Here is a 141828-nt window from a genome sequence, read left to right on the forward strand (position 1 = left end):
GGTGTTTCCCTACCTTTCGCCCATGGAACGCTGGGATGGGCTCCAGCACCCCCCATGACCCTAATTAGGATAAGCGGCTTTGAAAATGAATGACTGGGACATCATAAATATACTGACATGTATTGAGCCATAGTAAATATACTGACATATATTAAGCCATAGTAAATATATTGACATATATTAAGCTATAGTAAATATACTGACATATATTTTACTACCAATATATTTCTTGGGCCAATTTTGAATATTTACATATATTTCAAAAGTGAACATCAAAGTATATTTCAAATATATTTTTTTCCTGTATGGGGTAACAGTGTGACGACAGCATCCTCCACACCTCTACCAGGCCTTACACAAATTGTAACAGATCTAGTCGTTCCTCGACCTGCATTAAAACCTCATTCTATATAAGCTTCTCAAATGACTTTATAACTAAAGAAGTCAGAGCTACTGGCCTGAAATAATTTCAGGTATTACTCTTGGTTACTGGGACAATAATGGAATTCCAAAACTTGGGGACCTTCTACAGCTTAAGAGAGTGTAAAAAATATACTGAGAGATGCTACAGAGCTAATCCACACAAGTTTTCAGTACCTGGCCACAGTTGTCAGGTCCTGGGCTTTTAGACCTAGTATGTATGAAGAGGTTTGCCATTCTCTTCACATCAGTATCAAATGCCAGAGAAGCTGTGGTCTTTTCCCTTTTCTCATTCATCTGTGCAGTAAAATTACGATTATCAAATCTTAGATAAAAAACATTTAGTTCATCAGAGCAACTCCCCTGTTGCCTTTATTCTGTGATCCTACCATAGTTTTCATTGTGTTCTAAGTTCTCTTTAAGCTGTTACTGCTGAGGTCTGCCTCAATCTTATCCTTGCATCTTAATTTAGCCTTTTTTTATTTCAGCCCTCACCTCCTTCTTTAATTCCCTCGCTGTGTTGCCATCACATTCATTTTAAAAGCATTTTCCCGTTTACATGTCAGACCCTTAATGTCTTTAGAAATCCATTGTTTGTTGTTAGGGAAAATCTTTATTTCTTTGGTAGGAATCACAGAGTCTTTGCAAAAGGAGATGTAGCTTCACACAATGTCTGTAAGTTCATCAATATCAGAGGAACCCTCCTGAAACACTGACCAGTCCGTGCACTCGAAACACCCCTGGAGGGCAAGAGAACTGTTCTCAGTCCAGACCTTGACCTGCTTTTTAATCGTCTTCTCCCTCCTCAGCACTGATCTATACACAGACAGAAGGTGCATAGAGTTATGATCGGAGGAACCCAGTGCAGGTCCCGCCTTAGACTTGTATGCCCCCTTAATGGAGCCATAACATAGATCTAGAATTTTGCTGTGATTTAAGATTTCTTGAGATTGCAATGATTAAAATCACCTAATACAATATTTGGAGCATCAGGAGAGATTGATTGCAATTTCTGTGTCACTTTAAAAATAGTGTCATCAGCAGATCTGGCATCAGCCTCGGGGTGAATGTAGACAACGGTAATGAATATCTGGAGGTAAAATGACCTTACCGACACAGACAATAGCTCTCACTCACAGTAACATTACTGCACCATTTGTGGTTGATGTACAATCATACCCCCCTCCAAGTGATTTCTGTGTCCCCTCACTGTCCCGATCCAGCCGGAAAGGAGTCCAAGAGTCACTAATATCCAAAGTCAAGTCTGTGCCCAAGACGGTGAGCCAGGTTTCGGTGAATGCCATAAGACAGGCATCCCTATGATCGTATAAATGGATGGCATTTCGTTGTAGCTTGTCAATCTTGTTCCTCAAAGACTGAACATTTGGCAGAATTATAGAAAGCAGAGGAATGCGATTCTTTACCTGTTGCTCCCTGATGCATTGACGCATGCCACCTTTCTTTCCTTGTTTCCTGAAATAATGTGAAGTTATTATCAGTCCCAATAAAGATTAACAAATACAAATAAAAGACACAGACTCTTGACCTCCTAGGATCTGGCAAACCATCATCCCATTGTGAACGTAGACAGCTGCTAGAAACTCTAGGAAGGTTGGTGGTTTACTGAGGTTGTGTATGGCGGGGGCGCTCCAGCAAATATGATGGCGAGCCTCATTTTGTGACCGGTAAAAGCAGTCCTTGAACTCACTCCCAGATGGCATAGTTGGTGAAAACTACACCGCCAACTAGCACTGAGAAGTGTTGCAAGTGCTTCTTGACTAGGGGAATATGAATGGTCATTAGCCTTTCACTTGACAAACGTCACCTTTTGACTGGCAGTCCTACACCATGGAGATGTTGTCCACTAGGGGGTTAGAGATCCCAGAAGAAGGTAAAGCTCATGCCATCTTCAGGATTATTGTCTTTTTATTTTGACCGCAGAATGGAATGCCCTGAAAGGCATATTAACCTGTCTAGGAGTGGTGTGTAAGTTTGCAATTTTCAGGCCAGCTTTTTTAGGCCCCTCCCTGTCTGGGGTAAGCAGTGTGCTCCCTAATTAGGGCTGTCACTCAGGGGTCTGTTTGAAGCAGCTGCCACTCAATTTCAGCTGCAAACAGCTATGCACCCTGTACCGCTGGTGTCCTAAAGATGAGATTTTTGTCTCCTCTGCTTTCACAGGTAATTGTGTGGAATGGCAGCACAATTTTTGAATGATATCTACAATTTATAGAGTTATTAAAATTTATTTTTATCAGATAGTATTAATTTTGGTCTCATTATTTTATGGCCTAAAGAGTTTTTTCTGTCCTTTCTTTATTGCTTGTTAAGTTTTAATCTGAGGTTTGAAGAAACATCCATGAATTCAGTAAAACCAGACACTATAAAGAAGTCATGCCTATCACTTCAAAACAAGGCTCTGGAAGGATCCTCAGGTGGTCTGCATTAGCAATGCTTACCGAATACAAAGCTCAAAGCTTAAATAAATGAATGTTAAGGCATCAAGGTTCTCATCTGATAGATTTATATTGCTTTACTGGTTTCTGCCTTCTAGTAAAGATCCAAGGGAGGTTTGACCCTTCTAAAAAAACTATGAATAATCAGGACATCTACCTATAGAATTATTCAGGTGTTTAAGCTTTTATTCATGAGGTCTACCTGTTGAATTATTCAGATGTTTAAGAATTTATTCAAGCAATGTACAACATGAGCTTGTGTTTTGTGTCTTGAGAACTACTATTTTTGCATATTTTTAAATAATAATATACTGGCTCTCCCTAATGCAATTAGGACATGTTGTTTTCTTATACCACAACTTTTATACAACCAGGAAGTTATCTGTTCATTTTCATTTCAACTGCGCAGAACTATGATGAAAAGAGCTGTCATATCATCACTGGAGTCATTCATTCTGCTCTTTCACGCAATGGAACTGAACAGTTTGTGGGTGTGGTGGGTGTGATTGTCTTCGTAAAGCAATTTACTCTGCACACTCATTTTGTCTTACTGTAGCTATCATAATATTGTTCATGCTAACATTCTATGAGAGCAAAGCATATGATGTCCAAAACTCCTTTTGTTTATTAACATTACTTTGATTATTAATACCAGTTTTCAACTAAACACCATAACAGTTTTACAAAAAGTGGACATTTCAACAAAAGTAATGTACTATACATGGATGCAGTGATAAGGAAAACATTCTTCTGTTGTTTCTAAGTGCATGCTGGACAGTGCAAATGAATAGTTTCAAAAGCATTCTCAGCACCATTAACAGGTATGTATTATATATACAGAGACAGTGAGTTAAAAAAATCAAAGTAAATGTGAGGCTGAGAGAAGCACATAATCAGTTTCTTTAGATGTCAAGTGATTAACATGGGAAAACACAGCCATTCATCTGAATTACCTTTAAATTAAAAAAAAAAAAGCACATTGAAATTTAGTTCCTTAATCACGCTTTGGCTTCCTTCTATAACATGCCCTGCATAAACACTTAGCCAGGGCAACACATGCCACTGTAATAAGACATGCAATAGACAACAAAAATACAAGTACATCAACAGAGTGATAGGCATACCAGGGCATTTTATAGGACTCAGTACGAAGGTGAGAGGCACCTTTGTGCCTTGCGACAAACTCGATCCAGAAGAGGGCTCGGTCCAGGGGATTCATTGGCTGATCTCTGTGCAGCCTGGACAGTCTCTGCATGTTCACTCTGTAGGATGGTTCATGAAGTACCTCCTGTAGAGCCTGGAGGAAGACTTCTTTGTTGAAAGAAGCAACATCTAGGATTTTTGCTCCTCCTCTCACTTTGAGGCGAAGCAAGTTGTCATACTGGTCAAAAAACAGAGGAAATCCAACTACAGGAATGCCATGATATATGGCCTCTTGGACTCCATTGGTTCCCCCATGAGCCACAAAAACTTTGGTCTTAGGATGTCCCAGGAGATCATTCTGTGGCATCCAGTTTAACAATAAGGTATTGTTGCCCAGGGTAGATGGCTTCTCGCCAGGGTATCTCCAAATCACTTTCTGAGGTAGTTGAGCAAAAGCTGCAGCTATCTCATCTGCCAGATCAGCAGGGAGTTGGCTGACAAAGGTGCCCAAAGACATGATAATGACACCATGCTCACCAGAACTTTGTACAAAGTCTTCCAGATCCTGAGGAAGGGGCTGCGCTGGCTTACAATGAAAGCCTCCCATGTAAACAACATTGGGCATAGTTGGGCGTGGGAAGTCAAAAACAAAATCAACCCTCATGAGCCACAGATCAGCTGCTTGCATTAACATGTTGAAGTCAGCCTCTGGACCTAGATATTTTTTACATACTGCTTGATAGATTGGTTTGAGCAAAAACCTCTCCATATAGAACTCGATGACATAGAAGATCATGTTTTTCACCCTCTCAGTGAAAGTCATTTGATCAGTATGACCAGTTCCCGTCATTGGTATGTAGGACAAAGGAGAAGGAGCAATAGCAGAGTGCGCCTCCCCAACTGGCAGCCACCTAACATTATAGATAAGTGGGAGGTTCAGGTAAGCTGCCAGCAATGTTCCAGTTCCCCAGCAGGGATCGGTGAGGACAACATCGTACTTACTTTCCTGAATGTCTTCCATCAACGCCTGGTCCTCAAACATTGCCTCTGCTATCTTACTTAAATCTGTATGGACCTCAACTAATTTTTGAAATGATTCAATCTGTATATTGATAAAGTTCATTAAAGAGCTATGTCCCCTCTGCATCTCTAAGAATTCAGTTACTGCTTTAGATATGAACTCTTGATCCAGGCCTTTGTCAACTGGAACATTGATGGTGTTGTAATAAGCTGAATCCTCTTTGACATACCAACTTTTGGCTGTACGCACTATGGTTACATTATGTCCTCTTGAATGAAGGGCCTTAATGAGAATGTCCATGTTTACCCAGTGACTTCCCTCAATGGGAAAAACAAGCACTTTGGCCCCATTGCAGGTATAACCAAGAACAGAGAGAAGCAGGATTGCAGGGCAAGCCTTCAGCATGTCTAAAAAAAAAAAACTTTCAGAATTAACAGACATTACTGTGTAAGATGAGCATATGATATTAATATCACCTGTTCTAATGGTGGTAAAGATCACACATTTTCACTTCGTTACGGTGCCTGTGCATCTTAATCCTGTCACAACCAGACGCGAGTAGTAACGCGTTACGTTTACTCCGGTACATGTACTTTTTCCAATAAGTTGTACTTATAGGGTAGTTTTGATGCATAATAGTTCTCATTCTTAGTCGAGTACATTTACGATTTTTAAAAAAAATGTACTTATACTCCGTTACATTAGACTACACACTTCTCGCCACTTTTATTTAATTTGTTAAATTACCTTTATTCACACGCGCACAACCTCTATGACTGCTTTGACACAGTAACATAAGAGTGAGAGAGCGTGGCGGGAGCTAACGTCAGCTAACTGAACTTCATGAAACAGAGAGGGTGTTGCTACAGCGCTAGTTTCAACGACGGAGAAGAGATTTCGGACTCTGCACCAAACTTTCAGAGAGCTCTACCTGCATCCTCTGTCTCTTGTGAGGGAATAGTAGCAACAGTCTCCGTTTCATATGCTAAAGTCCCTAAATAAACAACAGCGGAGAGACCTCCCTACTGGTTGCACAATGTTATGAAATCAACTGAAAAGGGTCGTTAGCCACAATCCAGCCCTTGGTATTGGGACATGGGGGTTCAGAACGCTTAGCAACAACCCTGCACCTATACATACCTTTTTAAAACAAATGTTAAGTTACAAAGAAAATCACTTAAAGACAAGTTTAGGTGAGTTTGTAATGCATGTCTATTGCACTACTGATATTTCAGTTGTGCATCTTTAAATGTTTATTTTGGGCACAACTGATACTCTGATACATTTGAATATAATACGTTATAGATGTTATGAATCATTATATGAAGTTTCTCACTACCTAACTAGTCATTTTTTAGATGCTTTTTTACTCATACTCAAGTCGTTATTTTTATGAATACTTTTATTTCTACTCGAGCCATTGTTATTATAATACTTTTTACTATTATAAAGTAACAATACTTTTACTTGAGAACAGTTTTTGCTTACTCTACCCACCTTTGGTCACAGTCATGTTCTTAACAAAACGTGTTTCCAAATGCAGTCTACATTTTCATTTTAAAAGAAAACAGATATTTAGCGCCTTACACGGATACCTACATTCATCATCAAAACACTTCAAGAAAACTTACTTCTTTAGTAGATCAGTTCGGTTGAACCGGAAGCTGCAACACAGAAAACATTTCGAAAGCAAGGTGAGAGGCTACGCTTTTTATTTCAGAGCTGTCCATAAAAGCTGTATCGCGAGATCCCGTGCGCAAAACGTTTTTTCGTTTCATGTGTGTACTTGACATATTCAGTGTAATCTCTGTTGGCAGGATTTCACGATTTGAATCCATGAAGTGGTATATGTCTAACAGGGAACTTCCCAGTTTAAATGGAACGCACCATTTTGGCCATTACCATATTTGTCCACATGAGTGATCGAGAACAAAGTCTGATTTCTTTAAACTGATTCTATCAACCTATAAGTGCAAAGTAAAAGTGGAGAAACGGTCCTTACATCTACAACTGAGACTTTAGAATTTATTTAGTGAGACGTCGCTCGTGGTGAATATTGTTGAAGTGCAATATCACATACGGAATAAATTTCCATATATGAGATGACAAAATGTTTACGATTTTCCCGTCAGTTTTTTTTTCTTTTCGAATGAAAACACTCAGTTTCCCATGTATATTATGTACGTTACTGTAAATTCTTCATTTTCACACACTTCTGCAAAGGTGCTTTTGACTGATCTTAGTTTTCAGTGTAGACATTTTATGCAGTCCCCATCGCCCCATGACTCAATTCATGATCCTCTTTTTACTTTTACAGAGAGCTGCACATGTGCAAATATGTCTAAGGAGTGTCATCACTTTGACAACAATGTCACAATACTAAGGATACTATCTACAGAGTAATATAACCACTGTTCTGAGAGCTAATCCTCCATGACCCCTGCACAACAAATTATACATAGTGGCAACGTAATCAGTGACATATTGAACAGAAAGAATAAAACTATGTCTAATCTATTTTTGGCCTTCTTTTATAACACGCCCCATAAAAACACCTAACCAGGGCAACAAATGTCACTATAATAAGACATGCATTAGACAGCAAAAATACAACTACGTCAACAGAGTGATAGGTATACCAGGGCATTTTATAGGACTCAGTACGAAGGTGAGAGGCACCTTTGTGCCTCATGACAAACTCAATCCAGAAGAGAGCTCGGTCCAGGGGGTTCATTGGCTGATCTCTGTGCAGACTAGAGAGTCTCTGCATGTTCATTCTGTAGGAAGGTTCATGAAGTACCTCCTGTAGAGCCTGGAGGAAGATGCTCTTATTTATTGTTCTTAAGGAAAGAATTTTCGCACTCCTTCTTTCCTTTAGTCGAAGGAGGTTGTCATACTGGTCAAAAAATAAAGGCAATCCAACTACAGGAATGCCATGATATATGGCCTCTTGGACTCCATTGGTTCCCCCATGAGATACAAAAACTCTGGTCTTCTGATGTCCCAGCAGATCATTCTGTGGCATCCACTTTACCATTAAGGTGTTGTTGCCTAATGTAGATGGTCTCTTTCCAGTGTGTCTCCAGATGACCTTCTGTGGAAGCTGAGCAAAAGCAGCAGCGATCTCCTCAGTTATGTCATGTGGTAGTTCACTTACAAATGTGCCCAAAGACATGATAATGATACCATGTTCATCTGAGCTTTCTACAAAGTCCTCCAGATGTTGAGGAAGTTTCTTGGCTAGCTTACACTGGAATCCCCCCATATAAACAATATTTGGCATAGTTGGACGTGGAAATTCAAATACAAAGTCAACCCTCATCAGCCAAATATCAGCTCCCTGAAGAAGTTCATAGAAATCAACATGAGGAAGAAAATATTTATCACACACCGCCTGGTATTGTGGTTTAATCAAGAACTTGTGTTGAATGTCCATCAGCAAATAAAACAACAAATTTTTCATTCTTTGAGTAAAGGTCATCTTATCTGAATGGCCTGATCCCGTCATCGGGATGTAAGATAAAGATGAGGGTGAAATGGCAAAATGTCCCTCCCCACTTGTAATCCACCTCACATTGTATACCATAGGAAGTTGAAGATAATGAGCCAATAAAACTCCAGCACCCCAAGCAGGATCTGTGAGAACTAGATCATACTGACTCTCCTTGAGTTCCTTCATTAAGTTCTTATCCTCAAACATGTGCATGGCCATCTCACAAACCATGCCGTGAATTTTTGTCATTGCACCAAACATCTCAAATTGTAAACTTGCAAAAGTCCACACAGAGCTTTGTCTCCTCTCAATTTCAAACAATTTTTTAAGAATAGGTTTTATGAACTCTTCATCAAAGCTCTCTCTGACTGGCACTGTTATAGCATTGTAATAGGCAGAGTCCTCTTTTGCATACCAACTCTTGTTTGTGCGCACCACATCAATCACATGTCCTTTGCTGTGAAGAGCTTTGATTAGAAACTCCATATTCACCCAGTGGCTTCCTTCTAATGGAACCACTAGCACCTTCCCACCTTGGCAGCCACAGGTGATCAGTATTACAGTCAAAAGAGCTTGGGAGCTTAAGATCCAAGGATTGTGTGTCATCATTACCTAAAGCGCAAGTCAGAAGAAAAAACAGTCACACAAAAAAAATGGATTTAAATTTGAAGAAATAGCAGATTTAACGTGCATTTAATAAGACTAAATATTGATTGTTGAATCATTTCCTATCTGCTATAGGTTGTCTCAGAGACAAAATTCCGCATTTCACTCCTCATTCAAAAATATTTCAGTCATGTACATGTTTACAATAACAGTATAATAGTATACACATGTATCAATGCTGCATGCAATCCAGTTCAGATCAATAATAATAAATACACATTTTCAGTTAAATTGATTTAATGGCTCAAAGTAATATGGCTCTAGTTTTCAAGTTAGCCCAACACCCTTTTTACAATAACATTTCTAATAAACGTAATAATAATCATTTTAACTCACGACTCTCTCTCTCTGAAAGTGGCCAGCTGAAATGTGCTTGAAAATGCTTCAGCCAGAACTCTACTTATGTGATTAAGCCATTTTTTCTTTTAAGCTCTGTTCATGTGATGTGTCTTAAGGGGTGTAGTTAGGGGGAAAACACTTAAAGTTCTCATGTATTCAGAGCATTAGTTGCTTGTCAGTTAAAACACGCATTCTCTAAGACACTTTGCTGATACTTACACTTACCATACTTGGTGTTCTGCCAAGACTACAGTAATACCGCATGTCATTGTTACATAATAATAGTATTTGCCAAAGATATATTTATATACTCCCTTAAAGCAATCAGATTGGAATTACAGCTTTGGAATTGCATTTACAGGAAGTGGAGGGTGTGTAGAGGATGATGGTGGCCAAAATACACTTAACTGAAGTTAAATACAGTGCATCTGCTGATAGCTCAGGCATGCTTTCTTAACATAATCATTTTTATTGAGTATTCATTCATGACATTTTTGTTTCTTTTTTATGCACCTTTCAGATGTGGACTGAATGAACACTCCAATGTTAAACACACTTGTCACAACACAAATAAGCCACTCATCGGAGTGCTGCGTGAAGAGCAGAGCGAATCCATCACACTTTGATGTTGGCAGTAATAAATTTGCCATGTAAAGAGAACTTGTGTTTGAAATAGCTAGTTAGCCCCAGTTAGGCTAAACTTAATGTGCCCCGCATAGCCTATTAGCAAGCTTGTTAACCGGCGTTAAAATGACATAGTTTGTCATTTTTGACATTTAAACGTTTGTGATGACAATGAACGCGGAACAACCATATGACCGGGAAGCCACAGTGGATTTCGGCCCGAGGACAAATTGGACTACAGCGCTCCTAGTTAGTGATGCAATACTTTTTTGCAATCTTTTGTGACATTAGCAATAGAGACTATAGAGTAAAATATCTATCAAAGGACATTTTAATACCGTACGAAAGATACAAATTAATGTAATGTCACACAGCCGTCAATGGAACGTTATTAACCGGTATTTCATTCTAACCGGTTCGGGAACGATAATTTTAAGGTGGAAGGCAAAACGTTAAAATACCGATTCTGCTCCGAATGAACCGACTGAAAAAATCTGGTTTGAAGCCCTGCTTTTATCTTATGAGAAATGAAGAGATGTCAGTGTCACATATCTTGAAAATGGCCATGACCATTAGACTGGCAGGACAAGGTGTGTGCCTATGTTTCCATCTAGTGGTCACATAGCATCTCTCACCACAAATCTGCCTAATGTCTAAGTACATAGTGTGGATATACACACGTTTGTACGCTACGGTTTGATTAAAGATCAAGAAAAATGAGCAGACGGAAGGAAGAATACGTACCACTACGTATCAGCAAATGTCAGCAGCTGATCTTCTAGAGTTAGCCAAAAAACTGAAACTAAAACAGTTTTGATATTTCGAAAAACATAATTCCAAAACATACACCACAATCAACAATGAAAGTATTTAGATGAGAGAGAGGTGATTTAAAAATAGCCATACAATTCCCAGATTTGAATATTATTGAAAATGTGTGGAACTCAAATATGCACTGGAGAGTTAGGCCATGGAATGGATTTAACGTCAGTTAATTAACATTAGCATGTCCGTTATCGCATACACACACTGTGAGCAGTGAATTTGACCTCTGCATTTAACCCATCCTTACATACCAGTAGAGAGCACACACAACTACTAGGCACAGGAGCAGTGGGCAGCGCACCTGCACCTGCGGAAAGGAATGGGGATGTCTGGGCTACCCTCCTCAGCCTGCTGCCACCGCGACCCGGTCCCGGATAAGCGGCAGAAAATGGATGGATGAATGGATGGATGGATGGATGGATATACATAGCAGAAGCAAACTGGGTCATTAACACTGAAATGAACATGGAACACAAATAAAGATACCCTTTTAATCGCAATAAATTCACTTCAGTATCGGACCTTTCTCACCAGGTGTTTTCGTTATTTTACGTATCCATAACATTTATTTTCTTGATACAGTGGATATTGTTTCAAAAGCCTTATTGTGCTGTCCTATCGCTTATCCATTTCTTGTATGAAAAAAATAGTAACAGATGAAAATATATCTTTGTTGTTGCTGTTGAATGGCCAAGAAAAATGTAAAATTGACGTTTTTGCAGTAACGCAAACTGTCTAAAGAAACAGATTTACATGCATTATTTTTAATTACTGTAAACTGTGTAAAAACGTAATGGGCTGTCAAAGAAACTTTAACTTGCCGTGCGCTTGCGCGGAGGTCTGTCCTCATTTTCACACGAGCATGGTCCGACCGCAATCATTGGCTTTAGTTTCTGTGACGCCATATGTAGCGTTGTCGGATTGGTGAAAATGTCGCTCTTGCTTTTCACAGCACCCAATCATATTCTTTTAGCGTCAAGCAATGGCTTCCGACGTAGTAATGTTACAGTATTTGTATTTAACATTGAGTCACGACATCTTGCTTGTAAAAGGTTTTCTTCACATCACTTACTTTGTATTGTCTCAGGAGAAATTATAACTATGCCTGAAAATAGCTGTCACGCTCCTACAGTTGTCACATGCACAGCACCGGTTAACATCGCTGTTATCAAATATTGTGAGTATACTTGTCCTTCACGTGTTCAACCGTAAACAAAACTTGATCGTGTGTGAAAATAAATTACAACGGTGGGTTATGGCAATGTTATTGTATCTCACAGAGTGTACTGTCTAATAAGTTGAAATAACGCTCGATTAATAATGCGGAGATACAACACTTTGTTATTCAATTTAGTTCTACGACTGAGCTGCTGAAGTGAGTCGTATCATATGTCCATCATCTGAAGTAGAACATCTTGTTTTTAAACATATGATTCTTGGGACAGCTCTAAGGGTATGCTTTTGTACTTTAAATTCAGGGGGTAAGAGAGATGAAGAACTGATTTTGCCAATCAACTCCTCACTCAGTGTTACGTTACATCAGGATCAGGTAAAGACCTATGAGATATGAGATATCTCCAAGCAAATATTAAAGTACAGCATAATAATGGCTCATTGTCTTTTTTCTAGCTCAAAACCACCACAACAGTTGCATGCAGTAGAAATTTTCAGGAGGATCGCATCTGGCTCAATGGCAAAGAGGAGGACATAAACCAACCTAGGCTGCAGTCCTGCCTTAGAGAAAGTGGGTCACTATGTTCTCTTGGCTTAAACTGACTGCAGAATGATTTTACAAATCTTTGGCGATGTAACTAGCATGTAATGTTGCTTTCCCATGCAATGTTTTCCTGATGATTAGTACGCAGATTAGCACGGAAGAGACGGAGCAATGAAGATACCACTGGCGATGTTGGCATTTTGTCTCAGAAGGTTCACATTTGCTCAGTCAACAACTTTCCCACAGCAGCTGGTCTTGCTTCCTCTGCAGCTGGCTATGCGTGTCTGGGTGAGAAATAAAATACCTGTTTTACGTATGAGGAATTTATTGTGTTTGCACTCATTTTTAGTAGTTTGAATTTGAATTGGTTTGAATTTTGTGTCTACTGTGCCCCACTTTTTTCCCTCTGTTTTTTTCTTTTTCTTTTTTGAGAGATGATTAATATAACTTTTCTGCACTGCATCATTAATACATTTTTTAAAAAATCCTTCTTCAACTCTGTCATAGTGTACACTCTTGCACAGTTGTTTGGAGTGGAGGGAGAGCTGTCAGGAGTGGCACGACAAGGTTCAGGTAGTGCCTGTAGGAGTATGTATGGAGGCTTTGTCCAGTGGAAGATGGGGGAGAGGCCAGATGGGAAAGACAGTCTGGCTGAGCAAGTGGAACCAGAGTCTCACTGGCCAGAACTCAGGGTCCTGGTCCTGGTGGTAAGTGATATCGAGAGTCAAAGCAGCTGGTATTAAATTATTTTGGTCATGTTACAACTATTTAAGTCAGCAAGTAAACCCAAATGAATCCATTTTATTAATAATTGTTATATTTTATGTTTGACACTAACAGCTGATTGACTGAGGGATTTTTTTTCCCTCCCATCACAGGTGAGTGCAGAGAGGAAGCCCGTTGGGAGCACCTCAGGGATGCAGACAAGTGTGGAGACCAGCAGACTCCTGAAGGTACACAGTTACAACATAATATGTTATAGAAAAGTAAAACTACAGACCTACTGTAGGTTTTGCATCATGGGGTTTGACATGATATGTAATTTCATGTGCTAACATGTATGAATTTAAATAGTAACTATTTTTATCAGCATCAGCTCTCAATTTCTAAAGATTTATATAGATTCAACATTGGTGTGAGGAGGAATGAAAGGTTTCTCTTTAGCTGATGCTCACGTGGACAAACTGTTCAGTCCCTCATTATTATATTGATCCTTGTGTCTAACAGCATCGGGCAGACAGTGTTGTTCCTGAGCGGATGGAGGAGATGATCAGTGCTATCAGGAGGAGAGACTTCGCCGCCTTTGGCGAGCTGACCATGAAGGATAGTAATCAATTCCACGCAACCTGTCTTGACACACACCCCCCCATTTTCTACCTCAATGACGTGTCACGGCGAGTCATTAATCTGGTGCACCGCTACAACCGCCATTATGGAGAAACCAGAGTAAGTAAATGTGCCTGAGCAGATGGCAGGCAGCACATTTACACATATGTTAAAATATTGTCGAGTAAGCAAATCCTCTAAACTTAATTACATTTAGAGTTGCTGCAGTTTCCTCAAGTCTCCTAAAAAGAAAATATTTAAAGTTTGAGTGTTCAGCAGTACAACAGATGTTCAGTAAGTATTCACAGTAAACAAATATCATGACATATATGAGGTGATAATACATGTTGTAAACACACAGCTTGAAATCGAACCTTTATCACAGTTTATTTTTATTATGCATCTTACATTAACTGAGCATTAGAGGGCAGCCTTGAGTTAAAATGGTTTTTGACCTTTCAGGCAAGTCACCCTCTAGGCTGTCATGAGTCTGGCCTCTACTGAAAGCATCACTGGATAATTATTTTTTCTCTCTCTCTCTCTCCCTCTCTTTTTTTTCTTCTCTCCAGGTGGCATATACTTTTGATGCAGGTCCAAATGCAGTTATCTATACCCTGCAGGATCATGTGAAAGAATTTGTCCAAGTGGTCCATCATTTCTTCCCCCCAGAAACAAAAGTGGGAGAGTAAGTATTCCGACTCTCAATCCTCAAAGCAATTTTATATACTAACCAATGCTTAGAGTGGAAATATTAGTTTCATTACTTTGGGAAATGGTTTTTTTTTAATAATTTTTATTTATTTATGCTGTGTTTTACTGGATAAAAGTAATACTGCACACTGTCCTTGTAGATTTCTGAAGGGTCTCTCTGTGGGCTCTACCTCCCTTCCCGAGGAGCTGAAGAAAGCAATCGGGATGGAGCCGATGCCTAAAGGAATCAACTATATCATCAGCACTAAAGTATGGAAAACTAGAAACTAGTGACTGATGATTGTGCCCATTCTTGTAATTGAGAAACGTAAAATTGAATCTTCTTTCTTGTCGCTGATTGTCTTTCAACCTTCAGTGTATCCAACTTTGACTATGCCAGAGTGACTGGTACCGTATAAAACTTGACACATTGTCAGTGTTTTAATGGAACTGATGACACTCTGCTTGTTCTCAAGGTTGGTCCTGGCCCATGTGTGATTGAGAATCCAGGCCTTCATCTGTTGGGTCCTGATGGCATGCCTAAGAAGAGTGCCTGAAGATGAAGAAGTGGCACATGACATGATTCTACTTCACATGTAAAGGAACAGAACTTGTTATAGATTAAATAATATAATAATTAAATTCCATGTTCATTTTCAAGATTGTTTGGAAGCAACTCAGAAAAGTTTCATGGAAACAAATAATGCAAACTTTGAAAAGCTGTTTTATATATGTATTTCAAAATGATCTGCATATTGTCATTTTAAACAACTGTAAAGATTTCTGTCTTTGGTAAAGATAACTTGTTGTCTCCTCTGCTTTCAGGGGTGCTTGTTTGGAATTGCAGTATGATTTTGAGTGACACAATACCTACATTTTATAGCCTTATTAAAATTTATTTTATCAGATACTACTAATTTTAGTCTCATTATTTTATGGCCTAAAGAGGTTTTTCTGTCTTTTCTTTATTGCTTGTTCAGTTTTTATCTGGTGTTTGAAGAAATATGGATTCGGTAAAACCAGAGAGACTATAAAGAAGTCATGCCTATCACCTCAAAACAAGGCTCTGGAAGGATCCTCAGGTCGCCAGCATTAACAATGCTTACCGAATATAAAGCTCAAAGCTTAAATAAATGAATTTAAAGGCATTTTGGTTCTCAATCTCTCAGTATGGTTCTGAGTTTACACTCTATTTATATTGTTTTATTTGTATCATAGTTTTAGAAATTGACATTCAAAGAAGGGATGACCATTTGTACACAGCGGTGAATAACCAGGGCATCCACCTGTTACTACGGCTGAACTTGTCCCAAGCAAAAATTGTTAACAACATTGCATGAAAAGAAATCTGAATTGTTCGGATGTTTAAGGTTTTGTTCATGAAACATAACCTAGTATATTGTACGTGGAACATTTCTTTTGTGTCTTGAGAGGTACATATTGTTCATAGTTTAAAAATATTAAAATACATATCATATTTATTTTCACTAAGTTTTAAAATGAACATTTAACATTTTTAAGTTAGATATATGGTTTAACAATACAGTTGTGGCCTATATATGTAGACTGTCATGCTCAGTAGGCGATTTGTTATTTTTTAACAGGGGTGGGTGGCCCAATGGTCACTGACACAACCACATAGAGTACATAGAGGGATGGCAGGTTAACAAGGGGAATGCGTTTTGGTAATTTTGTTAACAGAGGGGATGGCATCCCCCCTCATCGCCCAATAAATTGCCTACTGGTCATGTTCATGTATTAACCATGGTGTAGCACATTAGTTTCAATTAATTTTGTAAGATCAATAATAAAAAGTGGTCTAATAAATTCCTGACGTTATCTGTCACCGTGAATCATCGATAAAACCAGGCCTATAACTTTCTAAAACTGACTCCATGGTCCCGTTACTAATGAGGCGTTGATAGTAAATGCATGTCAACATGCATAACAATTCGGAAGTGACGTTTCATGGGTTCGGACTTCTGCGACTACTCCCACTTTTGTTCCTCAAAGTAAAATAAAACGCTGGTACAGTTTTGGCAGTCAGAGCAGCTGTGAAAACGGGTTCATTGTAACGAAGAGATTGTGTGCTAGAGCTGTGATTTCCTTGAAAATGGGGAAAATTGAGTGGGCAATGTGGGCTAACGAACAAGCCCTGGCGTCAGGACTCAGTAAGTAAAAATTGAAACTTTCATACTGTACACCAAACTTTTCTCAAAGTAATTGCAATAGATGTGTTCCAGTTCCATGTAAATATTTAATGTTTCCTCATTTCAAAGTCAGTCGTGTGAAAGTCAGCCAGGTTCTCTGTTTCTTAATTATTAAGTCTTTAAAAAAAATCAAAGAGTAGCCTAAAATAAAGTATATATATATATATATATATATATATATTAGTTGGCTAAATGAAGAGATGCAGATGTGTCGGCCGTCTATGTAAACTTTACGTGTTATAAAGCTGTAAATACTAAATGTGAGAAGACTGTTTCAGTCTTTGGCGGACTTACTTTCAAAAGTTCGTAAAGTTCTGTCTCAATCAGCATAAGAGGAACTGTGATTGTGAGAAATTTATTTTTTGTCCTACTTCCCTGTTTCAGTTTACCTCACTGGCGGCATTGTGGGGGTTGCTGGTCAGTTCATGGGGTGGCAGTTTGCCGCTTTTGGAATGTATCCTTTCAGTGACATGTATCGTGGTACATTTATACATGACTGAACTTGCGAAATTTATAACATGAGGCGGATCGGAACGTTCTGCTCAATGCAAAGTTGACGTCTTCATCGAATGTTCATAGATAACTATTGGTCCTCAAGTAACTCAACTGACAATTCAGTTTCATGTCATACTACTTGTCTTTATTGGTTTTTTTTTATTTTTCACTAGATTGACTTTATGACAATCTTTCACAACAGCTTATTTTTAATGGCAAAGTCAATTAGACACCTCATCAGCTGTTATCTCGTGGAACTGTGTAAACATCTTTTAAAATGTAGGAGTATTTCTAGTATGTTGTGTATCTTTAACACAACCATGCAGAGCTGCAGGGGTATTCGTTTGTCTTCTTGAGTACCCACGGAGTAAGAGGAGTAAAGGCACTAGCGTTGAGAGAACGTGAGTCCTATTTCTTTTCTTTGTCAATTTCACTGCAAAAGTGTATTGATCTTTTTAGATTATGTCAAGTTACAAGAAGCATGAGGATGTGATTTAGACATTTTTTGAGAAGAGTTTCCTTTTTGTGTTAGAGCACGCTTGCATGTTAACAAGACCTGAAAGACAAGCATTTAATGAGGTAGTGTGTAAATATGAGAGAAAAAAAAGGGGAGGGGAGCATGGAAATGAATGTTGATCTTTTTTTTTCAGTGGTCAGTACTGCTTCACAGTTTGTGTAAAGGCCTTCGGGCCCTTGACGCGAAACTACTATGTGAGAGCATTCCTGCATGCTGCGTAAGTAAACTGACTGTTGTCACTGCACTGCACAGACTGACTGCATTCTTTTCTCCTAATTTATAAAGCCTATTGTCCTCAGAAAATGACTGGTATAAATGCTGGTTCATTCACTGAATACTGAAGCTGATCTTCCTCTGTTTCTACCACTTAATCTCATCTAGTTTACTCTAGGGTGGATATATTGAAGACCATACTAATCTATGACTTGGGTTTTTTTTGTGTATTTGTGTGTGTGTGTGTGTGTGTGCGCGCGTGCATGCATGCGTGCGCGTGTGTATGTGTGTATTTGGGTGTATGTGTGATTTGTTACCCACAGGCTCTGTGTCCCAGGTGGCTTTATGCTCGCCACAGTCTTGGGCTGTGTATGCCTTGGCATAGCAAGTCTCATCTACCTATCAGTAAGTGATCATCTTCTTCCTGGTCTGTGTTTCATTAGAACTGTTGGAGGAAAAGAGTGATGGTATTTTTATGTGAGTAATGTCGCGTTGGGTAATGTAGCATGACCATTATTGTACTAGCAAAACACAATAAAAAGCCATTGTTGTCTCTCAGTTTTTCTTTTTCTAAACTTGTTTGTCATGCTAAAGGAGGCCTTGTTAGGTAGCTGACTCAGCCATTGTCTGACAGTGAGTGGAAGAAATGAATATCACTGAAGAGTTACATAACTGCAATCACATGTGTTGTCTATTCAGTCTCAAATATCTTTAATTCTTTTAAAGTCATCAGTGTCACAAACTAAACGAGATTCTGCTTTGTCATTGCCTTTCCCTCTGATTTTTCCCCTTATCTGCTAGCCTTATTTGGAAATCTTGTTTGGTTGCAACATGGTTGCTGTTTTGTTTTGTTTTTTTTTTGCATGCAGGATTTCGATCTTTGTGACAGCCAGATTGATTCGTTTATATAGTTTCTTATTATACACTCTTATAAATGTTTTACTTGTACACAGGCAGCCATTCATGGGGAGCACTGGGAACCCATCCTACCCAAGAAAGAGCCTGCCAAACGTATAGGAGAGAGCATCAAGCAGCCACCTCAGAACCCTCCCCCGCGCCCACCGCCAGAGCTCCGCAGGAAACGAGCAGAAGACCTCGAATCGGCAGCATATGTCAACCCAATCGCAGTCACAGCCAACGAATACTAAAGCCACTGCCTCTTCTCCTAAAACTCTGGTCCTGACTCAAAATCTAACGGGATGGCTTCTTAGTAAAGGGGAAAGCAGAGCTTCATTATTATTTGATTGCAGCGTATGCTAAATCTGTGTTACACTCCACAAGACTTAAAAATAGGGTTAAAAAGATTGCTGCTGATATTGGTGATATACTACCATAAGTTACTGTTTGTGCTGCTGGTGAAGTTTATGCTTTGTGAGCCAGTAGATGAAACTATTACTTTGATTACAAAAGCCATCCTTCTTCCGCCTCCGTAATAACCCATTACAATAACTCTGAATCTGAAGAGAGATTTTCAGCATCTCAGATTGTTTTATCTTCTGCATATTTCATGTATTACTCTTTAATATTACTGTAACTGTAAATGAAGTAGAGGTACAAAAATTAGCGCTCTCATAGACATGCATTATTGTCTTCATCTAAGTCAAACCTCCTCACATGACTCCTTAATGATGACAATTGTATTTAATGACACAAATGGTTTACCAACTCAAAGATTTTTACCTCCATATCAAGACCAAAGGATATGATGCATTTGTGGTATGTGTTTTAAGTTATGTTGGGACTGCTACTTCCAGTTAGAGTCAACCAGTAAGAGTCATATCATACTCTGAAGGAACATATGTTGAAATAATATGTTAACTTTTTTTTTTTTAATTAGAAAGGTAAAAGAGGTTATGAAAGAGAATCCTGAATTCTGCTTTTAGTTAGGAACATATTTGGATCTTACCATTGTTTTGTTTGTTCATTTGTGTATGTACCTCAAGATACTGTAAATGTTTTATACTGTAAAAGAATAAACTCAGGTGATGTGCACCAGTATCATGTGCTGCCCCCTTCCATGCACATACATGTTGCTCTGCCCTTCTACATCTTGATGATTCATGTTTCTTTAATGCCTTTATGTGTTGGAAAATGTTTAAGGGTATCAAACCTATCTTGGATCTCATGTTTTTCAACATCTCACCCTTCCCCCATGAATTCAGAAAACATGAGAGAAAGAATAACAGTCCAACCCTAGTCATAGGAAACTGTACCTAAAAGTTGTATTGTTGACTCCTCGGGCAGGTATCTCTATCAAGCATTATCCTGCTGGATTAAAGCAGCTCCTTATTAAGCAAGGTTGCATATGACAAAGGTGTAATTATTTTGAAAGATAAAAAAAAGCTAACTAATTAAGAAAGAATACAGACATCAAATTAAGAATAGCTTGATATTAATATTAAATTATCTCAATTATTCGTCAAATTTGTGAATATCATATCAGTTGATGAACTGCTAGAGTATCTTCTGTTAATTTGTTGTTTTATTTACTTCTGCATTTGAGAGGAAACCCCCTACACAGAAACTTCTAAATTTCTTCATCCATTTGCCATAATCAGAGTTCCCTTTTCTGTGCCCTCCTACTCTCTGTCCTCTAAGACATACAAATGTGTATACTGCAGCTGTATAGAACTTTTTTTTTTTTCTTTTTTTTTAAACAGAGTTTGGGCACTACAAAGCAGGTGTGTCGATTGGTATGTTACTAATCTAGGAGTGTCCTGAAACTAATGGCTCTGTTTAAAATCCTCTAAACTCTCCAGTAATTCAGCTGAATAACAAGGAAGTTATCCTTGGTTAAATCTTATCTTAGGTAGGAATGCCAACTTGTCGTGAACTGTAAGTGGTTTCATCACAAGTGACCTTTACTGAAAATGTGCTATCAATGGATGAAATAGAGTAGGCTACTTCCTGGAACACCTGATGTTTAGCAACATTCCATTTCTGAATGAGAAGGAAGAACAGGCACTTCCTACGCTGCAGTTTTCTTTCGAGATTTATTATAGCCTGACAACAGTTAAGAGCAGTGGCGCGTGGTGAGCCGGAAACAGGGGAGGAACAAACCTCCCTTTTAAATCTATCACTGATTTCAACCTGTTCCCGTTAATCAGCATTGATTAGCAATAAAACTAACGATTCGCAGGATACTTAACACTAATCGCGTAAATAGACTAAATGATTATCCATGTCATTTTGTGATAGGGTTAGGCATACTGTTTTTTTGCAAACTAGTTGAGGCCTGAGTGCTAAACTTCACTGTGTATCGTACTCAACGTTGATGCATTATACAGATAAAAGATCCTGTTTTTCTAACCTAAAAGTTTATTCTCCGAGGTTGAGATCGATTTCAGTAACTTCCGTTTTTTAAAATTGAAATTCATAACACATCAAACAACAATGTAAAACACACTGAGGGACTGATTTTCTAATACGTATTCAGATAACTGTCATCCTTGTTAAACAATTTCATGCCTTAGCTTTCGCTATAGCACACAAGCTTCAGACAATCCACGGTGTTTCGAGAACATTAAAACGGCAGAATCTTGCAAATCAGAGGCGCGCATTTAACATTAATATTCCCTGACGTCGGGCAGAGAGCGAAAAGTACAAGTATCCACTATTACAAGAACGTGTGGGTATAACAAATGCAACACAGTTCAGTAAAGAGAAATGATACTGTCACGAAATGACATTGGTGTCACTTATTCTGCTAATCGTTAGTTTAATTGTTAATCAAGGCGGATTAGCGGGAACAGTTTAAAACTAACGATAGATGAAAAGGGGATGTTTGTTCCTCCTCTGTTTCCAGGTCACCAACCACAACTGGTTAAGAGAGCGAGTCAGTAATTCAGTAGGTGTAATATGGCTATAAATGTTCTTTTCCTCTAAACTGGATGACTGAGCGTGAGTCTCATGAACAAGATATGTTTAAAAGTGAAAAATGTGACTGTTGATTTCTTTTGGCATGAATAAAGGCGTTGTATATGGGCAAAATGCCTTGATAAACTGGTTTTGGTTAGTAAAACACAGCAGGTGTCATAGTTTGTGAGCTACTTTGAAAGTTAGCAGAAATGTACGGGGTTTACTGAAGGAGACGAGAAATGATCATACCCCCCCGGCAATTTAAATGTGATAGTACTTATACCCGTGATAGGCTGACCCGTGTGTCGTTGTAAGAGGAAAACCAATTTACCTTATCACACCCAACAGGATGTCACTTCATGGTGCTGGTGAAACTTCACTGCCCCCTCGTGTCAATTTACAATACTTAGCAATGTATTCAGGACAATACCGCTGAAGCTTGCGATACAACTATCCTGTTTGTGCAAAGATGAAATACGTAAAATAAAATGTTTCAAGTTGCAAAAGCATACTAAACTAAACCTACTGAGACTAAAATAAACTGAACATCTAAATTACACACAGTCTTCACCAAAGAACTTCTGTGCTTTGCAAACAACATATCAGGAGTGTATAGCTTCGCAAGGACTCCCCAAAGTGTGTTCCGTCTTTATGTTTGGGCGTTATGGCATATCACAATTACTGAAGAGGAAACGACACATAATTATTATCTTTTCACCAGGGGGATATTCCAGAAAGCGGGTTTAGTGATAACTCCGAGTAGTTAACTCAGTACAAGTAGTAAACCTCCTAATAGAAGAGCCTCGTGGCATTGTTTTGCTGAGAGAATGACGCCATAGGGCTCTTCTATTAGGAGGTTTACTACTTGTTCAGAGTGAACTAGCTCTGAGTTTTCACTAAAGCTGCTCTCTGGGGGATATTCCAGAAAGCAGGTTTATTGATAACTCCACGTTAGTTAACTCAGAGTAAGTAGCAAACCTCCTAATAAAAGAGCCCTATGGCTTCACACACACACACACACGTGTGTGTGTCTGTGAACAAAGTGTAAGCATTTACAGTTTAAATTGCTTTTTGTTTTGTGTAGGGCTAAAATGAATTACTTTCATCTTCATTTTTTTTTTTTTTTTTTTTACAGAAATTTGCTTTCATGGCTTTGGAATTTGGCCATCAAAATTCTGATTTAACACATATACGTGAGTACACGTGTCTCTATGGGTTTCTGGGAGAAAAAAACGATGCAGGTTTCCACGATAAAGTAAAATATTCTCAGAAATAAAATCCCAGAGGTTTTGGCTACAGGGTTTCAAAAGTGGGCAATACCAAAATAAATGAACATCTGTCTCTGGGTATTTACTACAAAATGTATAGTTTATGTTTTTTTTTTTATTGTTTTAGCTGAGTTGCTTTATTAATAAGATTAAATAACATGTCTTTCACTTAATTAGCAATGAGATATCTATAAGGAAAAAATCAGGCCTTCCTCCATACAACAACACCCTCACTATTCCAATGAGAAATCACACTGTTCAGAACAGAGCTCTTATAGATTCGTGAGTGCTCCTCAGTTGAGTGTTCACTGATCTTAAATATGAATAACGTTTGAAAAGTAATAGTAAAAGTAATATGGTGTTGTGGTCTTTACTGTACAATGGTAGGATATTTATTATTATTATTATTATTATTATTATTATTAATAATAATATTATTATTATTATTACTCATCTGCAGTTCACATCTGAGGGCTTTTTTAAGCGTCTGTGGTGGCGGTGGGTGGGGGCGCGTTGTTGCGAATGGTTTGAAACACGGTGGGGATAACGTAGCCTGCTCCAAAAAAAAGTCTGAGGACGGCCATACCACATGCGAACCTTCTGACAGCCCCTATAATATGTATTTTAACAAATACATATACTTGTCCTAAAACGGCCGCGGTACACCTTAGTGTCATTTCCGGAAAAGGTAAAAGTACTTCCGCTTAAATATCCAATGAGAAATGTTGTGGTGGTGGTGGAAGTTGTCGTTGCTGTTTGTTTTCAGTTTGGATTTTATATGACTAAGGTCCGTTACGACCCAGGTGTTTGATAGGTTTGCATGTGAAAATGTCGAGCCGTGCGCTGCGAAGACTAAAGGGAAAACAACGTGGGCAGGAGGAATTAAACATTGGAGATCTGAAACTCAGCAATGATCATGGACATGCTGAGGAACCTGAAGAGGAGGCCGAGGTCCAAGACGAAGCTGTTTTACAACCAGTTAAGAAGAGCAACCGCAAAACAAAGAAGAAAAAATCTCAGACGAACATTAGTAATATTTATGAACTGGTAAGTCTGGTGGACACTTTAGTTCATGTAATTTTGTCCCGGGGCTTTAATCAAGGGAACAACCACAGGATCAGAATGATACCAGTCTGTCATATGTAACAGCCTGTTAGCTAGCTAACATGAGCTTACCAAAATAAGTTCAAGTCGCTGAACTTTTATCAACTTAAGTTGCTAGCCTGATGAAGACCGGCTCTGCGCTGTGCATTAAGCGTAATCTTGCTTGCAGTTGATAACTCGAACCGACAGTTATGAAAATGAATCATTTCCTACTCTTGAGTCCTACTGTGGATTGACAGATCGGTGAAGCAGACAGCGATGCCGAGAAGCCTGCAGCTGAGGAGGAGATTGCTGTGCTACCAGAAGACTTTGACGGTCATGATGGGAAGAATGGAAACCTCGAATCTCAAAAACAAGTTCCCCAACAAGAGGCTGGAGTTGGAAAAGTATGTCTTCATTGTAATCATTGCTGTTCATACTTTAATGTGGTTAATATTGTGCGCCAAACGTAAAGAAAAAACTGCACAACACCAAGTGACCCGTGGTTAATCTTTAAGTATTACAAGTATATGGGGCTTGTATTTTAATCATTTGCAGTGACGTATAAATTGAGAACTGATATACTAGATGAGGTGATATACTAAGGGTGTACTCTTCTTAAACGTTTTACATAATTCTGTTTGTTGCCTTTGCCAGGATTGTAGTGAGAAAGTGAATAACAAGCGGAAGAAGAAGAAAAAGAAGAAAAAGGCCTCTGGTGGAGAGGCACCAGTATGTAAAATATCATGAAACACAACAATCATTATCAAATGATTTATGTTGGATATCTAAAATGTAGATGTCCTTTATGTGTAACGCACAGGAGGAGGATGCAGGTGATGACATCGACGCTCTGTTGGAGTCCATTGAGAAAACCAACGGTCTGTCTCACCAGAGTGAGGACTTGGGGAACTCAGATAACAGGCCTGTGTTGTATGTGGAGCACCGGTGAGTGAGCCTTCATTCACTACCCAGACCTCAACAATATTAGGCTAAACACAGAGATGACCCAAGCAGACCCACAGAATAATAATGTTGTCTTGAAAGACTAAATAATGCATAGTTTTGCTACATCATATCTTTTGAAGGACACTGATGCAATTCAGGTGATGAGAACTTTCTCAGACTGTCGGGTGCTCGTTCTGTTGTCTCACACTGTTACATTTGCTGATTTGCATTTCTAGGAATCTGAATCCTGAGACGGAATTGAAGAGGTATTTTGGAGCTCGAGCAGTCCTGGGAGATCAAAGGTTAGATCATCATCATCATCATCATCATCATCGTGTGATCTGTTGAAATTTGTCTGTTATATGTGGAATATACGCTGAAAATATCCTCCTTGCGGGTGGACGTGTTTGTCTTATTCAGGCCCAGACAAAGACAGCGTCAGTTTCACCGCAGCACATGGATGACTGTTCCCAAAGATACATGGCCACGCTTTAGTCGACCAGGTACATCTTGATTTCACATCAGTATCAGGAAGTTGAATGAGTTTAGTATATTCTCCAGTTAATAAGCTGTGCATTCTGCTCAGCTCACGCTAAGTACCAGGATTGCGCTGAAATCAGTACAGTACAGAAATGGCCCAAAGTGAGAACCAAAAGTAGCACAGTCTAGCCTCACTGGCGCCTGGTTATTGTGTAACATGCTTCCATTTTTTTTTTTTTTTCCAACAGAATTTTTCAGTCCTATATTTTTGTAAACAGTTTTTTCGCAAAATCTGGTTTGATGCTGAGAAATCACATCTGTCCCCAAAGGATTTCTCAGTGCCACTTTCAACTGGATGTGATATTCAGACAAGAGCTCTGTCATTGACGTTATTTATGATTTACAGAACTATGTGTGTAATCTTTCATTCCTCAAGAGCCTCTGGTTCAAAGCTGTCTTTGATTAGGGGTTTATGATATGTTATTAAAAGCTGCTCTCTCACCACACACTGTAAATAAAAAGTGGTATAACCCTGAGCCTGGTTAACAGAGTCAAAGGCTCCATTGATGTTGGGCTTTTTGTGTAAGACAGTCTGTGTTGATGACCCTGATTCAGGGGACAGAGCTAAAACAGTCAATATGACACAATGGCCTCATTTCCTTTTAAGACACCTTAAAAAATGCTCTAAACCATTTATTGGAATAAGTGTTTCAGATATTTTTGTCCTTTAGACTTTTGCTCATTGGCACTACTACACTAATTCCACAATACACCTGTTTGCCCTCTGTCCCCTGTCTTTTTTCTCTTTTTCCACACCACTCATGCTTCCCCTTCTCACTCCCTGCCTGGCCTGCTGCTGGATGTCTCAGGTGTCTCTATGAGTCTACTGGAGTCCAAAGACAGTCTTCAGTATTTTACCTTTGAGCACAATCGTGATTATCAGCAGGTCCAGTTCAAATTTTTGGATGCTGTGGAGTCCATGGATCCCAATAACATTGTGGTAGGCACTCTGTAAATAAAAATAATCAAGACTTCATCTCTCCCACAGTGCAGTGCAGGAGATGGAAAGGTTAACCCATATTTAACACTTCACATTGACATTGACTGAAACAAGTCTCTTAGAAATACACATATCAGTGGAGAGTTTCGACAAAAATTATTATGTGGAATGCCGCAAATGTGAGGGGAAAACTGACCATGATCATTATTTAAACTACTCGTTAAAAAATGCTTGTTAAAAAAAAGTACAGTCATTGAGACGAAGATATTTTCCAGAGCCTTCTGGGGACATTTTGCACCGTATTTGGTAAAGCTTCTTTGTGACAAAAGCTAAAAGGTAGTGTACATACTGTATATATGAATAATTGAGTTTAGTTCAGTACAGCACTCTCTTTTTTCCGTAGGTGCTGCTGCAGCTGAATCCATATCACATAGACTCACTGCTACAGCTCTCAGATGTTTGCCGTATTCAAGAGGACCAGGAGATGGCCAGGGACCTGATTGGTGAGCAAGGCCTATTTTAGACCAGAACTTCCCTCTTAAAAACCTCTCATTATGTCTTTTGTTGCTAATTTTCTGTTCAGTTTTAGCTGTGGACCGGTGATAATGTGATTTGAGCGTTAAGCTCTGCAGATGTGTCACACGCACAGAGATATCCAGCGTTAGACTATACAAGACTTGTCTGGTGTGATACACTGCTTCTGTTATTATAGATATTATGGATATTATATTACCAATGTTTTTGCTCTACTTGGAAAACGGAGCACTGAACATAAAGGTTTTAAGAGCTTATGGGCAAAAACATAGAATAGAGCCGTGGGGCCTCACAGGATATCTTAAATTCCTCAATCAATTTGATTAAAGAGGAAATGCTTTTATTCAGCCTTAATGTGCTGTGAAGTGCAGCTGCAGAACTTGTTAAAGGCTCTTTAGTTGTCAGATGACCTTAGGTTTACGCACTAATGTTAGAAGAACCCTGAGTGAGTGAAGTCAGTCTATGTTTACGTTTTCATGACCGTTCACACTTGTAAAAGAAGGAACGGATGAATTTTGCTCTCTTTAGGGAATGGTCACTGCCCTGTCTTGGGATTTATGAAAGATAAAACTTATACCTAGAGTCTACTTTTTAGCTTATATTACATGTTATATTTTCTGTTAAGTTCACTGATAATTGATAGTATTATGTTATGCTGAGTTTTACCTTCAGAGCACTCTTCATTTTATATAAACTGGATACCATATAGATGATGGAGATGTCTAGGCCCTGTTTCCCAAAGCCTGTTTCATCAGCCCGTTCCTTAGATTTGTGTGCCAGCAAGTTGTGTTGATTTACTTTAGCTTTAAGAGCTGAACTAATCACAGAGACCATGCTGTAGTTCATGGGTCTCTATGTGTTGATAAAGATTTCTACAAAGGCACAGTATACCCCCTTTCTTTGAAACAATGTGCTGCTCTCATCATTTCTGTCTGTGTGTGTGTGTGTGTGTGTGTGTGTGTGTGCGTGTGTGTGTGTATGTGTGTGCTTGTATACTCTAGAGAGGGCCCTGTATAGCTTCGAATGTGCATTCCACCCTGTCTTCAGCCTAACGTCAGGCATCTGCCGACTTGACTACTTGAGACCAGAGAACAGGTGATGCCATCTCCTCCTCACCGCACCCGTATTTCCTCTGTACTCTGTCCTTCTAGTAAGGAATAACCATCTCACTCTGTTTGTCCACCTCACGTCTCCTTCATAACCCTCTCTTTTTGAGAATGATCAATTTTAATGCTTAACTGAGTCTATGTCGTAGCCTTGGTAAACAGTAACAATGCACATTCTCACTCTGCCTCTCTCTCATTGTCTGTAGAGCTTTTTATTTGGCTCTCTACAAACATATGATGTTCTTAGAGAAGAGAGGCTGCCCTCGCACTGCTCTGGAGTACTGCAAACTCATCCTCAGGTACAGCAGCGAACAGTAGAATGACTCAGAAAAGAGAAAATCATAGATAATGAGAGGATGGATTGATCAACCCCTCTATTCATTATTTATTATGTGTCACAGACCATGAAAGTACTGTTTGGATCCTGACCGAGCCCTATAAAGCTTTGTGCCCTTCCTGAGCTCTGAACCATGCCTAATCTTAAAACCGGAGATTAAAGCAGACCCTTGAGTAACTGGCTCAGTATGTAGGCCGGTGTCTGTGCCATTGTTGATGTTTAGGGTGGTAGTCAGAGGAGAAAGTGAGATGTTTCGTATGGTATTCAGAGAATAACACGGGGAGGAATGTTGCATATGACTGTGAGGAGAATGGTAGTGCAGGGGGATGTGGAGTGTGGTAGTCAGGGGTGGATATTGAATAACTTAGATAGATGGGAATGAGAGAATTGTTGAAGGTGATGATGAGACTGTAATGTTGATCCGTATCTGTTGGGTTGTTTATTATGGGGCTGTTTAGTCTGGACCCTGATAATGACCCACTGTGCATGCTGCTGATGGTGGATTTCCTGTGCCTGCGTTGTCGAGAGTACACCTGCCTCATCAGGCTATATGAAGAGTGGGAGGTGAGAAGAGCACGCTTATCTCAGTCCTTTAATTTCAGACGCTATTCCTCACAGTCCGTCACAGCTGACTCACATTCACAATGTATTGTGGGTGCTCATGCTACATTCAAAACAGATCCTTTTTTTTAAATCTGTAGAATAATCACATAGTTTGATAAAAATGTGATGGAAGTCTCATATCTAATGACCTGCTTCATTGCCTGAAAGCAGTGCTTTAAATGATTCTGAGCTTTTGCTGTGTGTGTTTAGGTCCATCGGAATCTGTCCCAGCTCCCAAACTTTGCTTTCTCAGTGGCCCTGTCCCACTACCACTTGAGTCAGCAGGAGGACAGCACCGCTGAGGAGAGCCAACGCACGAAACAGAAATCTGACCTACTTTTACAGAATGCTCTCATCATGTTCCCTGGCGGTGAGAGACTCACACACACGCGCGCACACACACGCGTCGACACAGACGCACATACTAAGAATGGCTTAGACAGTATTTGCTGAGTAAATACCTGCTTGGGTTTATTGGCAGTAAATAGAAGCCCTTTGATGACTCTCATTAGATTGTTAGCAGTGTCTGAGTTTAGCCTGCCTCTTTAAACAAAACGCTTTTTGATTGAATGTTCTCTTATTCTTGGACAACCTGTAGGTGCCTGGGCTCACGTGTCTTCATCCATTTTTGTGTGTGTGTGTGTGTGTGTGTGTGTGCGTGTGTGTGCGCGCGCGCGTTTGTTTGTAAAAGACAGGAGATCTCTCTTTGCCAGCATGCTCGTTTTTCCTTTTCTTTTCTCCCCCTGTTCCTGTGAAGGCTTTGATAATATAAATTTGTATGCATATAACTTTGCCTTCTGTGTTTGAGCGTTATCATGTTTGTGTGCTTTTTATAGTTTTGATGCCCCTTTTGGATCTCTGCACAGTGCAGCCAGACACTGCAGTCTCATCACATGCTTTCTTTGGACCTAAATGCCAACTGGGGTAATTATTATCTGATTTTCTCCATGTTTCTCCATGGCTTTTAAACATTTCCTAATACAAATGAAAATTGAATAATGTTCCATTTTGCCATTATTGTTATAAAAATATTATTATAGTGTATTTAGAGGTAATGTCACTGATAAGAGCATGAAATATGATGAGTGTCTGCTTTTCAAGCCCTGACAGTCACGACATGATTGTCTAAATAAACACGCCCCCTCCCACCATCTCTTTCTCTCTCTCTCTCTCTCTCTCTCTCTCTCTGTCTCTGTCTCTGTCTCTGTCTGTCTCTCTCTCTCTCTCTCTCTCTCTCTCTCTCTCTCTCTCTCTCTCTCTCTCTCTCTCTCTCTCTCTCTCAGGCAGCCCCCGGCTCTGACTGAGCTGGTGGCTTTGTATGTGGGGCGCTGTCACAGTCTGTGGAGAGAGGCAGGAGTGATGCTCTGGCTGGAGGGTAATGTGAGGGAGGTGCTTCGGAGGGTGGACTCGCAAGACCCGCTTGTGGAGGACTCAGAAAACAAGTAAAGCCTCCAGACACACACAGAGCATCCCAAAAATGTTCTTTGACGGTTTCATACTATGCACCACTAGGGAAACCTCTCATCGTGGGTTTGAGTGAAAAAAGGAGAGGAGTTTTCCCTCTTTGGTAACCGCAAACATTTGACAGGCTTCTGTTTACCTGCACAGAGCCGCATTCTTGTTTACGAAATAACATACGTCTATTAACCAAGGGAAGGCTTTGCTTACCACCAACTTATTCACCTTTCAGCCACTAACTCACTTTTTCATTTGCACGTACATTGTAATTGCATTGAATTAAAATACCTCTGAAAGGCGACCATTGATAAATTTAACCAAACTAAGTAAACACGAGTCATCTGACTGACTGTTAGATCCACAGTGGCCAGACTGTGCAGTATAGGACAGCCTCTCTATGTCTGAAACCACATCTTGTTCCAAAGCGCCTGCAGAGTTCCATAACTAGAATTGCTTCTCCTTACATTGAATGACATACTGTTTTCATATGTTTTACTGTGGTCTTCTCACCCAGTTTCTGTAAACAACACAGCAGCTGTTTCATGGAAAGATTAGATTATTTTACATGCAAATGTGGCACTGTCAATATTGCTTTCAATTATTGTCCATTCAAAAATAAACAAAAACAAAATTAAAAACAAAAATAAAAACTGAGCAAAAAAGTCAGTTGTACCTTTTGCGATGAAATAGTTAACCCTGGTTACAAATGTAACTTCATATACCTGTAAATGTCAGCCCTTGTTTTATTCTTGAAGCATTGGCTCTGTTTCAGGATTGTTAGATTAAGTTGGATGTCGTGTTAACAATGCTTGACAAACTTCTGTGGTGTTTATTTTTCGCTCTTTACATTCATGGCATGGTACAGTGACGTGGTTTTACTTGTTGTTGTAGGCTGGTGTCATTTCTCTTGGGGAGTTCTCAGAACTGCGCTGACTGTCCCCTTTTTACCATGTTTGTGTCTGTATCTCGATCAGGAGGAAGCAGAGATACCAGAGTGCTCCGAGGAACATCCACCGGCATGTTCTGCTGTCGGAGATTAAGGAGGCCACATCTACGCTGCCACTTGTGAGAAACAGATACAGAGAGAGATGTATAGAAACTGACCACATGCAATGAACAGTAGTTTTTTAGCCAGTAAAACAGTGAATCAGGTTTTTTTTTTCTTGTGTTTTTCTGAAACTGCTGAATGCCAGTATCAGCTGTCACATGTGAATCTATCAGAATTTAGATTTATTAGCTCCCTCAAAGACATCACAGTACATATCTGTTTCATTCAAGCACAGTCATGATCTGTATCGACCCTACTGTGACATCAGACACATGCCTGGTCTTAATCAATGCATGTGCTGCGGTTAGGCCTGCTTTACTACTTAACACTTGTTGTGCGCACTGATTGGTTGACTGTAATAGAACTCTCTGTGGTCTCTGTCATTCAGGAAGTGACAACCCAACCAGTCATGGGTTTTGATCCCCTCCCACCCCTGGACTCTGTGGTCTCCTACACAAGACCAGAGAGGTACATGTCGAACCTTTCCCAGAGTCACTGCATGTGTGTCAGCCCACTATGTAAAGATTTGTTAGCAGTCCTGAAATTACAATCCTGAAGACTGTGTTTTAGAAAGCTGCTCCTATGTATATTCGATGATAAAACTGAGGACAGAAGGAGACCGTAGTATGCGATGTCTTATTCAGATCATTTTGTCCATTCATTGATGAGCATGCACTAGACAGTGCCGGCAACTAAAGAAATAATTTAAACTTGCATAATGTGTCATTGAATAATTGTGTAATGGAGGTGCTCATTTTAAATCAGTCACACTGGTGCGCCACTCATGATCCTGTTTTAAAGGAACCAGCTGTTATATATATTCCTGTGGTTTTGTGCATTCACTCAATTTTCACTCATCTGAGAAAGCATTCCTGTTCGTAACAACCAAACCTTGCATTCCAGGCTGGTCTCTTTCTCTCCTTAGGTCTTGTGATAGCGGTTAATGAGTAAAGGGGTGGAAGGATGGAGAGATATGGCTTAAGTAGATGACAGCAGCCGTAGAGTTGGCTAATTTGTTTTTTTGAATCCCGTCTCAAACAAAAACAGCAGCCAGAAATAACACATAGTTGTTTTTGGAATAGAGGGCAAGTTATAGATAGCACACTGACCAGCAGCAGCATCAGTTTCTGTTTGCACACAGTGCTTTTGCAAGGTTTTCTCACAATGAAAAAAAAATTTGAAACTGTGTGGGAGTTTGGAATAGAGCGCTTGCACAAATGCGTAATTGGACATGAATTTGATGGTCTTGTTCTATTTTGAGTGAATTTACTATGCTGTTGAGGTCTAGAAAACATTTTTTAAGCAATGTTGTTATCTATTCTTGCCTGTTATGCAACCAGATGTGAAGAGCATTGCATCTTAAGCACATAGTAATCATTGTATGTGAGGTTGAGATCTGTAAACAGTTTCCCCTGCTCTTTGTTTGTAGGCAGAATGCTGCAGCTTCTAATGAGAGCCCATTATCCCTCTTCTTCCGTTCACTGCTGCCAAACTTCAACCTACAGGTCAGTAGGATTTTTCACATCCTTCTCTGTCACGGACCAGCTGCAGACTGAAGGGGAAAACAAGATTGCGTTGTGTTCTCTTATGACCAATTAATTTAACTTAGACAAAGAACATTAATGGGTCCGCATTATGTTCCGTTTTGCCATCTCATATTGCCGTACTTTTCATGTACGCTGGCCTTGACAAGACTATAGAGGCGAAACAGCCTAATACTGTACTAATAAGCTGGCAGAAGTGAGGAGAGATATAAGGATATGTGACAGCTTTTGGCGTGTGTTTGGTAGGGCACGCGTGTTCTGTCCATTACCCCAATGATAGTGCAAGCTTATGGAGGCAGAACTGAGGGGACCCTGAGGCATGTCTAGCCTTTATATATCAGAGGCACTCTGGCCGCTCTTCTGAGAGGGACCGGGTCTCCGGAACTATAACAGGAAAACAAAGCGAGATGGAAGTTTGTGTTTGTAAGTGGAGTTAGGACAGACAGCGAAAATTTTGCCTGATATGAATTGTTTTCTCAGAGTGCTTTGACAGGAAATTAATTTCTCTAAGTTGCAATGCTATGTTTAGTTCTGCTTGCCTTGCAGGATATTATTTTGGTTATCCAAATCAGCCCGAGTCGGATAAACAATCACACAGCCCTTCTTACGTGGATTATTTCAGTGACCTGTTGCTTTTGTCTGTTGAAGCGAAAGATATTGCACCAGCGGTCCTAGAATAGCATAATTTTTTTTCTGCTGATGTCACTCGTAATGCTCTGTTACCAATGCATTAGACATCGAATCAGCACCGAACATGGAGAATCAGTATCCGCCATCAGAAAACTCTCTGTAACCACATTTGACACCACTCCAGGAAGTGTTAAGGTCACCGTTTTGGTTCAGAGAAATGTCATTGGCTGGTGTGTGAGTAAATGAGGTGGTTTAAAACTGTGAACCTATGAACAAAGTACATCAGAGGTGAGAGGGTCATGGTTCTACCATTAACTTACAGACATTAAGCAGACACCATGGTAAACGTAGAGCAGCTCTTTGTCCGCTTCATTACTTCACAACGTATGTCCTCACAAACAGAGAGGAGCACATTTTAGATAAGAAACATATGGGGACTCTGACTTAAATGGTAGGTTGATTAGTTTACTCTGGGTTATAGATTTGGCAACATACATTTACGAAAGACAGAGTTAGAAGGGTATGGTTTCTGAAATGTATAAGACACAGAAAACGATGTCAGTATTCATTATCGGTCTTATACTGAGTCTTATACTGAGGAACTCTTGTTAAGCGCTTCCTACAGTTGATGCATGCACTGCAAATAATATTTTCTCTCAGTGTCTCATCAAACTTATTGCTTTATTCAGGCGCAAATAGGCATAAATCTCAAACTGAGATTTGTGGCTTTTTTTGTTTGAATTTAATCTCCTTGCAAAATATTCTATTATTCCTAATATAACAGCTTTCATTCCAAATAAAAACTTAATTGTTAGAGATGTCAGTTGGGAGCGATTCATACATCTTGAACACAATGTTGATCTTGAATATCTGAAACATCATAATCTATGATGCTTGGTAACTGTGTGAGATGGAATGCCTTGCTTGTTCGAGACAGGCAGACTGTGCTTCACCAGAGGTAGATGGCGGGTGACGTATAGCAGAATTCCTACACTGTCTCTCACAGTCTACCGACAAGGCAGTGTGTTGGAAAACACAATTTAGGCGCGGAAAATGAAATCAGTTCAGATTACTCAGGACATCTGAGTTCAAAATTAAATCCATCAGATTTTCTCCATGAAATCCAAAAACAGTCCAGAAAATCAAAGTAAGTGCTTCACAGGACAGTTGCGAACACGTAGCTCCGAAAGGAAAGATGTCAAATTTGGTGACTTTGAAAGATAAAGAGATACCAGGGATAACCTGGTAGAGGTGTCATGTCACACCCCTTTTGAAGAAGTGAGCACCTGAGTATCGCTGTTATAAATCTGCTCTGGCAGTCATGCCCTACTGCTTTATGCTGACATGAAACGTTCTTTGAACAACTGTCTTAAATGTCCTTAAGAGTTGAAAGGGCTGTAGTCATGCATACGGTGGTATTGTTAAATCGCATGTGTAGCTGCAGTGAATGTTCTGAAAAATTTACATTGTTGGAACCATTTGTCTCTTAGGGTGGTCCAAGGCCTGAGGAGGACATGGGAGTGGCTCGCGCTGGCCGGGAGTTGAACCAAGAAGTGAATCGTCTGATGGTAGCCATGAGAGACATGCTAGCAAACATCCAATTTCAGGAGCCTCCGAGAGAGGACAACCCCGACAGAGATGAGGAAGAGTGGGACTGAGAAACTGGCGGAGAAGAGCGGAGATGTTAAAAGAGGATGGTGGAGAAGAGTGGAGATGTTAAAAAAGGATGGCGGAGATGAAAGTTGGATGTCGCTGAAAGTGAAGAGAGGGTTGAGAATGACAAAGATAATAGAGGAGGGTGGAACTGACAGTTTTATTTCATTGTTTGTTTGTTTTTTTTTCCTCTGATGACAAATGAAACCTCTACATATACTCTTACAACACTCTCTTCCTTCACCCAGACCTCTCTCATCCTCAACCTGCTTCTCTCACATACCACAGTCTCCTTATGATCTCTTGTTGATCTCCATCCGCAGGTATTTGCCAAGCAAAAAGAAAAAAAAACCCAAAACAATTGCATACATACATGAATGAATAAATAAATCAGCTTCTCTTAAATAAAACCTCTTGAATAGGAGTGTTAATTAGGATAAATGTTTTTTTTGGGCAGCTGAAGGGTTTCTCTCATTCATTCCAGTGTTGCTCTGATTTTCATTGCCTCCTCCTGTCTCAAGGTGAATTTGTGAAACTGGATTGTCACTACATTCAAAATTAGGTAAACTTCAAAAGCCAATAGATTATGTGCAGACAAGATCAGTGGCGGGGATAGAAGATAATGTTTCTAAATATAAATTGCACCTTACAGTAGAGGAAGCTTTTCTTTTTTTGTAACTGTCCTCTCCCAATGACTGTTTCAGAGATGGAAACGCAGTCAGACTTGAAATGAGATGGTTGAATGTTTTTGCTGTTGTGCTGTTATCAGTAGGCATATTGTGTCTTGAACAGCTTCTGAAGGGAGATGTTGGTGTTAAGGCAATTTTCAAGTTTTCATTCAAATCGCACATGATACAGGGAAAATATTTTTCAAGGAAAAATGACTTGGATGTTCAATATAATATAGAATGATGTAATTTACACACAGACAGATTGACATTACCACAAATTAAATTGTGATTTACGATGTGTCTTTTCCTTGGAATCAGCCACTAATCAAGAGTGTATCTTGCGTTGCTCCCTCACCGTGAGCTGCTCAAGTGCGGGATCCAGTTCAAGTTCATGGATCTTGGATCATCAGATGGATCCGCAGGGGCATTGCAAGCAATCCTTTTACAAAAAATATTTAATTCATAATTATAAAACTCACTTTATTTCATTTCTGGAGGGTATGGCAATGCTGCAATAAGACTGCATAGACAATAAACAATGATTTTCTCTTGGTTTGCTGTACCCAGCAGCTTAAAGCTACAAAGAGGATTAAACAATGCTTTAAAGATTGGTAAAAAGAAAGAGCATCTGTGTTTAAACATTAGCTAACAGTTGGTCTAGAGGGTACCAGATCCTTCTGGCAGTTGTGGTACCTTAAATGTAATGATGCTCAAGTCATGCCTGTTCTCAACCTTGACAATAATGAAAATGAGTTGAATTTGCTGCGGAGTAGCATATGTACTGTAATGTTACTAAAATATATTTGACACGTATGGGATGGCTAGTGCTTCCATCTCTATTACTGTTTGAACTAACAGATATACAAATTAACACATATCCTCTACTCTGGAGGTATCTCTAAATGATTTTAAAATTTGCCTGTTTTGCGTCATGTCAGAAAAGGGGAGGGATTCCTCGCTGACCTAAAATGACCATCACCCTTGGCAATAGGAAACGCCATCCCATGATCTTAATTTCCAAAATGAATAGTTCTTATTCATTCCACTGTATTAGTCAGCTCTGTACACTTGAAATGTGGTTTTGCACAGTTTCAGGAGCGCTGTGAACTTTTTACAGGCTCATCAGACAAAACATGAAACCATAGCTGGCTACTGACTTCCTTTTGGACTTTATAGATCTTAGTTTTGGAAATTTGAATGGAAAACCACGGAATGAGTATATTGCATTCAGTATGTGGTGCATATAGCTGAAGTCATTTTGTACAGAAGAACACAGACACATGCACACTAACTTGACTGCAAGACTCCACACACAGAAACACCTCACTCATTACAAAACAGACATGCACATTCACAAAGATTTGTGTTATTTCCTCTGTTTCAAAGAGCCACATGATTATTTAATGGTGTTTCTGATGTGAGAGGAAAGAGAAAACAGCTGTGAAACACAGTCCTTGTTTGCCAGTTCACCTGTAGCTACAGGCAGTGTCATGAGGAGTGTTCATGTGAGGTGTCGTTTTTCTCGAACCAGGGACAACTGCACCTTCAGGCCTTTTTTCACTGCCTTACGCGTTCACACTTTACATAGTATTTATTCACTGCTGACTATAGCTTTAAATAGTTATTTTGTGTTACACTGGTGATTTGAAAGCTAATATTACTCGTTGCGCAGTAGTCAGGCCTCCAGCACATCATGTTAGTCATCACAGTCAATCAAATATGACAACCCACATGAATTCAAGAAAGCATAAGACAAGTGGACATGATGCCTTGGTTTTCAACTTTGTCATGCGATACCGCCCGCAGCTGTGCATGTTTGTTTTAATTAATAAACTGAGATTAATAAAGTCTTAGTTATATTAGACAGTTAACTATACTTATACCCATTTTGTGACTCACTCCGGGTAAGAGTGTTTCCTCTGTGCATCTCCTTGTATACAGTGCAGTAGCATAGTCTTGAGGTAGAGCCCTCAGCTCTCAGTTAGTCTGACCATTCATATTTTGGACTGTCTAATGATAGTTTTTTTTTAGTATTTATAAGTCTGCTTTGCCCAAACAGTAAATCTAAACATAGGTTGAAAGGCACAAAACAGAGATTGGTCTCAGAGGTCATGGCTGTCTTGTGACACAGAGGAGAAAACCATAGCGTAACCTTTTTCTGAAAGATCTTTACTGTAGTTACATTCCACTGTGCATATTGTGAGTTATCTGTAATGAACTAAAACCTTACCCTTACACAGCAAATCAGAAATTTAGTCTGGAATGCTGGGATTGGTACAATGGTTGTACACAGTAATGCTAAATGTATAAATTGCGATGTCTGTCATTCATTAGTCATTCACTTTTTCTTGATGGGAATAAACTGAGGCAGTCTAATTACAGCTTAATGACATGACATGCATGAACATTGGGTTAGTTGTCAGAGTCTCTCTTTGCATGTCAACCTCAGCTCAGATGTTATGCTAACCCTCTGAGGTCGTGTAAAGTAGCTCTCTCAGATCTACCCTATTTTATAACAGAAGTGGAAAAAGCATTATCTTGAACAGTGAACTACTAAATCATAGTATAATATACTGAAAAAGATCTCTTTCATTTCAAATGTTACTCAATATTTGTAATTGTTTGTACTGTAATTAAAAATATCTTGTATATTTTTAATGCATATCTTTTATTACTTTCGGAGTGTGAGCAATGCTAACTTTTGTATATTTCCCTCCTATATCTAAACCTTCTCCTTTTTCATCTCTAGAGAATCTGTCCTTACTTTGAACATCACAAATATTGACATTGCTGTGGAACGTCCAGTATACTAATATGCCCTCTGAGATTTGAATCTTGTACATTATGGCTTATGCCTAACTGGTCATAATCACATTTTCTCTCCTTTATAAACACAGCTCTTGGTGTGTCCTATCTTAGATCCCATATTTACCATTTTCAGTCTTAATGGCTGTGTTTATCTTTATGTAACCATTACTCCATACATTAACCAACTGACATCCAGAGTGAAGTGGACCTGGTCCTTAAGCCCATGGCCAATAGGAGGTTATTTACCTCAGTGCCTGGACCTCTCTGGTCAGAGCCATGTCACAGTAAGCAATGCAGGGCACATAACTGTCACATACCATTCCATGCTTAGCAATTATACCATGAACTTAGAGGACTTCCTTGGAGATATACATCTGCACTGTATCCGTATGCCCATTATCATATATCCCACGTTACTGACATGTCAGAAACCTCTTATCTGTGCTGGTTTGAGCCATGATTTGAAATTATAATGAAATTGTATAGGCCTTTCCATTTGAAGTCAGTTGTCAGAGACATGCCCTTTGGGACACTCTGCTCTTAGTCTCCGGATATTTTATAGAACTGAGCTTTTGGAAAAGGGAAATTGTGGATGATAAAGTATGTATGCATGAGAGAGGATTACACAGTCTTTTCTGATTGTACCTCAACACACTGCTGTATCTGAAACTCAATTGTTTTACAGGTGAGTTTTTTAATTAGAAATTTACCAGGAAAACTTTGTTTGATTTGGTTTGATGTTTGTTTGATTCAAATCCTTCCACATAAGGCGTGGTCACCTCTCTTTTTTTTTTGTGCAGTTTCCATAATACGTCTGAAAGATTTGTTTGTGAAGTCGAAGTGCTCAGATGTAAATGTGGCTCATCTGATGAAGCCAGATAGAGATCTAGCACCAGACCAGAGGGGATGTGTGAGAAGTCTTATCTCTCACTCTCACACAGTGGGTGCGAGCCGTCTGACTGCTTACAGTTAGTGGGACTTTTTCCTACAGACATGGCTGATACTGCCTGTTGTTCTGCTCAGTTGCAAACTGCAATCCTCTGTCTTATGTTCTCTTTTTTCTCTCCATCTCTTCTAACAACAGAAAAAATGCTTCTAATGGGATTAGATTAAAGTAAAACTGAACAGTAAAATCACCTCTTAACTTGTCATCTAATGGATGCTACAGGTCTGTCATAGGGGTGAATTTGTACATTTTTTTGTTCTATACAACATCTGAAAATAATTTTTAGGCATGCTGCTTGTGTATTTCAATGTTACTACAGTGCTTTAAGTTTACTTGCTGCTCAAAGCCATTTATCCAAGTTTAACTGTCCCTGGCTGTGTGGAATTTTCACAGGTTCTCACCAATACAATTCAGGACATGATATGTGAGAGGAAATACTTTCTCTGAATCAAGCAGGTCTTAGACCGTGCATTTGTTTAGCATAATCTGTTAGTTATTGCCCGTATTATGCTAATTAAAGGTTGCATTGGTCAATTCAAGGGATGCAAAACACTCTACTAACAAGGGTCGCCGTCTCCAGAAGTACCTAATTAAATTTACTGGGGTTCTGAGCGCTTCAGATTCAGTGTGACACGAGATCTGCATTTGTGCAATCCTGCAGTTGCCAAAATGAGCGCATTTGATATAAGGATCCTGTGGTGTTCAAGTAATCAAACAGTTGCCCCACCTTCCATGTCCTGCGAGCATGTGTTATATGAGATATGTCTAACTGAATCACTGAGGCAAATGAGCCCAATATAGTCTACAGCAGCTTTAGGCAGCCTACTAAAAACACTTGCCACATTTTTTAAATTTTTTTTTTTTTAAATTATTATTATTATCTTTCTTTCTTTATTTATTTATTTTAAAGCGTTTGTCTCTTTCGTTCTTCTCAGGCACTGTGGAGTTCCATAGTGGCACGAACACTTTTGGAAGAAGCTGTGACTTTTTGCCAGACGTTTAACGAAATGTGGGTATATGAGTTCCCTGAAATTAAAGTGTCACAGAAACGTTTCTTGTGAAACTGCATAATGTGCCTTCATTTAATGACACATTTGCTCAGTCCGGAACACTGTATGTTGGTTATACAGTCAGGGTGAGTGATGTCCAATGCGGGGTCAAACTACAGGCGCACCTAAATTATCTGATAGTCATTTTACATCACTCCTAACGTTGCTTGTCATGTTCTTTAGTGAATAAACGTAGGTAACAAAGAATCAGTTTCTTTTGGCTTCAAAGTCATATGGTTGCTTTTTTTTGACGCTGACAAGGGAGGAGTTACAGAACATCTTTAAGAACGTCCAGATACATTTAAAAGGCACTATTTGAGTTCTTCTTTCGTGAGCATTATTGAAGCGGTTATCAACCCACAGATATGGATTAGATGTATTGTGTCCCCGTGGTGCGAGCTTTTTATGGAGTCGAACAAATTCTATTTGTTACAGTTTCAGAAAGTACTTTAAAGTATGGATGGACTAGCACCCAAATTTGATAAATACTCGATGGCAGTTTATAATTATAAAGTTATATATATGCATTTCATAAACCGAGATTAAACGATCAATCTCTACATAAAATTTAGCCAATAGAATCGTATGACTTGTATGCAACCAAACCAACAAATTGCATTAGACGAAAGTTTAGGCGGGACTTCTCAAGATTTGTATTCGGGAGCAGTGGTGGCGTGCGCTCTGTACACTGAGACACTAAAGCAGCCTGTTGGTGCTTTGTGTGCGACGACCAAGATCGGATTATGTGCGATGGAGTTCAAAACAGAGGTAAATAACCTACTCATTTCAATACATGGTTTTCAGTATGTGAGTTCAAGTTTTTAAAATGTTATGGTGTTAGTGGTACTAGAAGAACTTTATTTATTTTATTTTTTTTATACATAAATTAAGGATTTGGGGAAATTCTGGTTGTTACTTTTAAAAAGTCACTACAGACCCCTGTCTTGGCCTCGATTTCAAAAAGCTAAGTGCTTTTTTATTGTTGTTTCATAGGAGAACCACACTTTTTGAATGCCAATTAACTTAGGTCAAGCCAAGTAACTGAAGAGTTCTTGCCATTCAACAAGGTCAGAAATGAACGACACATCTCAACACTACTTCTCCATGAAACATATGGAACACAGCTCGCTAACCATGTACAACGTCGACAATTTTACTCACAATATTACCACCGGGGACCAGAACACGACAGGATGTGCTCAAATCATGATCCCCCAGGAACTGTTTTTAATGCTTGGCTTGATTAGTTTGGTGGAAAATATTCTGGTGGTACTCGCTATCATTAAGAACAGGAATCTGCATTCTCCCATGTACTATTTCATCTGTTGTCTCGCCGTCTCCGACATGCTTGTCAGTGTCAGCAATGTGGTGGAGACGATGTTCATGCTGCTGACAGAGCACGGTCTATTGGTAGTGACACCTAATATGTTGAGACACTTAGACAACGTCATCGATATCATGATCTGTAGCTCCGTGGTGTCTTCGCTGTCTTTCCTCTCCACGATAGCCGCTGACCGATACATCACCATTTTTTACGCACTGCGTTATCACAGTATAATGACAACCCAGAGAGCCGTTGCTATCATTGTTGTTGTTTGGTTAGCTAGTACCACTTCTAGCACATTATTTATTGTTTATTATCGAGACAATGCTGTGATAGCCTGTCTTGTGACGTTTTTTGGCATCACGCTGGTCTTCACTGCAGTGCTGTACCTACATATGTTCCTCCTGGCGCACGTGCACTCGCGGCGCATCATGGCTCTCCACAAGAGCCGTCGTCAGGCTACAAGTATGAAAGGCGCAATCACTTTGACCATCCTGCTCGGGGTGTTTATCATCTGCTGGGGTCCCTTCTTTCTTCATCTCATCCTCATCCTTACCTGCCCTAAGAGCCCTTACTGTAACTGCTTCTTCAGCCACTTTAACCTTTTTTTGATCCTGATCATTTGTAACTCACTTATAGATCCACTGATTTACGCATACCGGAGCCAAGAACTGCGCAAGACATTGAAGGAGCTCGTATGTTGTTCATGGTGCTTTGTCATGTGAGACAATGTGATCGACAGTAAAGCATGGAAGAGTTGTGTGTGTTATTCAGAAGGTTTGTGATACTCTGCCTCAGACAGCTAGTGAGAGGAAAAATAACGACAATACGGCGAAGCTTTGAATCATACTCATGATTAGAACTCTTTTGCGCTGTACTGAGCGCACATACGATCTACATTATTTTTAAGATTCCATTGCTATTTTTAGCGACAACCTTCACTTTAGCCTACTAACCGGAAAATTCTTTCAAGGACAGGAACGTGCGACTGAGTGTTCTCTCCCGATTCAATTGTTCAAAGAAAAATCCTTTGAATAAACTTTGTATTCTACACTCCTCTTCTAAACTGGTAATGGAGAATTAAGGGGAAGATGCTGAAACGACCACTGGACAGAAAGATTACAGTTTTAAAATGTAAATTAAGTGACTGTTGTTCTCTGAGAATGTACACCCTTAAATGTCATCTGTTGTTAATGGACTTTGGCGTTAAGCATTGTGTTTTCCGAGTTTGCGCACAAATACAAAAGTTTTTTTTTTTTATTATCCTGCATCAACTGGATCAGTATCAAATATGGGAAGAAAAAAAAAGTTAAGAAAACCGTGTCATTCCCCCACCTCTCTCATTTTCTCCCTTTCTCATTCATTCTTTCTCTTTACAAAGGGAGAAGATCTCTTACTCTCATTCACTCTTTCAAAGAAAAGTACCTAAGAATATAAATGAGCACTACTGTTACAAATTCCAACTATGCTAAAACATAAACCTGTATTAGAAAATGCAACCTTGCTTTAATGTAAATAAAAAAAAATGGAATAACTTTGTAATGCGGAGAACTGGCACAGTTTCCTTTGTCATGTGGTTATGAATGTGCAAGCAATTTCTTGTCATGATTTAAGGCCCACGTATATGAATAAAAATAGCAATTGAAATAGCACTTATATTTTAAATGAAATAAAATGTTATAACATGCTGTTACCTGTTTAGTCATTTGTCTTTTTAAGAAGATTATTTTCTACAGTCAAATAGAGCAGTATAAGTCTTATGTGACAGTCCATGTGAACTTTGTGAACCCATGCCTAAGGTTATGTATACAGAAAAGGGCCTAGAAATGTTTTTACACAAGCTGATAATGGTACAATGGAACCAGTAAGAATTGTATGTATTGTTTGTAAAAATATGTTTATTTGTGGTATAATAATTCTGTGTAACTGTCTATTTGCTGTTAACATGCAAATATTTAAAATAAAATGGTTCATGATATTGCTTCAATTTTAATGCTGAACTCATACGTTGTGTTGGTATTTTGACATTAACACAGAGTTTCTGGAATTACAAGTTTAATTTTCAAGTGTTTTTTTTTTATTTGTTTTGCAGAATCTGTGTTTTCATCTTTGTTGAAATTAGGCAGTGCAGTATTTGAAATATTTGTAACTGCAACAATGCCATTCATAACGTAACCATTTTTCTACAGCACAGTGAAAGAAACAAAGACAGTTACTGTTTTGTGTTTGGTTCTGCTAGCTAAAGAGCATGTAGTCATGTGGTGAGATAGCTTTCTCATCACAGGAACTTCAAGTGCATATTTGGTAACAAATTTATTGTGTTAATTTAATGCTGTGACTTTTCCATAAAGCTACCATTTTACAGTTGATTCCCTGAGGGAATATGGGGACATGGGAATCCATTACATCAAAGCTAGCCATCAACATACATCTTTTCATGAACTGAGGTGAGAGAACAAGGTTGTTACTGTTGTATTCTAGACAATGTTCTGTATCCCATGATTGCAAGGGTATACTTTCATTTCATATACCTACAAATGGTAGCAAATAAACATGTTTCTTGTTAATCAGTGTTACAAAGGGAAGTAATGATATTTTGTGTTTTGAATGGAAGTGTTATTTGACTAATTCAGATGATGTTCCTTTAAAAGATTATTTCTACTTAATTTTCAAAGGTTTTTCTTGATGTCATTATAAAACCACTTTTCAGTGATAACCGAGATCTCCAGACAATCTAATTTATTTATCACAGCAGGCATTCATGCACCCATTCAATCTAAAGTGATATTTGAAACATGAAATATGTTTGATAATAAAAAGTGCATTAAAATTAAAAAAAAAAAAATCTGATAGCTCTGGAATTTAGTAGATGAGACATGAGACAATTAAAAAACATTTCAGAAGATCTTATGTTGTGAATCACATTTTTTTCTCCTCTGCATGTATGACAGGCAACTTTCTCAGGTGTCCAGGTGAGTTGCAGTTGGTGAAAAGTTTCACGGTTGCCTGTGAAACATCTTATCATCTCAGATTACTTCCTCTTAACTACAATGACTGTCTTCACTCACTGAAAGCTATTTTAGTTTTTTGATGGCTTTATGCCATAGTGCACATATCTCCTCCTGTGATAATGCAGGAAACATTGTACATATTAGCCTTCTGGAAATATACAGTAGTTGTCACATGTGCTTTTATTAAATGCTTCATGCAATGTTGCTGATTTTTTAATTCTAAAAATAGTTGAGACAAAAAAGATTTAGAAGATGTCATCGAATGTTTCTGTAACACAATGGTTGTAAAAGCTACTAATACATAGATTCCAATAAGTTCACCAACGAACTGAAATGGAAATTTGGTTGCTTTTTTCTCAGAAACTGTAGGTTGATCTGGGAGCTGGATGTAATCTTTAACTTTGTGTATTATGAGTTTCAGTGGAAATATATGACAACTAACTTCTGAAGTGTTTTTCATCAGACCTTGATGCATCAAACAAAAGGACATGCCAGCTCATGATGTCTAACTTTTATGATTAACCTACTGCAATATGAAGAACTGTTTCTCTGCAGCAAAAACACTGTCATTGACCAGAGTCAGAGCAAATGCAGAAGCTCAAGACCCAGGATTAGATCAAACAAAGGAAAGCTTTATTTTTCCAAATTAGAGGACAAGGGTTATGAAATTGTTAGCTTTTAAGAATGCTCAAAGTTCAAGTTTGCCTCTTGATCTATGTCTCTGGCCTCTCACTCTCTAACTCTCTTTCTTCCCAAGGCTCAAGGCTCCAGGCTTGAAAGAATAGCTTTATTGGTATTATATTTTGAGCTGCTGAATACTATATATGTATTTCATCAAGGAATCGTTCTTTCAAAGGACCCAGCAAGAGAGAACATATAGGTTAGGAGAGTGAAGGTGGATTTGTTAATGAGATAACATAATCACTTAGGTGAGCAGTAGTAGAATGCTCCTTTTCCACAAAATGCACATCTTGACCATAAATCGAGTGTTTCTCCAGTATTCACATGGTGGTTCTTCGTTCTCTCTCCGTGTCTCCACAGCTCATAAGACAGTGTTAGAAACCCTCAGGGCTGACAGGGTTATTTTAGACATACTGGCTCAATGGAATATTATTCAGCTTTGATTTCAACAAACAGTTTTTGTTTTCTGTCACTGGACCTTGAACAATATTTTTTCTCACTGTGACTAAGAAGAAGACTGGTAAGCAAATGGGTTAGAAAAGTCTCATGGTCTGTGATCAAAGTTTTTTTTAATTTCCTGTCAAAAGAGTCTGATGCAATCTTCAAGCTTGGAAAACAGCCTAGACCTCCACATACACTGGTATACACTGACTTATGTCTAGTAGAACAGTGTAGGACAAACATTTCTGTAACACTATTTAAATTATGCATCTTTTTCAACTGTGAAAAGTTCTAAACACATGATTTCACTGGGTTTGCAATTGTGACTCTAAGTTACCTCCTTACATGTGAACATTATGTCTGCTACTGTTTTTGCCTGTGAACACAACACCAAGAAAGTCTTTAGTCCAAATTTTTTTAAAAGCACTAGTGTCAATAGAAATACCCATGATATGTATGTGGACATGTGAGGCTTTAATGCCAGATAAGAATGTCTCTGTTAAAAATGTCTCCATTAAAAAGAGATCAGGAAGTTTTCTTGTAGCTGAAGAGTGAAAACCTTATAACTTCATGTGTACAGATTTTAGCACATAAGCCTGATTTCTGACTAATCCTCCAAAGCCCTTTTTAAAAATCCTTTTGTCTGAAATTCTTTGTGCCTTTGTCTCATGAATTCCAGCCATCTGTGGTAGATGTCAGCAGGACTTTCAGCTTCTCTTATATGGCGATTGTACTGAAATCAATAAAAGGAACTGAATCTTCAAATAGTCTTTGCTTGTTGTCATTTTAATTAAGTTTCACACTCTTTGTTTTTGAACTGCAGATACTTTCTGATTGATGGTATTTAGGTATCTATGTATCTATCTGTTCATTTAGTTAGTTAGTTAGTTAGTTAGTTAGCCAATTTTTATGTATCAATTGTTTAACCAAGTACTTTTTCACAGTATTTTTATATGATGGCTGCTCAGTAACAATCATTCAATAAACAGTTTCCTCTGTGGGGCCTATAGTGATATCAGTACATAGGTTTTATATGTCTCTTGGCTTCAGTAAAGTCAATAAAGGATGGTTTCTTAAAGACACACGTAAGCTCTGTGTTATCTACACAGAAATGTATCAATTTTACATGCATTTTTTATTAGTTATAGCATTTATTAAATTGTTTGAAGTGCAAACTAAACCTGTCCCTAAGATAATGTCAAGTATCAGTTTGACCACTAGAGAGCACTCTGCAGATATCTGTCCCAGCCTCGAATCTTAACCTGGAATGACTTTTGTGATCAGCCATTCTTTGTAGAAAGCTATTCATTACATAAATAATCATCCAATGGAAGACAACACAGACTTTGCAAATAGTATTCCAACCGAAAGCAAATTCGAACTGGCTGAGCAATGCAGATATACAGAAAGCTACATGAACTTCCAGGGGATTAATTTTTACAAAAAAAAGTGCTTCAGGTGCTTCAGTGGCTCTGGATGTTGGCCTTTTGTTTCATGATCTGGGCTCCAAGCTATCTCAGTTGGTGACTGGTATTCATGGTCAGTCCAAACTATGCTGTGAGCGGTGGGGAGCAGAACCTCACTTGGTCTAAGCCAGCAGGAGCGAGCGTGGTGTCCACTCCACAGAATCTAATCCGCATCTAACCAGAGCCCAGCTAATTAATCAATTCAGTTACGTACACTGATAGCACAGTATGAAAAAGGATCGCTGTCTCATTAATCATCATTTTACCATGATTTCACTAATATTTTACCATGGTTTAAATAAGTACATAACAATTGTAGACAGACTTGAAAACAGTGTGTGTATGTGTGTTGTCTTTTTAGTGAATTTTAGGTACTGACTGTGTAAAGAAGTTCCGACTGACAATTTTGTACATCAGTAATATGTTGATAAATCAAGAAATGTTTGTTAAATATCAACACATCAACATTACTTAGTCATTTTTACAACTGAAATGATATGAAGAACATCAGAAGAAGAGAGATTAAACAGAACATGACTACGATCAGCCAGGCTTTGCTAATGCTAATGCCCCCTAACAACCTGATACCAACCCACCATTTTGAAATAAACCTCCTTTGTGTGTGTGTGTGTGTGTCTCCCCTGAAATAGCAGTAATTACCATACACTGCGTCCTTGGGTGACACCATCTGTCTGATGACATCATAAAGGTTAGTTAATCACTGAAATACATCTGTCCTACTGTGCAAGGATCAATACATCAAGCTATGAGCAGAACAAAGCATAACCCACAAGAGCAACATCTTTGAGAAAAGCTTCTGATTCTTGTAGTACAATAAATGCACAAAATGTTGAAAAACTGATAAAAGCCAGAAATTAGGAGGGATGAACATAAAAGAATGCCGGAATCAAGAAAACAAACAAACACGCACACACACACACACACACACACACACACACATAGACACACACACATACAGAGGAAACAGGAAAAACACAAGAAAGGTTGATCAGGAAGAAATGATCTCAGATGACCAATGCTCAACTAAAGACTCTCTCTCTCTCTCTCTCTTTCTCTCTCTCTCACACACACACACACACACACACACACACACACACACAAGGAGAGAGAATGAGTCAGTGATTTTTCTCTGTTGTCATCACAGTTGTTCTAACTGTACTATTACTGGTATTTTGATTGTGATTATGTTTATGATGATGTTGGTCATTATGATTGTGGATATATTTGTGATTATGAGTAAGATTACGAGCATTCTCACTATGTTTATGATTACGGTGATTTTGTTACGATTCTGTTATGGTTATGATTATGATGATTATGCTTATGTTTTCCCCTTCTTTTTAGCATTTGCATCATTACATGGTGTAGTAGAGATTTTTTTTTTCTACAAACATCTAATTATCTGCGTTTTCTTTATTGCCTCTATACTATTTATCATAATCTCTCATTTGCAAAGCAGATGTGAAACAGCAGTATCAACAAGCAACAACGCTATGACGTGTATTTTGGAAAAAGTATGAACTTATTTTAGTACTGTTACACTTGGAGAAATATGGTGTGCGTTTGACCATTTATAGGCCACATTTTGGCCTACCAAAACTCGCCTGGTATTATGCTCATCTGGTGCTGATGCTGCCCCTGCGCCACACAAAGTGCATTTGGAGCGTCGCAGTCTGTTTCCTCAGGTGTCTCTCATTGGTCAGTGTCCCTTTCTCATGCAAAAGTGACGTCATCGCGGCTGGATAATTAGCATCTCTTTGTGAGACAGTACGGTAAAACAGCTACAGTGTGGTATAAAAAGGCCTGCCTGCATTCGTTGTCTCACCCCTCTGCCGGCTACTTGAAGACAACTGTCGCCGCTCACAAAGCTTGCAGGAGGCGCACGCTATACAAGGGACAGAATGCGAGAAATTGTTCATATTCAAGCTGGTCAGTGTGGCAATCAAATTGGAGCCAAGGTAATGTTTAATGGAGACTTCGAAACTATTTAATAAGTTGTTGAAACTGAATCTGCTGCATTTGCTCTTGAAATGATTGCGACAGAATTTACCATACGAATTATTTGAACACGTCGGTCAGATATCAGACGAGACGCTTGCTGACAGTGCTTTATAAGGATATATGGCGCTGTAAATACTGGTTGGAACAGCTCTCAGATTTGTTTTTCAACCTCAGTTTATAGACGCCAGCGCCCTTCCTCACTTGCTCCTGTGTCGCAGGCTGCAATTCACCAGTTACTGCAAAATCTGCGCTGAGCTAACTGAAGATATAAATGTTCGTAGCCTACTGTGAAAATGTATCGGAATTTTGTAATGTCTACGAAATTATACCATAAAGCAACGGAACAGATAAACTTTTTTGTGAGTGCAACAGCTCGATATTGACGACTATTAAAAAAACACTGATTATGTACCCCTCAAATGATTCCTGCGCTCTGCACATTTTTTAAAGATGGAATTGTATGCATTTTGTCACTATGTCTTTCTGGGTTTTTAAGATTTTGCTTTTCAGTGTACGCCCAGCTGGCGCAAGTGGACTCGTCGATCAAAGACTCGGTTTCATATCTTTGTTGCGACACCGGCTCCCGGTGGACCAATCAGTAGCTATTACTCTTACATCCGACAGGCTTAGTTGTTTTTATTTCAGATATGCGTCTGGTGGGCAAGACCGTTAAAATTATAGACAAATTCAGTCTGAACGTTTGTCAAAGTGGAGTTGCATTGTCATGATGGATTAAAAAACAATAGTTTTGTCTCCAGCTGACAAAGAAACTTCAGAGTAGCCCAGTTATTACCTTGGACAATGAGGGGCATGGCATCTCTTCGAGTTTCAAATAGGATTTCATTTGGCTTTAGTGTATTTTTCAAATCAGTTTCTTTTACACTGGAACTCCTACACCTCTACAGATTTAAGGTCTTATTCGTATCAATCAACCAGTATTACTTAATGTGCAATCCTTCATTTTTCAGAAATATTAAATTGTTTCTATTTGCAGTGATTTAATATTGAGCTGTAATGCAATGCTCCTTGCTCCTAAAGTAAATTACGAGTTATACAATCAAGGGAGTGAGAAGCCTTAAATGTAACGACTGAATATGACTGAATATGAATATGATCTGTTCTTGAGTTATTCAGTCTTTTTTTCTGTGACCCTTACAAAACTTTCTACTGTCCTAACAAAAGATTTCAAATGTTAGGGCTGCCCCCGACCAAAGATTTTCCTAGTCAACTAATAGTCCTTAGTTCAAGCCATTAGTCGACTAGTAGTCGCACCTTCATGATATTAACTCAGTTATTTTAATATATATATTTTGGGGGGCATCAGAAAATAGGTTGAGTTCCAGGGCTGAGAAAGGATGTTGTAAGTGACATTGTTAACACTGTGCTCCATTACAGAGAAATACAAAAGTATAATAATTGATATATAAATTTTACAGGCCCACGCAGGAGGGGAGCACAATGCTAACGGCAAAAGTGGTAATAACGAAATGAGGAATAATGAAATACTTAATCTTCCAACACATCATCACCACATTATCATGACTTTTTTCTTGTAAAATTATGACTTTATTCTTGAAATATCCATCCATTTTCTGCCACTTATCCGGGACTGGGTCGCGGTGGCAGCAGGCTGAGGAAGGTAGCCCAGACATCCCTCTCCCCGGCTACATCCACCAGCTCCTCCTGGGGGATCCCAAGGCATTCCCAGGCCAGCATAGATATATAATTCTCCCAACATGTCCTGGGTCTGCTCCGGAGTCTCCTCCCAGTTGGTCGTGCCCATAACATCTCCACAGCGAGGTGCCCAGAAGGCATCCTGACTAGGTGCCCGAACCACCTCAACTGGCTCCTTTCAATGCAGAGGAGCAGTGGCTCTACTCTGAGCTCCTCCTGGGTGTCTGAGCTCCTCACCCTATTATTCTTGTAATATTACGACCTTATTCTCGAAGGTTCAGACTTTTTTGATGCTTATGATAATGCTGATGTGCCAGAAGATTAAGTATCCTATTTCGTTATTTGTGAAACCTATACTAAAGTATAACTTCACAAGATGCTCCACGTTCCCTATTATGACTTTTTCTCGTAAATTTACGACTTCATTCTCGTAATATTATGAGTTTTTCCCTTGTAAAATTACAACTTCATTCTCGTAATATTACGACCTTATTCTCGAAATCTCAGAATTTTTTGCCTTCACTGCGGCCCTAATACTCTGTCATACTTAGGCTACTTAGGCTACATGTTTCAGATGACAAGTCAGATGTTTGAGGTTGACGAATGATAGGCAAATCTTTGCATGCAGAGTTTGCATGTCATCTTCTTGGGGTCGTCCTTTGCACTCTCAAAATTATCCTCCACATTGGATGATTTCTTGCCCGACATAGTCTAACTTTTTAACAACAAGGCGTAGCTCCCAAATGGAGTTTGGAGTGTTTTTTTTCTGCGACTAACCGACCAATGAAAGCTTGGTCGACTAAGACTTTTCTCATCGACTAACGGTTTGATCGACTATTGGGGGGCACCCCTACCAGACCTGTGTTAAAATCATGGCTGATTCTCATCAAAGAGTACATGATTACAAAAGTGTCTGATTTTGGAAATGAAAAAGGAGGGTGATATTATCACATAGTGTCCGTAACAAACTTCTTGTTTTATTGTCAGGTTGGCACTATTGTATATATACATATAGATTTTAATAGAATGATCTCTTTTTGAAACCTCTGTCAGGCAACTGCCTCTTGACTGTCAGTGTAATGACTGAGGTTGAAAAACATTTCTCCTCTCTTTTGTTACTTCTGGTGACTTTGATTTGCCTTGGAACCAAACATGCACGTCTGAGTGAGCAATGTTGGAAGGAGAGAAGCAAGACAAAGAAAAGGCTGACAGCTGGTTGAACTGCTGCCACAACCATTTCACCTCTTTGTTTTTTTTCCCAAAAATCCTGATATTACATTCAAACACAGGATGAAAGTGTGCACCACCAATCTTCCAAAAAGCTTATACAATACCTGACATCTTCAATCCCATTGTATGTTTTAGCTGCTGTAAACATACCTCTGCTGAATTACTATTTCTATCAGTCTTTCACAGTGGTGTGGTACCTCTCCTCCTCTTGAGCATTTATTTTCAGCAATTTTGTAGAGTTCCCATTTTTGATTTTCTTCTTCATTTTTTCTTCTTCACTTTTGTCTTCTTCTTCTGGATTAGACACAGCTGCTTTGGTATAATTAACTCCTTCTAGCCCACGCCTTCCATGATCATTCAGGGTGCATGTACAAGGACCTCAGTGATCTCCCAAGGAGTTGGTCTGGGAGGTGCAGCTGTACAGTATATTTCCCTCAAAGACATACATTTTCCTCACAAATTCCAACCCTGTTCCAGGGAAAAGTAGTGCTTTACTTCTGCAAACCATTTTTCCATAAATATTTGTTTCTCTTGATTTCATGTGTTGCATCTTTACATTCACATTCTCATTAGGAGCATATCTGACCAGGCTCCAGCAAGATCTCACTTCATATCAGATAAATGCACATGTATTTTTCATCAATAATTTTAGGCAAGAGATATCTCTGTCTCCTCTTGACTTTAAGTCATGTCGATACTTGCTCCTTGTGCATATTACAAAAATGAATAGTAATTTGCATTTTTCATAGGGGATATTATGGTTTTCTGAGTTGGGTACAGTTCCTATAGGGAACATTTGTCTTCCTTTCTCTCCTGTCTACTATCTTGAACATTTTTGGTGTATGTTTGTCCCCATTGTTATGGACTGGTCCACTTCAGTAACATCTGATTCTTTGCTTGAAGAAAGAGTATACTAAAGTGTTTTAATCAACAAATGTTCTGGAATCTTTCTCTATCTGTCCAGCCATTGTGTAATTTCGTAGGCAAGTTAGCATTTTAACTACTGGTCTTCTGGTTGTTCCTCTGAACAGGCACTTTCTTCAGTCTTCCCTCTGGATCCTCAGGGGACTGACTCATGGTATTTCCAAGCTGAGCTGCCGTGCCCTCTCTCTGATGCTCAAGGACAATTTAACTTGAATATTATTTCTGTTTTGGCTTTCTCAGTTCTTATTTAATGAAGAGTCTTGTCCAGAATTTCTGGTAGACCTCATTGGCTTAAATCTAGGTAAATATCCCCATTAAAATCTATGTCTTCTGTTCAGAATTCTCAGATGAAAGCATCTGTTCATCTTGCCAGGCTCCATAACTGTTATCTAACAGCTGTTTTCCCTTTCACTGTCTATGATATGAACTGAATAAAAATGTGTACAGTTGCAGGCAAGCAAACATACAGAGCACATCCTGTTTTATGAGATGGAAACTTTGTGTATTTGTTTCAAAGCAATACTTTTTGCACCCTTGTAGGGCATCATTTGTGTAAAGCAAAGTAATTCTTAAGTTGGACAGAAAAGAAGGTTCTGTCTTGTAGAGTGCATTATAGTTAGAATGACTTTGCATATTTTAGAGAGGTGTAATCCAGATGAGGAGGATGAGAGTATTTGAAATACAACCCTCTGATAGTCTAACTTGCACGCTACTGACAAAACATCAGTGAATTCTGGCATACGCAGGGGAACGAAGTCAGTGAGGGAGAGACTATGTCTGTCTTCAGTAGACTTTGCACAAAGAAGTGGATAGAACAACTTATCTTTATATTTTTAGTTTGCTAAATTAAATCTCAGTAACAAATGTAACAGTGTTCTAGCCAGGCATTCATGCTATCTTTACTGAGGTCACAGGCTAGACAAAGTATGGCTCTGCACCCTCTTTCAAACCTCTTTAAATTCATTATATTAAGACTTAACACAACAAAAGAAGAATGATTCTATTTTAGACATCGGAGAGATGGTGTAACTTCAACTTAACACAACAGGCAGGAAAATATCAGACGTTAACCTTTTCTGGCAGTGGAAACCTTCTCAGTGTTTCCACTGCAAATGTTCACTTATTTCATGACTTTGTGACTCTAGGGCTTTCTCTTTGCTCGTTAAATGACATCATCCTTGTAGATGGTCTGTGAAAGTCACCAGCAAGTCACTGACTCCGTAAAAAGTGTAGTCACTGATACCGTGACATCAGTGGATGAATTGTCTAAACTCAGAGGTGCTGTTTCCCTTCGAGGGGACTTTAAATAAGATGATTACTCATTTGTTCATTTTAAGTTGCCATCATAGCAAAAGTTCTCTCTCTCTCTTTCTACCTCTCTCTCTCTCTCTTTCTCTCTTCCACTACCCCCATCTTCCTCTCTCTGCTGCTGGCCAAGTCCTCCTCACTGGTTTCCTTATGATCAATGTATCTTTAAGAGCAGGTTTCTGCTGGGCTTTCTTGTCTCGTCTGTCTTAGTCAGTTCAAGTCAGCTCATAGAACTGCCACATCATGGACTCATAATCAGTGCAAGGAGCTGACTTGCTGTCTTAATGCTCTTAACCATGACTGCTTTTCAGCTTTTTCTTATGTGAGGTCTACAAATTACCATGATCATATGTAGTATATTTGTGAAACTGCTTGTGACTTTATTTTTTTTAAGACATTCATATGCAGTCTGCCTCACAGCTGTTGAATTTCATGTTGTTCATTCACTATGCCATGTGTTTGTGTCTGCGCTGTAGTTCTGGGAGGTGATCAGTGATGAACATGGCATTGATCCTGATGGGAACTACATTGGCGACTCAGACCTACAGTTGGAAAGGATAGCAGTCTACTACAATGAGTCATCCAGTGAGTCATTCTTATTCCTCTCATTACAAGCTATGATGTGAACTAATACACTTTCATGTATTGTTCAGGTCTTTCACTACTGTTGACCAGATAATTTGAACTTAAATCTTACGACGTGCAGGTCTGTATGCTATGGATCTTCTTTTTTGCATTTTTCTTTGGTGCAAGTCTTGGTGTAAGAGTTTCTTTAATATGCTGTCTTACAGTACGTACCATACTGTGTCATCTCTTAAAATCTCTGTAGCCTCCAAATATGTTCCAAGATCCATCCTAGTGGACTTGGAGCCTGGCACCATGGATAGTGTCCGCTCTGGGGCTTTTGGACACCTTTTCAGGCCTGACAACTTCATTTTTGGTTAGTATACACTACCCTTTACTTTTTCCCTCAGGGTTCATTAGGGCCTTGCCTGAAACCATTGTCTTTAGATAGATAGTAAATGATATGCCATTTAAACAAGTGCATTGTTAATACATTTGAAATATTTCCTTAAAGGCCATTTTAATATTTTAATGAACCATTATCTTCTCAACAAGGCATAATGTAGCAGGGATCATTTAAGATGCTCTTTTTTCCTGATTATTGTATGGCTGTCCATCAGTGGATCTTAATGCTAGATTTTCATAAACAAAAGGAATGATTCATCAGGCTTATCCATTCAGCAGTGATGACTGATGGAAGCATCACTTTCTTCAACAGTCATCTGTTCTTAAGCAGCTGCCTAGATGTCAATGTGTTGCACCAGCCTTTTGTCAGTACCTGTCATAGGCTAGGCAAAATTCTGACTCCCTAAAGTATATTTATGAGTTGTTGTACAGAAATACATGATATATTTGCAATTCATACATGTAATTGGAACGCTGCTGCTTCTGTCTGCATACAGGTCAGAGTGGGGCAGGTAATAACTGGGCTAAAGGACACTATACAGAAGGAGCAGAGCTGGTGGACTCAGTGTTGGAAGTGGTGAGGAAAGAGTGTGAAAACTGTGACTGCCTGCAAGGTTTCCAGCTCACACACTCCCTGGGTGGAGGCACAGGGTCTGGCATGGGCACCCTACTCATCAGTAAAGTTAGGGAGGAGTTCCCTGACCGCATCATGAACACCTTCAGCGTGGTGCCATCACCCAAAGTCTCCGACACTGTGGTGGAACCTTACAACGCCACGTTATCCATTCACCAGCTGCTGGAGAACACAGACGAGACATACTGCATAGACAATGAGGCGCTTTATGACATCTGCTTCCGCACTCTCAAGCTGGCTACACCCACCTATGGAGATCTGAACCACCTAGTGTCAGCCACCATGAGTGGTGTCACAACCTCTCTGCGTTTCCCAGGCCAACTCAACGCTGACCTCCGCAAGCTTGCTGTCAACATGGTCCCATTCCCTCGCCTGCACTTCTTCATGCCAGGCTTTGCCCCTCTGACAGCCAGGGGCAGCCAGCAGTACCGTCCTCTTACTGTGCCTGAACTCACCAAACAGATGTTTGACGCTAAAAACATGATGGCTGCCTGTGATCCGCGTCATGGCCGGTATCTCACTGCAGCGACGGTCTTCCGAGGCCGCATGTCCATGAAGGAAGTGGATGAGCAGATGCTTGCCATTCAGACCAAGAACAGCAGCTACTTTGTTGAGTGGATTCCCAACAATGTGAAGGTGGCTGTCTGTGATATTCCACCCAGGGGCCTGAAGATGTCTTCAACATTCATTGGCAACAACACAGCCATCCAGGAGCTGTTCAAGCGCATTTCTGAGCAGTTCTCTGCCATGTTTCGCCGCAAGGCTTTCCTCCACTGGTACACGGGTGAGGGCATGGATGAGATGGAGTTCACTGAGGCGGAGAGCAACATGAATGACCTGGTGTCTGAGTACCAGCAGTACCAGGATGCCACTGCAGAGGATGAAGGAGAGATGTATGAGGATGAGGATGAAGAATCTGAGGCCCAAGTCCAGAAATGAACATCCCAGAAATAGCAGGCCTCACAAATCATATAGAAACTAGCCCTTTGTCTGTTCATGGGGATTAATAACCTATTCTTCGCCCCTGAATCTATCTTACTTGCAGTTAGTTTATACTTCTTCCTAACCATAGTGTTAACTTGTTTATACACTAGCTAGTTGATTGTAATTACAATGGCTTCTTCTTGATATTCTTTGTGGACAGATCCAAAGTGTCCTAAGTGTCCATTGACAAAACTGATCTAAATAAATGTTCGAGAGGTGACTGGTTCTCAGCAGCCTTCAATTTTTTTCAAATAAATCATACTAGAAAATCTACGTCCTCTAACCGAAACTTACATTCCCTTATTATTTTAAACAACTGGCTTTGATTCAGACCTTGAACCACATGCTTGCCCTGGTATTCCATAGGGTTTAACCTATTTAAAAGCCCTCGTTTTGAGTTTGTTGAGTTTGTTTTGTTTGAGGCAACAAAGGGGGGGGGGGGTCTATCTCAAATGCTTAGAATAAAAGAGTGTGAAAAATGTGAAGCTTCACTGAATGTGGGCTCCACTGCATGACTGTCCTATGTGGTGATGACCTAGATGCTATTTAAAAATATCAAATGTCTCTAGAGCTAAAGGCACACCTCAAGCAGTGCTCATATGGGCTGCAAAAGAAGACACTGAAATTCTTCCTGTTCTCTCTCTCTGTCTCTGTAAAAACAGAAGGCCAGTCAGACTGATCACATGGTGCTGACACAGCAGTTTACATAGCCTACTAAATAGATCAATGAACAGTGCTGGCTTTGATTACACTGGCCCCTCTGAAGTATTTTGAAATGGAATGACTGTAGATGTCTTCTCCAATAATTCCTTAGGGTATATGCTATATCTTTTAGAGGCAATAGCTTCACACTGATGTAAATATGCTCTCTTTCAATTGGGGTAACAGCTTCCACATATGTAGCTCAGTACCTATGTATTACTATTCAAATTCGCAGTCCCAACACACACACACACACACTCATACACACACTCTAATCTTCATATGGTACTTTATATACATTGCAGTCTTTCAACCTTATTAAGTGTCTGTTCCTTCCTGAGTATACAGTCATGTATTATACAGAACAAGTAGTCCTGAGTCATTCGTTGTAGCTCTCAGGAGGCTAGAGGATATCTACATCTAAGTGGCTGTGTAGACCACAAATCACATTACTGGCCTTATTTCCTGTAATAAAGACAAAACTCCTGTTGAATGATTTAGGCCAACATAAGTGCAAGGCTTTTTTTTAAGTTGGAAACTGATCAATGTCTCTGAGTGAGTCAGGCCTCCAGAGATGCAGTTTACTGAGACACAGCCCTGAATAATCTAACAGGACTGAAATATGCATCTTCCTCTGTAAAAGCTCAAAGAGGCGATGCTATGGTGTAGTGTGATTTTGAAGTCTACTGTGACATTCACAAATTTTCTCTGAGGTTGCAGAGGATAATGCTGTAAAGCACAAAAATCATGTGTTCTTTCACTCAAATGTTAGCAACATTCTCATCAAGATCACGGTAAGAGGAATGATATAGAAAGCAGTATTTTTTTTTTTTTATCATTCTGATTGGCACTTTTTATGACACACAAAGGATATTTAAATGATTTCTCCTAAACATTTTCAAGCCCAAAACAATGAAACACATAATTCTGTGATCACCCAGAAATGTTTGTCAGATCTGATAATAACAGAGTATACAGCTAATAACCCACATTACAAAATCAGGAGCAAGAAACTGTAATATAAGAACTGTAACACAACAGGCCTCCGAAACCTTCCCAGCTTCCGACACCACTAGACCGAGGTATATTATACACATGGAAATTCTTCTAAACCTGCGATAGATAGGCGACCTGTCGAGGGCGTTTCCTCGCCTTTCGCCCAATGAGCGCTGGAGTAGCTCCAGCACCCCGCAACTTTTATTAGGATAAGTGGCTTGGAAAATGAATGAATGAGTGAATGAATGAAAATTCATCTAAACGTAGCTTTTGGACGGGCAGTGGCATTCACATGCCAATGTTCATCGGCAGTTTGGATTATAATTAGGATTACTTTAATGCATTATATGAGACACTTTATAGTGATTCAAAGGGTCTTCCGTTAGGATTTCTTTACAGGCAGTTCAATGGCTATCCATCTCAACGAAAAATTGTCTTCGTATCTTCAGTTAACTTAATTTCAAAATGCTTTCTTAGCTGTCTTTTTATTACGGATATTAGCACTAGGTTATTACTGAGACGGGACTATAGGGGTCGCTGCGAATGTTTCACATCACCTCGTTTCAGTATACAGAAATGCTAGAAGGAGTTCGTGATGTTTCGGAATCTTAGTAAATAAAGGGTGGGTGAAAAATCCGGGTCGAATTGAAGTACGACTTGACTTCTAACAGATTTGCATTGCACGGAGGATGTCCTAATACTCAACCAGTCAGAGTTCAACAGTAATGGGGTAACGTAAACCATGTCAGCTCACAGCTACAGTCTGGGCTTGGCAATGCATTGAACTGTCAATAATATTAGCAAGCCCCATAGGCTTCCTAAGAAGCCAGCGAAATTTTGTTAGCCCCATGGGCTTGCCGTTATCAGTTCGTATTCGAAGACAGTTCGCACTGTTTTCTGTCTCTTTCAAATATGGTTTAAAGCCACACCAGTGCTAATTGTCGTGTATTTTTACATTTTTGGTTGCTTATGTTTTGCTTGTTTTCTATGCCTTGCTAGTCAGTTCAAGCATAAGCAAGAACCCAGTCGAAGCCATAGACGATCACATTTATTGGCTTGGTTCTTGTTGCACACACTCTATCTGTATATCATACGTAAGCTTATGTGGGCATTCAGTGGTTGATGTTGAGATCAGCTAATATGCGCAGCTCTGAGGCAATGATGTGGTAAATATAATGTACAGTAAATCTGTTTACAATGGAAGATAATTATTACCCACATCAAACCATTTTAGCGTGTCGGCTGGGGCACCTTTAATGACAATTAAACCATGTCACAGCACTGTACGGCTCTTTTGAATAAAAAGCCAGCAAGCACAATTCCTGCAAAGGTTTTGTTCTGCTGAGAGGAACTGTCGACCTCATTCATCCGGTCAGTTTGTAGTCTCAAGAAAACAATTCGATGTGTGCAGATTATACATCACAGAAAAAAAACGTATAAATTGCTTTTTGTTTGAGATTTGATGTCGCATTTATTTGGGACGCATTACTTTATGAATACCTAGAGAAACAGATTGTCTAATGCTTGAGCTGTGCTGTTTTGTGGCCACTTTAGCCCTATTTTGAAGACTTAGAGAAGGACAAATAAGCAAACAACCGATGTATCGAAAAAAATGTATTCTCATTTGACCTATACCACTAAAGAATAAAACATCAGAAAAGAGTCTTATGCTTGTAGAATTTTTAAACTGCAGCAGTTCTGATTTGTCACAAGTTTACAGTATTGTTTTGTTCAACAAACTGATTTTTGGACTCAACACATTATTAGAGAGAAATAAAATCAAAGTATGAGGAAGAAATGGGCTGTGCACTAGCAGTGTTTGTTCTTTTAAAATACACGGTGAGGGCTAGGTCAGAAACTCCTCCATCTTGACTGGGTGAAAATCTCTAACATTGCACTTGTGTTTTTCATAGATGTAGCTGATAAGATGGAATATGACGAGAGACTTGCCCGCTTTCGCCAAGGCCACGTCAACCCCTTTGACAGAGAGGAAGAAGATGGCACCACAGAGGGAAAGGATCCTCTTAAAAATGGTGAGTGTTTCAGAGATACTCAGGAAACGGGATAGACAAGGATGTTTCATTCCGTATGGTCCCCCTGACAGTCAGAAGACAGCTCAGAGTCTGAACAAAGATATTTGAGTGCTGTGCGATATAGTTTCTGTGTGTCACAGAACAAAGGGAATTATGCACAGTGTTTTAGTTGATTTACTTACAGTATTACAATCAGTGTTACAGAACTGTTGCTAGCACATCGCTGTTGGTGATAATAACATTGAAAATGAGGTGAAATGAGAACAGAAATTACTCAGGCAGTTTTTCAGTAGCCTACTAGTGGGTCTATCAAAGCTCTAGGTCTATCAGACAAATTGCAAATGCATATAATTCATGATAATACATCAATAATGAATCAAACTTTCCTTCCATTTGTGTATTGCACATGTTCTGTAGAGTATTATTGCACATTACAGCGTGTATGATTTTATGAGTATTTATACCATTGTATTTGCTGTCATTGCTGTTAGAGATAGTGATTTTTACTATGATCATTTTTAGTGGAACCTAGTGGTGGAAAGAAAGAAAAAGTGAAGTGAAAGAGGAGCAGGGAGGTCATGATTCAACTAGTATCACTTCCTAAACTGCACTGCTCATCACTGAACTAGATTAAACAATTGTGCGTGACTCTGTGGTATTTAAAACACAGAGCGAACCAACCACACTCTGTTAAATGAACTGAGATACTCTCAGTGACTTGTCTCATCTGAAGTCACCCAAATCACTGTAAAGATCCGGTGGAGATCTTGTGGCCATGCTGTGCTCAGAGGTCTATGCAGGTATGAAACCACTCTGCTTTGTGACTTACTTCATACTGAGGCTGTGGCAGGTTGTATGGAATCCTTTCTCCTGAATATTATAACATATATGATTTAGACCACAAATATGATGTCTTCCTTGGCTGTACGTGACTTTATGTTAATCATACCAGATTTGTTTTCATAAAGTGGTGCACACTGTTTGGCAAGGGCTAAGGAAGAAAACAGGTGTAATTAATGTTTTTTTTTTCCCGCGGATGTCTGTAATTTTAGTGTCTTTTTGATGACCATCATCTTTATACTGACGGTTTATTTTGTAGTGGAGTTGTTAACCATTCACAGACTGAACGACACAACCCTTCCTAACGAACTGATTTTAAGACCTTCACAAGGCTTATAAAGTTACTGAAGACTGTAAGCAACACACAAAAGACTCAGTTGTATTGTTATATGTAAGAACAATTTAAACCAGTGCTGTCTTCATTTTGTAAAAATAGAGATTAAACCTGTTGTCAGAGCAAGCACTCAATGCTCAGCAACAATATATTTTTTATTGTTTATTTGATGTCAATGTTCCTCTACTTGGAAATGTTTCAGTGTGGTGTCTTAGGCTTTGATACCATATAATGTGGTTGTAGGAGAGATATTCTGGCCACAGACTCATAAAGTTTACCAGAATCTAAGAGCACCGAGTTTTACAGTATGTATGGAGTGTTGTTATTTTTTAACAGACGGTCTCGTGGTCTGCTGGACTGTGACTGTTTAATCATTCATTGCAAAGTCTTGTCGCTCTCGTGATATACCAACCCGCAGCATTTCATGTACACTCCCCAGCTCTTCCCATGAGTCAGCATTTTTGTCTTTGGCTTTTAATGACGGTGGTGCTAGAGATCTAAGTGAGTGTCCTTCTGCAGAGAGTGAGCTCATCCTGTCAGCACAATATTAGTAATGCTGTATAACACACTGGAGATAAGCCTGTGTATTTACATTTACATTTATTCATTTAGCAGACGCTTTTATCCAAAGAGACTTCCGAGTCAGGCAGAATACAAACCAAGCACGTAGCCATTAAGATGCTGTCTGTTGCATAATTGCCATCGCTAAGTTCAGTATTTAGTATTTAGTATTAGAATTATTATTTGATTCAGGAGTGTTCAGTAGTGTTAAATCACTCTCTTCACTCTGCAGAGATGAGACCCGAGGTGTACTCCTCTGAGACCAAAACCCAGACCTCAGACAGGACTATGGACCTAGGCTTGGCTGAGGACCACTTCTCTCGGCCTGTGGTAGGTCACGCATTCTTTGTGTCATGCAACGAGTATATGCTCTATTCAGAGGGTGGGAAAAGAAGTATGAAATTAGTGTGGCATTTAACTGTGCAAGAATCCTCTGGGTTTTTAGTGGTTTTAAAATGTCTGTGTACTGAGAGAGCACATTTGTGATTTGTGGTAGGAAATGTTATATCAAGTCTTACATACGTGTTGATAATTTACTTCGTTTTTTCTGCATTATTCAGCCCCAACAATCAAGATATAAAACTGTACTCAGTTATTATATTTGTGTGTGTGTCTGTGTGTATGTGTGTAGGGTTCATTTGTGGCATCTGATATTGAACAGTTGAAGCAGGCTATAGAGGAGTGTAAGAGACTGATCTTGGAACTTCCTGAACATTCAGAGAAACAGAAGGACAATGTTGTCAAACTAATTCACCTCCGTCTAAAGCTACAGGAGTTGAAGGTGAGGCCTGCATGTCAGTGTATGTGTGTGTGTGTGTGTGTGTCAGATGCAGCCCTTTCCCCGTGTGTTAACACTGCTTTACTTGCACTGCTAATAATGAATGTCTGACCGGGTATGGGAAATGAATGGACAATGTAAGCATGTTGATATAAACAGCATTTTATCTGTCTCTTTGAATTCCCTTTTTTGATAGCATTGTTTTGCTATCTCACCACAAAAATGAACATGTGAAACTTCTCAGTGAGGTTACTTCCCCTTGTTCTTTAATGCAGCGTATTTAACATTTTATTCGTGTTCGTATTTCAACTGTTAAAGACATTATAAAGATAAAAATATCTTCATGTGTGACATGTGATTTACACTGGAAAAGAACTTATTGTGTCGTGATCTGTACAATGAGTAAATGAGATAATCAGTTGATACTCTGATGTCCATTTCTTGTTTTTTTTTTTTTGTTTTTTACATTCCAAGTTCTTTTTTCTTTTCATTTTCTTTTTCTTTTTATAACTGCAGCACTGATATTTAATCCATGTGGTTCCTATAACGATGGTGTAGTGTGTAGTTTTGTGTAGCTTTGTGTGGTTCTCTGTGTTAACTCTGGTCCTTGTTACCGAACAGGACCCAGAGGAGGACGAGCCCAACCTGAGAGTTCTGCTGGAGCATCGCTTCTCTAAGGAGAAGAGCAAGAGTGTCAAACAGACCTGTGACAAGTGCAGCACCATCATCTGGGGCCTCATTCAGACCTGGTACACCTGCACAGGTATCACCCGCCCCATGGAAAGTACATCTGACGTTACATATACATTTACACCTCTGTTAGCTACATCCATTATCAGCCCAAGTGTGGTTTGGAACCCAGTTGTGTTATCATTGTTATAGCACAAACGGATGCTAATTCTTCATCAAGGTATTCTCTTACATTATGTTGTGTGGCCCTGTTATTCATCAGGCAGGTGTCACTTAATCTCAGTTGTATTTTTTATGGGATAGCGTAGTTGTTTTATGTTTCCATAGCCTATGAGAACTTACTGACACACAGGGAGATGAAATAGAAACCGTCTCAAAGCGAGTAGGATTTCACCGCATTTGGAAATGGAACAAATTTTATTCAGCTCCAAATGTTGCTAAGTAACATTGCCCTCCAGCTGCGTTGTCTTTACCTATGTATTTATTAACATGAGCCTTGTTTTTAACTTAATGAGAGACAAGCTTGATCCATTAATTATACTGTATCTTCAGCCTCTTAATTATTGGTGTTGCTAAGAATAAGTTGCCAGTTGACTGGGAGGCTCAGACCTTAAACTGTGGAATTGTATAGTTTCATGTGAATGCTCAGTATCTTTCTGTTTTCACTGCTGTAATTAAAGGACTGACATCCCTCTGCTCTCTTCAGGATGTTACTATCGTTGCCACAGCAAGTGCATGAACCTCATTACAAAACCTTGTGTGAAGACAAAGGTGAGCCACCAGTCTGAGTATGAGCTGAACATCTGTCCAGAGATTGGTCTAGATAAACAGGACTACAGGTGTGTGGAGTGCCGGGCACCCGTGTCACTGAGTAAGTGTGTACTGCCATGTACTATGTGTGTCTGTCTTAGGTATTAACAAGTGCCTACCACTAATAACATCTTTGTTAATGTTTGAATTTAGTGTATCTTACTCCATGTCTCTCTTTTAAGTTTCACTCAGCAAGTCAATGTGATGAGAAGATTGCATTAGACTAAATTAAGTTTGTCTAGTGTACATACATTAGACTAAATTAGGTTTGACTAGTGTACATATGCTGGACTATATTAGATTTGACTAGTGTACATATGTTAGATTAAATTGGGTTTGACTAATGAACATGTGTTCCCAGTTGCCCCTCTGAGTAATCATTGTCAGCAGAAAATCACCTGAGAATCCAACTTATCTTTTGGTAGGACTACATAAAAGGTGTGTAAACACAGATGTGTTGTGTGATGTTGGGCTTGTCCACTAGGGGGCGTGCCAAGTGAGGCCAGGCAGTGTGACTACACTGGGCAGTACTACTGCAGCAGCTGTCACTGGAATGACACAGCTATCATCCCTGCGCGTGTTATCCATAACTGGGAGTTTGAGCCAAGGAAGGTAAGGTCTCATTGTGTTTATAAACCTGTACACCACTCCCGTGCTGTGACAAGTATTTCTAATGAAATATTTTCATTAGCTTAAATATCAGTTTATAATGTGAATTTTACAGTTAATAAATCTATAGGTATTAGGTTTGTCTAGTTTAAAACTTTGAGCGCCGTGATGCAGCCTCATCTGGTTTTACTGTATGAGTATGCAAGGAGAGCAGATGTGTACCTGTGTGCTCTGTGCAGGTGTGCCGCTCCTCCATGCGTTACCTGGCTCTGATGATGTCTAGGCCTGTGCTAAAACTAAAGGAGATCAACCCACTGCTTTTCAACTTTGTGGAGGAGCTTGTAGAGATCAGGGTAACTGCATCATCCATTATCCATGTTTGTTAGTGTGGAAACATCTGTGCTCTACTCATCACAGCTGCAGACACTAAATGATTAACAGTTACAGTTTTACTAAAGAAATGTAACTTACCTTTTTGTAGTTCAGTACTGATTTGGTGAACAGTGTAAATGTTTTATGTTTTTGTCATCCTGTATTCTCAATACTGTTAAGCCTCTACAAACGTAGAGCTTTGAAACCGAGATGGCGGCATGGGAATGATAGATATATTTCTCTGACTTAGGTTTCAGTAATTAAATATATAGGTTGGACAGAAGGAGAGAGGCTGGAGATGGATAAATTGATGAAAGGAATGATAAAATGCACTGAGCACTGTTTTAACGCAGTGATGCCTTCCTGGCTTTGTAGAAACTGCGTCAGGACATTCTGCTGATGAAGCCGTACTTTATCACCTGTAAGGAGGCCATGGAAGCCAGACTGCTGCTGCAGGTCAGTGCTGGAGCAGAGTCTGACACAGCATCAAAAAAACCCCCCAAAAAACCCAGCTCAATTTCTACTACCACAGACGGCATGCTGCATGTACGTTTAACTTTATCGCCATCTTCAGGTGTTTTACAGAAATGCATTCCACTGCCAGATAAGAGGGCTTACGTTATACATGCTTCAATGACTTTGCACATTGCATACATAACCACCTGACCTTCAGGTCCAGAGACAATGAGTAACGGTGTTATGTAAACAGTTATGACATTGTCTCCATTACTCTGGCATGACTTAGAATTAGAGCCTTTCAAAATGTTGAGTAATGAGTTAAGCTGAAAAGAAGGAAGTGGAAAGGAATGTCATCTGGGAGGCTTTTGACTAGTGGTTCCTGGTTCTTCCATAGTTCCAAATCAAAGAGTAACAATGGATAACTCCATTCAGCTGCCTTCTACTTATTATTATAATCCCTCATTTAATTGTAAATTATATTAGACATCATATTTATCTTATTCCTTTCAAATTGGCACTGAAAGCATAAGACAAATTTTGTTTCAAAATTTATTTTTTTTTTTTTTGATGATGCAGCTTCAAGACCGTCAGCACTTTGTAGAGAACGATGACATGTACAGCCTGCAGGACCTGATTGACATTTCCAGTGGACGTTTAAGCTGTTCCCTCACCGAGATCCACACCACGTTTGCCAAGCACATCAAATTGGATTGCGAGGTGAGGGAGATGTTCTGCGGGAGAATGATGATGTTTTTAATAATTTAATGAAAACTGGAAAGGCTGTGATTTGTATTGCTGGTATTTGTGTGAAGCGGGCGCTTGCAGGGTTGCAATTGTACTGGTCCCTGTGTCATTAGTGTCCTCTTCCTCTCCAGAGGTGCCAAGCCAAAGGGTTTGTGTGTGAGCTGTGTAAGGAGGGGGATATTCTCTTTCCCTTTGACAGCCATACCTCTGTGTGCCAGGACTGCTCTGCTGTGTTCCACAGGTTTGACCTTCATTCAGTCACATGTCTTCTGCTGCATGTTTAGGCTTGTAGAGATATGAACTTCTCATTCAAGACAGAGCATCTGAATATTGTCACCTAATTGGTGTGGAAAAAAGAAGAATAAAAGGTCTAGCTGTTCTGCAGTATCTAAGAGAGTTATTTCTGACTGTCTGAATAGAAACTGGAAAACTGTTTGTTGCATCAAAGGTCAGTTGTCTGTGTTTTGTTTTATTTTTTCTCCAAGGGATTGTTACTATGACAACTCCACAACCTGTCCTCGATGTGCCAGAATGACCGAGCGGAAGCAGGAGCCATTGGAGGCCTAACACACCCGTACAGCTGTGACGAAGCCTATCACTGTGACAACCTCTAGGATCAGCTGTAAAACTGACAAACAACTGGAAAAAAAAATGTTTTGGTAGTGGAATTTGGGCCATCCCCCCTTTTTTTTCTCTCTCTATCAATGTTTTTATCCTCTTTTTCCCTTAGTCTTTAAGGCCCAGGTTTGCTGTTACACATGATAAAATGTCCTCAGAGTTGTTGGACTCTGACTGGGTCAAGGCAGTGAGGGTGACTTGAATCTGTTCATTGATCTCATAATTTCTTAGCTGTCCCCTTCTCATTTTGAGGTCTGGGTTACTGTTGCACATATTTATGTATGCCTTTCATACCTGTAAAAGAAACACATGCACAGAACAGGAATACAAAGGTGTACACAATGTCTTAAACTAACTGAGACCAAAAGCATAATGACATTTATGATGTAATGGTTAGAAATCACATTGTCATAGCCTTAACTATTGATTTTATGTAGATGTAAAATCTATTTTTAGCCATCTTACATAATAACTTTCCCAGTTTACTTCTGAGCTGCAGTTGGCTGTGGAGCTTGTCTGTAGGTGGAGCTAGGCACTATCTGGTACCTGCTCCGTGTAAGCAGAAAATCAACACTAAGGAGATCTGTCCAGAATCCTATAATTGTGGTATCTTGCAAACTGTAACTTGTGAAAGAAGTTGTAATAAGTTGCACAAAAGAAACAAACAAAACCGTATTTATTTTCTCTAAAACATAATGATATAACGATACATATATCACCTTTATTTTCTGAACATTGCCGCTTCATTGTGTGCAAGGGCTGTCTCAAAGAAGATGAAGAATTGGGAATGTGTGTTTATATATATATATATAAATTATATGTCCCAAAAGAATAAGAAATGTGCTGTATTGTTTTGCAGCATGAAGTGATTTTATTGTGCTCTCCACGGTAACTATGCGAGAACACGTGACGCCATCCGTTGTGAAATATATTTTCTTTTTTGTGAAAAGTGATGTTGATATTTAAGCCGTGCATGAAGATAATAAATTCTGTCTGCATTGTGCTGCATTGCTCTGCATTCGATTGACTGCAGTCATTACATCTAGTTAATTTCAAAACTGTACACTTGTTTGCTGTCTTGTAAAATGTGTAGGAACAAAACAGATTTTGGATTTTTTAAATTTGCATATCTGAAGAAATGTCCCGAAAATAGTATTTGGTAACGTGTAATGACTGATAAAATAAATAAACATGGAAGTGCACGGTTCGGTTCAGTTTGGTTGGCAGCTGGGTTGATAGCCGTGAAGCAGCTATGGTAATTCGAGAATAACGTGAGTACAAATCTTCTTTCATAACAAAAAGTTAGGTTTCCTCTGTCTTAAAAAAAAATGACAGGTTTTGTAATGTGCTCCGGTCCAATCACAGTGTAGAGATATGGTCCTAGAAGACACTTTAGTCATCGTACGAGTGCCGATAAATGAGGAACTCTAGAACTGCGAGTTATTCGCTAGTAAAAAACATGTATGTTAAAAAAATCTTGTATTATTGTAAATAAGTGTGAAGTAATACTAACTGTGGCCTTATTCATAATATGATACGCATTTCATATTTAATTTCTGATCGGGCAAGCCACAGACAGCCCTGTTCAGTTCCTCTCTCACATTATTGTGGGAGGAGACATAGAAATGTTGACTTTAGGTGCTGCATTTGCGAAGAAGCCTGGACAGTAGATGGTACAGTATGGCTCACATATTGGGGCTTCTGTCTGCTGGTACAGGCTCGGTAAAGTTTGGAACTAAAGCATGGAGCCTATGTTTTTATAAATTTTTCTCTAGCATGCCTGCAGCACTGAAGTATAGTAGCACTGCTCCTAAGGTAAGGGTCTACCAGCGATCTGTGCATCGTGCCATAGAGTTAGAACACAGTGTTCTAGTCTTCGCGCTGTCTTTCAGTTATGTCCTTGCAAATACAAAATTGTCACGTAACTGTTGTTCTACACGACACTGATGTTGTGAAATGTCCAAATCAAGCTACTGCAATATTTGGCTAAGTGTTTTTGTGTCAGTGATGCACTCAACTTACTTGTTTGGGAAGTATCATTATACAATACGCCCTTTCTTCACAGAAGTTTTCTCTTCTTCGAATTAAAGTTGGATTTGGAACAAATGAGCATTTTATCCATCATCGATTGCTCTCTAGCAAGCCACCTAAAGGTATGACTGCAGTTGGTAGAATTTATTGTTGAAATCAGGTATCTTAAGTTATGTAACAATCCATTATATTTTTGCTGAGCTTACAATAAAGCTGAAAACCATTTGGATTTCTCTGTTTAGTAAGATTGGTCATAACTCCTACTTGTCACATTTGTATAGGATTTGAGAAATACTTTCCCAAAAATGAAGAGCCTGGAGTCAACAAATCAGCAGCTGAACCTGATGGTAAGTCATTTCTTTCAGTCTCCTACCTGCGAGGATATGCTGATGATAAGTGCATCCACAGGTTTAATAACAGTCAATAGTAGTGAGTGGATGTATTTATTTCAAATTTGCAGAAGTAAAAAACTCTGAGCCAGAGCCCCATGGAAACAAAGGGGAGCAAAATGAAGGAGGTGAAAGAAGAAATGGAAGGAAAGGAGATGATAACAGCTGGTGGACCCGTTTCCAGAGGGTGTGTGTTTATACTGTCATATTAGACTTCCCTGGCTTCCTGGATGGAGGAAAGCATATGTGTGGGTGCTAACAGGGTTATTCATTGTGAGAAATGGAATTGAAATACCTCAAAGACCAAAAGTTCTCTCTTCAAGCGTATTTGCTCTGATAGAACTGAAAGAACTGATTGACACGGTGTGTCACAAATCACACCCGCTGTAAAAGATGTAGAACCCCCAAATGCATCTTGTGGCAAAGGAGACATGATCTGCGACTAAGGCATTCAGTTTCAGTAGCAAAGGTATTAGATCATGTTGAATGACACTTTCATTAATGATCTAATTACCCTGAGTTATATGCAACTATTCCTCCAGCTGAATGATCCGCTTCACACCCGCTGTGTACACGCTGTCTGTGTTAACATTACTGATTTGTTTCCCTTTCTGAGTTGTATGGGAAGAAACTTGACCCACATTTCAAAATCAGTTGCAATGGTTTCATAACCAACCCCTAACAGTCCAAACTCTGCATTTCGGTCTGACACTTATTACTCAATCCGTCTAACAGAACAAAGAGTTTCTTTCAGCTAACTTTGTAAGAGCTGTAGGTGCTAAAATTAGGCATTAGACACCAGTGCGTCTTGGGTAAATACATCCTGGGCTTATGGAAGTGGTGTGTAAGCTGGAGAGAGTTATGTAATAGCCAGTGGCTCTCATTTGTCCCAGCATTTCAACTTCTTTCGTCTGTTTATGTGACAGGGTGACTTCCCATGGGACGAGAAGGACTTCCGGAATATTGCCATTGCAGGGGCTGGAATGCTGACAGCGTTCCTTTACTTCCACTTCAGGGAGACAGGGAAAGAGATTTCTTGGAGGGATTTTGTAAATTACTACCTCGCTAGAGGACTGGTGAGGGTCCTTTTTTTATTTCTTTTTTTTTCAATTTTGTTAATTTTTTAATACTCATTTAAATTTTTTTAAATCAAATTTCAGTTACACTGAAGTCAGTAATGGCAGCAAACCATCTAAAAATGCAGAATAAGATTTATTACAGTGATGTAATCTTTGCAACTCTTCTGCAAGGCTGTTTCACTGTAGCCTATGTTATGTCTTCTTTGAACCAATGAAATTGTCAGGAATGTTTCATGACAATGTTATGCAAACAAACAGGCACCCTGAGTCACCCTAGGGATAAAGGCCAGTTTAGACAGTGGTCCCTGCAGGCCTTTTTAATACCCAGTAGATTTAGTTGATTGCATTTGAGGTAATTAAATTTGTCCACATGCAGGTTGATCGCCTTGAAGTCATCAATAAACAATATGTGAAAGTGATTCCAGTGCCAGGAGTAAACACCTCAGAAGTGGTAAATAACTTTTATTAAATTGTACCTTCTTACAAATTTAGAAACAAAAGGGTTTATACTGGAGGACATGCCAATTCAGTGTTTTTTTTTTTTTGTTTTTTTGTTTGGTTTGTTATAGAATTTGACTGCTATTGCAAACTTTTTTGTTCGCAGAATTATGTGTGGTTCAACATTGGCAGTGTGGAAACATTTGAACGGAACCTGGAGCTGGCGCAGCAGGAGATGGGCATGGAAGCTTCTCATAGGCTTTCAGTCGTATACAACACTGAGAGCGATGGGTGAGCTCATAGAGAGTGATTTGGATGAAGGACAGAACCTTAACAGAGCTGCTTTTGTTCCTGACTTGTGTTTGATACTGAAGAGCCAGTCATACGTAATGTCAAATAACAGGGAACTGGCGTCCGGTTAAACTGCAAAATACTGGAGTCTGAAAGCCCCTTAATTATCTGTACTTTATCCACTGTAATCACATTTTGTATCCCTTTCTCTGTTTTCTCCAGGTCTTTCTTGATGAGCATGTTACCTAGCCTCCTGCTAGTTGGCTTTTTACTCTTCACTCTGAGGCAGGGGCCAATGGCAGGAGGGCGTGGGGGCAGAAGAAGCAACCCCTTCAGTATGAGTGAGTCCACAGCTAAAATCACTAGGGACAATACCAATGTCAAGTTCAAGGATGTGGCAGGCTGTGAAGAGGCCAAGGTAGAGATCTTGGAGTTTGTCAACTTTCTCAAGAACCCCAAACAGTACCAAGATCTGGGGGCCAAAATCCCAAAGGTAAAATGAACTGAAATTCTAAAATGACTGTAAATAAACATAGGAATTTTTTTATTGATTGGATTGTATTCTGTTGCATTTATTTCTCTCCAGATTATAAATTGTAGTGTTCTTTCTTCTTAGTCTACCAGTATTTACTTAAGCCCATGCTGGTGTGTGTGTGTGTGTGTGTGTTTGTGTGTGTGTGTGTGTGTTTGTGTGTGTGGGGGGGTGTATATGTGTGTGTATGTCTTTTTTGTGACAGGGTGCAGTGTTGTCAGGTCCGCCGGGCACAGGGAAGACCCTGCTTGCCAAAGCCACCGCTGGAGAAGCTAATGTTCCTTTCATCACAGTGAATGGCTCTGAGTTTCAGGAGATGTTTGTTGGTGTTGGGCCAGCCAGGGTGAGAATTGTGCAATGGGCATTCAGGGGAACTTTATCCTCATGCGCTCTCCCTGTTTGCTTTTCCTGCATATCCACACATTTATCTTGGTGATTCTGTGCTTCTATAGTGTTTGTCTTTTGTGAAGCCTATTTGAATTATTTAGTTTTAATATGGAAAAACTCTGACTCTTGAAACAATAACGTCTATTTTGTTAATTGCTGACATGCCTGAAGATGAATGTATATTTCAGCATATATAACCGTTTTTCTGAAGAGTGTTGTGTGAGGTGCCAGTTATGCTATGTGTGTATGTGTCTGTGTGCTTCGTGGCAGGTGAGGGACATGTTTTCTCTGGCCAGGAAGAATGCTCCCTGCATTCTCTTTATTGATGAGATAGATGCAGTGGGCAGGAAGAGAGGCAGAGGAAACTTTGGTGGACAGAGTGAGCAGGAGAACACGCTCAACCAGCTCCTGGTGGAGATGGATGGTAGGTGGAGAACTGAATGTCATGGGTCATGTGTTATTTATAACAGAGGGTATGGAGAAGGATATGAAGAGCAGAGAAACATCAGAGGTCTTTGGTGTGTTGCCCGATTGCTTTTTGATCAGTCTTTGTTTGGGAAAGAGAAAAACTTGTAGCATTGGTAGATGGGGTGTGAACTGTAAGGTGAATTATGTGTTCACATTGTTTATGTGTTGTAAGAGGAAGTGTAGTGTGCTGTTGTGTAATATGAGTTTGCAGCTTGTCATAGGAACTTATTTATATGCTGCACATGAGTGTCTGTGCATAAAATGGGTTTGGTTAGATGTGTCAGCTGTGCCAATGATTAGAATGTGGGGATTGGAGTTTATGTAATGCAGGAATGCATCTAAGCTAAAATTAGCGGTCAAGGTCTTCTGAATGTGTAATAAGAGTTTTTCCATGTGGTGCGGATGAGAGACTTGTCTGGAAAACATTTGGGATGTTTAAATCATCTGAACGACTGATTGACCATTTATTTACCCCCCCCCCCCCCCCCCCCGAAGAGATAAAATATCCATTTACTGTGAATGAAGTCCCCACAAGTGTTTGTTTTATTTATTTATTTATTTAATTTGTGCATGTCGGTGTGTGTGTTCAAACTTCAGGCTTTAACAGCAGCACTAATGTGGTAGTGTTGGCCGGGACAAACCGTGTGGACATCCTGGATCCAGCTCTGATGAGACCCGGCAGGTTCGACCGACAGATCTATATTGGTATGATATGATTTCACCTATGCTGTTTGCTAATGCTCCAGTCAAGACGTATTTGGTGATTATGATGACGATAGATTGCCTTTCAGATTCTCCATATTAGGCCTTCTGTTGTGCTCCTTACTTTTTAGACTGGTGTCTGTCTTAAAATCTCTCTAATCCTACAATCTATCTGATTAACACAGCCCAAAGGAACAGAATGAGCTTTTCCTCTATGTCATTGGATTTGCAGCCCTGAGATAGGGATTTTGAGGGATTATGCTGTAAGGCTTATCTTACTGAATCATTTGTGAAGGTGTAAAACTGTTTCTTTGTGTCCTTATGTGACAAGCAGAACTGCCTGATTGAGATTAATGTTGTATTTTCTGCCCTCCTTACTAGTCATGAAAGTTAAAATTATAACCACGTTGTTAAGGTGGACCCAAATGTTTACAAGGTTTGTTCTGAAAGTCTCTTACGTTCTCTTCCGAAGTGACTTATTATTTACTCTGTTTACACAACCGTTATTAGATCAGAAATAGTCCAGGTAAAGCTTTAAACTCTACAGCACTAATTTTAGTTTGATCGGTGTCTGCTCAGCATTGCTGTGGACTTCACAATGGAGGGCCAGGTCTGTTTTATGTTTTGGTAACAGGTCTCATTGTCATGTGAGCAATCTGTCTTTTTCAAGCAAGATGTATGATCCAGTTCTAATTTTGGAAAAATATTTTCCCCTGTATCGCTGCGATGGAACATTCCTGTTTGGGGCATGAAACGTGCAGAGGGGGTTAGAGAGAGGTGGAGCTGATTGTAATGGAAATGTTATAAAACTCATTTGTGAGACTTGTAGCAAGTGCTCCTCTCGCAGTTGTGTAACTCCTCCTCCCTCCTTCCTACTGCCTGTCCCCCCGCCCCCCCCCCCCCCACCCCCAATTTGTTTTTTCACTCCTGCTCTGCTTCTCTCTCTGTTCTCTATACAGGACCCCCTGATATCAAAGGTAGAGCTTCTATCTTCAAAGTGCACTTGCGACCTCTTAAGCTTGACACCAGTGTGGATTCAGAGGCCCTGGCCAGGAAGCTGGCTGCTCTTAGCCCTGGTTTTACTGGTGAGCAAAAGTGTGTGTGTGACAGAAGATATACAGTACCCTCTGGAATTACTGGCACACTTAATTAATACGAGCAAAAAATACTGGACAAAATTCACTTTTATATAAATTTAATTGTGACATCGTTGCTTAGAAAAAAAAAATTGAACACCGTAATTCTGAAAAAGATGTTTGTTACAATTATGGCTTTTGGCATATTGTGCACCCACCTTGTGCTAGGATAACAGCACTGAGTCTTCTCCCAATTGTGTTGTTGGAGGATCCAGCCACAACCAAATTTAGTGTCCTAATGGAAGCAGCTAAATTTTACCTTAAAATCTCCTGTTACTTGGAGTCCATGGTACTATGAACTGTAACAAGGTTCTCTGCACCTTTTGGAATTACAGCAGCTTTGTAACGTCATAAATCAACAAATATACTTCACTATACTATACTTCTTTTGCACCACAAATTCACCCCTGCTTTTATGGCCATAAAGTTCTATTTTTGTTGCATAAAGTTCTATTTTTGTTGCATTTGACCATAGACCCCAATTCCATTAAAATTTCCAAGGATGTTTGGCAAACTCCAAGGTCTTACGTTTGTGCTTTGTTGACAGTAAAGTAAAATATGAATGAGAATACACATGTTTTGGAGTTTTTTGTGAGACTCTCAAGGGATGCCAATAAATATGACATGTTTTGGAGAAAATGGTACAATTTTTGAAATCAAGATTTTTTTTGTCTTTTAACAGTCTTATTTCAATTAAAGGTTAGATTTCTCTCATCTTTTCAATTTAATATCAGACTCATTAAGGCCATAATTGCTGTTTACTAAAGCTGACAGTAATTCTCAAAGGTATTCTCTTTTTCAATGTGCAGTTTTTATTTTCTTCTTGCAATTTGCATTTGTGTTGACTTTCACATGTATTGTAGAATTTGTATAGTCGTGTATGTCTGTCAAGAGCAAAACTTCTGCCAGGCATGAAATAATAACACTATTGGCATCTTTTAGCCTCAGATATTTCCTTCATCAGTTCTCCGTTAGCGTCAAGGTTATTGTACCATTATCTGGTGGACAGCGTACACCCTTAACTTTCACTCTATCCCCACTTTCTAGGAGCTGACATAGCCAATGTCTGTAATGAAGCAGCGCTTATAGCAGCCAGGCACCTTGACCAGACCATTAGCACTAAGCACTTTGAGCAAGCCATTGAGAGAGTCATCGGTGGCTTGGAGAAGAAGACCCAGGTCCTGCAGTCCAATGAAAAGACCACTGTGGCCTACCACGAGGCAGGACATGCTGTTGTAGGCTGGTTTTTGGAGCATGCAGATCCCCTTCTTAAGGTATGCTGTCTCATTCTGGACACCACATAGCTCTCAGTGAGACACTATAACTGTAGAAGCTCAGGGTTTCCTAATCTTAACTAATCCCAAGAGCACTGCTCAGCACAATTTGGCTTTACTGAGTAGCGATAGACAGGGTTGTGGGCCACGTATAAGCAAGTTGTAACTGGTGTTGTGTTAAGTAATTTGTCAGATATGTGTGATTATGTGGTGTATGGGCACTAAGGTTGGTCTCATGTCCATATGCACTGCATAAGGGTCTTTTTAGTGAGCCACTGTTAATTGACGTGAGGGCTGTTGCAGAGTTAGGGTGTGGTTCAACGGCGGCCAGTTAGCTTAGAGCGTTTGGTCAGGCTCATTTTGTCCTTTCATTTGGTGTAGGTGTCCATCATTCCCCGGGGGAAAGGTTTGGGTTACGCGCAGTACCTTCCGAAGGAGCAGTACCTGTTCACAAAGGAGCAGCTGTTCGACAGGATGTGCATGATGCTGGGGGGGGCGCGTGGCGGAGCAAATCTTCTTTGGCAAGGTCACCACAGGAGCACAGGATGACCTAAAGAAGGTCACACAGTCTGCCTATGCACAGGTATTTCAGTCCTTAACTTCTCTTTCTCATAAACTCTTATACACTATCTGTACCGCAGGCCCCATGACATCCTTATCTGAGGATTTGTCATTATGGGACGTGGTATCGAACCAGCGACACTCACTTCATTCCCCCCCCCCCCCCCCCCCACCCCCCATCCTTCTGTGTGGGTCACATTCAAATATCTTTCTCTTTCTCTCAGATTGTGCAGTTTGGGATGAGTGACACGGTGGGACAAGTGTCATTTGACCTTCCGCGGCCAGGTGACATGGTCTTTGAGAAACCTTACAGCGAAGACACCGCCCAGCTCATAGATCATGAAGTGCGTTCACTCATCAACACGGCTTTTGAAAGGACACGGCAGCTGATCACTGACAAACGCGACCTGGTGGAGCAGGTATGAGCTTTGGAGAAAAGGAGGAGGTTTGGTGAGAAACTGGAGATGATTTGGTGCATGTTGTCACGATAAATTGAAGGAGGCGCGAATATTTTGAAAGGCTGTGGGAAAAATGTTATTTATGAACTGGGTGTATATTTTGGCTCGCTTATTATTTACGTTTATGCCAAAAAATATTGTTGGTCCCAATTAACATTTTACTCGGCCAGGTGGGGAGGCGTCTTCTGGAGAAGGAGGTGTTGGATAAAACAGATATGCTGGAGCTGCTTGGTCCAAGGCCGTTTGAAGAGAAGTCTACTTATGAGGAGTTCGTGGAGGGAACAGGCGGTTTTGAGGAAGACACAAGTCTACCTGAGGGTCTGAAGCACTGGAACCAGGAAAAGGGCGACTCCCAGCAGCAACAGCAGCAGCAGCGTAAAGAGGCCCTCTACCTTTAGACTGACAGTGGGGGCGGGCTGGCCCCGGCCCAGCAGGGTCAGCGTTAGAGAAGAAAGGAACGAAAAGTTCATCCTCACCTCAGATTCTAGATGCAGTGCTGGAAGCTCAGAGGTTTCGAGTGGGGTGTTCTGCACCAACTCAGAGTGTGTGATTCCTCACTTTTAAGTGATTACGTTCATTTTCTTTTATAGAAAATACAGAAAATGTCCCCCTTCGAAAAAAAGAGTCTTTGAGCCCAGAATTTCACATGGATGTGTGTCCGGTTATGCCTTAGCTTCCCATCAGGGAAGCGCAGAAGAGTCAAAGCAGTATCCTGGGTCTTGACTACATTATGTCTGGAATGCAGTAAGCCTCAGGAGATGATCGGCATCGCATCCTGTTGTTTTTCCAGTGCTCGGTTATCACACAGTGTAGTATTCCCTGGAGATTCTTAAAGACATATGATGTAAATATTTACTTTGAAGTGTCTTCTCTGGAACATACAATGCTGTGAAAAAAAAAAAATGAAGTGCTTTCATGCCGTACACTTCAGCTAAAACTGATTGAGTACCACTTTCTGTCTCAGTCCTCTTGAAACAGTATTTGAACCAGTGACCTTAGTGCATTCCAGCTAACTGATGCTGTTTAATCACCAGAATGTCACTCTAGGATAAGGGATTGTGACATTTTTCCTTTCACTGTCTTGTGGTTCTGCAGCAATAATCGTCTTCTCCACAGACCTACAAAACCTACAAAAATCTGTCTCTGATTCTTATAAGGTTTTATGACTTCATCATCTGAACTCTATTTTTTAAATGGTGTGTGTCAGGTTTTGGGAGACAGAAACACGTGAAGAGTGCAGTGTAGCGAACATAACGTAACGTGAGTGACTACTGCTTTTCTCTGCCTACAGTACTGTATTTTCTTAACACTCTTTTTTTTTTGTCAACTCGGAGTTCTCTCAAGACAAGTAGTTGTCCTTTTCTGTGTCTTATGTGCGTATGCCTCAGCCACAGTTCTCTTTCCTCCTCTTTTTCAGTGCAATAGTTTGTCACATATACTGTGTGCAGCTTTATAATTGACCCCAATATCTCTTCAGAGTCTCTCTTTGAACAACTCGTGCTGTGCTAAGCCATGTTCTTCATAGCAGCTCTCATAGGATCTAATAGGAACTAGGACATGCCTGTTAATGGATACCCATGGCTATGGGCCAAGCTATAGGGAAGGGCTGTTACTATTTTAGAAGGAGATATTGGGAGGCAGACTGGTCTGGAAGGTATTTGCTGGGCAGTTGTGTGTGAACATGACTTTTGTTTGGTTGGCATACTTTTTCCTCTAGTAATATCTCTACCTCATCATAATGGTCCAATGCTCTGCCGTTAATGTAAGCTAGTCAGTGGTATTTACCTGGACACTTATATGCGTATAGTTTTCTAAATGCTTTTTGTAGGTCACAGAACTCACAATGAAATCGATTCAGTCTGACTTTTTATCCTCATGTTTGTACATTCCAATGTTAATATGACCGGAGTTGTGAAGTGTGTATGGCGTGTTCAGTGATGTTTCGCATGCTTTTCTGCAGAAGAACTTTTGGTCTGGAATCAGATGATTGTAATTCGGCCTTTGGTTTTTAAACAAGTTTTTACAGTGATGACAGAGATGGGACTGACTACATTAAAGTTTTCATTTTTTTCATTGGACTTTTACAAAAGTCAACTGGATTTGGTAACCTGTTACAAGTCAGAACCCCCAAAGGAGGTTTTTTGTACAGTTGAAAAAAAATCAATAAAAACATGGTGGAGTGAAATGTATTCTTTTGGTGTCTGTTCTTCAGCTGAACATCTTGTCATTAGTATGAACAGCTGGACAAACTGGAGAACCAACTGGGAATTTGATATCGCCAGTGATACACTGTGTCCTGCAAGTATCTCAGCAAGCACTACTACACTGTCTCTGTGTGCCTATCAGCTGTACGCATGGGTGTCTATAATATGTGCTTGACACAGTAACAGGTGGGCCTAGATTTCTGACCCATATACAGGACTGAATAAAATCAGGACACCTACTCACCATGTTTCTTTAACCATACTTTTCACAACAGTTACTAACTCTCATCTTTTAGATAGCATAAACTGTTACTTAGATGTCATTGTCCAAAATAAAACATTTTTACGTGTAGTAATGATAATATGCCTTACACTTTATTTTAATCTAATGATTACGCATTAACAATAGCCTAATGAATGGTTGGATCTCAGCTTACTTTGCCACTCCCCCTTTCCATATTCTGGTGCCTAGTTCTTATGCATTATCAGGTCATTGTCACCTATCTTTAAGAGCACATAACAGTGGCGTGATAGAGTGGAATTCCTTTATTCTGCTCTCCATAGTTCTCTGGTGGCACACAGAACACTGGAGAAATTGCTGAAGATAAATGTTCTGTAAAAACCACACGTCTTGTGTATTCAGCGGTATACTGTATACCCTGTGTGAGCCAACATAACTGTGTGAGTTGTCCAAAATGTATTTGATATGGACAAAGGGGATTTAGCAAGCCCACTTGAACTTCATCTAACGTCAAAAAGAGCTGTCTGTTAAGTTGCACGTCACGGGAAAGGTGCAATAGACGGAGGGGATAAGAGACATGCAAAAGGTCTGACACTGGTATTATAAAATGGATTACTATTTCTACGAGACATGATACTTGGACCATCTGAACCTGACTCTAAAACTGTCACAGTGTGTAAAACAATGGACATAAATCCTTCATCATTTTCTGTGCTCTCCTATAACATTCAGAGCTTTTGTAGGCAGTGGACAGAGGGGCATTCTTAACAGTGAAAATACAGACAGGAAGCAGCCAATTATCTTAGTTCCCACTAACATGAATTAAATCAAGGAAAAAAATCCATTTAATTTCAGAATGCTTTATTTCCCTACAAAGTTCTTTCTTTCACAATGAGAACACAGTGTTCAATGAAATGGTCATGGGTAAATTTGACAAGTGAGTGATTTATGTGAACTCTATATGTGCGTCACTGTCTATTATGTGTGTTTGACTTTATGTTTTTTTAGGTCCAACCATCCAAGTAGGTGACTTTCTCTCCCTAACAGACACGCACAAGAGAGAGAGAGAGAAAGATCCCTCAAATGAATGACCTCGCTCAAGTTAGTGCCTGTCCAAGCCCTGCAGAGTGGAACTTGTTACATTTTAAAGGCTGCATATTATTCGCTTAATGTTTAGGTACTTCATTCTCTACAATTTAAAACAGAAAAAGAAAAGATGTAGCACTATCGTAATCACTCTGTCACCCACATTTTTTTGCTCCATTTGATATAACAAATGAAAAAAAGAGGCACACTGGCTAATAGGCTAAAGCCAGCACTTCACCTGTCTCAGTCGTTTCCCAAGTCCAGTTTACTGGGCTGATCTCTGTGCTGATTTTATCTCCATACCACACATTTCCCCCAAATCTCCTTTCACTAAAACGTGTGGTTTGTAGAACCCAGACCCAGATTAAGACCTTGCACAGAGAACAGCAGAAAAATGCTTGAGGGGATGTCTATGCAGAGGAAGATGTGTTTACTGTATGACTGGGTGTGTTGCTCTCACAGCTCTCATTTTGGTATGTTATTTTGTTTGTTTGTTTGTTTGTTTATTATTATACAGTGCACGCAGCATTTAAAATCAGTCTCTAGTGTCTTTAGCACCACTGGGACGTCTGGTCTGGGTTTATATCTGTGGGCTTCTGGTTTGAGGCATCAGATTTGAGATATAGCACCTCAGGGTCGTTTGGGCTGCTCTAGCTTGTGGAGGGGCTCGACGCTGTCTGAGTCGCTGTGGTGCTTTCTCTCTCGTACCTGCTCCGCCTTAGTACAGCGTGTCCACGAGGGAGACCGCATGTAGCCACTACGATGCAGCGAATGATGCTGGTGACCTAAGAGAAACACAACACACACACACACACACACACACACACTAAATTAAAACAAGACTCATTTTACAGTGCTCCTGCAGTCTCTTGTGAGTATCGCTTGCTGTGAACCTTTTCTCAGGACAACTATTTTATATGTGCAAGGAAAGCACAAACATGCTTACCATGCGGTGTGCTTGCTGTTGGATTATATTACAGACAGCTCACCTGTCTGTCAGTGTGTGGTCAACAGAGGATTGTGCTGGGCCCATGACAGGCAGAGCAAAAAGAGCAGCTGCATACAGGAGAAAGGGGCTGGGCTCTCCACTGTTTCATTTGTGGAATTATGTGTATATATTAATCAGATGGCTGCAATGGACCAAAGATACAAGCAGCACATATTCTAATTTCATTTTATGGGTTTGCAGGCGTGCTACAAAACAGTTTGTAGCAAAACATCATGAATCCTCATGGTGCCAGTTACTATGAATATATCTGTGAATGTTTTGGAAATGGAGTTAATAGTGTTTTTGGTGAAGCTTGTTTATCCCTGGTTAACTGACCTGATGAAAGAGTTTGATGCCCTATGTTTCTGTAGGTATTTTTTCTTCTCATTTAAGCTGTGTGCTTCAGCTTGTTAAAGTGTGTTTGTATTTGTGCATGGAAGAGAAGAGAGAGACCCACCCAGAACTGATTAAGGAGTTCTCTCTCAACACCTTGCCATTACTCCAGTGCTGTGACATGGTGTGATCCTCTAGTGATCTTAGAATTTAAATTGACATGTTATCATCTTAATGATGACATGTGGTCTTTGTGGTGTAATTATATCATTTGGAGATTTTTTTTTCACATTTTTCCTCGTGTAATCCGCCACTGTTTGTTGAGAGTGGGAGAAAAAGAGAGAGAGAGAGAGAGAGAGAGAGAGAGAGACATATAGTAATATACCACTAGATGGCACTGTCTACATTGCTGATAGTAGTGCTCAAGTTCAAAGCTTCTCAAGTAAAATGTGATTATATTACTGTCAAATACTAGATTTCACTTCAGAGTAGTTATGTGTGACTTGCAGGCAAAATAAACCACAATTTCTTTAAATATGCTAAAATTGGCAAGTTGTGACCAAAGCACATTATCTTTAACGTGTTTATAATGATATGACACCTTTACTTTAAGACACAACACACAAATTTCACTAATAATATTAAAGAAGTACTACAAAAATAATAAAAATGATTCATCATGCAATCAAAGTGCATTCTGCTTGTGGTTATCATCCTGTTATCATCCTGTTGTTTGACTCTGTGAGTCTGTGCATCACAAACAAAATCATCTGCTCCATGTTACATCACATATTTCCATCTAAACCATGCTTGTAACAGTCACTGTGCAAAATAAAACTTTTGTTCTCAATCAGACCACTAAGGCTTCAGCATGACCAGGATGTCAAAGACAAATTTGGCTAACTGAGGGATGTCACTTGATGATCGGGCAAGCGAGAGAGTGCAAGAGAAAGGGGGAAAGATAAAGAATAAGTCTTCTGTTCTTACGTACGCTGTCACTTTCAAGTGGTTCTTCTCTTACAGCAGCTGATCAGATTGTGACGTGAATTCTAAGTGTTCCCATCTTTAACTGACAGCTAAATGAATATGGATGTTGGCATAGGCTGTTCTCCGCAGAACGTTGTCACAACATCAGACAGCTGGTCGACCTCGCCCCGCCCTCCTGAGCTTCCCATTCACAGCTCTGTATCGGCAGAATTCCTCACCTTCCCAAAATACTAGAAACATAACTGACCTGTACTGCATTGTGTTTCTGCATTTGGCTTGTTTGTTAATTCCAACCTGAGTAAAACTTCTGATGTAATCTGATGCAGAGTGAACGTCTTCCCATCTCACCACAGGAGAGAAGGTGAGAATGAGAGAGAGAGAGAGAGAGAGAGAGAGAGAGAGAGAGTGAGTGAATGTGTGTGTGTGTGTGTGTGTGTGTGCGTGCGTGTGTTTTCTTGTCTTTGTGTTATTTATAGGCAATTATTCTGAGTGTCAATTTCATGTGGTTCCTGAAAAAAACAGCTATTTTACAGTAATTCAGTACCATCAGGACAAGCAAAACTAAACAGACAGTGTGCTCACAATGACACCTGGTGCTCTGGCACTTTCCTCAAACGTCTACACTCTTTATCTGACGAGCATGATGGCAGACATGTTGTGATTCTAGGAGAAAGCCATATCCAGCACAGACAACCTGGATAGTCTGAATAGTGTCTGCCAATAATACACAAAGCACAAGATGTAATTTCAATGTCCTAAGCCTGTGCCAGCTAAACACCCTCAACATCCTCACCTTTTAAGCCTTGGCCTGTGACACACATCTCTTACTGAGATTACGCCAGCAGTGGGGAGGAAAAACCTCTCAAATGCATTTTCTGATATGAAATCTTGATGGTGTTTTGGATGGAAACAGCAGGTTTTAGAGCCTCTGAGATTCAGTGGATGTGGGACAGAACAGCTGGGTTTCATCGTCTGATCTGGGAATTGTGTATTAAGTAAGAACCTGGATGATATTGAATCTTTAATACGTCATACTTTGAGACAGCTGTAGAATGTGCTTGCACGCACACACACACACACACACACACACACACAAAGTATCCTATAAGACAGCTGTAGCACACACCACACTCTTGTTTTGGCTTATTGTCTGTGGATAAAGAAAAAGAGAATAAGGGAAAAAAGAGGGACAGGAAGAGCAGAAGCAGAGAGCTCAGGCATAGACAGATTATTCTGACAGCTGCTAAACAGCTTGAGTCAGCCACTGGGGCCTGCTGGAGAGGCCCACCTGGTCCTGTGTGTTTGTGTCCTAGTCGGCAAGGTCATCACCATATTCATCTACATCACTAATGTTCTGATTCAATGCCATTTCATTACGGTATCCAGACCTATGCCGAGATAAAGAGGAAAAAAAAGACAAATGGAGGGCCACCCCTGATGGCCAAAAACAGGATCATTCTGGAAAATTCTCAGACAGGTTGCCAGTGTTCCACATCACCACAGGGGAGCACACCATCCATTCAGCTTTGACTTTATTTTGACTTAAGCTTTCTGATTAGAGCGATTTTTTGGCTTGATCTCACACAAACACACACACACACACACACACACACACACACACACACACACACACACACACATCACAGTTACAGCACACTTTTGCACCTGTGCAGTCCAGGGATGACATATTTTACCATACTCATTAGTGATTCACTGGGTCTTATATGAAGTGAGGAAACATGGCAGATTAGCACAGGGCTTTGTTTAGTCTGTGCTGAGATGTAGTTTGATTCTGGCTGTTTTAATGGTGAGGACGTTAGGTAGGACCACAGTTTTACGTCAGTCAGTTCTGAGTCTCACAGCTGGATAACCAGGCTCATAACTCACACATGTCCACATCTCAAAGAGAAGGTTACTTCTAAGAGTTAATTCATTTTGAAAGACCATGTGTCAAATAAACTCACACACACACACAGTGTGTGTGTGAGTTTAGAATATCTGTGTGTGCATTGGAATATCTGAAAGTGAGTTTATAGTGAGTATGCAATGTACAACATCTCATGAACAAAAACAGCACCGCCGCAAAGGCTGTGTATCTGTGTGGCTCTGTGTTTCTGATGGGCAAATCCAGGGGGATAGTTGAAACATCAGAGTCAGCGAATGACAAAGCACTTGGCACTGAGATTCCACTACGTGCCAACATATTTCTATTCGATGCAATAATAAAACTAAAACTTTATGGAACCACTTGACCTCAGTAATGTACCACGTTGCAAACTCATTTTCAAGATGGAAGATTGCCAAAGATGAGAAGATATACACGGCTTTGTGTAATTTCTACTCAAAGCAAATCTAATGAGATCCAGTGGAATGAAATGATCACTGGAAAAATAAAAAAATGAGTCTGATCTAGTTGCTTGGCCCTCGACAGAGACAAAATACAAGAAATGATTTTCTCTATCCACTCTTCTATTATTTTCCCCTCCCCTCTTTCACCTTAGGGGCTGTCATTCTAATTTAGATGGTGGTTATTTTAGCGTCATATGATTAATGGACAGATTAGTCAGTATCAGTGGTGGTAAATCAGCCAATGTCAGCTAGTGTAAGGTTTAGTTCTTGCTCCCAAATGACTTTTATATCATCTGGCTGGTTAATGCAGCAGCTGGAGGTACTTTTATATGAGTGTTATGACTTGGGATCACATGTAGGCCACTAATGTTCATGGGGGCTTTGGGACCAATTCATCTCCACCATTTAAAAAGATCAGTATATTGCAACAGCAACAGTAGTGGTGGTGGAGGGTTGGGGCTTCTGCTGTTTGTGAGCGAGACTGAATATAGCAATACGCAATACCCCCTTCTCTGGCAGTGAGTCTATTAAAGGGATGGGAAGAGAGGGTTGAAGGCCAATTAAAGGGGTGGTGACCCTGAATTAAAATAGCAGCCGGAGAGGGCACGGGTGACTCTGTAAAACAATTATGTGTGAGGGGCTTTACTGAGTAGAGACACATTTGCTCTGTGGTGTTAGAGTGGAAGAATGACACTAGTGTGCATATTCTCACATACGTTCACAATATCCCACTGGGCAGACAGACACATAGCACCACACTCGTGTGGTACATGATACGGTCCATAAAAAAGTACCAGGGTTTTCCTACGTTCTCTCACACATATGCAAACTCCCCTCCACAGGGAGTCACATATGTGATGGCCATGACCTTACAGCTATGAGACAAAAAAAAACTACAGGACAGTTGAGAACAGGAGCCAAGGGAGCCGGTGCTGTCTATGTCCATTCTATTTGGAAATCCCTCTTCTTGTAGTGTGTTTTTTTTTTTTGGGGGGGGGGGCATGAGGCAGACAGAGTGGTTCAGCCAGGAAAATAAGAGTGAGATTATGATTTACAGTATGATCTATGATCTATAACTCTAATCTGGAAAAAAAACAATTTCTTTGTCTTGGTTTTAAAATTCTAACAGAGCTGGAGAGCTACCAGTTCTGGTAATCTGACATGTCCTTCATTGCAGGTTACTCTCGTTCACCTTTGCCTGAGGCAGATATGCTAATGTATAGCTTTCCCCTGAATGCGTCTTCTGTGCCTGATTAGAATATAAATCAACAATGATTATGTACGATGCCCAGCAGAAGGTTTACTCACTGGTCTGGTCTGGTCTGGTCCTTTTCAGTGTCACTTGAACACTCATGCACAGTAAACTTCAATTTATTTCCATGGATTTAAATCCTCTGAGAAACCAGACTATCAAACTATAACGTACTATGAGCTCTGTTTATAAATAAGTACCTTCATAGTGACTGAGGTAAGGTACTCTAGACAATAAAGGTCTTCTAAATACATTTCCTAAAAGTCACACCCCTACTCCAGCCTGATTATAGTGTAACTGGCTTTGAATGGACTTTTCAATAGACTGACAGTGGTAAAAACACATATGTATGCACCCTTCCCTTGGATCATGCTCTCTCCACCCAACCAATTTCCATCCAAATCATATTCATCTCTGTCAAACACCATTGCAGATGCCAGGTGGTTATAATCATCAAAATCTTGTATTGCTCAAATTGTAATGGTTTTAGTTTGTTAAATTTGTGTAGATGAGTTATTTAGGGTTACTCTCAAAGGGATTGGAATAGATTAAAAAAGCAGAGAGAAAGTATTTCGACAGCAAATCGTGATGGACTGGATAAAGTGTCATATGTAATCACGTTAATCTTACTTGCAGGTGACTCGTTGTGGTTTTCCTCATCTGAATCTGGAAACACTTCAGCCAGCTCCTGATCAGACATGTCTGTCAGTTCTGTCAAATCCAGCAGATCAAAGTGCACCTCCAGGGAGGAGACGCTGCTGAGGGGCTCTAGAAAGACAAGACAAGAGACAGAAGCACTGACACCAGATACTGACATCGCGATTCTATCAGTGAAGCCAAGCTATAACTTGACTTTTTTTTTTTTTGAAGTAATGACAGTACCAATTAGCTCCTCTCAACTATCCTCCTCAGTCTAGCGCAGGAGTTCTGATCATCCCCCTAATCTAATCTTTTCTCTCTCTCTCTCTCTTCACCATTGTGCTGGAAATAAATTTTAATACTAATACTTGGAAGCCCTGAGCTCCAGTTGTGAGACAGACATAAAAAGCTGTTTTATAGCTCAGAGGCTGATCTCAGCTCCATGTGTCTGAGAGACGGAGATGTCAGCCCAGACTGATGTCAGGCAAAAGAAAGAGGATCAGTAGACACACAGCTAGAGGAACAGCTTTCCAGGGCCACTGGGGGGTTAACCTTGACCTGAGCTTCAGGGAGACCAGGAGACGGGCAGGGAAAGAAGGAGGAGGCAGTGTGCCAGACTAAAGTGAAAAGAGCAGCGTGGAACAGAGGCTAGTTCAGTCCTTGTTCTGTATTTGTGCTTCACTGAAGCGTTTACAAAGTATTGTTGGGTTAGGGCCTTGATGAAATACACATTTGTTGTCATGCTAGTTTTCATCAAACAGTAATTTCGGTTCACCTCTGTAGAGCTTCTTCAGTGCCAAAGCAGTGTTAAAGTTTGTGCCTGTGACCTAATTTTTTAAAATACATTATTTAATTTTCCTGTTCATTCCATGTTTCTTTCCTCCTTTTGTCTATTTCCTTCATTTCCTGTCATCTGTCCATGTTTGTGCCCCTTATTGTTCCTTTCTGAGACTGGTTTGGTTTTGCACAGGGTCATGTTGAGTCACCTTGTGAGTCACGACTTTTCCTGTTGCCTACACTATCACTCTAGGCTTAATACTCTTGTAGTCTGGATAGGCGACACAACGCACACAGAGACATTACAACCTCTTGACATGCACATTTGTACATTATACTGCACATTTGCAAGTTAAATTACATCATATCATGCCTGCAAGCTGCAATCTTTAAGTTTAGGTGTGGGTGTATGTATGCGCCCGCGCGCGTGTGTGTGTGTTTGTGTGTGTGTGTGTTGGAGTGCTGAAGTATCACCCTCGATGAAAGCCTTTATTTCTGGAACCATCTATTATAGAATTCAAGGTACTTTATGTTCCTGTGAGACTGACTTTGCTAAATGTAGCAATGGCATTGGCTAAAATAAGACAGTAAACAATTGCCTTTCAGCTCAGACAAAATGAATTAGGGAGAGCGGATCATCTTTACCTTACTAAAATAACAAGCTGGTGCTATCCTAAATGTACCGGGGGGGGGGGGGGGGGGGGGGGGGGCAGAAAGCATACAGGCAAAGTCATCATTTAAATTCCAGGGAGAGAAATCACGCTAAACATGATCAATGTACTGAAATGCGAAGATAAATTTCAAACTGACTTTGAAATTTCCCTCTGAGCTTTATGTCGTCATCCACAGTTCCTGTGAGTTATGCTAATTGTTGCATACTGCCTCCTTTGAAGGTATAAAAGTAGCTTCACCAGTCAGACTGGGCTGTCCTATAGCACCTCCAGCAGGGAAGGGATAAGAAGGAGAGACAAGGCAGACAGATGAGCAGAGGGATGAGGGTTGTTTGAAGTCCCTTAATGAGCCACCTCCACCCGTGACGGGGATCAGAGACAGAAGAGGAAAGTTGAAAGCTTTTATTCACCTTATCTTTCCCTCTAACAAGCTCTGCAATTAACATCTGAACACACCTAACATAGCTACACACTTAAAGCGCAAGAGGTAGACACACACGCAAGCATAAAAACACATACATCAGCAAATCTGCACATTGAGTATGTTTGGATGTTTGAAGGTCAGTCAGTTTGATTAGCAGTGATGAAGTGCATCTCTGACCCTGGGTGATGATCTGTGGTGGTGATGTGAAAATGACTGTGATGATCATGAGGTGTCTGTGTCATAGTCACTTTCCCAAAGAGACAATTTATCAGTCAACCAGATTCAAAGGTTAACAAGGTAATTAGCACTGCATTATTCTATTGCCTAAAATAACAAAGCCAGTTGACAACTGTGTAAACTGAATTTATAATTACTAATGTTTTTATTTTTAAGGACATTGCTAACTTTATTGGGCTCAGACAGATGACGCAAATCTTGTTCAACAAAGTGATCATATTTTCTGTACCATTCTCATTTCATAAATCAATAATCACTAAGACAGATAAGTGGTTGCTATAGGACACTGATGAGGTATGTTATGAGCAGAACTGTACATTTTAATAGAAGCTGCTCTACATGCTGTTCCCATGGAAATAATGATCTAACATTAACAGCCATGACAACCCAACAGATCACAATGTACTGCAAGACAGTACAAAATGTAACAAAGTCTGATACAAAAGCTGAATTTAGAATTAGCGTGTAATTAGTATAGTTAGTGCTATTTTTGTGCCTCCAGAGGAGATCTTCTGACTAGGCTTTTACTGTGGAGAGAGAAATTTCTATGTGGACATGGTTTATGTGTTTCTGATATGTGTGGCCCTAAAGGTTGGACCACTATATATTTTCTGTCTTCTCTCCTAGTCTCTGTGGAGGGGAGGAGTCGGATCAGAGTGAGTTTGACAGCAGTGTAGCATATAGCTTTCCCAAGAGGCAGTAAGACGCTCGCCCACGGCTGTCTCGCTGAGCCTCCCAGAGAGAGAGAGAGAGAGACAGAGAGAGAGAGAGAATGACAGACAGAAAAAAGACCCAAGGTGGCAAAAAGAAGACAAAGGGGACTTTGGTGTATAATAAGAGAAACCACCTGAGTTCACATTTACCCATAATTCTGAATCGCTTTAAAGTGAATTTCTCTCTCTTTTGTCTATTCTACTACAGCCCCCCCCCCCCCCCCCCCCCCCCTCCCATCCCTCCCCCTGCTGATCCTTGAATAATTGATCGGTAACACATTTTACCTCCAAGCAAGGTCTGTGGGAGACAGCAAGGGAGAGATACTTTTCATTCAAATTGAAATTATGGGTGAAAACACAACAATAATGCATTGTATTGCATGTCTGTATAATTAGGTTGTGGATGTGAAAGATGTACAGTCACATAGAAAACCTCTGCACGGAGAAAAGAGTGGAGGGTGTTGGGTGTATGAAGGTAGGAAGGGCAGACACTAACATTTGTTTTTTCCCTTTAAAACTAAAAAATCAGAGAGTTCAAGACATTGTGTGACTGCTACAGATTGTGTGTAACAAGGAAAGAATGCACAGCTTTTGCTTTCCTGATTTTTTTTTTTTTTTTTTTTTACCCTCTGGCAACTGGCCAGCGATGATCTACAGCTTTAGCCCTGCACCTATTCTAATCACTTTTCATCCTTGTCTGCAGTTTTTTCCATATTTCCCTATTTGATATTTAAGTGTGTGTATGTGTGTTTGCATGTGTTTTTAGTGTGTCTGTGTGCGTATGTGTGTGTGCGTGTGTGTGTGTCTTTGTGTCTGTCTGTCTGTCTGCCCATCCCTTTGTTGCTATTCTCTGTTCCTTTCGCTGTTTTAACATAATTTTAGCATGCTACACAGAAGAACTGCCTGACTCCTTTGTTTATCCAGAGAAGAGCTGAGCAAAGCAGATCTCTATGCAGCTGACTCCATGCAGTTGACTGTGCTGTGGTCAGCTGTGCTCTGTGACATTACTCTGTGCCCTCATCATAGGTCCTGATACTTGCAGTGGATCCTGGTTACATTCATTCTAATGACAACAAACTGTGATCCAAGATGCCTGGTGAATTTGCTGACTTTCTCTCCTCCAAAAGCAACACTTCTACCTCTGCAGAGATGAGGAGACTTTAATGTGGTAAGTGAATGGGGTTTACGAAACTACATAAACAGTTAGTGGAAGATATTGGAGGAGAAGACACAGTTAAAATACTGAGATTTCATGTGCCCGGACGACAGTTTTGCTGCCTGTGTAAAACGGAATTGCAGAAACCACTAGCTTCATCATTACTGAGGAATGCCCGACTCTGGATCTCTCGTCATTATCTAGCTTGAGCAGTCAGTAATGAGATGGGGAAAACACAGGGGAAAACAAGGCTCTGATTGGACTCCAATTGAGCGGTTGCCGAAAAGGTCAGAGACTGGGGAGACTGCTCATAATGCAGAGCTGGTCAATAGAACATTGGTAACATTTTTTTTATGTGGACACAGACATGCACCATTTGTCTGTATTACAGTGTAAGAATCAATGGACTACAGGTTTTAACCACTTTATTTTCTATGCTGCTTTTAATGCCACTATCTTAACTAGACGTTATAAATAGAATTTCAATCAATTGCTTAACCTTGTTTGATGTTAATCTCTCTCTCTCTCTCTCTCTGTCTGTCTTTTCTTCTCTCTCTCTCTCTCTCACATCATCCTGTGTGATAGGAAGTGGTACTGGGCAGAACTGGAGTTGGTGTTGTCTCTGAATATGTGAGACCTGTGGTATAATGACTGCCTTGTGAGTGCTGTGTCTTTGGTCTCTTAGTCAGAGAGAGAGCTTGTCTCTTCTCTTGGGTCAGACAATAGCTCCTTTTAGCCCTAAGAACTGGTAGCCAGTCACAGTGGATGCTGACTTCAAATCTGGCCCTGAGGAACTAATTCAGACCTCATGCCTTGAAACAGTCTCATTGTGCAAAAAAATGAATATTTATTTTTCACTAAATATTTAGCCTTCGCCACTGATTAGCCCCAAATTTAGCCTTCAGCTGGATAGAAAATTTGCAAGTGTTGGAACAACTCTAAGAGTGTCTATCCCTCTAACTCCTTTTCAGTGTTGATATGATGCATTTTCACAAAAAAAAAAAACAATCCTTGAAAACAGCACTCATTTGCAAGTAGGTGCAGCGCTGTAGCTGTTATCAGGTATAAAATATCTAAGATATAAGATATAAATATGATATATCCTTTATATATGACATTAAACTACGGATATGATCCTTGTGCATCTCTAGGATTATTTACACACCAGATTTGCGCTCACAAATCCGATGTGTAGGATGGTTTTAGTCCACACCCTTCATCCTCTAGCTACTCACTCCCACTGCGGTGATTTCCCACTGCAGGGATTTGCTGTGGCAGTGAGTAATGCCACTGATGAAGCTATGCAACTGGCTTCAAGGTTATGTCCACAATTATAAATGGTAAGTTACATGGGTTTCCACGGTGAAGAATGCATTTGGCATGAAACAGCGCAAAGCTGTTGCCATTAGAAACACACGGTCATACAGACATCTGGCCCCTGACCCAAAAACGGAAAACATGTCCTTGTCCTTGTCATGTGTTTGAAAGTCAGAGGTCTGTGTATAAAATGAAATATTTCACTTTTGTTTTACCATATTCTGCAGATTAAGCAAACAAACAAAAATATCATCCAAAATTCTGCAGACATGTGCAGTACTTTCAGGACGAAGGGTTAACTGATTGTTTCCAGCTCTGTCCCTGTTCGAATCCAGAAGTGAAAGCTTTTCACCCCAAACCTAAAACAATTTCAACTCACAGTGCCCCCCCCCCCCCCTCAGGCTTCAGCAACAATTTTATGTCAGAATATGTGCAACATGAGCTACTTAATGTTGTGAGGGAATTTCTTGAAACACAGATATTAAAAAAAAGTTTGAATATCCATAAAGGGCTAAAGCCCACCCTCAATCCCATTCTCTGCACTCACGTCTTCTCTCAGTCACATGAAGCAGCGATGAGTTGTGTGCTGAAATGTTGCTCTCTTCCTCGCCTGGGGGATGATGATGATGATGAGGCTCTTTGGACAGATCTCCTGAGAGGGAGGGCTTCAGAAGTTTCTGGATATCTTTGTTGGGCTCTATGGAAGAATGACAGACAGCTTCAGTGACCGCTTTCCGCTCAGTTAATACATGACTTCGAAAATGCAACAAATTACTTTTCCAACACGAGCGACCAAGAACTGCTATTTTCAGTACTGCCAGTATCAGAAATGCAGCTTCTTTGCTAATGAATCATTTCAGTCAGTTTTTTTTTTCTTTTTGAACGAAAAACCAAAGCAGTAGCTTGTCGGCTATATGTGATTGCAATTGGTAGGTGTGTTGGTGCTACAGTCTGTGCCCCTTGCCTCTCCATCACTGATTGAAGAACTGTGGGGAGACATTCTGTGTTATTGCATTTGGGGGAATCCTGCTCTTTTTGATAATGTTGGACTCTTTGGAGGAGTGGCTGTTTTTCTAACTTGTGAATCAGTGGCGAAAGGCAAATTACTGTATTACAAAAAGCAAAAACAGACTTGAAAATGCATCAACTACATTATATTACAAAGGCTTTCCACAGAGGCATCATCATTCAGGTTTCATGGTAAAGGTTGCTTAAGACCAAAGCTCTGCAACAGCCATGGCAGGTTGTGCCTATCAGAGAAGAAAACTTTAAATTTTTGGTTTTTATTTTACAAGTCTCTATTTTCTCCTGTAGGACTTCACATAACGTGTCAGTTGGAACATAGATGTTTGAATGTTCTGAATACTATTAATTGTTCTGCTAGTGAGATATCCATATGTTTTTGTTTCAATACACATTTTAACTGAGGGAAAGTTTTAGTAGCTCTTTGCAAACCAAAAACTAATAAATAGAATGGAATTCTAATACTCCCTGAATCACTGCATCCCGTATCCACCTTAATCTCATGAAAATACCGTGTTCTCTTCCTCTACGTGTGTGTGTGTGTGTGTGTGAGAGAGAGAGAGAGAGAGGGTGTTTGTGGTGAGACTGGAAGGAAAAGAGAGAGTTGTTTTCTCCTGTTCACTTGTTTTTTAGTGTATAAATGATGCCAAGAGAGAAGAGGAGAGAGAGTAATGAAAGCAGCATTGGTTTACAGAAGCTATCTGACATAGCTCTACTCTATATATAAAGAAATTCAAACAACTGGTTTAAACGATGCAGCAACACTTCAGAGAAAAACAACAACAACTATGTCACTTCCCATTATCACCACTCCTGCCCATGTTATCTCTGCTGACTCTGGGCTCTACTGACATAGACAGGGAAGGTTCTGCTCCAGAAGGCAAGCACAGACCAAACGTGTTGGAATCCAATTTCACACCGCGCATGAGGAGTCTCAATAATGTCTATTGATTTGTTTTAGATCAAGGATCAAAACAGAGTTGAGAGTTAAGCACTTTGCTTTGTTCTCATAATTAAATGGTAGGTTGATTACCACCTACTCAGGCAATTTTCCCTGCCTGTCTCTCTCTCTCTCCTTGGTTACACTCCCTCCTTAGATATAGCACGTACTTCTGTACATATACATTGAAAAAATATAACCACTCACCGTTCAATTTAGTTTGACTCAATAAGATGCTATTTTAACTTTGAGTTTTTTCACCACAACACAGTAATTCTAAATGGTTATTTTGTTTTCTGAAACTAATGCTTAGGTCATAGAAAATGAAATCAAGTCATGCAGCTGAGTATGGGAGAGTGTCATGGATTTTCCAAGAATAAATAGACAAGCAACACTGATAAAGTAAATGTGATTATTTGTTCATTTCAAATGGTACCAAGTGGATCCAGTTAAAAGTTCATTGCTCTTCTATGAAAGTGGCTATAACACACAACATTATTTATATGTTCTTTAATACTGTCCATACTTGTATTTGTAAAATAAACTGAAGACCTCCGGCCTTAAAAAGATCTGTTTCTAAATAGTTACACTAAATGGTGCTTTTCTGCACTTGCTCTGTGCTGAAGGCAAACTTGGATCCTCCATCTAAAGGCCTATCAACCTATAAGCTTTACTAATGAGAATCATTGTCCTTCTTATTTGTTTCTGACACATATTTTACAGTGCTTATGAATATGAAACATAGTGACTATAGTGTTTGTTGAGTCACTGAATGTGTGCAGAGAAAGAAATGAGTGCTTTGAATGCAAGACTAGAGATTGGACTTTGTGAGTTCTTTTCCAAGAGTTAAAAGTGCAATGGCTGGAAGTGTTCATGCATGAATCGCCCTGAATCAGCCCTACCAAAATGATGCCAGCTCTGTAACTGCATCCACAATAACAGCTTAACAACAGCTCCAAACTTAATATCTTTATTCAGTAAATCAATGTGTAATAGCAGGCACGAGCAGTGATTTTCAAGTCCTCTCACCTGTCTCTCATCAGCATACTTTCAGATTCAGTGAAAAACTGAATCATCTCATAAGACTGCACTAGAGATTTATGAAGAAGTACTATACTCAAGCCAGTAAATGTGCCTGTTTCTTTGTGGATGCTTTCAGCTTCCAACTACTGCCAGACACATCGATAATCTCCTCTGCAGTATCATCAACACTTAACAAAAACTTCAGCTTTAAATAAGTGTGAACACTGCTGACTGTTTCTTTTTTGACCCCAGATATTGACTTAAGTTTGTCTCTGTGTATTTTTCTTATATCTTTACGCAGTAATTTCTGTCTTGAATGACATAAATGATAATGATAATGATAGATAGCTTGTCCTCTAAGCACGAAAAAGTCAACTAAAAAATCAACTGTGTATTGTTGAACAAATTCCATATTGACAACATGTACTGTATACCATCAGCTCCTGATCAGGAAATTATATTACATTTTATAAAAAAGAAGTCGTGACTTAACGTAAGATGTAAGAGTAAATGTAAGGATGCTCTGCTTACCTGGGCTGCCTGCTCCTTCCTGTGCTTCCATTCAGCCAAGCCAAGTAAGGAGCCAATGACTACAGCAACAACATGGGAGTGGGACACTCAAAGAAAAGGACAGATATATATATATAGAGAGAGAGAAAGCTAGAAAGAGTGTGTCTGAGAGGTGGCAGTTAACGCCTATCTCCTCCGAAACAATCTCTGGCAGCCGCCGTTTTCCTCCTCCTTAGTGTCCCCCCTCTCCCTTTCACTGCCTGCTAATCATCCAGCCCACGACACTCCCAGCGATTTAGTGCTCTAGGCCTGGTCTGTGCACTCTGTCAGACACACAGTCTAACAGAGGGTGGGGGGTGGGATAGAGCAGGATCCCTCTGCAAATCACAGCACCACTTTGCTCTGTAAGCAGTGCATTGTAAATGAGCTTGTCAAAAGCAGAATACAGATAGATCTAGAGAGGAAGAGAGGGAAGAACAGAGACAGAGAGGAAGAGAGAGAAACACAGATACAGAGGGCATGGGAGATAGACAGACAGATGGAGAGAGACACGGAGGGAGAGAGAGAGAGAGAGAGAGAGAGAGGGCATGCTGGCAGACTGCCCAGAAGGTGGCTGAAGGGAGGGGTGTTGGGTGGATGTCAGATTGGGAGGGAGTGGAGGGTGGATGTGGGTGTGATGTGTGAAACCATAGTGATGGAAGTGCATGCCTGTACCAGCAAGAGACAAACCTGCTATTATTACTACTATTGTTGTTGTTAATATATTTAATAATAATGTTGTTATTTATAAATAGATATGATAATAATAATAATAATAATAAGAGGAAGAAGAAGAAGAAGAGATGCAGATGTTGTGTTTTATTTTGTGTGGCCTGGATACCAGCCTCTCAGTCTTAGTCTGTGTCTGAACAAAGAACAGTTAATGCATTCATGCATGGGCCTGATTCCTCTCCATCACTGCTGAAATAGATCAGTCTGCTTTTCTTAGTTTTATTACTGGAGGTACTCAAATGAAGTAATGGCAAACACTCTCTACAGGTAATAGCAGAGTAGTGGAGTACTCTGTCTGTTTGTGTGTGTGTGTGTGTGTGTGTGTGTGTGTGTGTGTGTGTGTGTGTGAATGGGGGCAGGGTCTGAGAGGAAAGTAGGAAGGGGGTGTTTGTGCATTTCTTCTTTAGATTACAAACAACGCTTGGAGGGAGAAGGATAATTCAGTAAAAAAGTCAAGTCTTTACAAGACTTTGCTGGGTTCCACTGTTTGTGGAGAGAAACTGATATATTTAGGCTTAAATATAACTTGGTTTTGTCTCATATAGCCTTACTGAAAACCATTTTCACAGAAAACCATGGTGGAATCTTTTGGTTTTAAATGTGCAGTAATTTTGCTTGGTCGAGGTCAAAAACATATGTGCAGAACCAATAAAGTGAGTGCTGATGTATTATATTATCACAAGACTTCATGGAATTATTTTGAATTAGGTGTTATTTACATAGTTACTGCCCTCTAGTGGATACAATGTATAGCTACTTGTAGTGCAATACTATTTAGTGAAAAAAACACAGCATATACCAAGACTTCTTTTCTTTCTTTCTTTTTTTTTTTTTAAATTCAGTATTAAAGGAATTATTTCGTTCTTGGGACTTAAAAAAAAAAGAACCCTGCAGAGAACGTGCCTCATTAGTGGCTCAGATATTCCCTGACCTGAATTTTCCAGTGGCCAAGAAACCAAGCATGACCAGGACCTGTGTGAGGACCAGTATGGCATGGCGTGAGGTTTGCTAGCCTGCTTTCTCAGATTTGACTCCAAAATGTCATCCAAACACAGCAGTCTTGGTCCAGGTAGTGGAGAGCGACTGACCAGTCAGCATTAATAAAGATTTCTGTAGGTGTATGCTCTATGCAGCCTAGTTGTAGGTTGTTGTATGCATTCATTATGCAAGTCGCCTCGGATAAAAGCGTCTGCCAAATAAATGTAAATGTAAGGCTCGAATACCATCCAGCGGCTCTATGTAGTTTGTCACTGACACAAATACATATGTAAAATTAAACTAAACGGAACAAAATAAATTGATTTTGTTCTAATAAAACAGGTGGGAGAGCGTGTCCTTTCTCGCGAGATGTGGGATGTATCCCGTTGCCAAGAGACCATTTGTTGTTTAGTTTATGAGATGTGAGCCTCGCGTGTAGCAGAGCTAGCAATTTAGCTAACTAGTTTGTATTCTCAGTCTGTTTAATACAAACACCTGTACTTCTCTTCGTTTGCTAAAATGGTACGTGAGTACTGCTCATGTCACAGAGAATTTAAGCGAACATGGCTATATGGTTGAGACATGCCTGCTTACATTTTAACAACCTTTTGCTAACGTTAGCTAACTTCTGCAAATTAATAGCAAATTAAGTGGACGCCCTATATATTGGATACATTACTTGTCGGCTAAGGTTTTGTAAAACTTCTTATACTATGTGCTTTAGAGGGTATTAGACACATTAAACAGCAAATTACCGCACTCCCACAGTATCGATACGCGTTAACGTAACCTCTTTATATATTTTAGCCTCCCAAAAAGAAAGGGGGAAACAAACCAGCCAAAGGCAAGACTCCGACAGTGGTAGATGGGCTGTCGACGGAGGAAATGTCTAAGGAACAGGTAAATTTCATACTTGAGCCTGCAATAGTCAAAGTGAAATAAATACCACAAAGTTGCAATGTCGTGATGTAGTTGAGTCGAATTACCACAAACGGTTGGAGAACTGGTATATTGTGAATAAAATACAAGTTTCCAAATCGTATTATAATAACGTATTTTATGCTTCAAAGTTCATTGTTGTATTATTACCCTCACAAGTCCTTAAATACGCAGTAAGTTTCCGGCTGGCGTCTGTTTTAGCTGGAGGAACATATTGTTCGTCTACGAGAGGAGCTAGACAGGGAACGGGAGGAGCGCAACTATTTCCAGCTGGAGAAGGACAAGGTCCAAACCATGTGGGAGATCACCAAGAGAGTACTGGAGGAGAAGAACGCTGACCTTAGGAACAAGGACAGAGAGAAGGAGGAGGCAGAACAACGCCACCAAGTAGAAATACAGGTACAGCAAGAGTTCTGTCCCTCCTGTTGCCCTTCTGCTTGGTCAATTTCCTTCCTCTCCCTCGCACCTTAGCTGGAATTGCAAGTTTAAAAACAGCATTCAGAGAGAACGTCAAAAATCACTCCCTTACTTATCACATTGGTAAAACCATAGTTTGCCCTCCCCTTTCCTTTATTATCATAGTCTGCAGTTCCTTCCTTCCATATGTCTGTATTTGTTTAAGTTATTTTAACTTTTAAGTTGAGTTAGTTTTGTCTCAGCTTTTGTGGTGATGTTCAAAATAACATGTCACTGTTCTCAAACCATACGGATGATGAGTTAACGTTTTTTTTTAACGCACAACGACACTCAGATGTAGCCTGACGGGTCTTTCATTTGATGCATTGTTTTCCAGGTTTATAAACAGAAGGTAAAACATTTGCTGTATGAACACCAAAACGGCATCTCAGAATTGAAGGCTGAAGGAGTGGTGGCCACCAAGCTGATGCAGAAAGAACATGTGGAGCTGGAGAATGAGCTGCGGAAGGGAATGCGTGCTCTGAAAGTCGACTTCAAAGAGCAGGTGTTCTCCAATGAGAACCTGGTCGAGAGCCTCAAACTGGTGTGTAAACACTCCTATTTGAACACTCCAGATGAGTTTGATTGTTCTTTTTTTCAATCACTTAATTATTATATTGTGGTTATGTATTTCCATATTTCTTTTTTTTTTTTACAGAAACATGATGAAGAAATTACTGTATTAAGAAATGATTTTGAACGACATGTCCGAGGTACAGTGATTCAAGGCTCTTTAAAATGTTATAAACTCCTCATGAAAATCTTTGGGAAATGTATGAGAAATGTTAATCTGTGTTTGATTGATCAATTCAGTTCATTAAAGGTAAACCTAAAAAAATGTTGATTTATCTTGGCAACCTTCAATTTCAGTATTTTCTAGATGACAGATTCACAGTGCTCTGAGAGACTGTAGGCATATGTTGAAACAGAGTCTGTCTTATTTCCACTTTAGAAATTGAGGCCAAATATGAAAAGAAGATGCAGATCCTGCGTCAGGAACAAGATCTCAGGCGTAAGACCGAGATCCATGAGATAGAGGAGAGAAAAAACAGCCAGATCAACACACTGATTAAAAACCATGAGAAAGCTTTCACAGACATCAAGAATTACTACAGCGATATCACTGTCAGCAACCTGAACCTCATCAAAACACTCAAGGCAAGGCTGCATCAGCACCGATCACAACGCAGTCAGCGCATTGCTGCTAGATGTTTCTCTCCACTGTCTTTTTCAATTGCCAAACAAAGTCTTTTTTTTTTCTTTACTAATATGTTTCTTTTTTTCCCTGCATAAAGAATTTCAACAGCGTGATTGAATTGCTTTACTGTCACATGTCTTCACCTTCTGTTGTACATCGTGTGGTCTCAGCTTAGTGTTCAGGTTTTAAACGTAGCTTATAACACAGTCCCCGTCTCCACTGCAGAATCAACACGACGAGATGAAGAAGAAGCAGAGCAGGCTGGAGAAAGAGATGGCTGAAGTGTTACTGCAGAATAAAAATCTGACAGAGCCCTTGCAAAAGGCTAAAGAGGAGGTCACTGAACTCAAGAAACAGCTGGCCAACTATGAGAAAGACAAAGCGTCCCTGGCCGTGAGTGACAAAATCTTCTCTTTCAGTTTTAGAGTTTGGAGTGGTCAGCTTCCTTATGATTCTCAATCAGGGAGAGTGCTAATCAGGAGAACTCTTCTTACTGCAGATTAGTTTTTAATTATGCACTCTCTCATTCAACATCAAGGATATCCTCATTGAAAAAAAGGACTGAAAAATCAAATTGACCACTGGCTTTCGGTATTTTTCCTGAAATGTTTGTGGAGCACAAAATGCCTGTGTGTAATGCATGTGCGTGCATATTTGTTTGTGAAAAGTGGTGATGAACAATCTATATGTGAAACAGAAAAAGCAAAACTGAAGCTCCAAATCAGTTTATGTTCTACTCTCTCAACAGGGGGCCAAAGCACGTCTTAAGGTAGCGGAGAAAGAGATAAAGAGTCTGAAATGGGAAAATGAAGAGCTGGAACAGAGGTTCACTAAGGTGACGCTGCCATTCTGATTACACTCCCTCGCACTGCTGGCAAATCCAATCCATCATGTTACATCGCCAGTTTAGTTTGAAACTCAACATGTAGAGTCACGCATTTCATCCAAATAATATGAAGCAAGTACAGATATCATTGGAATCACTTATGCTTTTATTGAGTAGCTGATCAACACATTCTCTGTATGACAAAAAATGTTTTCTGATGTTTTTTTTACCCATGACAAAAATATACCTGACTAAATTTTAAAACGGATTCAGTGCAAACTTCTTTTTTTTTTTTTTGCTCCGCTCTGGTCCACCTATCCCTTCTCCCTCAGGTCCAGGCAGAGCGTGATGAACTGTACCAAAAATTCACCAAGGCCATCCAGGAAGTGCAGCAGAAAAGTGGCTTTAAGAACATGCTGCTGGAGAGAAAGCTGGGAGCTCTGACAGACACCCTGGAGAAGAAAGAGGCCCAGCTCAGTGAAGTCTTGCGTGCTGCCAACTTAGACCAGACAGCAGTCGACAGCATGACCCGCAAGTTTGAGGTACTGCTCGTCACCACGTACTGTCCCCCTACACATCTCTCTGTCCTGAAATCCATCTCAGTCAACTGATGGCAATAATTCTGATAGACTGTATATACATAGAACTTACCATCAAACCTGAGGCTGTTTACATGATACTGAGTGCACGGTCAAATATGTAGCTTGCACACGTGTGATGTAACTGCAGCTTCTGTACACTTGCAGCTTCTGTATGTGATTACGATTTTTTTTTTTATTAGTGACCTAATATTGTCCACTAATAGCTCCGACTGGTTGTAACTCCGGTTTCATTGTTTGGTCCTTATTTTTATGTGCAGGAAATTGTGAACTCCAAAACCACTACAATCAAAGACCTACAATATGAGCTGGCTCGGGTTTGTAAGGTAAGCTTGTTACTTCAGACATCATCTCCTGTAAATCAAATAACTAATTAATTTACCTGTCACCAGTTTTGAGATAACTGAACAGCACTGGTAATATGCATCCGATAGCACACAGTAAAATACCACCTAGTAGACTAATCATTTTAATTCTGTACTCCGCATTTGTCTCGACATATAAACAGGCTCATAACGACCTGCTACGTTCATATGAAGCTAAACTGCAGGCATTTGGTATCCCAGTGGAAGAGTTGGGTTTCAAGCCACTGGAGACTAATGTGGCTGGGCAGACTCTGGGTCAGGGCCCTGCAGGTCTGGTGTCTACACCCACATAACCCAGAACACAGCACTGACACCATCACTCAAAGGATCTCCCCCCCCCCCCCTTACTGTTTTTGTCCTAGAACTTTTTTCATGCTGCTTTTTCACACTGGACATAAAAAATGTATTAAATAAAAATGTATTAAAAAAAACAGAAGAATGATTTGTTTTAATTCAGAACACACATTTGCCGGTAGATCAATGTACAGCAGTTACATTTTACTCAGGACTGCTCACTGCAGAACAAACGGGGTATATCTCTGTTTTTTGCGAGTGTTCTGGGGCAATACCACTGTTCTCAGTGCCAGGACAGAAGGCCTTTCTGTTTGGGGAAATCTTGAAAGAATGCCAAAATGTTATAATCTGTGTGATTCCCTTTAAGGAAATGTTGAATTTGTTTTCCAGAGTGTTTTCTCCCATATGTCCTAGGACGTCGACTTCACTGGTTCACATGTTCTGAATCTTAATTGTTATGGTACTGTCATCTGTTTCTAGTGAAATGACTATCCAATTATGTGGATGAGATACAGAATTCAAGCTAGCATACCCAGTATGAAAACTTTCTGCATATTATTGCATTCATTAAATCATTAGTGATTTAGGGACTTAGTTTTGTCGCATTTTGAGTCAGTTAAAATGACTATAAAGGACATTTGTTTATTACAAGCATGAGTTAAAGATCCATTTCACCGAAAGTATATGCCATATCAGGTTAATAGCTTTTGAATTTTTTTTTTTTTTTAAATCTAGAAATCCAAAATGTTCTGAATACACAATGAAAGTGACTCCAACATGTTTTGGCTAGTTTTATTTTAGTGTTTAATTAATGACATATGTTCAGGCAAAAGGAAAAAATGAAACAAATATGGATATTTTCAGCAAAGTTGTGTTCTTCACTGGTGGTGTTGGATGAAGCCAGACTGAACAAATCCAGGGAACATTTTGGAAAATTTGACACAGGTTAAATGTGAATTCACTAATACCTCTTGTTTCAGTATGGGCACTGTCTGTTTTCTCCCTAAAAGCTACCAAACTCCTGTACTCCATTCTGCTCCATGCAGATCATGTTCCTTTCACTGGAGGGCATGCATTTCAAGAGGTTCACTCTTACCATCTGCATATGGGTGTAATTTGGTTTAATGTATGTAGATCATATAAACTGGCTCATGGTGAAATGTATATGTCTTTTGATATTATACAGATGTGAACCAATGTTATCTCAGGCACTATCATAGGGCAGTGCAGAAGACTGCATCTCGTACCGCTTAGATCTTTACTCATTGTGGAAGGGGTTTACATGGCAGTGGACATTCTCTCTACCAAATCTTAATGAATTAGTTTTTCAGCAGTGCCCTCTATACTGTATCCATGCAGACATGTGTAGACATGTCACTGATCCCATTAAAAAAAAAAAAAGAAAGGTTTTAAATGAATTATTGCAGAGGAGATCTTTGTAGCAAATTCTTTGCAAAAACATGACATAATTCAGATTTCTTTCTAATACTGGTCTTTTCCTGTTTGAACAGTAGATGATGACCTGGGAGGGGCTTTACTTCATTTGGTCCCTCCTTGTGCTCGAATCAAATTTACCATAACCATGACATAATCGTGATCAGGCAGTTGTGACAAAGTCAGATGTTTTAAAGCTACATGTGTGTTTCTACCTGACCCTGCACAAGAAGTGAACCGGTAATTAGAGTTTACTGAACCATTTTTGTCTCCTGCATGGGATCTAAGCACTATCTACAGCTTTAGGGGCAAACTGGAAATCAAAAGACTTCACGTGGTCTTTACTGTCCCCTTGTGGAATGAAGAGGTAGTGTAAACTAACTGTGTTTTAGTAATTTATTCAAAGCATTATATCAAAAACTCAAAAAGATTATATCTATTCATGTTTATATGAATATGAAACTACGAACAGTTATATCAGAATTAGTCAAAAGGCGAAGACTGGAATCTGCAAAAAGGATTCTAAATAAGAGATAATTTTGATACTCGTAAGACACCGTAGAGTGTACTGTCAGTGGCAGTCAGCTGTTTTCCTGGGATTGCAGGACGTCCACGTGAAAACAGAGATACCTGCATGATTTTCATATAGACGATTTGTCAACAATGAGCACCCGTTAATCGTACTTCAGACGACGTGTGTGTTGAACAATGGAAGCAGAAATAAAAATTAAGAGTGGTAAGAATAAAATTTAACAATGCACATGATTTGCGATTTGCATAACGCATTTTGTTTCGTCCTCTCCAACTTTGCTTCGTTCTCTCTTTAGGGGCGACAAAATGGGACATCCGCCATAAAGTGTGGGATTACATCGAAAACAAAAATCTGGCCAATTTTCCCAGACCAGTTCACAACAGAATCCCGAACTTCAAGGTAGTCCACAATCTCTGTGTACAGGATCGTGTAGAAATTATTGGGTGTTTCCCTTCTGGAATCGTATATATCTTGATATGTAGTTTAAGCATACTCTTGTGGCGTTGAATTTATTCACCACACTTCAGCGTTTTTTTTTTTATGTTCTGCACGGCCAGGGAGCTGCGCAAGCTTGCAACAGGCTTATTGACCTGCAGGAATTCAAATCCAGCAAGGTTGTTAAAGTAAACCCTGACAGACCACAGGAGAAGGCTCGCTATAACACTCTGGATGTAAGTGTCCCTTCTCTCACCTAGCCCTTTACTCTCTCTGCAGGGGGCCCAGGGGGCCTGCAGTAAGGTCACACACTTAGAGGTGTTCACAAAAACCAGTGAAGTCAAGGTGGATCCTGATAAACCACTCGAAGGGGCACGATTGGCTGTCCTGCAGGTATTTTTCAGAATGCAGGAATCTGTGGACAGCTAATGTGTTGTTGCCTTATGTATGTAGGACTTGTAAAGTTCTGGTCATTGCACTGAAATGTTCATTTTGGACTCTTGGCAGTGCATTCAGGATTTTAAACAGAGGTACATTTGTAATCCACATATCTTCCGTTTTAAACATGAATAATAATAATAATAAAAAAAAAAAATACATTTTTAAAAAATGAACTTTTTACGTTCTCAGCATGCTCAGCACACACATGAAAACAGTTTTGTTAAATGTGTCCTAATGTATTGTCATTATTATTATTATTATTATTATTATTGTTCATTAACTTAAAATGTAAGCAGTGCTGCTTCCAAAGCATTTTCACCTAATAGTGGCATGTGTATACTTCCTAAATTTTTCTCCTAAATTTTCTGAGTCTGTAGGACATTGTCGTCTTCTAACTTTATTTCTTAAAATAACCACTAAATCTAAAAACATACATGGTCTAAAGTTCAGATGGAACTCAAGAACCTTTTTTTCAGGCCAGAAAAACACTACTGGTACCAACACCTCGTCTGCGGACTGGCCTCTTCAATAAGATTGTCCCTCCGCCAGGGGCTAGCAAAGAAGACCTTCATGTGTGCTCCACTTCTCAGGTGACTTTTCTACAAAGGTTAAAATGTATATGCACACAGAAAAGCAAACTGTCACAGAAACAGGCTTGTTTGCCATCTGTTTTATTGTCTTTAAATCAGTCTATATGTTTCATTCTTTATGAAATATGTATTAAAGTAGGATGCAAGAAAAGATTATTCTTCTTTGTTTTCTGCTAAACAGGGTGTGAAGGAGTTCAGCGTCCCTATTGGTTTGGATGCTAAAGTTCAGGTGGATTTAGTGGTAGTTGGATCTGTAGCAGTGTCTGAAAAGGGTAAAATTAACCAATAGCCATAATGGCCTTCCACCAATCATTTCTGCCTCACCTCTCACTTGTAATTTTTTAAAAATATATATATGTTTCTTCTTGTGATGAGAAGGTTACAGGATTGGAAAAGGAGAGGGTTTTGCAGATATGGAATATGCCATGATGGCCTCTATGGGAGCTGTGAATGAATCAACCACAGTTGTCACTATTGTTCATGACTGTCAGGTCAGTTCCTCTGCCTTACCCCCAAAACGAAAGTCCGTAACCTTCAGTGTATATTTTATCAAAAGCAAGGGAAAGATGAATGTGGAGCTAGTAATGTCAATGTTCTCTTCTAAGCTCAGAATGGTCGTGTTGTGTGTATTGTCCTTACTAAATGCCATTATTTTTTTCACCCGTTCGATAAATCTGACTTATTTGTTCATTATAGTAACATTCTGACCAAAACTGCTCTAGCACCTCAGGTCTTGTTGGTCTCGTAGAGTGTGAAGATTGCTTGGTGTAGAAATTTGATTGAATATCCACTGAATAATTGAGTTAAATGTAATAGGTTTGTTATGATCAAGGTAAAACACAGTTTGCTTGTTTGTATGTGTAACAGTGACGATCCTGAAAATCTAAATCATGATTCTGCTTCTAAACATAAGCCTGACCATCAACATTCTGACGTTTATAAAAAGATGAACAGAAGAGCACATTGTGTTATCAAAATAGTTACCTAACTAAATGTTTTTGTTTCACATACTTTAAGGAAACAAGGCAAACTTGAAATGTATTGTTTATTTTTAGTTAAGTATTGCATTGCTACTGATGAAGTAAATGCATTTGAATACATTTGCCAGACCACAAACAAGAATGGCTTTGTTTTTTTTTTTTTAAATTAATTTATTCATTTATTTATTTTTACTATTTTTGTCCTTAGGTTGTGGACATTCCTGAAGAACTAATTGAAAGCCATGACCTCACTGTGGACTATATCCTCACTCCAACCAGAGTCCTCAAAACAGAGTGTAAACATCCAAAGCCACAGGGCATAATCTGGACAAAGGTAAATTTATCAGACACTACTAACAATGACATAGTTATTACTGCTGCTCCACTTCTGCGACCTCCATAATAACCAGTAATCAGTGTACAACTTCTAACAATTCTGATAAAGCATTATGTTGCATTGTGCTAGTTATGTCATACTTTTTGAGGCTTAATTCAACTAAATGAATTAAAATGCTTAGATTAGTTTATTAACTAATGAACTAATCTAACATAGCATTTTAAATCCCTCTGTTATCCCATTTGTTCAGTCTTGACACATTTTTGCGTCATTTTTTTTTAGACTTCCTCACATGGCACCAGTTTGCTTGTGGCATTTATTGTCTGTTGTGGATTTTCTTTCCCTCTATGGCACTGAGCCATTTCGTCCTGCCAGAGTAGAGTTTAACCCTGCTGACTCTGGCCATAGGAAGGGCATGTCTGAGCTTCAAAGGCCCTCAGACCTGGCATGCAGGACTCTGCCTGTTGCATGGAAAGACAATGGTCAGGAGGTTAAGGGAAAAACAATAGGACATGTATATCCTGTACGAAACTGGATATGATCATAGAACTTTCAAAAACGTTTTCCCTCTGAGCTCTGAAAAAAAAAATGTCTTAATATAGACGCAGGGAAGTGACATAAAGAGGAGTTAGAGAGAGGTTATCAGCACTCTAAACGTACAGCACTGCTTCCTATCCTGAAACATGGTAATTCTATTATCTACTGTTTCGAATGGTGCCAAGACCCTCACCTCATTTTTTTTTTTTTTTTTTTTATGTTGTGTTGTAAATTTTCCACTGTAAATGTCTTGTAAAATTTCCATTCCTTATGAAATTATAGCTTGCAATTATAACGACTGGATTTCCCAGATCCGTTATTGGTCTTCAGCAAATGCGTGCAGATCCCTTTAAATCATAGCTAACATTTTTCTGTAGCACTGCCCATTTCCATGTGCCATGTGGCCCACTCTCCCTTGTTTATTACCTCCAGTTAGACTCAGACATGTTGGAGAAAATCCCCATCCTGAAGAAACTGCGAGCCCTGGAGCAGAAGGCTGGAAAGGATGTCACGTTAAAAAAGACATCTGTTGGAGGGGAGGAGAATGAGGGATTAAAACAGGACCCCAAACCTAATCCCAAACGCAATGTTAACAGGAACTCAGATCGAGCCCCAGAACAGAGCAGGGAGGAGGATGGGCCGGACAGAGCGCCGCAGCAGGGTCCCGTCACCACGGTATATCTGGGGGACATCCCTGCTGGGCTGCGTGTGAGTGAGCTGAAGAGTAAACTCAGGGAGAAGGAAGCTCTTCCCCTCAGGCTCACCTGGCAGGGTGCACAACACAGAGCCTTCCTGGAGTACCGCGACGGACCGGCGACGGAGCACGCCCTGGCAGTCCTGCGGGGCCTGTCCATCAATGACCACGTCCTGCACCCTGTGCTGGCCAAGAGCCAAAGGGCTGGCCCCAAACCCAACCAAACAAAGCGGGGGTCTAGAACCACAGGTACAATGGTTACAGCACAAGCAAAAGTGTCAAACACCACGAACTTCAGTGGGAACGCTACCACAGGGTGAAATATAGAGACACACGTCATTGGAGGTCTTTCTAATTGTCTCAGCTATACGTTAATGAAAGATAGCAGCATATGAAAAGGGCACCTCACACGTTGGAGTGTTTACCGCATTCTCTGTCTGTCTCAGAGGTTTAAAGTGTCACCTCATCTCTCTTTCAAATAGAAATAAAAATACCAATAATATATACAATTCTGTTTGGTTTTTTGTTTGTTTGTTTGTTTGTTTGTGAGAATGTTGCAGATTAAGACAAAAATATTTGTACGTGATTTTTTGAGTATCAGATGTGTTGGAATGCCTTGGATTTGTGCGCCTAAATAAATATGATTTTTTAAGTCCTTTTGCCTCTTAAATTAGTGCTTGTAAAAGATTGTGTTGAAGGGAACTCACATTATTCGATGGTCTTTTCTGTGAAAGCTTGCAAGTTAGTTCAGCCTAGAGTTTACAGCCTGCGTTAAACAAACAACTTCTGTATTTTTTTTTAGGCCATATGAAGTTTCGATTCACCAGTGTTCTGCAGTTGACTCTTTCGCATGTAGATAAACAACCGCTTTAAAAGGTGTGAATCACTAAGCAGCTTTACCTTCTCAGTCTTAAGTTACTCTCTTAAAATTTTTTCCATTTTCAGGCAACACGACCTGTTAGTGATTTGACTTCATTCTGTTGAGCGTCATATTGTGTTCTTTCCCTATTTTAATTGCAAATACAATAATATTTTTTTATTTGTTAGTCTAGCTTAAGTGTAGTACGCTCAAGTAGAAGATATGATGACCTCTTCACCCAGTTTAGAGTTAGTGCTAAAAGAGGCATGTAACGTGTTTTGGGTTCAGGAATGACGTGAATATGCTTGATATATTTTTAGATCACTTCAGACTTCACAAAGTGATGGTCTGGCTACTGCTGTACGTCTGACTAAGAGAAGGCACAATCGGTTGATCAACTGTTGTTGGAACTTCAAAAACCTTCGTTCTGGGTTTCTATCGCATGTGGTTGATTTTGGAGGTGTGGCTTATGTTATGGACCCTTCTATCCTAACTGATCCACATTTCTAGAGCGTTTTATTAATTTCATCTCTGCCAGCCTCGTCATGATACTCCGCCGTGGCTAACGTCAACAGCGTAACCTTGTGTGGTCCTGAGCTCCACATTATCTTTACTTCACTGCTTCTCCGAACGAACGTGGAATTTCTGATTGAATTGTGTGGTATTTGATACCCAGATTAGGGCTAGTGTCAGCCAAACGTCGGTATAAAGCCATTTTTATCTAGTGCCGGACTGTAAGACCCTGCAAACGAACCGTTCTGTGAAAGATATGTCAAACGACGCTTAACTGGATAACCTCTATCCACATTTCGGCTTGGGCGAGCGTCTGTTGAAATTGCGCCTAATTATACTCATGAATTGAATTTGAGACCTCATTTAAGACTACCTTTGCTACCAACCATTTTAATCTCAGTTGTTTTTCTCCTAACAAAATAGTAGGCCCTCAAGTTTAAATTTTGCAGAAATGGTTGTCATGAAATTCAATGTATCACGAAAAGTAATAAAAGACCGACTATGATGATTTAGGTAAATGTAGAGTGACTCGTCTAATTTCTGTAACTTTCATCAACACACCAGCATATTGCGGCTCGGTGAAGCTATAGCCTACTCCTCAGACGTTCGAGCACGATCTTCCCTTTCATATCTGCGTTTGTTCCATCTGCTTTAACGGTATCATTCTCACAGGTCCTTAGACTTTAGTAAAGAAACAACTTGCCATCATTACAATATTCGTGTACATCATGCATGTTAAATCCCTCAACCCGTTCTTGAAACCGTGCTCCGAGTTACTGGTCTCTATTAAATTATGTAGGCTACAATGACAGATTAGACATACCTGTCACCTATAGGCCGACCAGTCAGCCACCACTAGACTAGGCAGGAATACTGCGTAAAAATAAAGAACCCAAGGGTGTGTGTGTGTGTGTGTGTGTGTGTGGTTATCATGTGTGTGGGTGTCTGAGTCTGAGTAAATCATTCTGAAATACCTGCATAACCTGCATAAAAATAATTCTGATTAAAGGCTGTTAGTGACGGTTATGAGCATGCGCCGTCAAAACGGGAGTAGTTGCTCTTTGTCGGGATTTCTTATATGAACTTTACGACCACCAGTGCAACATTGCTCTTGTATTATATGTTAATTTAAAAATGCACAATGATTACATATTTACAACTTCATATGTAAATTTTATGTACAAAGCTGAGCTTTTTGTGTGCCTTATAGACTTAAAAAATAATAGTAGCAATGTTTTAAATGCGCTGAAATTAATATTATGAACCACACTATTACTACTACTACTGCTAATAATAATAATAATAATAATAATAATAATAATAACAACAACAATAATAATAATGTTTAGGCTACTATGCTAATGGAGCGACTATGGACAATAATAATAATGTTTAGGCTACTATGCTAATGGAGCGACTATGGTTTGTACTGTTGTCAACGAAAACGGTGAATGATTACAGAATTATTAATTTTTTCAAGGCTCTGCCTATGCCTACCATTTGGAACCAGACAAGTTTAAACTTCCTTGTGAAGTGCATCTGCATTTCAGTAAATTTTGTGACTGTTCGGGTGCAAAGTAGGTACAAAAATATTATCAAGTTATGTCTATAATGTTATGCACTATACGATGAGCTATGGCATAGTTAAGGGAAGAAAAAGCAAGAGAAGCAAGCGTTATTTCTTTAAAACTGTTGTTTATGAGTGTCTCCGACAGTCTAATTCAAACTGCATGCCAATATTTTTAATTTAATACACATCGTGCTTTGTTAAATGCATTTCTAATTAGCCTATCTAAAGCTTTCTGAGCAGAAAACAGCCTCCTACATGATGTACAATTTATACAGTGCTGGAAATAAACAGGGGTGTCAATACGGATATATACAACTAAATAAACACGAACAAGGTAACTAACAGTGCTTATATTTAGCCTTCATTTTCAGTTGGAATTGAATAAGAGAGCGTCTGGGCAAATATTGCCAATAAAGCGTTTATATTGTGACTATAATTGTACAATTAAAATATTAACAGAATAAATAGTTGCGTTTTAACATTAAAAAAGTGCCTTCATTTCCCTTACTTCAAATCATGGATTTAACCAATGTTTAAAAATTAAAAGAAAGACAGGAAAAATAAACATTGTCATGGTTCAGAACTAGGAACGGATTTGGCCCGTATTGTGGGAAAAGACGTTCATAATTTTAACACTTCATTCAGCACTGAAAAACATTGGTGACATGTTAATTCGATATTCAGTTCCCGTTGGACTAGACAAAATAAACATGATAGTGTATATTTCTTTCTTTCGTTAGGAGAGAGTTCCTCAAGGTGTAGTCATCCGCCAGCAGAATTAGTACCAAGCGGCTGTTGGGACTGAGATGCACTGAAATTATTTAAGATATTAACGCCATTACCTTAACCAGTGGCATGAGGCATGCCTGGAAATAAGTCTTTCCGTTCCTGTGATCATTGCCCCTCACCTTACCGGAGACAGAAAGGGAACCGGCATGGTGGTGATTAGACGCAGGATGATCACGGATCACGCACGGTATGTCTTGTACCGACTTTTGAGAGCATTTGTTTATTGCTTTTGATGTTGTAGAGTTCATTTGCGACCTTTTCGGCTCCGCGTCATTTCACAGCGCTTTGGCCACCAGCTCTCCAGCTATGTAGGCTTGGGTTCGTTTTGGCACCATGCAGCCGCTGAAGGGTTTAGTGGCTCTTTGTCAGTGTTGCAGTGAAACTGATTCATTACTAGTGCTGTCACATCACGCAAGGCTTGATGTCCTGGTAGGCGACTTGTTGGTGATGATAGTATGAGCCGCTTCCAGGCGAGTGCATGGTTGACGATGTCATCGCGTTGAAAGAGAAGACAAACTCCTTCCTGTCACACATACTTGGGGACTGGGAGTGATACCGTGGAATACCTAATGGAAAATCGAACATGAGTTCACAAATGCTCCACAAGAAAGCATCTAAATATTTTAACAAAATCTGATTAGGAAACAAACTATATAGCGAGAACAAACCACGTTGACATTTGTTACCGAATTGTGGAGAAGTATCTTCATAAAAAGAACTAAAACTCTTTTAAAAAATTGTAGCTATTGATTATTGGAAAAGGCTGTGTACAAGAGTTTTAAAACCACATGTTTAAAATGATAGTAATCATTGACAACATAATGTTGCAAAATAATAATAATAATAATAATAATAATAATAATAATAATAATAACATTAATAATAATAATAATAATAATAATGTACTGCCTGTAAATGTAACTGTTACAGCGAATTTTATTTTAATTTACATAGTAGTAGAATGCTGTACTTATGTATGTAAATATGTTATGATTTAACATTAATTCTCCACCATCATATCCCTTGATGGTGAGACAGCCCTTGAACAAGAGGGAGTCTCTGAAACACATTTCTAAAAAAAAAAAAAAATCCCCACAACTGTCATGTTAAAAATTGTATACTGGCCCCCTATGTTTTTTATTTTTCTTTTCTTTCTAATTTTAAAGTAGCCAAACTCTTGGATAACCATATTTCTCTATAGTTTTGGAAAGACAAGAAAAAGAACTCAATGCAACTTGGTCCAGCCATGTAGCTATCGGGAGATAAAAGCTCTAACACACTGAGGTTTCACATAGCCGTTAATGATGGTAGTATCTAGTTTCCCACATAATTGTGTCGGTTGTTACGCACTTGGAGCAATGAACATGTCTGGAAAGCCAAGGAAGGGATAGCTCTTAATTGACAGTGGACTGCTTGCACGCGAATCCCTCAGGACTCGGTGCCTCGGGGCCTGCTGACTGGCTCCGTAAGAGCTTGTTGTTCTAGCCTCTGGACTGGCACCACTCTAAACACGTGTCCCAGTAGAGATGCCCTCCGCCTGCCTTCCGTAACTACTACCAGAAATTTATAATGAGTGCGGAGTCGGGGTTAAAGCCCATGTTTATTATTTGCTCTGAATAGGTTTTTCGAGGTCAGGAAGCAAAAAATTCCCTTACTTCCGAATCATGCGCGATGTTTATGGCGGTACCCCTCTGCATCAACGAAGCACGCAAAAGTATTTCAGTAACATTGCGTCGTTGTCACAATATGATCTTTATATATCGGTAAATTTCAAGATGTATTATTATTATTACTATTACTATTGTTGTTGTTATTATTATTATTATTATTATTATTATTATTATTATTATTATTATACAAAGTGCCTTGCATCTGGGTCTAAAATACGGCTCTTGCCCACTATATTTCACATTTGTAGACGGGGATACCTTAATAGTTTGATTCTTTTTTTTCGACAGAAAAATCTAGGCATCGTTTATTGTTGGTGTTCTGACATCATCTTGTCAGGAATGTTTCTGTATTGTTAGCCTATGCTCTGTTTGCGCTATGTTCCGTCAATAAAGTAGTGAAATAAACTGACTCAGGCTATTAGACAATATACCTTGGAGATCGGTAGTGCTGTGCCCGTTCTGGTGAAGGTATGACTGGTCCAATGAGTGTGATGTTAGGCTCGGCTGTAGGGGATTCGCTCCAGGGTTGCATGGAGATAGCGGTTGCTGTTTTATGTACGATGAACCATTATTTAGAGAAGCAGAAGGCGCAGGAGCCCATGCCGAGGTTGTGCTTGAGTAGACGGGATGAGGTTCCATTACTCCGCCGCTGGTCAGCAGGGGTGACGCAGAATTATCATGATGAGGGTATTCGCTTCCCGTGGATCCTGTACAACTCCCCATATAGGAATGTCCACTGTTGGCTGATAAATGCGACATAGAGTGTCCTGCCAACCCCATTCCCTCCATGTTGCCAGCCAGGTGTCCATTCATCATCCCAATTCCACTCTCCAAAGATAAACTATTTGGAGGACAAGATAGTCCACCGCCGCTACCCTGGAAGTTATAAGACTCTGGTAGGTGATTGAACCCAAGACCGTTCATCATGCTATACATCGAAGGTTTGAGTGCCTGGCATTTACGCCTGAAGCCCCTTGGCCTCCTGCGGAAAGATCCCTCCTCAAACATGAATTCACTGGCAGGGTCGATTGTCCAGTAATGCCCTTTTCCGGGTCTTCCAAGACCCTTGGGCAACTTGATGAAGCATTCGTTCAGAGACAAGTTATGTCTCACGGAGTTTTTCCAGCCTTGGTATGACCCTCTGAAAAACGGAAAGCGACTCTGGAGGAACTGGTAAATCTCACTCAGAGTCAAGCGTTTAGTTGGAGAGCTTTGTATCGCCATTACAATCAGGGCTATATATGAGTACGGTGGTTTTTCGGGGCGACGGATTCCAGCATTTGTCTTTTTGGTTTTGGTGGTGGATGAGGCTGTCTCCATCACCGTCGTCTGACCGTGCGGTTTTTCCGGCGCAGACATTGGACTGCTTTGGGCAGGGGTCTGCACTGAAGGCTGCTGTACTTCGGCCGTCATTAGTTCCTTGCGAGGCGCCGAACTATGCCAAAATCTTAACGGAAGTAGTAGAAAACCACAACTGCAATCTTCGATCCACAACACTTTCGTATGACACAATGAAATGGAAGAAAACCCGATATGGCAAGAAAAAAAAACTAATACACTAGAGAAGCTGCCTCTACAATTTGCGTAATTGTACTCTCCGCGTGCTAGACTACTCCTCTGAAACTTCCAGCATTTAAAATGCCTACTAGACGGAGGGGAGCTTCTTTCGACTTCGCTTGCTCTGTTCTCGTTCGTCCTAAAGAGATCGCCTTTTACTTATCTGTTGCCATCAGTGCCTTGCGAGCTCTTGACCATCAGGACGTCAGAGGCGCTCCGGAGCCCGCCCAGAGCCCCTCCCACTCTCACAGCTCTGCTGTGGTGGGCTGCGGGGAACATCTGGCCATCTTTACTCTTAGTATGTAGACTTTTTTAAGAACCTGTGGCGTTACTAAGTCATATAAAAGTTAAAAGATAAATAAACAAATAAAAAAATAAGTGAATCTGTATGTATGAAAACTGATATGATTAATCCAATATCAAAATGATTTTGTAGCAAGTTATTTGATTAGAACTCAGTATACCAATTATACTGTCTTTTTTAATTCAGTTAAAGTTTTTTTTTTAATGAAAACTTTGTGATGAGTAAATACTTTAAATATATATTTAAATCAGTGTCTGCAATGATGGAAATAGCTGCTTAATTTTATGAAAACAGATGCTTTCATAGCCTGAAATGTTCAAGAGCAATCTCCTGAAACTGATTTCTAATTTGCATAATATACATTATAAATATATGATCAGGAACCTTTTGAAAAACAGAATACTATGTGGATTTGAATACAACGGTCCCGATTTCTTTTTAAGATAGACAGGAACATGGGCAGGATGTTTATACTGCAAAATGTAAACATTTTCCCTGGCCTTCTTTAAATAAAAAATCAAGCAAAAGAACCACTAGAACAGCTAATACCCTTTCTGATACAATGCGCCGGTTTTATACACAGCCGTATGTTTGGATTCGTGTTTTAAACATTTATGTAAAAACAGTAAGATCTGACAGGAGGCCTTATTTCAAAGCAGAGAACCAGGGAAGCGTTTTGGTCTGACCTCGCTCGAAGCAGTGAAACTCGGATTGAGTTTTTAGACTGCCCTCCACGATCCTTTTTTCGGAGGAGTAATCCACAAAGCAAGGCAAGTCATTTAAGTGCAATTTCTTGGACATAATTTCCGATTTGATTTTCTTTAAGTGTCATGACAGACCGATATTTGGTCAACCTCATGTGAGAAATATGCTTGTTGTATCCCGATAGAGAATGCGTCTGGACACAAATCCCTAAAAGGATTAAATCAAGATTTTCATCAAATGATTTAGGAAGTATTTCGATGGTCAAAAAACGCGTTTACAAAAGGTAATACTTAAATTATTGTAAATCTAGGCATGACTAATAGCCTGTTGTATTTTGTTTTTTTTAATTCTGAGGTACATTTTTAAGTACGTGTATATTCTTTTGTGGATAAAAAGCGGAACAACAAAGGAGAACAATGCAGTTTGATTTTCATTCTGCCGATAGTATTACTTTCCACTTCTCATTGCTTCATGGGCATCATTGTCTCTCAGAGTATCGTCTGTGCGTAGTGTCAGACTATCGAATGCAAGCTTTTAGTGTTGTTCAGGGTTCTCTGGAGAGTGTATTCGCAGCCGTTTCCTTATGCTGTAGTAGCTTGGTAGCCGCCTCTCAGTGGATGACTTGGTGCTCTACGAAATTAACGGAAATTAAACGATATTTATTGTTATGTATTGTGTCTATTACGGTGATTGTGTCTATTTTTGATTATTTCGACGATAAAAGAGGGATTTATCAGATATTTGTCACATCTTGAAATCTACCGCTCTAAGTTGAACTCAAAGAATACATTTTGTATTTCACATAACTGCAGTAGTTTTTCTTTTTCAAAATTAGGCATAACTGTAACACCTTGATGTTAAAACTGGAATCAGTACAGTGTATTACGGACGATGTGCAGTCTAAATATTATGAATTTATAATGCGTTCAATACAGTATCTGAACATGAATCGTGACAAGTGTTTTGTTGGGTTTTTTTTTTCCTCTCGGCGATTCTCCTAAATGTTCAAAATACAGTGGGGACATTTGTGCGCATAGAGTCCACACTTTCAAAATATAGCCTAGTAGAGTTTCACTTTTGGCAGAAATCGTGCGTGACGTGGTGCCACAAGGGAAAACAAATAGGAAAATATACAAATCTCTGTTGTCAACATACTATTGCAGCTTAGGTAGGAACAAGTGAAGTATTTGGTGTTATGGCAGAGTTTGAAACCCCAGTAAAGAAATGTATATTAGTGCAAGTATTGTTTTAACCGGTCTTTACATCGGGCGCCCGCTTGGAATGAGGCCCATGCATTTATCAGAGCAACGGACCACCCAGCGCGCCAAGGGGAAAGGCGCGCGCCCGTCGTTTCTCTTTCCCTGCATTTAATTAACGTTGATGACTTCATTCCGAGAGGGGCCTTCGTTTCAGCACTCCCTCACCCTTTCCTAAAGCGATACCCCCCTTTCACACTCTTTAACCCCTCCGTCCTTTTGTGACACGCCATCTAAAGCATAATACCCACTGATAATTGATCCTTAAATGTTTACGCAGGCTCATAGGAGGGAGTGTGACGCAAGTTGTTCTATCGGTGATACTGTTAGCTATGGCGTAACGATGACAGTCCTTGATGAAATGAGCAGGTCTTAATATCTAATAATTTTACAATAAATATATAAATAAATAAATAAACAAATACAAATAAAAATATTCTATTTAAAGTAACGGCTAGAATGCCGGCTTTTCAGTTTGCTTAACAAAATCTAGGCCCACCTTTGGCCGTTGCGAACAATAATCAACCCCTCGATGAGTAATATTAATTCGTCCTAAGAACCCAAACAAACAAACAGACAAAAAAACAACTATTTTAAGCCCACTCTAGACCAGGTGGCGTATTCCTTGGTCACTTACAGAATGTATTTTTGTCGTCATAACTAAGTCATTTTCACTGCCTCCCCCGCTTCCACTCTTGGCTCCATCTGTGCACATTTTCCATGACGTTGTCCAATGAAATATTTGACAGCATTGCACCCTCTGGAATTCACGTCCACTTAGGTACAGGAAAGCCACGCTGTTCGGCCAAATGCGTGCATTTGTTATTAATAACTTCTCAAAAATTCCCATCCCTGCACCTGTATCGATTATTATTATTATTATTATTATTATTATTATTATTATTATTATTGTTGTTGTTGTTGTTGTTATTATTGTTGTTGTTATTTTTATTATTATTATTGTTATTATTATTATTATTTTTGATAGTGTTGTTTTTTCTATCATCAGCTTTAACTTACACTGTTACTATCATTACATTTCTATAACTATATGCCTCTATCTTTGTCACGGGCTTTAGTAGAGTGCATTATTTTCATGACATGCCAAAGGCTAAGCTAGTCATTTCTGTAGGTTATTAACAATACAAATGTGACATACATTTGAGAAATCTTTTTTCAGGTTCTGTAATAATTCCTTGTACACGATAAGACATTGCATAATATTGTGGAAAAAGAGCAGGCCTACTAAATGGATTAGAGCAGTTTTTCTCTTATCCAGCAGTGTATGGAACTACCACGTCTCCAACGAACATTTCATTTAGCTACACTAGGAACAGTATTATATGTGTTAGATTTGAAACACATAAGAAATTGTGTTTTCAAATAGTCCTTTGTCGACGGAAAAAATGAGGTAGCATGATACGATTTTCACGGAATATAAAGATCAGTCTTCTTCTCTAGTGAATGTCTCTTCACAACACATACAGTTCACCAAAAGGCTGCAGTTTAAATGTTTGAAAGTACCGTGACAGATTGATCGATCAAATGGATATCTGTCTGTGGTCACAAGTTCATTGTTGTTTGACATGGTGACCATCCTTTGTAATGTCATACATCGCTGTCACGCTACACTTTGAACTGTAGAGTGAATATTTTTTTTACCTGACATGATCACGTTTATTTCTCCAGCTACACTACGGAGGAGTGCGTAGTTTTACATGATTGATATGAGCATTTTAAAAATCGAATAAAGCATAGACCAGAAAAACTTGTTTGTATTCCAAAATTTCAGAAACTGACAGGTAACTTCTGTGAAACGAATGAATATTAAAAATACTCAGAGGTTTTAATTCCATTACGTTTAATGTTCGGAAAACATGATCTCATTCCCAGGAAAAAATATTATGTTTCATATTTGTCATTTTCGGAAATGGCCTAAGCTTTCTATGGTCCTAGCATCAAAAGCAGACGAGACTGACGTAGGATACTCAGATTAATGACAAATATAGCCTAAATCAAAACTTATGAGACAGGAAAAGCTCATGGAAGCTGAATATATTTCACAAATTATGTCGTAACATTTGTCACCACATATTAAAAAAAATCATTTAATGTTTACACTACACAGTTTGACGCTGGTCATGAAAGAAGTCATCGAAAAAAAATGTGTCAAACATGAAAAGTCATCTGCCGTCTAAGCCGAGACACATCATTGTAACCTATACTCTGGCAAAACGTTTAGGCCCACTGTTCTCTAAAGACGAATTATTGACTAAATTGAGAGGGTATCCCCCTCTTTCAAATTGTCCGAAACTGCCTCTGAATATTTGTATCCCGCGTTACTCACGCCATCCAACTTTGTCATTTAATTGAAAACAGTATAGAGCTGGAGTGGGCACCCCTCATCACTTTCACTCACGTGGTAGGTGGCCATGTATATTTTCGTTCAAGTGGTGTTTACGTGAATGAAAAAGGATGGGATTACACGCAGAACGCTGATTAGGCTACACTCATTGGGTGGTTGGATTGGTTTGAACTACAGAGCTGCGGGCTCCACCCGTTCTTGTAATCAACAGCCTCAGAATCGCGCTTCATGACTTTTTAATTTACTTGACCAGAATTTGCCAATGAATTTCCCATTTCATTTGGTTCGATACAGACCAAGGACAATCTAGAAGGCAGTCTAGAGGACACTCAGCTTGTGAAGCAGTCTGTGGTCTTGGCTTCATATAAAGGCTTTTTATGGTAGAAAATGTTAATCACATATATAGATGTGGAGTATGTGATAATTTGACGTAAAATGTAGCGATATAAGATTAATCTAATAATTGGGTGAAGGGCAGAACCATTAGTTTCAAGTTAGGGACATTACAGGAAAAAAGATCGTGGCTCATCCAAAACCATCCATATAAATGGAATGTTAAATATGGATTGTGTATTTCAGTATCAGTGTTGTCACAGAGAAATCATGGTGCACCAGCATTCTCCAATTTACATAGTGTCCACGCCTCAGCTGTTGAGGATTCACGCCCGTTCTTCTTCATCTATGTTCTGACACAAACACTTCATTACAAGGCTTATCAGTACGGCTGTGGAATGCACGTTATAAAATAGAGACTGGAGTTGAGAAATCTTCAGGGTGGTCCCGGGCGGGTGACATTGCCATTGATCATTTGAATCTTACTCTAAAACATACACTGAGACTCAAGAGCAAAGATGACCCCCGGTTTTTCAAATGCACGTTTGAGGACCAGTCTGCTTATGTCAGACAGATTCCTGAAAAAAGCTCAGCTCCGAGAATTTCTGTCACTTCTACGTATTTCCATTTTAATGCATGAACAAGGCACCTGATAAAAGACTCTGGAGATGACATCGTTCATGTTGATAATTTTACGGTCTTGCATCAACTGTCAGCTCTTATTTGTCTTTTTTACACCTGTGTTACACATTTGAAAATTCTTCAAAACAACTCTGTAAACTCTTAATTATAATTAGTATACTTTCTTAGCTATACAGGCTATGATGCATTTATCAGGCTGAAATCTCATTAATTTCTTTTCGTTTACTAAACGTTGATACCCCACGAAGTCTCCATTCAGATCTAGTGGATTGATTTGGTAATTCGAGCTCTGTCGCATTTGCCGTTCATGAAGAGAATAACAACAGATGTTAACTCTAACTTAGGTGAAATGATTAAATGTTTTATATCTGTACATATATATATATATATATATATATATATATATATATATATATATATATATATATATATATATAAAAACATTTAATGTTTATACATTTATATACACACACACACACATATATATACACATACATACACACACACACACACATATTTATATATATATATATATATATATATATATATGTATATGAAAATTTGAAAATGAAAATGAAAAATGAATATGAATGAAAAGCGCACTGTTGGTGGACAAACAGTGAAGTTCATACCTTATTGTTCGCTGTCAACGTGATACGTGATATATAAAAAAGAGCAAATTATGTTTTGAATAAAATACATGCATCTCTGCCCCCCCCCCCCGCCAAAGAACAGAAAAAAAGACATTAACGTAATTAAGACGTCAACAGTTCAACAAACAACTAGTAAAACGCACAGTGTGTTCATATGAAGCATCACCACTTTTGATTTTCTATTATGTATCCGCTTTCTGTATTGTTTCATCGCACACGTAGCCAACATCCTCTCTAATTCTTCAGGCATGATGTGGGCTAACGTTTTATCTACAACTGGGAAGAAGTTCATTTGGTAAGAATCAGAGCAGGACTTCTCGACCCCAATGATGAAACGAGGAAGATTTGAACCCAGGTTATCTTTCTTGCAATGTCTTTATTTGTATTTTCTGTGGACAAAAGGTATTTTTGAAATCAATATTAACAATAAGTAGAGAATGAATAATGTTTCTCATGGAACAAGGACAAAAGTAAAACATGCAAAATTCCTTCTGGATCAGTTCTTAATCTCCCAGGCGCGGTTTATAAATCCGCTGCCGTATTTGACAAGTGAGGGACGGGAGTGGTGAGGAGCTGGCACGTTCAAGACTTCTGGTGATCAACTCTGGTGAACAGTGATTTAAAGAAAAAAAATGATAGACCAACAAACACATAAACCATAAATGACAAATTGCTTTGTATGATTTCAAGGGATTAGTCCAATTAAACAGTGCAAACACATTATTTAAAACAAGCACCACCTTTGATCTCATTTCAACCGTTGCCAGAAAAAACGATGTAAACACGTCATACAGCGTATCTCTGTGTGAAATTAGCGCTGATCTGAATATTTATGGTCGCACTCATGGACTGTTGTATATTGAAGTCAAGCATTTCAATACCTCTGTCTTCATTTGACAGGTGAGTTTAGATGCATTTACTGCTATCGTGTGATGTAAGCTGAGATGGAAATCTTTGTACAAGCTAACCATTCTCACTTCCCTTCTGTAGGTCATTATGCATCTTACATGGAAGATGATTGAAGTGCCCGGCATTCAGGTGTGTATCATGTTAGCCCGGCAAAAGACGCGTAAACATGTCAGGGAAGTTGATATCATAGGCACTCTCTTATGTGGAATCATCTGGTGTAAATCTTGTTGCCATTGTCCTACAGAAATAGCAAAATATGATTTCATATCAGTCTTTTTTATAACTGTTAGAAGAATTTGCGAGGCGATATAATGATGCTAAAACTCGTCCTTGATCAAAATAAAATAATTCTTTTATCAGTTACCATCCTATAATCAGTTATTATTTACTTATTTTTGTTATTGTGAATTTTCAGCATTTATCGGAGTTTTATAGATTACAGGGCTTTTTAGTACTAAATGTTGTTTACTAAATATAGTTCTTGCATTTACCTTTGTGCATAAACAAACAGAAAAGTGCAGTGTACTATAGGACATGCATAAGGAACACTTTGTTTTGTCAGTGCTTCAATATTTATGTTGTTACAGTTGGCCGCCACATTTGATTTGATTAACTATAATACCTCATTAGTTTTAAAAATATATGTTTTTATATAAGGTTTTGACTTAAAATAATCTTATATCTTATCAGTGTTGGTGTGCTACTATTAGAGAGGTTACAGTAATGTTGTTTCATATTCTATAGTTTTCTTTAGTTAGGAAAGACACTTTTGAATAATTATGAAATATCTTAAACACTGCATTTTTAAAGTTCTGTTTGTCTTTTGATCTGGGTGGACTGTAAAATAAGAAAAATAGAGCTTTGATGATGAAGTGCAAAGTTACCAATTTTGCTGTACCACTTCAAGGAGTTTCTTTGTTTGGACCTTGTCAGACTTTTTCAAGGATTAATATAACGATAATCAGGAGGTATAGAAAAAATAACTGAGTTTTGTTGTAGTCTACCTTTCAGTGAAATACCAGAGAAATCCGAATACAATAGTCTTTTTCTCTCACACACAATGCTGAGTGCTGGTCTTCTTTACTGGTTACTTGTCTCGCTAGCGGAGGCGGAGGGAAGGGTGGCTGAAAAAGATCCAAATGAGATCCAAGAAAGTTTAAACCAGTGTTTGTGTTCCCCTTTCTAATCTCCATCTCCCGTCCTTCCCACACACACAAAAAAGACCTGTCCATGTCAGCTTATTAGAGATGAGTGCAGAGGTGTCATAGTCGACAAAACGAACCAGCAAAAAGAGATATGCACGAGCCAATACAGTGCTTTTTTTCTCAGTTTCAGGTTTAAGTTTTCGAATTGCGCATGATTAGAGTTTGATGAGAGTGCATGGTGGGATGTTCTTTTTGCATGCGCCCTGTATTTACACAGTCCAGTGGTCTGACCCTTCTGTTTCTGAAGGGGGATTTTCCTGTGGGGAGGTGACTCAGAAAAAGCAGTTAAGAATTCCCAAACAGTGTACAACAATAGAAGATGCCATTGGGCAATAGATGTTTTCAGGCCCTCTCCTTGCAAACGTAGTCCAGCTATTTTTATACCAAATCGAAGACCCACCTACAGAGCAGCCAAAAACTGAACATGAGCCAGGTTGTTGGTGGGGGTCAGATTTTTTTTTGGGGGGGGGAAGGGGGGGCGCATATGCTGTAATTTCCTACTGTGGTGCATAATTCTTCTCTGCTCAGTTACAAATAAGCCTTGGCAGCCCACAACACGACAGCCATGCAGACTCCATACAAATAGCTTTGAACTGGAGGGCATGTATCCCTATTGTCTGTGGGAATTGATAGCCAAGTGGTGGTTGAGAATCAGGAATTCAGGAATGCCTCGGAAATGTAATGTGATTGGGCCTGTAATGCCTGTTCTCAGAGGAAGACCAGGGTGGGAAAAGGGGTAGTGAGCATTTCCTGCACGGAGGGGGGTCCCAGCGATGCATCAGACCAAACTGGCATCATATGACACACAGCCCGCCAAGGCACAGGTTTCTGATCTCACTGTGAATGGAAACAAGGGCACCACACAAACTACAATTCTCTCCTTTTTCCAGATTACAGGAATGAATTTAGAGTCTGACTAAAAAAGGAGGTGAATGGAATATACTAAAACATTTTATCTCAAATCTCTTTGGTGATATATTGGAGAATGAACATGGCATTCGTGGAACATCTTAATCCTGGGATTTAACATTACTACTAACATCTAGGCCTGTGTCATGCATACAGTATTTTGAGAGCTTCAGTGGTTAAGCTGAAGTTTGAGACATCGCCAGGAGACAGAAACAGACAAGTCCAAAGTTCAGAATGAGTTTTTGTATCTGTCTGTCTGTTTTTGTAGGTGTCTCAAGCCAGACCTTGTGTGTACGTGTGTGTGTGTGTGTGTGTGTGTGTGTTTCCACGGCAAGACAGAGTGTATATCTTTATGTGTGTGTACTTATTCAGAATTGGGCTGTGTGTGTGTGTGTGTGTGTGTATTTGCGTGTATGTAAGCGTGTGTACTGAGACGTGTGTCGACAGCCCAGGCCTGCTCCATGGGGTTTGTATAAATGTCATAAAGAGCACACAGGGAATCTTACCCTGAAACCGTCAAAGAGCTTTTTATTTCCACCTGCTCCAGGCCTCTTTCCGTTGGCCTGCTCTATAACAATGGTACTGGAAAAGTCTGGAGAGTGCTGTGTGACATGGCCCAGATTGATACTGGATTATGTTTGGCCCCTTCTTCAGATCTGTTCCAAAAGGGAAGCGGCTCCCTCCCCTTTCTGCTGCTAACACCTTTCAGAGAACGGGCTTGAGCAGAGAGCAGTGTGATCAGAACTTCACAACCTTCGGCAAATTTTCTTTTTACACGCGCGAAAAAGCCAAGCCAAAGTGCCAATCGCCAGAAAAAGCAACTCGGCCTACATTTATAAACAAGGGTTTCACTACTAATAAATCAACTCACCAGTACATGAAACAGGATGAAGCTTATGTACACGATGTTGGGCCCAAGCTATACCGCCTAACAATAAGCCTTACATTCTTTGAACAAGAACGATCATCACACATCCTTTGAACAGGAACAGCAACCTGTGATAGACAGATTAAAAGCAGTGCGTCAGTTTAACAGCCACACAATTTCACCAGCACTCACTTCGCTAAAACTAATCCTTCTATTTCTGTCTTTCATTTTTATAGGATAAAAAGCTGAGGATCTTGAATCAGCTGTTTTGCTCTTTTCTGTAGAACTGTGCTGCATGATTTAAGTGGATTGTGGATCCGGTAGATAAAGACACAGGTATGTATAGCACAATGGCCTGCACTGTGTAGACTGCATCAGGTCATGTAATGACCTTTGACCTAGACACGTGTTTATATCTAGTGATTGATCGGATAAATACTGATGAGTCATCCCCCTGAGTGTGTTTATGTTACAGAGTCACGCGAGGAAGGAAAAAGACCATGGTCTGATAAAAGCACGAGAGGGAGAAAGCGAGAGGGAGAAAACACTGACATTAATGCACTCCAGTGACTCACCTACAAATGTCGACCAGTTATTGTCGCTGGTGCCTCTTTTGCTCTGTCCCATTTTCCATTCAAACTGTTGGTAACGTTATGCATATAAAATCTTTTGTTGACATAAAATATTCTGACATTCTAAAACTGTACGCACTGAGTAACAATTTAATTTTTGCTGTTCATATTTTAAGCATCGTAACGTTCGTGAAATTTGTAAAGTTTGTAAATATGCTATTTTTTTTCATCTTCTCCTAATTTGTGTGATTTGTAATCCATAACAAAGGATATTTGTGTATGTATGTGTGTGTGTGTGTGTGTGTGTGTGGTTTTTTTGACTATATTATGTGACCATGTCTTCCAACGGAAATATTTTTAGACACAATTTTTTTCTAAATAAACTAATGAATATCCCTCAACATTTTTTTCATGACATGTTGATTATATTCACAATTAGATATGTTTGGTCAACTGTAAATAGAATTATATTGCACCATACTTAACTATACGCTTATACCACATCTGTTCAAAATGTACTTGTTCTCTCATCTTCACTCAGAGCAATCAGTGCTTTCACAGTCCTTAAATTTAGCCCTTGAGGAGCGTGTTCTACTGTCGCTACTAAAACTAGTAAGCCGCGACAGCCAACGCCTGTGATTAAAATGCAATGTCTTGCTGCGGGTCGTCGTGATTGCTCAACTGTTGTTTGAGAATAACGGCTTAAGTTAGCTTTACAGCGTAAATGAGTTCATACAAGAATTTGACAGTTTATTTTGCGTTTCTATTTCTCCGTTGTGGGCTGCACAGAGTGGCTGATCAGTGACCTGTTCGTTGTATCTTCACCAGCAAACTCCCATGTGCTCCTACAATCAGAGAGATTGTTGCTCCCATTTCCTGCAATTTCTCCTGAATTGTAAGATCTGTCAGAACTTTTGATTGATAACTGCGTTTATCAACATATTATTAAGTAATCAGGGTACACCACAGCAACTCCTGGTGCTCTTAACTCCAGCTAAAGGTCTGAGACTGAGCTCAAATTAGAGGCTCTCTAAAACTGTTTATTTTTTGTACATCCCTCTGTTTTCATATGTGGTACATTGTTTATATTTGTATTCTTTGCAGCAATGGGTAAAAGTGATCTAAAGATAAAAATCTGTGAAGCAGTTTTATTTTGAAATTGCTGTCGGGGATTACGGTTTGTGAACTTCCAAACAGTACCCCTGGTTAACGGCAATTAATTCTTGAATAAACTGAATGAATTCACCGAGATATTATTCACTCATGCTCAAGTCCCTTCGAATTAGAAAAGGGGAGAGAAAAACAAAACATTTTCTTCAAACAGGACAAAAAACTAATTTAGTTCAACTCCCTTTAGTCTTCTGCCTGTAAATAAAACCTTTTATCTCATCGTGAAAACTCAATAAAATGTTGGCTAATTGTTGATACATTTCTCATAGAGCAGTTTATGCAATCTGCAGTCTGGTGTAAAAAGCACTTGTACCAGTTTACTATATCTGAGAGAAACTGGGCCATGTTTCTGTACAAAATTTATTATATTTGAAAGATCAAAGCGTGATGTGATTGTTAGAACGATCAAAGAGTGAGTATCTTGTAGACAGAGCACCGATGTAGCACGGACCTTTTCACTCATTCCTCAGAGAGCCACATTGTGGCACTGAGGTGATATCATCTGGCCGTATATTTATCAGACAGTTTTGAAAACGTAACAATCCTCCAGTTTCAATTATCTCTCAGTATGAAATCCAAAATGAACTCTGTGGAGGGAAAAAAAAATCATAAACTTCTTCTGTCTGTACTACTTCTAATCTTTTTCAGTCAAACTGCTCTTGGTTTGAGGTTAGACTGCTTTTGTATATGAGAGAGGTAAACACAGTCGTGGGGAGGAGAACTGTGGTGAGTATAGCCTGCAGTAGTAGACAATGAGAGAGCTGTGGCACTCTGCTCAAACTCTGTAGACTGACACAGGTGATGAATGGGCATTAGTTAATGGGCCATGTATTCAGCTGAAATGGTGGTTTTAAAAGCTCGAGCTCATTTTGTTGCTATGGTCGATTTGATATGAGAATCAGTCAACCAGCAGATGTTTCATGTGCGAGTATCAGTGAATAAACACATCCTACTTCAGTCATTATTGTCATGTACTGATACATGGAATCGTAGACTGCTACGTTTGAAAGCTGGTTCCCTGCTCTCAACACCGAGAAATTAGGGACAAGGTTTATGTGTTGCTGCGGTGTACCACACAAGCTCCATAGAGCTACTTAGTTAAAAATACCCTCACGCGGACAACGCTGCTTAAATAATAAAATGATTTATGTTGCATCACTGAATTGCCATTTTACACTTTAGGTGCCACGCATGGGTGAATAACCTCAGAAAATGTGTGACTGCGACTACTAAACGAACACACTGTGTGCCTTCTTGTCAGTACTTCCTTCCTGAGCCTATGACAGTGAGTGCGACATGTAGTTCCAGAAGAACTTTAAAGGAGAACCATATGTACCTGTAAGGAGTAGCTTAATTGGTTCCCGGGGTCTTGGTCACCAGAGGTAGGCGTGGAGTCAGTTTAGATTCTCAGCATTAAACCATCCGTGACAGACTGAGTTCTTCCTACCAGAGGATTTACGTTGAAGAGCAAATCCGCACGAGAATGAGTGCGGCCTAAATGAAATAAAACGAATTTGATGTCTTGTGTTCTGCATTGCCGCGTCATTATGACATTTTCGTAACATCTTTGCTACTTTAAGCAACGCAGTAAATGGACTGTCCGTTTTTAAAAGAAGGTATGACTGCAGCTTTTAGTCATTAAACTTTCAAATCTTGAATTCATTTGAATTCAAACTTGAGCTGCATACAAACAACTGTTCGTATACGATGGGAATGTTTTTGAAATTCCTGAAGTTACCAAAGAAAAAAAAAATTGAAGCAGCTATGAGTTGGTAGGTTTCAAAGTGAATGAAAATCCGATGTATCTTCCATTTTACCAGTCTCTTGGAGATCTGAAAGCAGCATTTTTTTTTCTTAGGAAATATGATTTCAATTGTGGTATTCCTTCTTTCTGTTATTTTCCTCCTCCTTTCCATATCTACAACACAGGGAGATGTCACAAGGCTCACACTTTGTCGGCATCATATTTATGCCAATGCAGACACAGACAGGAAAGTCTGGCAAAAACACAGATATTGCATAGCTCAATACTAACATTAACATTAACATTACAAAGTGAAGTATACTGTTGTGTACTATATGTCTTCATAATGTACAATGTTAAAATCAACAGGACAGGCAGAGCAGATGAGCGAATATAAGGCGTAACCAAAGGCTATATTTCCCTGTGTGTGTAACGTGAAGAACTGAGATGTCAGATCAGCTTGCTGCTTTTGTGTGGCTGAATTGTAGCCTGCCTTCCTGTTGGTCAGACGCCTGGAATGAGTTTGTGAGTCCAGGCCTCCCAATATGAGGCGAGTAGCTGATGGAGAACCCACAGCCCAAGCTGTATTGACTTCATTCCCTGGTTCTTTTAATCATACAGTACAGCTGCTAATGACTACATTACGTTCATTCCTTCTCATTCAAGCTCAGCAGACAATACTCCTCATTATGTCAGCAGAGACTGAGAGAGTTTAAAAAAAAAAAACCCCGACACAAATAGAACATAGAAAGCCTAGAGTGATACCTGTGAGAAGTCAGGTGTATTTAGTTTGGATCAACAGATGAAACATAGAGAAATAAGAGAGAGGCAGGCTTTTGTCTTTTAAACAGACATATAAATGTAGATCTATTCTCATTATACTCTTACAAATGGGAGGATCTATGTAAAGTACATTTTTTCTCTCTACGACATTTTTAAATCCTTTACGACAGGGAACTTTGTTTTTTGAGAAATTCCCACTTATTTCATGTGGTGACTTGTTTTGAAAGTATTCATTAAATCAAGTACAAATGTATCGAATGACTTTTTAACCACCTCAAATTAATCTTTTCGTCAGCTTGCATCACAGTATTCCATTGCACATAGGAATAGTAATTGTAAAACAATCCACAGTTGCTTCATCCAGTCTTACCCAATCTCTCTGGAATAAAATCCCAAACAGCTCTTTGACATCTCATGTGTTAACTGGCATTCAGTAACTATTTTCTTTGTGTGCTGTCTGGTTCAGATTAGGGCTACCTATCCTAGATTATCTCTCTCAATACAAGCCCTCAACTGTAAGCGAAAAGAGATTTATCGGCAGAAAAAAGAAGGTTATCTGGAAATAAAATGGCATAGAGGGATGTTTTGGGGGTAAAAGGAGAGCTGACTAAATGGAGAGAGGGAAAGAGAGTGTTTTAATTGTGCTGATTTCTCCAAAGAGATGTACAGCTATAGCTGCTGTTTTATAGAAACGAAGTGCTAAAGCCAGCTCTTAATTGCAGTCAAATCTTTGCTTTCTCAGAGAGTTCTGTAAATGAGAGAGTAAATATGAGCTGTGGTGGCGGCCTGTTTGAGTTGGCAGGGTGGTAGAGGGACTGCGTGAAGAAGTGGTGAGGGGTTGAGTGTGTGTGTGCGTGTGTGTTTGCTGGCCCACGCTGGAAGTGATTCATGTTTGCAGGAGTGTTCTGTCTCCTCATGCTAATTACACCGATTAGCCTAAAGAGCCCGTCTCACCAAGGTGTGTGTGTGTGTGTGTGTTGTGTGTGTGTGTGTGCATTTGTGTGTGTGTGTGTGCATTTGTGTGTGTGCGTGTGTGCAAAGGCATGTAGATGTGTTTGACCTTTATTACAGTTGAGCGATATACAACAAGTTGCTGACCATTGGTCAAATAGACCCAAGCAATTTTTTCCATATTACATTTGCTCATTATCAGACATGCTTAAATCCCAAGCCACTCTGCCAAATCCTCTGTGACTCACTCCAGTTGTCTGATTACCCTTAATTCAGCCCACCGGCATCAACTCTATGGAATCAGAGGCTCAAAGATACAGGGTTTTGTGATTGCTTTACAACCTGTGTTGTCAAACTTAGTTAAAGCTAGACATGAAACATGGGCCATAATTTGCATGGAAATCAATAAGAGTGCTTTATGCTACATGCAATTACAGCCTTTCATGGGCGTGTTGTGAGAATCGTGAGCCCCTGCTGGCCTGCAGTTCCCTCTCAGAATGACATTCAGCGAAGGGACTTATGGTATTCAGTGGCTGCTGGATGTGTGAAGTGTGATGTATGAATATGAGGCATTTTTCAAGGTTTTTCAGTTCTCACTGGGCTGTGGAATATTATTTCTGGCCCCTGGTTTCTGAGACTCCTCTACACATTTTTCAGCAAGCTCTTTTGCTCGCTGAGCGAAAGACTGTTTTCTTTCGTGTTGCTTTCAAGTTTCCCTAAGAGAGTTTTAATAACTGGACCACTATCCTCCAGAGTTAAACGGATCCTTCAATCATAAATGTTTCAAGCCACACTCAGAATTTCTCTGTAAGAGCAGTAGTCACGTTGATAATATAGTACATCATGAGGTGGAATGGCTGCAGTCGAAATTTGAAGTGTGTGTTGTTTTGGAAGGGAAAGAAAATTCCTCTTCATTTTGGAGCGCTGTATGTGCAGCTGCTAGTTGAGGGCTGGATTTCTAGCTTCAGTGTCGTTAGCCATTCTCTCAAATCAAAAGTGTGCTCTGCCTCACATCTGTATTTGCTTGCATGCCAAACACTGGCTTTTATTAGACTGTCAACAATCAGAGGTCCACCTTTTTAGCTTTTTCTTTTTCCATCTTTATTTTTTTTCTTTTCACCCATGCCTATACTTCCGATGGTAGTAGTCAGAAAATTGCCAGCTGTTTGTGTTTCTGTGGGTGCATGTGTGTGTGTGTGTGTGTTCGTCTGTGTGTGTGCGTGTTTGAGAACGAGAAAGAGAGAGAGAGAGAGAGAGAGAGAGAGAGAGGGAGAGAGGGAGAGAGGAGGAGAGGGAGATAGAAAGGGAGAGGAAGAGTGAGACAGAAAGAAAATAATCAAGTCTTAAAATGCAAATATGAATTACTTAATCTCTGAGTAGTTCTTGTATTCTAATTTATGTGTTTATTAGCGAGCCTGTTTTCTCTGTGTGGGAAAAGGTCCATGTGGTAGAAAGCCTGTTGGTATAAGTGTATGTGTGCGCGTTGCTGTCATTCAAACAGTTTCTCGAGGTTAGCCTTCCGCTCTTGTGGCTGCTTGTCAGACAAGCAGGGAAATGATTCTGGAGAAATGAGATGGGAGGAGGTTGAGGAAACAGTTGGCAAGCTCTGCAAAGTAAACCCTGAACAATATTCCTGCTTCATGCTTGAAAATCAATAAGCAGGCCCAGCTCTGCACGCGAGGCCCCACACATAGCTTCCCGGCACCACAGACTCTGCACTGGTTAAAGTGTATGTACTCAGAGCCCAGGGCTGATGAAGGGCGAGTGTGAGAGGAAAAGATGTGTGTATGTGTGTGTGTGTGTGTGTATATGTACATGTGTATTCTTTTGACTGTGTGTGTGTGTGCATATGTATGTCTATATTGTTGTGATTGTGTGTATGTGTGTGCGTGTTTGTGTGTGTGTGTATATGTGCATATGTATGTGTGTATTCTTGTAATTGTGTGTGCGTATGTGCGTGTGTGCGGGTGTGTGTGTGTGTGTGTGTGTGTGTATGTGTGCGTGTGTGTGCGCGCGCATGCGTGCATGTATGCGTGAGAGTGTGTGAATGAGGCTGTGTGCGTGGGTTGGAAAGAGAGAAAGACATGTTGGAAAATAACTTTGTAATGACTCACCTTGTGTCTGGCCTCTCTTCTGTGTTTTTGATAGAAGCCTTCTCTGTTTATGACTCCACTGCTTGTTTCGTACTCAGGATCTAGCCTCTTTTTATATCCACTCTGGCTAAACAGGGGTCAGAAGTCATTCCATGTTAACAAAATGAGACAAGATAAACACCTGAATGACTCTTGTCTGCTTGTGTTTCACTATTAGTATGATTGGGTAAACCAGGAGGATTGTGCACACATCAGTAATGCAATGATTATGAGACTGGTGAAAGACCTGCTGAGTTAGTCCTAAAGTGTGTTATCACTAAGGCCATTGACTCATATTTTCAGGTTCAGAACTGCTTTAGCATTTTAAAGAGCCAAATAAATGAAGACAGGAAATAAAAACAAAATAGCAAATAAGGTAATTCAATTAGTATCCGATTAAAAATATTTTAAGCTTTTACTCTAAAATGTATTTAAATTGAGCGCATGAAAAACAATCTGGAGTCTTTGACTATCTGACATTAATCCTTGTATCACAGTGGCATCAGAAGGCAGATATTTCTGCTAAAGAAATGAGCTCGAGGAGTCTGCCTGCGTCTGCCACTTTTTGACACCCATAATTTCATCCACCCTTTGTTTACACATGCTGCTATTTTCCGTCTTTGTCTGCTGCAGTAGATGGATGATGGGATGCTGATTTGGAGCCTGGGGAAGCATGTACAGTTGACTTCTCAAAGCCAGTCTGGACTTATACGGGATGTATATTTTCTTCATGCAGTCAAGGTCGATTCATCATAATGAAAGCCTCCGAGCAAATGGATGGATTCATTAACCCTAATGACTGTCCTAATCAGACCGTCGCGGCAGCCACGGTGCTGAGCAGTAGGCATGACTTTGGCCAGGTTCCTGCGCAGGAAAATAAAATAAACCCAGCCCAAACCATTTCATTTATTGAATTTATTCCTGTGAAAGGAGAACTGTGCTGGATCATATTAGGATAGTTTCATTTTCACAGTTTTAAGACATGTCCTTGCTTATACATCAACACATAGATATGGAGATCACATGAAAAAGTGAATGTCATTTCTTCTTTTGTTAAAGCGGTAATTGTGTACTTGTCATCATATCACGTTCCGGCAAATTTTGTCATGTTTTATCATGTTACATGTCTTCATTATGTGGTTCTGTTTGGCCCCTTTCCTCTGAAAACTCTGCGTGGAACTGGCATTGGATGGGAGTTCTGAGGTGTCATTTGTAAATCTGTGTATGGTTGAGTGAGAGTGTTCATTTAGAATGGGATAAAGGGTTTAGTGCAATGACATATTTTCTTGATTCTGAGATGGCTGCTATGTATGTTTTCTTGAGAGATTATATCCACCATTTGCATTGCAACTTTAATTTCTCTGACCGCCCCAATTTCAATAAAAGTTTGTATGGTTTTTAAGAGAGCATGCTTTAATGAGGAATGTTTTGACTGACAGACCTACCAGCACTTGAACCTGGGTTAAACTTACATTCACGCGCTTTCACATCCAAGCGGAGTGACGTAAGCTCTTACCATTTAGTCCCTGGGGTTTGCTCCGTAAGCCTCACAACGTGTCATAAACGTAATCGCTCAAGGATGAGGTGTGTGTGAGAGAAACAACATACTCAACGCCACACTCTTAGGTTCCAGACAGCCAGAGGCTGTGAATGTATGTATTGTATGCGTGTATGTATGTGCATGTGTAGGAGTGAGGTGTGGTGCTTGCCTGTTGATTAAGCATGGTGATATGAGTATGTTACATGCTTATTTGATCAAAGATTGAAGAGTGAATGTGAACCCACACCGGGAGCGTAAGGAAACAAGCGAAAGCAGCCTTGGCAGTCAAACCGTAAGAGAAAGAGTAGTTTTTCCCTCTCTCCCTCTCCTCCAAGGTTACATATAATCCATTTTGGACCGTGTGGTCACAGCCTAGACCCAAGATTTCTTTTCTGTTAATTGTTGCCAAGTCAACTCATTTCTTGGCTTGCTATTGACCAGGCCTTGATGTTCTTATTTTCCTGTGTTTCTCTTGTTACCCTTGTGCTTGTAATTAACATGCTTATGTGTGTCTTTTGGAGGCGGCTGATAAGATGCATACCCCCCTCCCAGCTGCCACTTCTGTAGATGTGCGTATGTGTTCGATTGTGAAGGCTATGATTGACAGCGCAGATAAGAGGGTCAGACAGAAGAATTAAAGTCACTGACAGGGCTCTGCTGTTTTATGTAATGGCTCTTAGGGTTCAGGAGGTCCTAGGGGTCAACTGATCCACACATAAAGAATGTATACATGTGCAGTTTCGCAGGAACTAGCTAATTTTTTTCATCACTTTTCACTGAGATCTCATTAATGCGTGTGTGTGTGTGTGTCTCTCTCTCTTACTCTCTCTTTCTCTCTCTGTGTTTCTCTCTCTCTCTCTCTCTCTCTCTGTGTTTGTGTTTGTCCCTCTCTTTCTCTGTGTGCGTGTGTATGTGTGTGTGTGTGTGTGTGTGTGTGTGTGCGCGTGTATGTCACACATACACAGGTGTACCTGGTGCCAGCAATGACCAAATTTGTTGAATCTGCCATTGCCATTGCAAGCGGCAAACATACATTTAATTACGTGTTGTAATTTTACATTACATTTGGATCAGTGAGTTTTGTCCCAGTGAGGATGTTTTCATTTGAATCGCCCCCGTACATTAGACACAGTCCTTTTTGTATAACATTTACTTTTGTTAACTTTATTTACTTGATGTTGTTTTGATATGTAGAGACTGGTAAACCAAAGACGCTCTTCAGTTTAAGACAACTGCATTGGTAAAGCAGACTGTTTCTAAAAGGTGAATCACAGAGGATATGTGTACAATAACAGTCACCCTAAATGCAGTGACGACGTTTTACTGATGAATCTCTCAAAGCCTCTCTCAGCTCTCTGGAACCTTTCACGGAGCAATAACTTAAAGTTAATGGATGACCAGACAAATTCTCAGCTTTTGCTTATTTGCATTTCTTTGTTTTGATATATCGATGAATTTTACACTAGCATGTCTCCGTGGACTTGAAAGGTGTGCAACCTTATACTTTGACGACTGTGAAAATGATCAGTAACGTGAGCTTAATATAGTATTTAATTGGATTTAAAGCTGGATCAAGCTCTGAAGACAGTACCTGTTTAAAAACAAACATCTAGATATAGGGTGAGCTGCGTTTGAGTGTGTGTTAGACTTGGTCTGAAAAAATGATCTTTGATATTTGTACTGAAACCACCATATGTTTTACTCTTGTGTGGTCTCACCTCCCGGCATTGACACAGGGGATAACCTGAAATCCTGGCTTCTGAGAGACATGCTAATGTACCTTGCCTTTTTGTTTTTAAATACATTTGAAAGTTGGTTTGCTCATGTATCACCTTCCTCGGTTGTTAGCACAATATGATGGATTTTTCCTCCGTTTTCTAAGAACTCAGTGGAAAAGACAATTTTATTTTGTAAGCAATCGTTTTGTATGTGTCGTAAATGAAAAAAAAAGTGTCAAAAGCACTTTAGTGGGTTTAGAAAATTTGACAGAACGAAGAATCGAGGCCTTCTGTTTCAGACCAGTATACGATTGCAAATACTCATAAGAATCAAGAATTTGATCTCTATTACTCAGATACACAACAGGCAGAGTAATACATGTTGCCAGAGACTCACAGCTACCACCTGCCTCCAGTATATATTAGCTGAACGTTAGAGAGTTCCAGCTGAATCCATTTGAAGTGTGAATTTTGGCTGTAAACTTTTATTCGGCTCAATGTGACTTAGGCGATTGTGAGTCGGCAGAATTTGCCACAGTAAACAGAGAAGTGAGCCCTGGGGTTTGGTCCTTTAAAGGGTGTCTGCCTCTCAAAGACAGCCAAAGACTCCCTTGACATGGTCAACCAATCTTGAATGTCAGTGTTTGTATGACCTTTGAACACATCCATTTCCTTACAGCATATCTTTTTTTTTTTTTTTTTTTTTCGCTAGCAGTCTCCTCTCTGCAGGATGAAAACAATAAAACAGTCCTTTTTTTTCTTCTTTTTCTTGTGCCTCTAACTCACTGTGAAGTTTAAAAGGTTAATGCCTTTGACAAGCTAACATTACTTTGGGGAACTGTAACTGAAATTAGTCCTTTATTCCTTTTGTGTGAGTGAACCCTAATGGTATTGTGCAAGCAGATGTGGGTCTGGATTTGTGGGCACTGGGGGATTGGTCTGGGCTCAACACGGCATGTGAATTTCACTGTGGGCTGGCAGCGTTGTATAAATGAACTGCGGCTCTTGGGCAGAAATACATTTCCAATATACTATCATTAAGCCCTGCGCTCGTCCCTTGCATGGTGTTTTAATGCCCCTGAATCCTCGCTGGAATGTGGTAGTCTGATTCCGTGTAGGTTTGTTTTGGCCCTGTTCTTTCCCTGTTATGGGGTACAGATGGTCATGGTCTGTGTGCATTTCTCAATTAAAGCATTAATCCAAATCAGTTAAAATGATGACACACAGAGACTGAACGCCTATGGACTGTGAGCTCTTTCTCCTCTCCTCTGTCTCTTTTGCTCTCTCTCTTTTCTCTCTCTCTCTCTCTCTCTCTCTCTCTCTCTCTCTCTCTCTGTCTCTCTCTCTCTCTCCCCCTTGCTCTCTCTCTCTAATTGCTTCGCCAGTATTTCTTCCCTAAGCATCAAAGTGTGGACTGGTAAATGTGGAAAATTTGAATGTGAACACTGAGAAAGTAGTGAAATTAGTCTGTGCTCTGCTTTGCTCCTCCCACTCTGTCTTTTTTTTTTTTTTCCTCCCCGTATTTGCTCTGCTCCAAATGGATTTTTTTTTTCTTGTGAAGTATGTTGTTCGAGAGACCCGAATATTCAGGACACACAGATAAAGAATGAATATTGGTTACTATTCATCCACCTGAGGACCTGCTGTCACTTTTAAGCGAGAACTGGGTTGAGTGGTAGATAGGACCCATTAATTTTCCCTCATTACTCCGTTTTTAACGTAAACACGGTGAGAGCAACTCGGGCCACCATCCTAAACATCCTTTGGCCACTGCCACTAACTCTTCATGTGTACAAACAGATGACTAGATAGCTGCAGGACACGGGGGAGGCCAAGAACACCTGCACAGTTCAGATTCAGTTTGATTTCCTCTGAAGGCCCGAGCCAGGCCAGCAACCTCAAACACTCTATTTATAGAGCATGAAAAAGCTGCAGTCGCGTCTCAACAATCGCCTGATAAAGCAAAACAAACAGGAGGAATAAAGGATAAAGTCCATATGTGCTGTCAAGCCCCAGATAGGGATGAAGACATCATCTCTGTGTGATCTGTGTGCTCGGCACTCCTACTGAGAACATTTATCAGTAATCCTCTGTCATAACACACAACTGTGTGGAATCCAGTGGTTCATTCCAAGACGTGTGTGTGCGAGCATGTGTGTGTGTGAGCATGTGTGCGTGTGTGTGTGTGTGTGTGTGTGTGTATGTGTCTATGTGTGTAAGTAAGAAGCAGAGAGACATACACATTCACGGTGCCATCTTGGAACTGGTTTTTCATTTTTCTTCGATGTATTCATGTTTTTAAAAAAGGTTTTTAAAGCTGATTCTACAGTGCCAGTGTTACATGTCTGTGGAAAGTGACAAACTTAATGCCAAACATTTTTCTCTCACGTGGTGAATGATAGAGCCATTTTCTGGGGTGGGAGAGCAGGAGGGGGCACTTGGGCAATGGTAAGCAGTGATAAGAAAGAATTGGAAGGGCCTGACACTGTAGCAAACATACAGTAATTCTATTGAAGAGGAAAGGCAGGTTCCTGAACTGAACAGGCAGGAAGGGCATTGCAAGGTGAAGGCTGAATGTACATTAATTATTCCCCTGGAGGTCAGAAAGCACCTGTCTACAGAGCAGGGCTCAAAGTAATATGCTTTGTTGAACGCTCTCTCTCTCTCTCTCTCTCTTTTGCCCTCTCTTTTGCTCTCTCTTTCTTTCTCTCTCTCTCTCTCTCTTTTGCTCTCTTTTGCTCTCTCTCTCTCTCTCTCTCTGTCTCCCTCTCTCTCTCTCCCTCTCTAGAATACATGAGGCTCACAAGTAATTTCAGTATCAACAGAAGTATCTGTAGAGTTCACATTGACATATTCATACTGCACAATGCAGGTTTAGTACACTGACATAATGGTACATTAAGTGTTGCTGAGGAGTGCTGTAAGCTGTGATGTTGTGTTAAATTGTGTTGTAAATGAATGAATTGCCTCAAAAGTAATTGACAAACATGTTGATATTTTGCTGCCGTAACAATCTGTAATACAAATGGAAGGTCCACCTGTGTAACACATTGAGAGAAACAATAACTTTTCTTTAATGTAAAACCTTTTGATTTTCTTTGCACCAGAATACAAAGCACATTGGTACGATAGTTACTTCAAATTCAAAAGTCTCAGAAATATCTCACACGTGTGTGTTATTTTCTGATTGACTACTTATTTCATATTTATTTATGCATGAAATTATCACGCACTGCGCGGCTCGGACCACGCGGACCTCTCCTAGTGCCGCTCCGCAGAGTGGAAACGAACATGTTGAAAACACCCTGTGTTTATGATTAAAGGTTATATTTGTATGTCTTGTCCGTACAGCGGTAGAGGATTAACACAAGTCCAGATAAGACTTTAAAAAGAATGGGATGTGGTGGCTAGAGAGAGGATGATGATTCCGTTTCAAAGCAAATCTCACATCTCCATAATGACACTGACTTGTTGCTTATTTAAATGATATAGCTGAATAGACTCCAAGTCCTGTTTACAGTTATGAGTGTATGGCATTATTGTATGTAATCTGCATAGTGTGATTACTGGAAAAGAATATTTAAGTCTCTGCAGGGCTTAAACACTTTTATTGAAACTATCGAATGCTTCATAAACAATTCACAGAGCTTAAGCAGAGTTAAAGAAAGGTGTTAAGTCACTGGATTCTGACATTATGATTTTGGTTTACTGATTTTGATTTAATATTAAATATGCTCAACAATCATAATAATGAATCTTTTTCCCCCCGGATGTAAATGATAAAAAAGATAACATACCTCCTCAGATTTTATCTGCCACACATTAAATAAAGCTTTTTCCACACTTGAAAATTTACACGATTGAATAGTTATTGTGGCACTAAAATCAGCCTTTTGCTAAGCTCATAAGTAATATTTTTCAGATATTGTGAAATAAACAGACATAATTAGGTGTATCCAAGAGTGTTGCCTTGAACTTTTTTTTTTTTTTTCACAACCTTGTAAGAATACATCCTGGATTTTCGTCTGAAGCGTAGATAAAAGGGGGGGAAATGTTGAGGTGCTTATTTGAACGTTCTTTCACTCTAAATAACACCATCAGGATTTAGTTTGTCTCCTTTGCACTGCCGTAATCGTCCTTACGGGGCTGCGTTTGTTTTTTCACTTCAAAAACGCAGTGTGAGAAAAAAAAAAAAAAAATCAACATCGTAAAAATGGATCATCCTTCTCTCCTAGTTTATCACTCTGAAATAGGAGCTCATTTAATAAGAAGAACTAAAATGTCAACAGCTTTTATAGCCGACCACAATTGCACTTTATGAGATTAGACCCTCCAACGCAGATCCTTTTGCCTTTGGTGGAAAGGGCAGACTTTATCTGCCTGAACTCCTCTCCAATGAAGCACATAGACAGTACAAATATTTATGTGAATGTTCAGGTTGGGAACGACACTTAATTTTTTAAAAAGTGGGTAGAGTCGTGCTCATCCTCCTAAGCTATCCTGCCCTGGATTTAGTTTAGTTTATACTGTATGGAGTGTTTAGCACAGCTTACGTTTTCCAAGCCTGATAAAGTGGAACTAAATTCAAAGTTGATTGCACCTAAACAAATGATTAAATAATGTCCTCATTTCGTGATATCAGAGCTAGAAATGTATTTTTTTTTTTTTTTTTACGTACGCTAGACATGATCTGGCACAA

At 39.7% G+C, this 141828-nt stretch overlaps 12 protein-coding genes and 1 pseudogene across 17 annotated transcripts; 9 read left to right on the forward strand and 4 right to left on the reverse strand.

Moving 5' to 3' along the window:
• Window positions 1-3475: 3475 nt before the first annotated feature.
• On the reverse strand, window positions 3476-6744 carry LOC115804380 (UDP-glucuronosyltransferase 2A1 pseudogene; annotated as a pseudogene).
• Window positions 6745-7546: 802 nt separating this feature from the next.
• LOC115830159 (UDP-glucuronosyltransferase 2C1-like) lies at window positions 7547-9031 on the reverse strand. Its single transcript, XM_030794206.1, has one exon. It carries the CDS (start codon window positions 9014-9016, stop codon window positions 7547-7549), a length of 1470 nt encoding a protein of 489 aa, XP_030650066.1. The 5' UTR covers window positions 9017-9031.
• Window positions 9032-12022: 2991 nt separating this feature from the next.
• mvda (mevalonate (diphospho) decarboxylase a) lies at window positions 12023-15842 on the forward strand. Of its 2 annotated transcripts, XM_030764703.1 has the most exons (11): window positions 12023-12161; window positions 12463-12533; window positions 12614-12728; window positions 12843-12989; window positions 13209-13408; window positions 13580-13654; window positions 13929-14147; window positions 14597-14712; window positions 14879-14987; window positions 15194-15313; window positions 15698-15842. In XM_030764703.1, the coding sequence occupies exons 1-10, from the start codon at window positions 12086-12088 to the stop codon at window positions 15272-15274; spliced, it is 1209 nt and encodes a 402-aa protein (XP_030620563.1). In that variant the 5' UTR covers window positions 12023-12085; the 3' UTR covers window positions 15275-15313; window positions 15698-15842. The 2 variants fall into 2 exon arrangements, with proteins under 2 accessions (XP_030620563.1, XP_030620562.1); XM_030764702.1 differs by lacking the exon at window positions 15698-15842 and having other exon boundaries at window positions 15194-15675.
• Window positions 15843-16784: 942 nt separating this feature from the next.
• cyba (cytochrome b-245, alpha polypeptide) lies at window positions 16785-20138 on the forward strand. Its single transcript, XM_030765883.1, has 6 exons — window positions 16785-16888; window positions 17312-17381; window positions 17749-17823; window positions 18073-18156; window positions 18476-18557; window positions 19106-20138. The coding sequence occupies exons 1-6, from the start codon at window positions 16831-16833 to the stop codon at window positions 19298-19300; spliced, it is 564 nt and encodes a 187-aa protein (XP_030621743.1). The 5' UTR covers window positions 16785-16830; the 3' UTR covers window positions 19301-20138.
• A 3884-nt stretch (window positions 20139-24022) lies between these two features.
• On the forward strand, window positions 24023-36559 carry tcf25 (TCF25 ribosome quality control complex subunit). Its single transcript, XM_030764701.1, has 18 exons — window positions 24023-24325; window positions 24622-24768; window positions 25019-25093; window positions 25185-25309; window positions 25546-25611; window positions 25730-25812; window positions 26659-26789; window positions 27193-27292; window positions 28325-28418; window positions 28636-28728; window positions 29225-29330; window positions 29580-29739; window positions 30206-30293; window positions 30653-30811; window positions 31802-31892; window positions 32264-32343; window positions 33305-33380; window positions 35540-36559. The coding sequence occupies exons 1-18, from the start codon at window positions 24107-24109 to the stop codon at window positions 35705-35707; spliced, it is 2061 nt and encodes a 686-aa protein (XP_030620561.1). The 5' UTR covers window positions 24023-24106; the 3' UTR covers window positions 35708-36559.
• Window positions 36560-42250: 5691 nt separating this feature from the next.
• mc1r (melanocortin 1 receptor) lies at window positions 42251-43225 on the forward strand. Its single transcript, XM_030766903.1, has one exon. It carries the CDS (start codon window positions 42251-42253, stop codon window positions 43223-43225), a length of 975 nt encoding a protein of 324 aa, XP_030622763.1.
• Window positions 43226-48810: 5585 nt separating this feature from the next.
• On the forward strand, window positions 48811-57799 carry LOC115806156 (tubulin beta-3 chain). 3 transcript variants are annotated; one of them, XM_030766902.1, is made up of 5 exons: window positions 48811-48829; window positions 50005-50078; window positions 55734-55842; window positions 56087-56197; window positions 56724-57799. In XM_030766902.1, exons 2-5 carry the CDS (start codon window positions 50022-50024, stop codon window positions 57797-57799), a joined length of 1353 nt encoding a protein of 450 aa, XP_030622762.1. In that variant the 5' UTR covers window positions 48811-48829; window positions 50005-50021. The 3 variants fall into 3 exon arrangements, with proteins under 3 accessions (XP_030622762.1, XP_030622759.1, XP_030622761.1); XM_030766899.1 differs by lacking the exon at window positions 48811-48829 and having other exon boundaries at window positions 50022-50078; window positions 55734-55843; window positions 56079-56197; XM_030766901.1 differs by lacking the exons at window positions 48811-48829; window positions 55734-55842 and having other exon boundaries at window positions 50022-50055.
• A 3670-nt stretch (window positions 57800-61469) lies between these two features.
• def8 (differentially expressed in FDCP 8 homolog) lies at window positions 61470-68424 on the forward strand. 2 transcript variants are annotated; one of them, XM_030765988.1, is made up of 11 exons: window positions 61470-61575; window positions 63543-63640; window positions 63942-64091; window positions 64710-64851; window positions 65485-65649; window positions 66073-66200; window positions 66437-66550; window positions 66945-67025; window positions 67605-67745; window positions 67904-68013; window positions 68258-68424. In XM_030765988.1, exons 1-11 carry the CDS (start codon window positions 61470-61472, stop codon window positions 68337-68339), a joined length of 1317 nt encoding a protein of 438 aa, XP_030621848.1. In that variant the 3' UTR covers window positions 68340-68424. The 2 variants fall into 2 exon arrangements, with proteins under 2 accessions (XP_030621848.1, XP_030621849.1); XM_030765989.1 differs by lacking the exon at window positions 66945-67025.
• A 1672-nt stretch (window positions 68425-70096) lies between these two features.
• LOC115804414 (AFG3-like protein 1) lies at window positions 70097-80281 on the forward strand. The gene is given in 17 exon segments (XM_030764837.1): window positions 70097-70205; window positions 70456-70543; window positions 70703-70768; window positions 70882-70997; window positions 71737-71886; window positions 72266-72340; window positions 72494-72618; window positions 72841-73111; window positions 73356-73493; window positions 73808-73961; window positions 74603-74710; window positions 75667-75792; window positions 76891-77117; window positions 77499-77606; window positions 77608-77700; window positions 77903-78097; window positions 78307-80281. Coding segments are annotated over 17 exon segments (2307 nt in total). The 5' UTR covers window positions 70097-70166; the 3' UTR covers window positions 78535-80281.
• A 2016-nt stretch (window positions 80282-82297) lies between these two features.
• LOC115804415 (dysbindin domain-containing protein 1-like) lies at window positions 82298-97058 on the reverse strand. The gene is made up of 4 exons (XM_030764838.1): window positions 97028-97058; window positions 94058-94207; window positions 88207-88344; window positions 82298-82452 (listed from the first exon to the last, which is right to left on the reverse strand). Exons 1-4 carry the CDS (start codon window positions 97056-97058, stop codon window positions 82298-82300), a joined length of 474 nt encoding a protein of 157 aa, XP_030620698.1.
• A 2510-nt stretch (window positions 97059-99568) lies between these two features.
• drc4 (dynein regulatory complex subunit 4) lies at window positions 99569-103431 on the forward strand. The gene is made up of 10 exons (XM_030766547.1): window positions 99569-99655; window positions 99896-100093; window positions 100488-100694; window positions 100809-100863; window positions 101103-101308; window positions 101574-101741; window positions 102097-102183; window positions 102507-102716; window positions 103034-103099; window positions 103282-103431. Exons 1-10 carry the CDS (start codon window positions 99641-99643, stop codon window positions 103429-103431), a joined length of 1362 nt encoding a protein of 453 aa, XP_030622407.1. The 5' UTR covers window positions 99569-99640.
• A 2080-nt stretch (window positions 103432-105511) lies between these two features.
• mthfsd (methenyltetrahydrofolate synthetase domain containing) lies at window positions 105512-109836 on the forward strand. Of its 2 annotated transcripts, none has more exons than XM_030766354.1 (8): window positions 105512-105602; window positions 105694-105797; window positions 105956-106069; window positions 106751-106864; window positions 107046-107136; window positions 107243-107355; window positions 108053-108178; window positions 109151-109836. In XM_030766354.1, the coding sequence occupies exons 1-8, from the start codon at window positions 105575-105577 to the stop codon at window positions 109730-109732; spliced, it is 1272 nt and encodes a 423-aa protein (XP_030622214.1). In that variant the 5' UTR covers window positions 105512-105574; the 3' UTR covers window positions 109733-109836. The 2 variants fall into 2 exon arrangements, with proteins under 2 accessions (XP_030622214.1, XP_030622213.1); XM_030766353.1 differs by lacking the exon at window positions 105956-106069 and adding an exon at window positions 106113-106226.
• A 3092-nt stretch (window positions 109837-112928) lies between these two features.
• On the reverse strand, window positions 112929-116292 carry foxf1 (forkhead box F1). Its single transcript, XM_030766216.1, has 2 exons — window positions 115245-116292; window positions 112929-113709 (listed from the first exon to the last, which is right to left on the reverse strand). The coding sequence occupies exons 1-2, from the start codon at window positions 116224-116226 to the stop codon at window positions 113546-113548; spliced, it is 1146 nt and encodes a 381-aa protein (XP_030622076.1). The 5' UTR covers window positions 116227-116292; the 3' UTR covers window positions 112929-113545.
• Between the last annotated feature and the right edge of the window lie 25536 nt (window positions 116293-141828).

Source organism: Chanos chanos, chromosome 2, assembly GCF_902362185.1.
Source record: "Chanos chanos chromosome 2, fChaCha1.1, whole genome shotgun sequence".
Taxonomy (NCBI): Eukaryota; Metazoa; Chordata; class Actinopteri; order Gonorynchiformes; family Chanidae; genus Chanos; species Chanos chanos.

Bases quoted from the DNA above. Each gene is read 5' to 3' on its own strand.
- def8 (XM_030765988.1), top strand. From the start codon at position 61,470: ATGGAATATGACGAGAGACTTGCCCGCTTTCGCCAAGGCCACGTCAAC. The intron at 65,650-66,072 runs GTAAGTGTGTAC...CTTGTCCACTAG, and splicing joins CCGGGCACCCGTGTCACTGA to GGGGCGTGCCAAGTGAGGCC. The intron at 67,746-67,903 runs GTGAGGGAGATG...CTTCCTCTCCAG, and splicing joins ACATCAAATTGGATTGCGAG to AGGTGCCAAGCCAAAGGGTT.
- LOC115830159 (XM_030794206.1), bottom strand. From the start codon at position 9,016: ATGGAGTTTCTAATCAAAGCTCTTCACAGCAAAGGACATGTGATTGAT.
- foxf1 (XM_030766216.1), bottom strand. From the start codon at position 116,226: ATGACGGCCGAAGTACAGCAGCCTTCAGTGCAGACCCCTGCCCAAAGC. The intron at 113,710-115,244 runs GTATATTGTCTA...ATTTTCCATTAG, and splicing joins CAGCACTACCGATCTCCAAG to GTATTCCACGGTATCACTCC.
- mc1r (XM_030766903.1), top strand. From the start codon at position 42,251: ATGAACGACACATCTCAACACTACTTCTCCATGAAACATATGGAACAC.
- LOC115806156 (XM_030766899.1), top strand. From the start codon at position 50,022: ATGCGAGAAATTGTTCATATTCAAGCTGGTCAGTGTGGCAATCAAATT. The intron at 55,844-56,078 runs TGAGTCATTCTT...ATCTCTTAAAAT, and splicing joins TACTACAATGAGTCATCCAG to CTCTGTAGCCTCCAAATATG. The intron at 56,198-56,723 runs GTTAGTATACAC...GTCTGCATACAG, and splicing joins GCCTGACAACTTCATTTTTG to GTCAGAGTGGGGCAGGTAAT.
- tcf25 (XM_030764701.1), top strand. From the start codon at position 24,107: ATGTCGAGCCGTGCGCTGCGAAGACTAAAGGGAAAACAACGTGGGCAG. The intron at 29,740-30,205 runs GTGAGAGACTCA...TGCTTTTTATAG, and splicing joins TCTCATCATGTTCCCTGGCG to TTTTGATGCCCCTTTTGGAT. The intron at 31,893-32,263 runs GTGAGAAACAGA...TCTGTCATTCAG, and splicing joins CCACATCTACGCTGCCACTT to GAAGTGACAACCCAACCAGT.
- mthfsd (XM_030766354.1), top strand. From the start codon at position 105,575: ATGGAAGCAGAAATAAAAATTAAGAGTG. The intron at 107,137-107,242 runs GTAAAATTAACC...TGTGATGAGAAG, and splicing joins TGTAGCAGTGTCTGAAAAGG to GTTACAGGATTGGAAAAGGA. The intron at 107,356-108,052 runs GTCAGTTCCTCT...TTTTGTCCTTAG, and splicing joins CTATTGTTCATGACTGTCAG to GTTGTGGACATTCCTGAAGA.
- LOC115804415 (XM_030764838.1), bottom strand. From the start codon at position 97,058: ATGGAAGCACAGGAAGGAGCAGGCAGCCCAG. The intron at 94,208-97,027 runs GTAAGCAGAGCA...ATTCTTCCATAG, and splicing joins GGAAGGAGCAGGCAGCCCAG to AGCCCAACAAAGATATCCAG. The intron at 82,453-88,206 runs GTAAGATTAACG...TGTTTCTCTTAG, and splicing joins CCACAACGAGTCACCTGCAA to GTCACCAGCATCATTCGCTG.
- mvda (XM_030764703.1), top strand. From the start codon at position 12,086: ATGCCTGAAAATAGCTGTCACGCTCCTACAGTTGTCACATGCACAGCA. The intron at 13,409-13,579 runs GTAAGTGATATC...CTCCCATCACAG, and splicing joins TCAGGGTCCTGGTCCTGGTG to GTGAGTGCAGAGAGGAAGCC. The intron at 14,988-15,193 runs GTATGGAAAACT...CTTGTTCTCAAG, and splicing joins ACTATATCATCAGCACTAAA to GTTGGTCCTGGCCCATGTGT.
- drc4 (XM_030766547.1), top strand. The intron at 100,695-100,808 runs GTGTGTAAACAC...TTTTTTTTACAG, and splicing joins TGGTCGAGAGCCTCAAACTG to AAACATGATGAAGAAATTAC. The intron at 102,184-102,506 runs GTGACGCTGCCA...CTTCTCCCTCAG, and splicing joins TGGAACAGAGGTTCACTAAG to GTCCAGGCAGAGCGTGATGA.
- cyba (XM_030765883.1), top strand. From the start codon at position 16,831: ATGGGGAAAATTGAGTGGGCAATGTGGGCTAACGAACAAGCCCTGGCG. The intron at 17,824-18,072 runs GTGAGTCCTATT...TTTTTTTTTCAG, and splicing joins GGCACTAGCGTTGAGAGAAC to TGGTCAGTACTGCTTCACAG. The intron at 18,157-18,475 runs GTAAGTAAACTG...TGTTACCCACAG, and splicing joins AGAGCATTCCTGCATGCTGC to GCTCTGTGTCCCAGGTGGCT.